Raw genomic sequence first — 121,896 nt, forward strand, 5'->3', positions numbered from 1 at the left:
CGCCCATGTGCCTGCTTCCCGGCTGTTCGTTTCTCCTTTCTAAGCCTTTTTCCTCATATCCTCCTGGCCATAGTGACTGTCCCTCCAGCATAGGACTGTTACGAGAATTAAATGAGATAGGACTGTGCACCCAGGTGAGTGCCCAAGTAGGGATGGTTGTTACTATGTTTGGCAATGTGGTGACCACACAGGTGACAGGGCATGACCATGAGTGACAGAGTCAGGTCCTATGGTTGGCCCAGCCTCTTCTCCCACTCTCAGCAGCCCCCAGGAGAAGTTTTAGACCCCACGGAGGGGACCATCAGGCCCCAGTGCTAGAGCCACATCTGCAGGAGCCTCAGCCTCAAGGGAGACAGGAAAGCACAGCCGTTACTAAGCAACTACTGTGTGCCAGGCACCTGTGCCTGCCCCTGCTCCCATCAGCCCAACAAGCTGCCACTGCCCCACTTTGCAGAAGAGGAAACTGTGGCTCAGAGCAACTAAGTGACTGGTTCATAGTTATATGCTGCTGAGTGGTGGGACCAGGACATGGACCTGGGTCTGTCAGAGAACATAGCCTGCCCCCTTCCCAGGGTCACTCTGCTGATCACTCAGGACCCTGGGGGAAGCCCTGGAGCCCGGCTCTCCCTCTAAAGGGCAGGGCAGTGGAGAACGCACGATTGGAGCAGACAGCACCTCCCCCATCCAGAGAGCAGATTTCACGGTGCAGCTTTCCACTGTGGTCTTGGTGGGTCACTACCCCCTTAGTCTCAGTGTCCTCAACTGTCATGTGAGTACAGTTGTCCCCATCCCGGGGGCCAGCTGGGGTCTACACAGAGACCAGTGCAGTGGTTAAGCACAGGACGCTGAATCCCAATGGCCTGGGCTCAGATCCCGTCTTCAGCACCTTCGGCTGCATCACCTCGAGTGAATTACTCAACCACGCAATTTTCTCATCCCGAAAGCGAGAGAATCGTAGTAAAATACTAGGTGTCTCGTACAGACATCATAAGGATTGGGTAAGTTAGGAGACTTACAGAAGTTACTGCAGGGCCTGGTGCTAGGTGACATTCAATGAATGAGAGCTGCTTTATTATGATGATGAGTAGTTCTGAATTTTGAGTATAATAATAAGTGACACAAAGCAATTTGAAAAATAAAAAAGATACGTTGTTGAGTGTTTCATTCAGGAAAGCTCAGTGAATGTCACTGTCCCCATCACTCCCACTGGGCCTTGATGCCACCCGCTAAGTAACCTTTCACAGCCCCCATCCAGCCCCAGTGCTCAGACTCCGCCTATCTCCTCTCAAAACCCACACGCAGAATCACGGAAACAAGGAGCAGCTTTCAGTCTAACGTGCAGTCCAGCCCTGGCACTGATCACATCCCACCTCCCCAAGGGTTTTGCTCACAGGCTGCTCGGTCCCTGCTGCCTGTGTCTGCAGCATCGCTGAGCCCGCCAGCCCGGCAGCTGCAAGGTTGCAGCTTCTTGCCCTGGGCCAGCTGCAGTACCCAGTCAGGAGAGGGGTAGCAAGAGAGGGAGAGCGGGAGGCGAAGGAGGTGGGACAGGTCAGGCCATACTGGGAATGAGGTAGCAGCTCGGCTCCAAAAGATGTTTGCCTCAGAATGAAGCATTTAAAGTAATGAATTTAGCCCTTGCTCTCCTCTCCATTTTTCAGATTGGGAAACTGAGGCTCTGAGGGCAAGAAACATCCCCAAGGTTATCTATAAATCAGTGGCAAAGCAGGGACTAGTACTCAGGTCACCTCTCTCAAGCCAGGACTCTTTAAGCCACTCTGGTAAGAGGATTAAAAGACTTGTTTAAGGCAGAACAAACTGATCAGTTTGCTGCTGTGTGGAAGAGAGGGCTGAGAAGGGAGGCCCCTAATTCCAGGGTGAGGAGGTTGGAATTTATTCTATGGGCAAGAGGGAGCCATGGATGGTTCTTGAGCAGGATAGTGGCATGATCAGAGCTTGCTTTAAAGAGCTGTATCTGGAAGCAGCATGGGGGCACAATTGGAGATGATGAGTCTGGAGACAAGGCAACCGGTGAGAGGCTGGGACATTGATCCAGGGAGGCAGTGATGAGACATGACGATAATCATGATGTAATACCAGTGACCTTATATTGAACACTTATGGGTTCATGTGCTTCATCTTATTTAATCTTCAAAACTGTCCTGTTAATAGTCTCTTTTTTATCGGGAGACCAAAGTTCAGAGAGATGAAGTTACTCACTGAGAGTCACACCTCCAGTAAGTGGCAGAGTTCAGGTTTGAACCAAGCATTGCCTGCTCCACACATGACTGACATGTCTGGGACTCCAGCAGTAAGGGTGGGGAGGAGGGATACTTCTCCAGAGATCTGAGAGGACAAACTGACGGGGTGGGAGGTGACAGAGTTGAATGAGAGTGGCAGAATCAGCCTGGGGAGTTTCAGCTTTTGACCAGAAGTTGGGATGGAGCCTGGACTTGGGAAGAAAAGTGAGCCCATTGCATAGATGTGTAATATGAGGTGGTGAAAGCAAGGAGCATTTCTCTCCCTACTCTCACTCTCGGGGTCTCCTAATCTGGAAAAAAAAAGAAACGGTTTTGATCAATCACTACTGACTCCCAAAATTATGTACAACTGTGAGGTTTGTATCAGTCAGGTTAGACTAGATTGTGCTGTGGTAACAAACATCCCCCATATCTCAGTGGCTGAAACCCACAAAGGCTTCTTCCTCATTCATGCTACCTATGCTTATTGGTTGGCTGGAGCCTCCGACCCCATTATCCTCTCCCCAAGACAGGCTGATAGGTCTGAACGGGACCTGCCAGACATTCAGGCCCAGAGGAAAACAGGAGCAAGGGGAATTATGCATAGCTTCGTAAGCTCCCATCTGCACATGCTGCTTCCACTCACATTTCATTAAGCAAGTCACATGACCTTATTCAAGTTCAAGTTGGCAGGAAAATGCAATCCCACCATGTGGCTGGGAGAAGAGGAAAATTTGGTGCACAGGATCAACAGCATGGGACTATCCTCAGTTGTCCATTCAGGAGGCAGCTCAAACTTAGCAAATCCAAAAGAGAACTTCCTCTCCCTCAAACTACCTGCCTCAAGCCTTCTCTGTACCTGCAGATGGCACCTTCACTCACCCAGTTAGTCAAACTGGGAACCTAAGAGTCATCCTTGATTCTCCCCTTTTCCTACCACCCACATCAAATCCATTATCCAGTCCTGTTGATTCAGCCTCCATGTTGTATCTGAGTTCCACGTGCTTCTTCTACCTCTGGTCCAGGCTGTTCCTGCCCTGGTCCAGGATGCCCCAGGTCTCACCAGGACACCTACAGTGGCTCCAGTCAGGTCCCCTCCTTCTTGTCCCTCCACACTCCATTACCCACAATGTGAGCATGATGTTTTGAAAATTCACAACTGTGCCACTCTCTCCTGCTTAAAACCCTCCAGGGACTTCAGCTGCTCCCAGAACAAACTTCAGAGTCCTCATGATGGCCATGGCATTGTGCTTGAGCCATCGACCATCTCCAGCCGGCCCTTACAGCCCCATCTCCTCCCACAGCCCTCATGCACTGCCACTTGGCCACCCTGACCTTCACAACACTGCTAGATGGTCCACTCCTATGTCTTCGTATTTCAGCCCTGATCTCAGGATGCCCTTCCCTCAGCTCCAGGCAAGGTGGCACCTGCTCATGCACAGATCTAAGCCTAAAGTTACCTCCTTCTAGAAGCCTTCCCAAAAGGACCTCTGCTCCAGCCACTCTTTGCCACATCATCCTGCTTTATTTCCTTCATATCACTCAACACTTTCCAAAATGATCTTGCTCATTCATTCATTGGCGTGTTTCTTATAGGTCTCCCCCCTACAAGGATGCAAGCTCCGTGGGTGCAGGACTTCGTCCATTTAGTGCCCTGCTGCATCTCCAGTGCTTTGTATGATACCAAGTACAAAGTAGGGACCTTAGGGACACTTATTGAATGAATGAATGAATGAATGAATGAATGAATGAATGAATGAGGTGGGCAGGACCCCAGACCTCCTCCCTCCAGTGCTGGGCTCTCTCACAGTTCCAGAGTCATTGGGAAGGAGGGGTTTTCAGGATGGTCAGTGGCTGTAGGACACAGTAGGGTCTGTCCCCAGGATCCCTGGTCCCCTGGTCCTCCTGACAAGGACCGTCCCCCATATCCAAGGGGAGTGAAGTTAGCATGTATCTCTCCTTCTTTCCAGCTCTCTGTTCATACCTTCCCTTCTCCCCTCCATGTGCCAGGTCTGGACAGAGCCAGCCTGACCACCAGGATCTCAACAGACATCAGCCACCCAGGCCCTCGAGGAGGTCTGAAGAGCTGAGGTCCAGTGGGAAACTCATCCACCACCTTCAAGGAGGCCTCAGGTCGGGGGAACAGTCCTGACTTTGGGAGCCCCCAGTCTGGAGGAGAAGAAACACTCCTGTTTTCAGGAGCCGCTGGGGGTTGAAGTCAGAGACCTGCCCAAGGAGGCCCCTCTGACTAGGGCAGGGAGGCAGCTCTGCAAGTAGAGAGTTCAGTCTGCTGGGGAGACCTAGACCTCACCAGGGCCAGTTGCCCTCGGGGGAGGCCAGACACTGCCGAGGAGACCCCGGTCCCTGCAGACTCAGAGACCTGCGCTCACATTGTCCAGACACAGGCACGAAAGGTGGTCCCAACTCCCGGGTGGCCAGCCCCCTCCCTGAGGCAGAGGAGCAGCTTGGGGAGGTGGGGGCCCCCAGGTGGTGGACCCTGGGGCTGAGCTACCAAGAGCATCCATCTCCACAGAGGCCCGGACCCTGTCAGTGTGCTCCCTGGCCTGGTGGTGGAAGGAGGGAGCCCGGATCCCAGCTTCTCAGTGCCCACAGCCTCCTGTGGTGTCACGGACGGGTCCCTGCCTACTCTGAGCCCGTCTCCTCGTCTGTGGCTCTGATGCTGCCACCAAGCTGGGATCTCTCTGCTCTCTTCACCTCACACCCACTTCCCCCCACTTCACCCTATCACCTCTGATCTTGATCCTGCAATTGTAGAAACAGAAAGTTGGCTAATTTCTTGGGCCTGCAAATTGCCCAGTGGGGAGACTGGGTGGGCGGCCCCCACTTCCACTCCATCGCCCACCCTGATGCATCGTCTGACACTTTCAATTTATTTTTCAATTCCTCTACCATCAGAAATGACGATTAGATTTCCAGCATAAACACTGCCTTACCAAACTGAATTAATCACAGCGAGGAGGGGCACACACAGCCTCCAGCAGCCTGGGCAGAACATCCCAGCATTAACCCTTCCGTCCTCACCCAGGCCCCACCAGCGGGACGGAGGCTCCAGGCCTCCCAGAAGATGTCACTCAGAACATCATTGGGGTCACCTAATTCCAGACCCCCTTACCCTTTGCAGCCTCCCTCCTGTGGGAGTTCCTGGGAAGTGTCTTGCCCAAGGCCATCCACCCCATCAGGGCAGGGCACTCACCCACATCCAGAACATAAGATGAGACTACCCAGGGTTTGGCGTTGTCCAGGCCACATATGGGATGGGGCTCCTGCAGGCGTGAGGGTGAGGGCATCTGATGATCACAGGGTCTGGGCCCATAGGGGTCTTGGAGGGACCTGGGGGAAACTTCCCACCCCTGTACCACAACCAAGGCATTGTCCCTCCCTGCCAAGGCCATTCATTGATCTGTTCAACCACAGCTAAAGTTGACCTCAACTGTCCCTGACCACAGGTGTAACTGAGAAGAGGAGGAGGAGGAGGAGGAGGAGGAGGAGGAGGAGGAGGAGGAGGAGGAGGAGGAGGAGAAGGAGAAGGTGGAGGAGGAGGAAAAGGAGAAGAATAGGAGGAGGAAGAAGACAGAGCGGAGAGCAGGTATGACAACCATACACTTCTATTTAATGCTAACTGCCGGAAGGGGGAGTAAACTTGGAAGCAAACGGTGCTTTAAGAGCCCCTCCCCTCTCCTGGGGCAGAGCCAGTCTTCCCCTGGGCCCAGATGAACAATAACAACAACAGTCAGTAGCAGGAGTGTCTAGCGAGTGTGTGTGGTCCCTCAGGCACACTCTGTTCCACCCTGGGCCTTTGCACATACAGTTCCATCTCCCTGGAGTGCCCTCCCCTATCCTTTCTGTCTCACGAAAGCCTGTCTGTCAGATCCCAGGTCAGATGTCACTTTCCCAGGGAAATCTTTCCTGATCACTCCCTCCCTCCTTTGGTAATCCACTCCCATCCCAGCCCCTCTAGTTCTCTTTCACAGCACTTGCCCAGATGGGTAAATGTCGACTGGAGTGATTATTTTATTAATGTCCATCCCCTGCTGGACTCCGACCTCCAGGAGTGCGGTGGTCATGTCTGTTTCATTGCCCAGGGGAACACAGCACCCAGCACAGTGCCTGGAACACAGGAGGTGCTCAGTAAGTGCTGGTGGCATAAGTGGGGCAGAAGATGAGGCAAATAGATAAAGAAGTCCTTAGAGAGAGTGAGTCTTCAAAAAGCACTGACCCCGGCCCCAGCCCCAGCCCCAGCAGTAGGGCAAGGCCCGATTCCCAGCTCCTGCTGGCACTGCCTCCCCGCTCACCATGCACCCACATCTGCCGCTGCTAAGTGACCGGCTGGCTGGCTCAGGAGTTAACAGTCCAAACTGCAGCCTAAGACCTCTGCAGGACGTGCCTGGTTGGCCGAGCCCTGTAAGGGTAAGCAGGGGTGGGGACCATCTCAGGGACCCTCTCAGGAAGCCTGTGCACTCTGGGGAGAGTCAAAGGGACACCCTTCCCCTCCCACATCCCCGTGCACTGATTCAAAGCACCGCCACATCCCTCACCTCTCTTCATCTTCAAAGCAGCCCTGGAGCACGCTGCTGTCTCCCACATGAAGAAGAGGCCCAGGGAGGAGAGGGCTCAAGGCCACGCAGCTGTTGGTGGTGGAGCTGGACCGAGCTCTGTCAGGTGGTTGAACACGGCTTCAGCTTCACAGTCCATGGGTATTTCCCACCCTCCCTGCAACCCTTGCAGGAGCTCCACCTCAATGCCAGTCTGCCATCTCAGACTGTGCGACTCAGCCCCAGACCCAGCTTCCCTGCTCCCCAGCCTGCAAAGCGACTGAGGATGAGAGAAGATGCCCCAGGACAGCTGTCATCCTGGCACAGCCTTTAGAAAGGAGAAATGAACTAATATCTCAGTTCTCTCTATTCTGGGACTTTTCATTCATTAATTCACCCACCCACCCACCTATCCATCCACCCACCCATCTATCCATCCACCCACCCATCACTGGCTGAGTAGCTACTGTGGCCCAGGCACTGGCTGAGGCCCCAGGACACCACAGTGGACAGAAGAGACCCCATTCCTCCCTTCAGGGAGCCCACGTGGTAATGGGGAGAGATGACAGACACATAAAGGACTGACCAGCTGCGTGGCATGTGGGTGGCGATGAGGTCAGGGACACAGGACAGGTGAAGGAGCAGTGCATGATGGGAGGGAGTGGGACAGCAACATGTGAGACACAGTCAGGAGGAGCGCACAGATGAGGACGTCTGAGCTGAGACCTGAAGTCGGGGAGCCACAGGCTGTCCAGGGGCCGGAGTGGGTGCCATTACTCCCAGTGCCACTTCCACTCTCCCAAGCATCCCAGTCGGAGGATGAATTCTGTGGCCACCATGGATAATGGGGTCAAATGAGCTCATGGGTACAAAATCTTAACACAGGGCCTGGCATATAGTAGGTGCTCAGTATGTGAGAGCTGCTATTATCATTATTATTTTTTTGTCCTCATTATTCCACATGATAATGATGATCCTGAATGCACACGTGCTCCCACTCGCCTCCTGCTTCCAAGTCTCAGAAACTTCACCGAGGAGTGTGAGGGGTGAGCGCCACCTCCACTAACAGAGCTGCCCCACCTGGGCTGTCGGGAGGGACGGAGCACCCTGAGCCCCCACTGGGGGTGGGGAGGGGGAAGGTGCCAGGCGGGGGGGTGTGGGCCAATCCCTCCCCTTCCTGCCATCCTGGCAGACTCGAAGGCGCTGCTGACAGATCATCGTGTCAGAAGTCTGGGGAAGATCTCATTAATTATGATTATTGCCACCTTCACAGATGCCGGCCGTGTGACGCCTACTCTGGTGACAAAGGATTCCGGTAATTCTGTTTGAACTGCACTTTCCAAGCAATATGGTTTTCATTTGGGCCACTGGGACAACAGTTTATCTTCGAAGACACTGTCTGGGGTGGGCTGGCGGGCGCTTGGCCCCACTCACACCCCCTCCTGGAGGGTCTTAATGGTGCCAGAGCTAAGAGATGACTGGGAACCTGGTCTGTCTCACCCAGAGCTCGGGGATCATCTACTAAGGACCTAGTTCTCTGGGACCTCAGGGCAATTCGCCTTGGCAACTTACCTCTGGCCTGTTTTTCTCAGCGTCTGTGAAGTCACATAACTGGGTGAGGGACTTCAGCAGCTGGCAATCCCACACACTCCCATTCCTCCGGCCCCTTGCGCCCATCACACATGGATCGTGGTCTGTTTTGTCCCTGATGTGACCCAAGCTCCTGCAACAGTGCCAGGCACACAGTAGGGGCTTTAAAATAAGCCTGTTCTTAATGATAACATCTACTGCTTCCTGGGTACCGGCATGAGCCCTCCACGGCTCTCGTCTCACCTTCACACCAGTCCTGTGGGTGCTAATGAGGTGAAAGTGCTTGCTGGTGTCCATTAGTCCCAGTTGTGTGCCAGCAATGTTCTGAGTGCTTCAAATGGCTCGCCCTGCTTGACCCTCACGGAGCCCGTGAGGCGGGCACCATCATTAACTCCCATCTCACAAATGACTCCTGCCTCCTGACAAGGACCATAGGGCCGCAGAGTGGCAGAGCCAAGCCAGAACCCAGCGGCACCCCCTAGACCCTCTAGAGACTGCCTCAGCCCCACTGCACTGTTTCCATCTGGATTTTATACATGGAAACTGAGGCTCAGATGGGGCATACCGGTTCTCTTTCACTGTGAAGCAAACCTCTCCAAAACTTGGCAACTTAGGAGAGCCACCCTTGTATTTTGCTCGCAATTTTCTGGGTCAGGAATTTGGCACCTGGAGCACAGCTGTATCTGCTGTGTGGTGATCCATCTTAGCAAGGTGGCTTGCAGGGCTGTGGGTGGCTGCAGTGTCTGGGCTGGGGCCGTATGTCTGGGCCTCAATTCTGGATGTTGGCTGGCTCCTTGACTCTTCTCCCCATCACCCTGCCAGGCTACAATGTCCAAGATGCCGTCCCCGTTCACTCAGTGGCTCCTGGGCTGGCCACTTGGATGTCTGACCCTGGGCTGGGCTCCCCCCGAGGGAGTATTCCAAGGGACAAAAAAGGGAAGCTACCAGTTTTGTAAGGCTGTAAGCACCAGAAACTGGCAGGGCATGCCCTGCTGTATTATTGGGCACAGCAGCCACAGACCATGCCCCCTCAAGATTTGAGGGGACGAATCGCACAGACTGTGTGCACCCAGAAATGCATGTGAATTCTGTTTGACAGACATCGCCCAGAGGCCGCCCTCCACCCCACCAACCCAGAGTCTCACACTCTGTCCTCTCCCACTCCGCCTTTCCAGTAAAGCCCCATCCTCCCAGGTCTGGGCGCTCCACCTTCCCTCCACGCCTTCCCACCACCTCCCAGCCCTTGACCCACTCTGTGTCCTCCAATTTCAGCCCCCATTGGTCCCCTGCTCTGCCTCACCCGCTGAGGTCCTGAGAGGACACCTCGAGGACCCTAAAGCGCGGTCAGCAGCCACATGCCCCGGATGGAGGAGGGCCTTGTTAGCACGCAGGCCCCCAGGACCTCTCCATTCCCCGGAACCAGAACCTCTGGAGGGGGCCAGGGAATCCATATTCCACCACTTCCCTGGGTGAGTCTGACCTGCTCCAATGTCTGGGCACCACTGTTAGTTCCCTCCTCTCCCAAACCCTCCCTGTCTGTGCCAGGCCAGGGCTAACCTCTGCCTCCACTGCCCCTGCAACTGCCACACTGCAGCCCTGAGCCACTGCCACCACCGGTCTACAGGGAAGTCCAGCGAGTCTCCCAGCAGAATGGATGGGTCAGGCTCTGTGCTGGCCTCCTGGCCTGTCACTGCCTGTCCCTCCCCCAACCCAGGGACCCTGAAACCACAATGAGAACAGACCCTGGAGGGGCCCTAGTTGGGGGTAGCCTGCTGAATCTCTCACACCAGCTGCCCAGGAGGACTGAGGCACTGGCCCCGCCTCAAGCCTTGAGCTTCGAGGTTCTGCAGTGGCAGGAAAAGACCCGGAAGTCCTCCCGCTGTTTGTAACTCTCTGACCCCAGCAGGGATTCACCACCCCGTCCGTCCACAGCCCCTCACTCCATTCTCACCAGGCCCCGATCCAGTCACAGGACCAGCTGACCTGGGGGAGCCCCGGTCACTCAGGCCCCGGCAGGTGACTCCATTTTTCTGTCATTACAGTTGCCTGGACCTCACCTTTGGACCCCAGTTCCTGTTTGTGATTCAGTGGGAGACAGAAAATTAACTATCAATATTTGCCTCATAACCTTCCACTCCTAGGAGACTGGGCTCTGATGGAAAGCTCTGGAACCCCTGAGTTCAAGGAACCCGAATAACAATCATGTTTATTGAAAGCTGACTGTGCCAGGCATACGCTTCACCTGCATCACCTCATTCAACCCTGGAAGCAGTCACACGGAGTATGTCACTCTCTCTCCATGTTGTCAGTGAGGAAACTGAGGCAAGGAGAGGTTTGGCTCTTGGCCTGCAAGGCAGGTGGTGGGCTCTGAGCCCCCCTATCCTGCAGCACTGCCCTGGGGCACCTCACGCTCTGTCAAGGCCCTGCAGCCACCTCGGAGCTCCTTGGCAGTGATCACGGCTGGGAATGCACCAAGAGCAAACCTGAAAGAGAAATTAGTCCAGCAGCCAATGCGGCCGTGTCTGCCACGTGGGTCCTGGCCCTGTTAGGCTCAGAGGGGTCATCCCAGGTGGAGCCACCAAATCAGTCCCACGTCCTGTTTTGAACGCTGTGTCTTACGCTAAGGAGAGAGTTGTACCTGCTCTTTGCTCTGCAAATTCCAGGGTGGCCTTTGGCCAAAAGCAATACAATTCTGACCTAGAAAAGTTAAAAGGACTTTGAAATTATGAGCCTCAAGCCCTGGCCTGATCCATGGATGAGGAGGAGACGACTGAGGCAGCAGAAAGGTAAAAGAAAGAGAAATGTTCAACAGCAATTTCCCTTCCCACTCACCTCCTCCAGGTTTCCATTAACCTTGCACCACCCAGAGCCCTGGCCTAAGAGGCAGAGAAGGGGGAGGCTGGGCGGGGGCCAGGGAGGGTGCCCAGCTCAGGGCACACGCAGGGCCGCCTCGCCCTTGCTGACCCGCTGCTGCCTCCAGCCCTGGGCGCTGCAGCCTGGAGTGCAGGAGCTGAAGAGGTTGCCAACCCTGCCAAAGTCATGGTGATTCTCAGTATTTTGGGGTTCACAGCACCCTGGAATTTGCGGCAACACACTAGAAGGTATTCAAAGATTCAACATGGGCCGGGCGCAGTGGCTCATGCCTGTAATCCCATCACTTTGGGAGGCCAAAGCAGGTAGATCACCTGAGGTCAGGAGTTCAAAACCAGCCTGGCCAACATGGCAAAACCCCGTCTCTACTAAAAGGTATAAAAAAAAAAAAAATTAGCCTGGCATGGTGGTGCTCTTACAGTCCCAGCTACTCAGGAGGCTAAGCAGGAGAATCGCTGGAACCTGGGAGGTGGAGGTTGCAGTGAGCTGAGATCATGAGTGAGACTCTGTCTCAAAAAAAAAAAAAAAAAGATTCCATATGACACAAAACACTCCAGCCACAACAGCACAGCCATGGTGATGGCAGTATTGTGTTCCCAGCACCGCAGCACTTGCGGTGTCCACAGGTCCTCACTATTTCCTTGCCCTCTGCTCTCTGGGAGTGTCCCCATCACCCCCCACCCCCACTCCCCCCCACCCCGCCCTGTGCCCTCTTCTATATACTCATTGTTCCGTGAAAGGGTCTTACATAAAAAGTGGCCCCCAAATGCTGAAGGAGCTGAGAAACCACAGAAGGAGGCAGTCAAATCCTTGTCGGACAAATCCAGTTTGTCAGTAAAGAGTGTTTTATTGGCAAACTTACAGACAGAAGCATGGTCTTGAACAGCTACTAGACAGGCAGACCTCCACACTGTTACCCCCAAGACCCAAAGCTTGTAAACCGTAGGGAAAGGCTAAGTGTTCCAGCAAGACGATCAAAGGCAGCCCTCCAGAACAGGCCAGATCACTACCTGCAGCATAGCCTATGATTTGTGTGATGACATCAAGATAGACATGCTCTTACCCCAGGGATAGTGAAAAAAAGAGGAATCAGGAGACATTCACGGTCCTGGGGCTAATCAGAAATCAACATGGCGGATTCACATCCAAGACAGAGTCACTTCTGTCTCCACACTCAGATACAGAAGTTTCTAGCTGAGGCTCAAAGTTTAGATGGGGCGTCCTATATGAGTTTGTTTGTTTGTTTGTTTATTTGTTTTGAGACAGAGTCTCGCTCTGTCACCCAGGCTGGAGTGCAGTGACGCCATCTCGGCTCAGTGCAACTTCTGCTTCCTGGGTTCAAGTGATTTGCCTGCCTCAGCCTCCCGAGTAGCTGGGACTACAGGCGCCCGCCACCACACCCGGCTAATTTTTGTATTTTAGTAGAGACGGGGTTTCACCATGTTCACCAACTCCTGACCTCAGGTGAGCCGCTCGCCTCAGCCTCCCAAAGTGCTGAGATTACAGGCATGAGCCACCGCGCCCGGCCCCTATATGAGTTTTGAAATAGGTTTGTCTCTGGCTGACCACAAAGAGAAAGAAAGTTCAGGAAGAGGAGACCCCAGGGCTGAGCGTGCAGCCTCTGGCCTAACTTTACCACTCTGTGCTTTTTTGGACAAGGTGGGAAAGAAGAGCAGGGTCTTGCCTTTATCTGCCCGTCATGTGGCAGTGCAGAAAGTGGAAGAGAAGGTTCTGTGGGGCCATGGCCTGGCAGCACAGTGGCCTTGCCCTTCTGTTACCAGGGCCCAATTAGCACATGGACCCCCATGAATCAGGTTAGCAGCTCCATGTTGGGGTGGGTATGACTGGAAAGGAGGGGGCAGTTCACCGCCCCCTGCTGGACATAGACCTTAGCGATGCTGACATAGACCTTAGCGATGCTGTCGGCGTCCCATCTGCATCCCTCAACACTCCCCATCCTGGACAAAACCACTGGAATACACAGACAAGTGCCCCTGACTCCCTCTGAGGGCTTCCCTGGGCCTGCGTGCCGGGCAGATAGCCTTCAGCCAAGGGTGAATGAGGACTTGGAGGACACACACCCCAGGGCCCCACTCCACAAGCGGGTGGCTCAGAGGCGAGCTCTATGACTCTTGGAGTTCCCAGTGGATTCATCCCCCGTTGCCCCCAGGGGTACCTGTTCTGTCATGTGCTCTGAGCGATGACTCTGAACCTTTCTCACTGTGTGTAGGGTGTGTCTGTCACTTTCTGACTTCAGTTTCCTCCTTGGTGGGGAGAGTTGTGAAAACAAATGCCAAGTGCCCGGCACAGCACCCAGGTATGGTATGTGCTCCCTCCAGGAGTGTGCGCTAGTGGGCACCAGCTCTTTGCCTCCCTAGTAACCATGTCCTCTTATTTCAGCAACAGCCCTTGATTTGGAGGAGATCCTCCCTTTCCACATTCAGTCTGTGGTTCTGAGTGGGGCTTCACCCCAGGCCCCAGCTAGTCAGGGTATTATACTAAATTGGCTCAAGGATGATCACATGGCCCATTAAGAGCCAATGGAGTGCAACAAAACACTCCATTGGGAGTTGGGAATGCTGGGACCGAGGCACAAGCTCTTTGCCTCTGAATTTGAACCTCGGGGGACAGACAGGCTGCCACGGCCATTTGCCACCACACTGTGTCTGAGGATGAAGCCAATGGAGCAGAACCACAGCAGACTCTGGGACAGAGTAAAAGTGAGACCAGGTGACATTGTTTGAGCTCTTGATCAACCCATTCCTGAAGTCCTACTCTGACTTTTCTGTCACCTATGCTAATGCCTCCCACCTTTGTGCTGCAGCCAGTCTGATGTGGATTTTCTTCTCACCATCTGCAGCTGAAAGCATTGACACAAATGTTGTTGTGTTGCTGTCGTTATTATCATTATCATCATTATGTACCTTCAGGCCTCAGCTTCCCCATCTGGGCAGTAAAAGGATTGAACCTTATGGCATCAAGAATCCAGCTCTGACATACTGGATTCTAAGCACCCTGAGGCCCTGGCAAGCCTTGGGGCTCTCAGAGTCAGGCAGGAAATTTTCTTGCCGATTCCCCAGGTTCCCCAGGGATGCGGAGACGGCAAACAGTGGGAGGAATATTGACAACAATGAATCAATCATAGCTTTCACTTACTTGTCTACTGGGAGATTTGGTTCGCGAAAAACTGTGCCAGGAGAGGGAAGAAGAGCTTCTTGCTGCGCCAGGGATTGCTCGAGATCAGGAGGAGGCCCTTGTGGTGACAGTGATGTCCACGGGCTCACAATAGTCTATCTTGGTTTTGTAAAATGCATCCTTATCCACTTGAACATCCCATGGCCCCAGGCAGGAAGCAGGACCCAGGAGGAAAGGGCAGCCCAGATAAGTTAAGTGGCTCACCTAAGGTCACACAGCCATTATAGGGCTAACCCAGGGCTTGAACCCATCTCCACATGCTCGATCTCCAATGTTCCCAGACAACCCCGTACCCATGACTCAAGTGTGGTCAGGTGTGGTGGCTGAGCTGATGTTGGACACTTCTGGATGACCACACATGACTGCCTGGGTGGAATCTTCCTGCTGTCACTATAGGACCTCCCAGGAGGGGAGGGGAGAGGAAGGGCAGGAGAGTGGCCATTGCACACAGCAGCAAGGTGGCATTGTGGCCGCACAGACCCTGGCTGCAACATTCAGGGATGTGGGTCCTGGGGCCAGTGACCTAACCTCACCTGTAAGGCAGATCCTGACAAGAGTCCCTGTCTCACAGCCTGAGGTGCTACAGAGCTGTTTGGGGGTGCCAGGCACACAGTGAGTGCTATATGAGGGTGCCTGAATAACCTATTTGCAGACAGGACACACTCCAGGATAGACAAGTACCTCAAGGGTCTCAGCCATCATCTAAACGTTGGCCCTGACTCAGGCCCCTGGAGGATCTCAGATTATCTGCATGGTCCACACGGAAAGCAGCCTTCTTTCCTCTTGGCATTTGTATCTGAACTCACCTTGCCCTTCAGTTCTGAGCTCCTTTCTCAGCAGGCCTCATCATTTCAGTCCTCCCAAGCCAGTCTCTCAGCCCGCCTCTTTCAGGAAGCCCTCCCTGATTCATCCCCCAGCGTGCATCCCTGCCTTTAGCTTCTCTCCAGTGCTCATGAGCACTGTGGCCAGGCCCCTAGTCCTGTCTCTAACCCCCAACTCCTGTTTGGATCCAGTGAAGTTGCTTCTTCTCCTGGGACATCAATTTCTTCATCCAACAAGTGGGCATGACCATCCTGCCTGAGCAGCTCACAGGATCATGAGGCAGATTGAACAAGTACATGATCAAATGGGAAAATGTGAGAGCCACGTGGAGACTGTGGCCGCTTCAACCCTGTGTGGCTGAGGGTTCTGGCCCTTGGGTCCGGGGCGCAGGTGTGCTCCATGGTCAGGAGCTGTGACACCTTGGGCAAGTCACATGGCCTCTAGGAGACGCAGACCTCACCTGTGCAATAGGGAAAGCCACATTATCTGCCTCTCACGGGCCTCTGGGGGTTAGATGGGAGAAAATAGATCAAACACACTTGAGGGGGTGGACTAGAGAGATGATGAGACAGGGAAGGGCGTGGGGTAGAGCAGCATGCGCAAAGCTGAGAAGGAGGATTTGAGGATTCTGGATGTAACCAAAGCGGCAGGAAGAGCAGCAGCGCCAGAGGGAAGTTGAAGTCAGGCTTGCAGAGCCCTGAATGCCAGGACAAGGCTCCAGAAGATGGAGAATGAAATATGGGGCCTGGGGGCTTTCTGCCACGTTTAGTCCTATCCCTCCCTCTAGAGCAGGGGAGGCAAAGCTGAGGTCAAGAAAATTTGCGAATACCAAAGATTTTCATGAAACTTGCCATCTAGCCCCCTGTGTCTGTGCAAATGTCACTTGGCTATTGTGGTGATCCCGTGAGGGCTGGGTGAAAATTAGGCATTGTGTTTCTTGGGTTCCCCCAACCCCTGCTTCCCACTGCAAGGCAGCCCCAGTTTCCACCTGCAAAGGCCTGGGGTGGAAGAGAGACCAGGACCCCAAGCTGCCTGCAAGCAGAAAGGAAGACATCAGGGTGAAGGGCTAATATCCAGAACCTACAAAGAACTCAAACAAATTTACAAGAAAAAAACAAGCAACCCCATCAAAAAGTGGGCAAAGGATATGAACAGACACTTCTCAAAAGAAGACATTCATAGAGCCAACAGACACATGAAAAAATGCTCATCATCACTCACCATCAGAGAAATGCAAATCAAAACCACAATGAGATACAATCTCACACCAGTTAGAATGGCAATCATTAAAAAAATCAGGAAACAACAGGTGCTGGAGAGGATGTGGAGAAATAGGAACACTTTTACACTGTTGGTGAGACTGTAAACTAGTTCAACCATGTGGAAAACAGTGTGGCAATTCCTCAAGGATCTAGAACTAGAAATACCATATGACCCAGCCATCCCATTACTGGGTATATACCCAAAGGATTATAAGTCATGCTGCTATAAAGACACATGCCCACGTATGTTTATTGCGGCACTATTCACAATAGCAAAGACTTGGAATCAACCCAAATGTCCATCAGTGACAGACCGGATTAAGAAAATGTGGCACATATACACCATGGAATACTATGCAGCCATAAAAAAGGATGAGTTCATGTCCTTTGTAGGGACATGGATGCAGCTGGAAACCATCATTCTCAGCAAACTATCACAAGAACAGAAAATCAAACACCACATGTTCTCACTCATAGGTGGGAATTGAACAATGAGATCACTTGGACACAGGAAGGGGAACATCACACACCGGGTCCTATTGTGGGGAGCAGGGGGAGGGATAGCATTATGAGATATACCTAATGTAAATGATGAGTTAATGGGTGCAGCACACCAACATGGCACATGTATACATATGTAACAAACCTGCACATTGTGCACATGTACCCTAGAACTTAAAGTATTAAAAAAAAAAAAAAAAAAAAAGTCCCTGCCTCAACAACCACCTCCTGCCTGGGCTCCAGGTTCGCCTCCCACCTCCCACCTCCTTCTTCCACTAGGCAACCAGGGCAAAGTTCTAAAAATAAATTAGATCATGTCCCTCCCTGGCTTGAAACCCTCCAGTGGCTTCCCAATGCCCTTGGAATAAAATCCAAACTTCTGTCCATGGCCCTGTATGACTAGCTTCCTGTAGGGCTCTCCTCCGTGCCCTATCTTTGACCCTCTCCCCCAGCCACCCTGCCCTGAGCACTCTCTGCTTCCACTCTCTAGAATGCAGTTCCCCCACTCTCTGCCCAGCAGGCTTCCTCAAATCGAAATTCTCAGCTGAAACATGGGGTCTGCATCCTTCCCCCAGTTCCCCATGTGCTCTGCATCCTTCCCCCAGTTCCGCACTTCCCCAGCTAGAGCAGCACCCTAGGAGGACAGACACTGCCTGAATATTCAGCTCTGAATATCCAGTGCCCACAACACAGCCTAGTAGGTGTTGGATAAATATTTCGCCTGTGAGTGAAGGAATGAATTAACTAACTGATGCACTAAAGCAACCATATTTTACAGAGAGGGACTTACCGGAGATCTCAGGACTGGGACTGGGACTCAGATGTTCCTCTCACCGTGCACTGCCCCTAATTTCACTGTGAAAGCTGGGGGCAGGGTGGTGGGGAGTGTCTGGGAAGAGAGGAGAGGAGGAGCCAAAGGAGAAACACTAGATCCATTTTTTTTTTTTTTTTTTTTGGCAGAGTCTCACTCTGTTGCCCAGGCTGGAGTGCAATGGCACGATCTCGGCTCACTGCAACCTCCTACTCCTGGGTTCAAGCAATTCTCCTGCCTCAGCCTCCTGAGCAGCTGGGATTACAGGTGCACACAACCACGCCCAGCTAATTTTTGTATTTTAGTAGAGATGGGATTTCACCATGTTGGCCAGGCTCGTCTCGAACTCCTGACCTCATGTGATCCGCCCGCTTCAGCCTCCCAAAGTGCTGGAATTACAGGTGTGAGCCACTGTGGCTGGCCAACACCAGATCTATTTATCCCTCCCTAAGCGACAGCCCCCTCAGCCCAGGCTTCTCTGTGTAAGAGGCGAGGCGAGGGCTGCCAGACAGACAGGGAGGGGGCATGCTGGGGAGCTGGGTTGCTAGAGCCAAGCCCGCAGGCTCTGGAGCCAGACTGAACCGGGTTCCAATTCCCCTTCCAGTTACAAGCTGTGCAATCTTGAGCAAGTGACTCAGCCTCTCTGTTGGGCTGAGAAGTAGAGGAACCTGGGGAAGTTTCAGCAAGTAGGAACCTGGTGACATAACTGAGTTTGCAGGGGAAGGGATTGGAAGGAGCCAGGTTGGGTGTGAGAAACCCAGTTGCCATCTGCAGCAATAGTCCAGACCCTAGTAGGCTCTTACAGAGAGGGTCTGCAGGAACATCAGCTGAGCCAGAGTCTGTCGGTCCCATCCCTCCTCGTCCCAAGCCAGCATGGTAAAGGCGGAAGTGGATGCCGCATGAGTGATGGTGTTCAGGCAGCCCTGAGAACTGCCCTTGCCATCCTCCCCACAAAATCAAACATGTGCTGCTCACACAGGAGGTCCCATCTGGCCACCTCCTCCCTGCAGCCCCCTGATATCTTGTATTTTGTGCAAAGATCTCTCCCAAAACTCCATTTTTGTCAAAACACCAGCTTTGGTTCCATTGTGCAAAACACAATCTAACCAAAATAATAAACAAGAAACAAATTTGATGTTATCAAAATGACAAATGTGTACAGTAAAACGTTCAAGCAATAGTAAATAAATATCACCCCCCAAAAACGGTTTTCTATTTGGTGAATCTCGTCCCAGGCACTTCTCTGTGTACATACATAGAATAGGAGACACAGATAGACAAAGGAAAATGAAATTTATTATATATGCTGTCTTTAATAAAAGGGTATTAAAACTGATTGTATTGACTCCCTGGTAATGAGAGTTAGAAAGTTAGCACACTTCTATTGTTTCTTATAACATTGTTAGTACCTTGCCAGGGTTTAGAACATTTCATGATGTTTGGGAGGCACAAACAAGTCTCATGGCAATTTAGGGTGGGTTCTTTATTTATTCTTTTTTTGAGACAGGGCCTCACTCTGTCCCCCAGGCTGGAGTGCCATGACACAATCACAGCTCTCCGGGAGCCTCGAACTCCCAGACTCAAGCAATCCTCAGCCTCCCAAGTAGCTAGGACTACAGGCACACACACCGCCACACCTAGCTAATTATTTTTATTTTTATTTTTTGTAGAGATGGGGTTTCACTATGTTGCCTAGGCTGATCTTGAACTCCTGGCTATAAGCAATCCTCCCACCTCAGCCTCCAAAAGTGCCGGGATTACAGGTGTGTGAGCCACCGCATCTGGCAGAGTTCTGCATTTAAATAGGACCAATTCTCAGCCCAAAACATTCCCTTCTTGCTTCCTTTCTTCCTTCTTTCCATCCTTCTTTCCTTCCTTTCTTCCTCTTTAAAAGTATATCTTTACCTTTCCTTTGTTCTTTTTTAATTTCACATTTTTGTTAATAGATTTTTTTCTGGGAAAACTCACGAATGTTGTATTTCCTGAGCTCCTCATACTTCGAAATGTCTCCAACACCTTTTACTTGAAAGACATACTGGTTGGGTGTAAAACCTGGGGGTTACCTTTTCTTTCCCTCAGAACTCTGTACTCATCAATTCACCGTCTTCCAGCGTTGGGCAGGAGATGTTTGTGTCAACCTAATTTCCACCTGCATTGTGATTTGACTTCTCTACCTTGATGACTCTACCGGATGTAGTAACTTTATTTTTGAAGCTCAATTATTTTATGCAGATTTGCCTTAGAACTGATATTTCGTCAGCAGTATTTCCTGGAAGATTGTGTATACTTTGGGCCTGCAAATTCATGTCTTTATTTCAAGATTTTCATTTTTAGTGTATCTTTGAGTATTTTTATACCTCTTGTCCCACAGAATGTGTATTCATTGGATAATGTGTGCCTGTCTTTTATGCCTCTCATCTCTCTAATCTTTCACCAAAACGAAACAGTTATTTTCTATTTAATGCTGTGTGACTTTCTATAGCTTATCCACAATATTTCTTATTATACTGTAATCGTCCTCATTTTATTTGTAAGTGCTTCTAATGTGGTTTTTATCTCTTTTGTTCCCCACTTCTCTCACTATCCCTCTATCTATATCTGTGCCTATAAATATATCTATAAATGTAGATATAGAGATAGACTTAATTTTATGCCTAAGAACAGCCAGTTTGATTTGCATCTCATGCTGTTATTTTATAATCACTTTTTTCAATCCTCATATTTCTCAAGTCTTTTTAAAGAGACATCGTGTCATCTGAGACTGATTGAGACTCTGAAGAACAATTGTTTTCCCCTGTTTCTTTGGGCAATTCCTCTTGCGGGCTATTTTCTTCATCTGCCTTTGTTTACGTTCCGTGTCTCTTTTTGCAGCATCTAGGCATAGTTCCTGTGTTGGTTTCTTTTTAACTCACTCTGGATAGGACCAGCTCTTTGTGGGAGGACAGCGTGGGAAGGGGTGGGCAGGATGGCCTCAGGAGGTCTGCAGCTCCCATTTGGGCTCATGGTCCGGGACTGTCTTTCACCACATCAGTTGTTTCCTCTGCTGTGGGAGCAGAGTTCCGTGTTTGACATACCAGCAGTCAGGGTGGCCCCAGCCAAGCCGCTAGGGTTCTGTGTCTGGGTCTCAGTGCTTTAAGCCAAGGACTCTTGGATGAAGTTTTTGGGTCTGGGATGTGGCTTTCCTATCTATACAACATACTAGGGGGTCCCCATGGATTGTCAGTTTCCTCTGTGTTCTGGTCTAGATTTCGTAGTATTTGGAAGAAAGGCTCCAGAGTTTGTGGTTTGGAGCTGTGGTGATTTCTGGTTTCAATAAAAAAGTTAAGGAAACATATTTCCCCTATATTCAGATTTTTGTTTTATTGCCTTTAGTTGATTTTGAGAGATGAGTGGAGTTTAAATGTTCGATGCCATCATTTTTACCTGGAAATTAAATGCTTTCTCATCCACATCTCTTTTCATCCTAACACCGCCCCTGGTAAGTGAGCAAGACAGTGTCACCCTGGGCTGGATGACAGCAGGGATGACAACTGGAAGACCCAGGGCCTGAGCATGGAGCACAAGTGTATGGTTGCCTTAGGTAAGAGCAGGTGTCCTCACAGGCACCCTGCCCTGCCACAGGGAAAAATCCTTATACATCAGCCAAAATTCTCTCATACTTTGGGTTTGGGTATATTTGAGACTTGTGTGGCAAGTACATAGTACTCACACTGCTGCCTCTGTGGGCATCAGGCAGTGGCAGACATCACTAATCAATCACAGGACTTATCCCCCTGCATCTTTTCAAGATTACATTACAGGAAGACATTACCAACTAACGACACTGGCAATTGAGATGCAACCTATGTGCTACTCCAGTACCAGAGATTCTTTAGCTACATCGAGCGTTGACAGAGGAGTCAGAACAACCTGGGTTGAATTTTAGTTCTGTGATTACTACCAGAATGGATTCAGGCAAGTCTTTTCTTCTCTAAGCCTCAACTTTTCTATTTGTAAAGTGGGAGTCATGTGAAGTTATTAGAGGGAATACATGAGACAATGCATGAGTCATGATTACATAAAAACTACTTCAAAACCTAGGAGCTTAAAACAATAAACCCAGGCCAGGCATAGTGGCTCACACCTGTAGCCCCAGCACTTTGGGAGGCCGAGGCGGGTGGATCACCTGAGGTCAGGAGTCCGAGATCAGCCTGGGCAACATGGCGAAACCCCATCTCTACTAAAAATATAAAAATTAGCTGGGTGTGGTAGCACATGCCTGTAGTTCCAGCTACTCTGGAGGCTGAGGAAGGAGAATCACTTGAACCCAAAAACAGAGGTTGCAGTGAGCTGAGATCCCATCACTGCACTCCAGACTCCAGCCTGGGTGACAGAGGGAGACTCTGTCTCAAGAGAAAAAAAAATAAGCCTTATTTAGCTCATGAGTCTACAGCACAGCAGGAGATTTCTTTAGCTCTGGACAGACTCAACTCATCTCAGCTGGACTTGTTCTTCTGTCTGTGGTCAGTGGGCAGGTGAGCTGGAGCTGGCTGGTGTCAGATGGCCTTTCTCAAATGGATGGGTGGTTAGTTGGCTTTCATCTGGGGCAATGCGGGTGATTAGGCCCTGGGGTCTCTCATCCTCTAGCAGGCTCTCCCAGGCTTGTTTCCATGGCAGCAGTAGAATTCCAAGAGACTGGGTGGAAGAATGCAAGGCCTCTTGGAGTCCAGCTCTGAAATGACACTCTGTCGTTTCCATCCCATTCTGTTGCACGAAGCAAGTCACAGGCTGACCCAGGTACAAGGGGTCACCCTTATTGCCTGGCAGCTCACCATAAGCAGTTAGACCATAACCACACAGTTGCCTGAATGTTTTGCTGCTGAGAAATTTCTTCTGCCAAAGATTAATCACTCTTAAATATGTCATTCCAAGGCCCTAGGACATGGACACAATGCATCCAACTTCTTTGTTATAGTGTAATAAGGGTTACCTTTACTCCAATTTCCAATAAGATGTTCCTCATTCCCATCTGAAACTTCATCAGTATGGCCTTTACTGTCCACATTTTTGATCAACATTTTGGCCACAACCACTTAACCAATCTTTAAGAAGTTCCGGCTCATCTTCTAAGCCTCTGCCAACATCACTCTTAATGATCCATTCCCAGCAATACAGTCTTTTTCTAGCCTATTCCTCTTCCAACCTCTACTCATTACCCAGTTCCAAAGCTGCTTCCACATTTTCAAGTACCTGCATAGCAACACCTGGTACCAATAGTCCATTTTGTATTGCCATAATAGAATACCTGAGGCTATGTAATTTATAAAGAAAAGAAGTTTATTTGGCTCACAATTCCAGTGGCTGAAAATTCCAAGACTGAACAACTGCAACTGATCAGGGCCTCCTTTCTGCTTCTACTCATGGCAGAAAGTGGAAGGGAGGCCAGCATGTGCAAACAAGTCACATGGCAGGCCAGGCAAGGTGGCTCACACCTACAATCCCAGCACTTTGGGAGGCCAAGGTGGATGGATCACCTGAGGTCAGGAGTTCAAGACCAGACTGACCAATGTAGTGAAACACCATCTCCACTAAAACTACAAAATTAGCCAGGCGTGGTGGCACACACCTGTAATCCCAGCTACTTGAGAGGCTGAGGCAGGACGATCACTTGGACCCAGGAGATGGAGGTTGCGGTGAGCCAAGATCACACCACTACACTCCAGCCTAAGTGACAGAGTGAGACTCCGTCTCAAAAATAAATAAATAAATAAATAAATAAATAAATAAATAAAATCACATGGCAAAGAGGAAGCAAGAGAGAGAAACTGAGGAAGCCAGATTCTTTTTAACAGCTCACTCCCAAAAGAGGGAGAACTCACTCACCCAGGAGGGTGAGAATTAATCTCTTCTTAAGGAATGTACCCCCATCACCCAAATACCTCCTGCTAGGCCCCACCTTCCAACACTGCCACTCTGGGGATCAAATTTTAACATGAGTTTTGAGGGTGGGAAACAAACCACATCCAAATCACAGCAGATGGAGAATTGTAGCCACTTTTGCAGTGAGTCTAACATAGTGTTTCACACTAATGGCCACGATTGAAACTCAATAGTAGGTTTTAGAAAAATTTTTAAATCCCAAATTGTCTACTTTTTCTCTTGGTTGATGGAGTTCTCTTGGTTGATGAAGACTGAGTATGCAAATAGGTTTCACCTTGTAAGTTAACTCCAAGTTAAGATGGGGAGATCCACACTTACTGGGAATGGTGCTGAAGCCAATTGGCACTGTCTGCTCTGGGTATGCAATAAGTGCATTGCTGGGGAAGGAGCGAGCAGTAAGGTCAGAGTTTAGAAGAGCCAGGTTCTGCTCCCTCACACAGTCTCTGCTGTTTCTGGTGGACCACAGAGGTATAGGGGAAGAAGGATCTTACATTTTCTTTTTTTTTTTTTTTTTTTTTTTTTTTTTTTTGAGGCGGAGTCTCGCTCTGTCGCCCAGGCTGGAGTGCTGTGGCCGGATCTCAGCTCACTGCAAGCTCCGCCTCCCGGGTTCCCGCCATTCTCCTGCCTCAGCCTCCCGAGTAGCTGGGACTACAGGCGCCCAATCTTACATTTTCTAATAACCTGATGACAGTCTAATGGCCCACATTTTTTCACCAAAACTGATGGGGATTAGGATTAACAGGTGCACTGTGAATGTCACTGAACACAGCATGAGAAGGCCTATATTCTAGTCCTAGGTCCCCATGGACCAGCTGTGTGACCTCAGACAAGTCTCTTACTTCCTGGGAATGGGGGGTGGAAGGAAGACGTGATGGAAGAGGAATGCCATCCAACCTTGAAAGTGGGGTTAGTCCACATCAACCCTGAGTTATACAATGAATTAATTTTTCAAAGAGAGGCTGCCACCAACTCACATCACCTGACACACCCCATCCCGACTTTCCTACCCCTCCCAGTTTCCTAAGCAAATTCTAGAAGGTCACTGTCCCTATAAAATCAATGGGCCTGGACTTACCTCCTAATTTAATGCAAATCCCAGCCTGCCTTATTGTGCTGGAGTTTCTGTTCATTTCAACTTTCTTGGTGACACAATCTGTCTCATTTCCAGTTGAGTTTCTAATCCCTGCAATTTTCATGGTGCTAGTAATTACGGGGAAAAGTCTGAAGCACAGAAATTCTGCATCCTGCCTATGAGATTACACACTTTAGTGGAGTTTATTAAATTTATTTTGCAGTTACTGAGGAGATGAAACTCACTGTACAACTCCAGAGGGCAAAGCAAGGACTGGTTCATAGAATCTACCAGGAGGCAGCTTGGAATTCAAGGGGAAGAAGCATTTTCTGACAGTCAGAGCCGCTCAGCATGGAGTGAGCCATCCCAAGAGACTGGGGTGAGACTGGCAGGGCCCAGGCCTGGGGTGGTCAATGTGGGGCCAATGAAGTGCAAGGGCTTTGGGTCAGACCTGGGTTCATTTCTTCACTGCCCACTTTCCTGGAGATTCAGGCAAGTGAGCTCACTTTTGTAAGCCTTGGTTCCCCCTTGAGCAAGATGGTGTGTGCTGGCCCACCCCACACCCAACCATGCAGGAGCCTGAACCCTGATCAGAGGGGTCAATGCACCTCTGATGGGTGGTTCCTCCCTGTCTGGTCCTGGGGTCTGTGAGGAGGGGGCATCCACATTCCCCCAGGGGTAAGCACCATCCTCCAGCATCAGCCTTATGGGTGATAAAGGGGGTTCATTTCTATTCAACATGCCCTCGACCCTGTCAATTGAACTGAGAAAGGGAAAACAGTGCCTTTATTGAGCCCCTAAACCTCAATGCTATTGCCACAAGGGCTGAAAGCTCGGCCAACATCTCACCTATATTCAGAGGAGAGAAGTCCAAGCCCATGGAAAGACGAGGAGAAGGACGGACAGGCTGCACCAATCCCTGCTGTTGGCCTGGGGGCCAGGCATGCACCCGGAGGGGGCGGCGTTAGCCGACTGAGCAGCCACACAACTGGGTACGTGAGTTTGAGGACCGGGATCAGCAGAGGAGAAGGGTTGAGGGGCAAATGTGAAGCTGGAGGGGTGGGATGGGGGCCTGGATATAATAAGGGCACAAGTTTACCATCACTGAGACCTGAATGGAGTCCTGTTCTCCCCCTTCCTAGCCATGCAGTCGTGAGCACATCATTTAGCCTTCCTAAACTCCACTTTCCTAGACTGGAAAATAGGGAAAACAGGGTGTAGGGAGTAGTAAATAAGGTGGTGCATGCAAATCCCAGAGCGCAACACACAGCAGCAGCTCCATAAACGTTGACTGCTGCCTTTATTCATTACTGAGTGGACATCAGTAGTCACCTACCATGGCAATTTGACAGAGTCCTCTCTGACCTCTTGACCTAGTTCAGGTCCTCTTGTCCTATATGTTTATAGAGCTGTCTTCTGCCTCTTTTCTAAGGCTCGTTACCCTTGCTGTGTGTCTACCTCCACCTCCAGGACATCTACTCCAAAACGGCAGGGAGCAGGAAGCCCTTCTTCTCCACTGTCTTGCCCCAGTTCCCAGCACAGTGCCTGGCACATAGCAGGTGCCCAATAAAGATTGCTGAATGAATTTTGCTGCCATACAGTGTTAAGAGCCATGACAGGGATATGCACAGAGGGCTGTGGGGTCTCAGTGGAGGTGGGAGGCGGAGTGTGGAGGGTAAGAGTCATAAAGGGTCCCACGAGCTGAATTTTGTCCCCCACAGAATGCATATATTGATATCCTAACTCCCAGTGCCTCATAATGTAACTGTATTTGAAGATAAGTTCCTTAAGGAGGTAATTAAGTTAAAATGAGGTCTTTAGGGTAGGCAGGAAACTCTTCCTTATAAGAAGAAGAAATTTAAACAGACATACACAGCACAGAGGAAATGCCAGATGAGGACATGGCAAGAAGGCAGCCATCTGCAAGCCAAGGAGAAAGACCTCAGAAGACACCAAATCTGCTGACACCTTGATCTTGGGCTTCCAGCTTCCAGAACTGTGAGAAAATAAGTTTCTATGTATAAGCTGCCCGGCCTGTGGTGTTTTGTTATGGAAGCCCAAGCTGATTAATACAAAGGGCTTCCTCAGAGGGTGGCTCTGAGCTGAATCTTCAAAATGAGACGGAGAGAAGAGAGTCCAGGCAGAGGTAACAGCAAGACCATGCTTGTCAGAAACCAGCTAGGCGGCTTGAGGTGGAGGCTCAAGTCAGGGAATGACAGGAGAAGAGATCAGAGATCAGCAGAAGCCCCATAGTAAACAGCCTGAAATTCCAGGCCTGAAAGATTTTAGCCTGAAATTCTTGAGCTATTTTTTTCCTGAACCTAATCACTTAATGTGTATTGACTCATTGAATCCTATAAGAATCCTGCGGATGTTCATTATCATCTCTATTAGCAGTAGTGGAAACTGAGGCAGAGAGCGTTTAGGGAAATTACCAAAGGCCACACAGCCTAAGTGATGGAGAAGGGAGTCGAACCGGGGTGCTGAGGGTCTGAAATCCATGTTCCTAGCTACTACACTGTTCCTCAGCAAGGGAGGGATAAAGTCAGGTTTTATTTTAGAAAGAGTCCTATCATGACAGCTGTCTTGGTCCATTTTGTGTGGCTATAATAGAATACCTGAAGATGGGTCAATTTGTAAAGAAGAAAGCTTTATTCCAAGAGCATGGCACTGGCATCTGCTCAGCTTCTGGTGAGGGCCCAGCGCTGTGTCAAGACATGGAGAAACAGAAAGGCATGTGCAAAGAAAAAGCAAATATGAGGAGGAATCTCACTTTAGAACAACCCACTCTCACCGTAACTAATTCAGTCCTGCGATAGTGAGAACTCACTCCCACAAGACAGCATTAATCTATTCATGAAGGATCTGCTCCTGTGACACAAGCAGCTCCCATTAGGGCCCACCTTCCAACACCACCACAGTGCAATCAAATCTCAACATGAGTTTCAGAGGGGACAAACCTTATCCAAACCACAACACCAGTCCAGAAAGTCGATTTGGAACATAAAACTTGAGCCTGGTGATAGGTTTAGAAGCAAGTGACTATAGTCCAGTGAAGAATGATGCAGTGACCACATTCTACCAGGTCAGGCTTAGCTGCAGAACATTTGTGTGGCAACCTCTCTTGATTCAAATAGCAATGTGTCAAATTCCTGTGTTGACCATAGATCAAAACTCCTGGGGAAAGTAGTATAGGAAGCCCCCAAGCAAGTGATTAGGGGCCAATACTTCCCAGAGGACAAATGTGCATCTCAGGCGTGCTGTTGATGAAGACTCAGATTTAGGTCAAATGCTAGAAAAGGCCTATGTCACAAGGAAGTGACATCAGGAGACAAAGCGATATGAGCAGGAGCAGCAGAGACCCTCAGAAGCAAGGACCCACGGAACCTGGAGACCGTGGGACCAGGCAAGGAAGAAGAGAACAGAAACCACCGTCCATGCAACACCTCAATGGAGGAGTTTTCGCTAGTTGCCTAGTGAGGAAACTGAAAATTTGTATAGAGACTTCATTCCGTCATTCGTGTATACTTATTTAGCAGCTTCTGTATGCTTTGTTATGTACTGGTGCCTCAGTGGTGGACAAGACAGACAAGGTCCCTGTCCACATGGAAATTACATTCTCACAGCACCCTGTATCAGTCAGATTTATTAATGTTGGCCACTGCTGTAAACAAACCCCCAAACATCAATGTCTTAACACAATAAACATTTCTTTCTTCTCTGTCTTGTAGCTATGCTGTCCGGAACAGGCAGTCCCCTGAGTCACCTCTGCATGGGAAGAGAGGGATGGAGGAGTCACATTAGCTCCTGGCCACCTCAGCCTGGAAATGACACACCGATATGGTTTGAATGTCTTGTTCCCTCCAAATTTTATGTTGAAATGTGACCACCAATGTTGAAAGTGGGTCTAGTGGGAGGAGTTTGGGTCAAGGGAGCAGCTCCTCCATAAACCACTTGCTGCTGTCCTTACAGTAATGAGTGAGTTCTCATTCTATGAGTTTACAGGAGATCTGGTTGTTTAAAAGAGGCTGGCACCTCCTCCCTCTCTTTCTCACTCCCTCTTGCACCATGTGACACGTGGGCTCCCCTTTGCCTTCTGCCGTAATTGTAAAGCCCTCACCAGAAGTAGATGTCAGCACTATGCTTGATGTATAGCTTGCAGAACTGTGAGCCAAATAAACCTCTTTTCTTTATAAGTTTCCCAGCCTCAGGTATTCCTTTATAGCAGTGCAAATAGACTAACACACACATATTGCTTCTGTTCACAGTCCATGGGTCAGAACTAGTCACATGGTATGAACATAAGTGCAAAGGAGGCTGGGAACTGCAGGGCAGCATGTGGGCTATTTGGCAAATAACGTCTTGGCCACAGGCTCCATTGAATATCATTCAAAGTTGTATTTAGTCTGCAATTTCCTATATGGTGAATTGTCAACCGCCCTCTTCTCACAGGTTGATTCCATCTTTCTCAAGGAGCCATTCAGTCAATGCCTAAAGCCCTGGATCCAGGAACTCTTACAGTTCAGGTGACATGATGCCAAATGGAGGGGGATAGTCCCTCAGGGCCACAGCCAGGATTCTGGAGCCCAGAAAGGATCCAGCCAGAAAGACGACCCCTTAAAGAATTTCACCTCAAAAGAATTAACTATTGCCCTGGGTGACAGATAACTTGAGCACCACCTTTCTCCTGGATGTGACAGGAACGGAAAAGAGAAACAAGATTGGGGTGAGAGTCGGCGTATCCAAGCAGAATCTCATTAGTGGGAAGAAGCAGGTGTTAGCTTTGAGTGAGGTGTAGGATGAGATACTGAGTGACCAGGCTTGGAGCCTGCATTAAATGTGACAGCAAGCAAACCAGGAGACATGGCCAACCTATCACAGATTTCTCACCTGAGGGGTGTTAACATCTCTGAGTGACCAGGGCCACCCTCCCAGGAAGCTTCAGGAACCAGGAAACCGAAGAGCATGGAGTCATGGGCCTGGACAGGACCCCAGAGCAGTTTCCACAATTTAACAATGGCCCATGCTCCTGCAAAGCTCTCACATTCATTACCTCTCTTAATTACCCAGGGGACCTACGTGTGTGTTGGAGAGGAGGAGAGAATATTCTTGTTAACCCCATGTGTCAGGAGAGAAAATTGAGCTACAGAGAGTGTACCACCTGGTCTAAGGTCACACAGCTGGCACATGGAGCAGTGAGTGTGGTCTCTGTTAGCTTCCACATTGCCATCCCTCTCCAGGAACAGAGGAGAAATGATAAGTGGACCGAAGTCAGTCAGTGACAGCAAGATCTGCTCTGTCCTTACCAGATATTGTTCTGCTATGTGATTAAAGGGTAGCCTTACCAGCCCCCTGTAACTGTATCAGTCAGAACAGGCCGGCTCTGCCATGTAACAAACAGCCCCAAATCAACAAAGGTCTGTTACTCAGGCTTCTTGTCCATTGAAGCTCAGATGAGGCTCTGTCCATGTGGTCCTCACTCAGGGACCTTGGCCAATGAGTGGCCACCGTCTGGTACCTTGCCAGTCCCTGAGGCAGATGAATGAGAACTCTGAGGGGTCTCAGTCACAACAATATCCAGCTCAGAACTGGCAGACACCACTTTTACTCACAACAAATGGGCCAGAATTATTTGTTCCACTTCTCTCCCCACAACCACAGGGACCAGGAAGTCAATCCTGCCTCGTGCCAGGAAGAAGTGTGAGCTGGAGCACTGGGCAAGTGCTACCAATGGCCTCCCTATGCAGCTTCCCAGCACAGGTGATGGAGAGGATGATGGCACCTTTGGGCAAGTCCTAAAACTGTGGAGGAGAAGCACAGTTGAAGGGATAGAGAGAGATAATGCCCCACACTGAAAAATTGCTGCCTGTGGGCCCTACATATGCATATGTAACATGTAGCCAATTATCCATGCAGAATATCACATATACATAAGTAATGTGCATATATACGAAGCATATCCACATTGTCTAATTTAAACATCACAATAAATGTATGGGGTAGGTGGTCCCCCATTTTACAAATTGATTTGCACACAAATAGTTATGGATCATGTACTGTGTGCCAAGCTGTGCCCTAGATGCCAGGGAAATAGTAATGAGCAAAACTAACCAACTCCTTGTCCTTACTGAGCTTACACTTTAGTTAGTGCAGGGTGTGGATAAAAACCAGATCAACAAGGGCATATACGACACAATCCTGGAGCAGGACATGTGCCAGGACGGGAATGAAGCAGAGGGAATGAGGGAGCCATGGGAGGCTGCAGGGTGCAGAGGGAGGGCAGCCCCTGAAGAGGGGGCACCTGAGCAGAACTAATGGATGAGTCATGTGGGTCTGAGGCGGACAATCATCCCAGGCAGAGGGAAGAGTATGTGCCAAAGCCCTGGGTTGGGAATGTACGGAGCCTGACCCAGGATGGCCAGGAGGCCTGTGAGGCTGGAGCAGAGTGAGGAGGACATAGCTAGACAGGAGGTCAGAGAGATGGGGATTAGATCAGGCCAAGTCCTTGGAAAGGCCTCAGGAGAGGCCTTAGATCTCATCTGGAGTGTGATGACCTGGAAGGGTGAGGTGACCTGGAAGGGTGAATAAGGAGTGAGGCAAACAAGTGATTTCCACCCTCTGTGCCTCAGTTTCCTCATCCTCTGGGGTGACACTGCACCTGCTTCATGTGATGTTCAATTGAGGAAGAGCATGTGAAACACTCAGCACAGGAGCCCGCACACCAAACGCTCAGTGCAGGATGGCTGCTGGGTTCGAGTCCCCATGACACTTGTTTCACAAATGGAACCCAAGTGGCTCTCCTGCTATTCCTGCCCATGTCTTCCATCCTCCATCCTTCAGAATAACTCCCTTAGATGCCTAGGCAGGATCTAGTACCACTGAGTGCCATGTAAATGTCACTGTTTTGAGGTTGATACAGATTAGCCTGAGGCCCGAGATTCTCAAACACAGCAGCAGCACAGACACTTCAGGAGGCTGGCGCCATGCCATCTGCTAATGTCTATCTCCCAGGCTGGTGGCCTGGGGTGGCCAGGCTGTTCTGAACAATGACACACACCTGTTAACAAGAGGTCTAGAGAGAAAATGCACACAGGCAAGTCCAAGCCACCTGTCAAAGTGGAGTGCAAGTGAGGACCCAAGAAAACAAGGGCTGGTCTAGGCAAAGCAGCAGCCGTCAGGGCATGTTCACCAGGACTCACTGGAACGGCCAGGGCAAAGATGTCCATATTGGCTAGTAGGGGTTGCCACCCTGAGCCTCAGATGCTCCCATACCGCCCCAGCCCCTCACCTGGTGCCCCCTGCCCCAGCTCCTCACAGTCCAGCACCCCAGAGAATTTATTTCCCACCCTGCTCTGGCAGCCTCCCTTCTGATTGGTCAGTGCCTTTGATAAAAATGGTGAATCTCATGCCTACTAAAAAGGCTATTTTTGTCGACTTGACACCAACTTCTCCTTTCTCTGGAGTTATGGCTCCTCCATTTGGGGACCCACTGTCACCCCCTCCTAGGTCCTTTGAGTTCCAAGAGGTGGGCTCATGGCCTCAGCCTGGCCAATTAAAGCATCCTATTCCTCCGGCCTTAGTACTTAGCTCAGGCATGGGCACATGACTTAGCACTAACCAGTGAAATTCTATTCTAAGACTTTTGGAATTACTGGGCTAGTGAAGCTCTACCTTCTCCTGCAATTTCTAGGGGCCACCAGGAAGAGCAGTCCTGCCTAGTAGACAAGTAAGGAGAAAAGCAGAGAGAGGTGGATTCCTGAAGACCTCATTTGAGCACCTGGATTCAGCCATACCTGAAATTCCTCTAGACTTTTTACTTAATAAGCCTATAGTTCTGCTTCTGCATTTCTTTCCCTTATAATAAAAAGGGTCCTAATTGATACAGTTATTATCTCCATAAATTATTGTTTCCATGAAGTAACATATCAATGTCACATACCTGGTCACACACAGGCATGTAGTAAGCTCAAATTCAGCTGTCTTTAATGGTGATGGTCTTTAGGAAAACTGTAAGAGCTAATAGGGCTCAAGGAAGCACTATAACAGACCCTGCTCAAGGTGCAATTTGTAGAGCCTGAAATCACTCACTGAGGCAATCTAATTTGAGTGGTCCAAATTGCAGGCAATCTCCACAGTTTCCTGGAATCTTCATTGCTCACCTCCCAGGGCCAGTCTGTCCCCAGACCATGACAGTCCTGTTATCAGGCTTGGCAGGACACAAGCTATTGCTGCAACTGTCTGGCCAAACAGGCAACAACGTACGAAAGGTAATTTTCCTCCCTCTCACTTCCTGGGGAGCAGCCCCTTAGCTGCCATCAGAGCTGTTTGGTGGGGAGCAGGGGTTCTCTGGGAAGCCCACAGCTCAAATGAACCTTGACAGGTAATCCTTCTCCAAAGCAGCAGGTGAGTCGTGATTAGCGCTGCCAGCTGGAGAAGAAGTGGCCTGGAGAAGAAGTCTCCACTAACTCACTAGGTAAGACTCTGGCCTGGAAATTGTTTGAACTAGTGCAGATGTGGGGAGGCCTCCAGGTACTGGGAGATCCTCCTGTGATTACAGCCAGGATCCACCACCAAAAGGCCCTTCTAGATTGGTCTTTGTTCATGGATTGAGGGTTAAAGGTCAAGGTGAAGCAGAGGCCATGATCCCTAATGATCCTGTCATCTGTCTCTCCTTCTACATGATCTGGAAAAGTCTCACTGAAGACATTGAAGATGGGAAATGTCTCATTCACTGTGGCTAAGGCCTACACAGTACTGGCAACTAGGAGAGGTGTGTTACATGGTTGTTGATAATTGAATAAATGAAAAAAAAAATTGAGAACCCCTCACTTCACAGGTGGGGAAAGAGAGGTCAACAGAAAACTCAGTTCATTTGTAGTCTGGATTTTGCAACAGCCACCACCAGCTGTAAAGAGAGTGGGCAGGGTGACCATATGATCCACTTTGCCCAGCACAGTCTAGTTTATGCCTGCTACTATCCTAGTGTAGACATTAATTATGCTTCTTTTGCTCTCAAAAGTGGCCTCATTTGGATAATATTTTCAGGATAATGGGGATTGGGGGTGGGGCAGGAGTAGTCTCTGGAGTGGAAGGGGAAGCTCCACTAACTGGTCACCAGAAAATACTTGAAGCTCACCTTCTTCCATTTGATCCTCACAACAACCCCTGTCTTAGGCGCTTTTTCCCGCTCCCTGGGTTTTCAGGTGTTAATGGATGATCCATGACAAAGACACGCCATGGCCAAGCACATTTTGGAAAGACCGGATTAAACAACGACGGCCACGCACATTTTGGAAAGACTGAATTAAACAACAACTACCTGGCAAACTGGTTTCCTTGCCACAGACTTTCTCAATGCCTTAAAATGTTAACACGAGCAATAAGAATAAAGAAAAGATACTCCCCCGATAACACAACTCCAGAAGGAAGGAGTTCATTGGGGAATAAATCTTCATACTATTTCCCTTTCATTTATTTTCTTACCCAGACAAGTAGTTTACCCACTTCAGAATGTTATTGAGTTAGCTGGGGAAAGGGGAGCCCACATACAAGCATCTGAAGAGTAGAAGCTCAAAATAGATGGTTTTTTGCTCAGTCAAGCAAGGCGGGGGTTTTGGCTCAGAGCTTAGTATGAGGTGGATGGAGGTGGGGAGGAAAGTATAAGAAGGAGATGGAAAAATTTAGCAGGAAAAGAAAATCAGGGTAAGCAGTGATCAGGAGACCCAGCCCCAGGGAATTTGCAGACCCCACAGGGAGTCCCCTGGACATTGCACAGTGCCTGAGATGGGGCTTAAGCCAGTTTATAAGACATGAAAGGAGACAGTGACACCAGGAATCCAGAGGACTTGGGACACCCCAGCTGGAGACATCTGAGGCCTTGGTGTTCTGTGATTTGGTTGTGAGTCTGCAGTGTTACAATGGTAGGTTGGGTGTTTGTTCCCAACTCTTCATTCCCTTCCCACCCCTGCCATATGCCCTTGCAGAGCACCGGAACAGGCAGGGTACGGTTTCCTGTCCCTGATCTTGGACTTGCTTTGCTTAATGTAACACTGATAGAAGTGGCAGTTACAGCTCCAAACTGAGGCCTTAAGAAGTAAGGGGGCCCCTGGGAGTCAAGAGTTTTGGATAAAAGCACAGGGAAAAGGGAGCTTGAGAAAACCATCCAATAAAGTTGTGCATGAAGACTGGATCCACCCACAAGCTATGCAGGTATGGAACTGACCCAAAACAGCTCACTAAATAAAGGCTCTGAGAACTGAACTAGAATATAGTGTGTCCTGGGAGACACACACAGGTAATATCCCAATAGTACTGAAAAGTCTTTAAAAACTAAACTGAAGTTGAAACCACAGCCCACTAAAGTAGATCAGTCCTTGTGCCCTGGGCCCTATAAGGTTGACAGTATGCTTTAAGTGCCCTATTCAACCAACACCATATACAACATATATACAACTTCAGGAAAAATCCTCCCCTACAAAAGTAAATTCAAAAAATTAGAAAAAGCAACTGTTCCACAAGATGAACAGATATATGTATTAATGTAAGAACACGGGAAACATGAAAAAGCACTCTGATTCATAAAGTGAATGTTACTAGATCTAAAGTGAGAGATAGACTCCAATACAATCATAGTGGGGGACTTCAACATCCCATGCTCAGCATTAGACAGACCATTGAAACAAAAAAATCAACAGAGAATCATTGGATTTAAACTGGACTTTAGACCAAATAGACCTAATGGATATTTACAGAACATTTGATCCAATTACAGAATATAGAAATCAATATAAATAGGAACTTTGGAAACTGTACAAATACATGGAAATTAAACAACATGCTCCATTGGGTCAATGAAGAAATTAAGATGGAAATCAAAAAAATTCTTGAAACAAATGGAAATGGGAACACAACATGCCAAAACCTGTGGGATTCAGCAAAAGCAGTACTTACAGGGACATTCACAGCAGGCAACACCAACATCAAAAAAGTAGAAATATTTCAAATAAACAACCTAACAATGCTCCTCAAGGAACTAGAAAAGCAAGAACAAACCAAACCCAAAATTAGCAGAAGGAAATTAATAATAAAGATCAGAGTAGAGCTAAATGAAATAGAGACTAAGAAACAATACAGAGGATCAAGAAAATGAAAATTTGGTTATTCAAAAAGTTAAACAAACTTGATAAACCACTAGTTAGACTAATCAAGAAAAGAACTAAATAAACAAAATCAGAAATGAAAAGGGAGGCAATGCAACTGATACCATGAAATTCAAGACCACCAGAGACTATTATAAAAAACTATACATTGGCAAACTGGAACCTAGAGGAAATAAATAAATTCATGGAATATATAATCTACCAAGATTAAACCCAGAAGAAATAGAAAACTGAAGAGACCAATTATGAGTAGTGAGATCGAATCAGTAATAAAAGCCTCTCAACAAAGAAACGCCCATGACTAGACTGATTTAAAGTCAAATTGTACCAAACATATAAAGTAGAACAAATACCAATCCTCTTGAAACTATGACAAAAAATTGAATTGGAGATAACTCTTCCTAACTCATTCTACAAGGCCAGCATTACCCTGAAACCAAAACCAGACAAGGACACAACAAAAGAAAATGACAGGCCAATATCTTTGACGAACATAGACACAAACTCCTCAATAAAATACCAGCAAATCAAATCCAACAGCACATCAAAAAGATAATACAGCATGATCAGATGGGATTTATCCAGGAATGCAAGGATTATTCGACATATGCAAATCAATAAACATAATATATCATATCAACAGAATGAAGGACACAAATCATATGATCATCTCAATAGATGCAGAAAAAGCATTTGATAAAATTTAACAATTCTTCATATAAAAACTCTCAACAAACTATGAACAGAGTATCATACTGAAAGGGGAAAAGCTGAAAGCCTTTCCTCTGCGATCTGGAACAAGAAAAGGATGCCTGCTTTCACCATTGCTATTCAACATAATACTGGAAGTCCCAGCCAGAGCAATTAGGCAAGAGAAAGAAATGAAAGGCATCCAAGTTGGAAAAGAAGAAGTCAAATTGTCCCCTTTTGCTGATAATATGATCTTATGTTGAGAAAAACCTAAACTCAACTAAAACACGTCCTACATTTGATCAATAAATTCAGTAAAGCTGCAGGATGCAAAATCAACATACAAAAATCAGTAGTGTTTCTAAACACCAATGGTGAACTAGATGGGAGAGAAATCTAGAATGCAATCCCATTTACAATAGCTACAAAAAAAATAAAATACCTAGAAATAAACTTTACCAAAGAGGTAAAAGATCTCTACAAGGAAAACTAAAAAACACTGATGCAAGAAATTAAAGAAGATGCAAACAAATGGAAAGATATCTCATACTTAGGAACCAGAAGAATTAATATCATTAAAAAGGCCATACAGGCCGGGTGTGGTGGCTTATGCCTATAATCCCAGCACTTTGGGATGCTGAGGCGGGCAGATCACCATGTCAGGAGATTGAGACCATCCTGGCCAACATGGTGAAACCCCATCTCTACTAAAAATACAAAAATTAGCTGGGTGTGGTGGCATGTGCCTGTAATCCTAGCTACTCAGGAGGCTGAGGCAGGAGAATCACTTGAACCAAGAAGTCAGAGGTTGCAGTGAGCCAAGATCGTGCCACTGCACTCCAGCCTGGCAACAGAGCAAGATTCCATCTCAAAAAAAAAAAAAAAAAAAAAAAAAAAGCCATACTGTACCAATGTCATTTTTCACAGAATTAGAAGAAATAATCTTGAAATTCAAATGGAACCAAAAAAAGAGCCCACTAGCCAAAGCAATTCTGAGCAAAAGGGGAAAAATCTGGAACTACCACACTACCTGACTTCAAAACATATTACAAGGCTATAGTAACCAAAAAAGCATGGTATTGGTATGAAAATAGACACATAGACCAATGGAACAAATCAGTTCAGAAATAAATCCACACATTTGCAGGCAACTGATTTTTAATAAAGGTGCCAAGAACATACACTGGTGAAAGGATGCCCTGTTTAATAAATGTTGCTGGGGAAACAGGATATCCATATGCAAAAGAATGAGACTAGATTCCCTATCTCTCCCCATATACAAAAGTCAACTTAAGATAGATTAAAGACTTAAATGTAAGACCTGAAGCTATTCAACTACTAGAAAAGAAAACATGCGGAAAACACATCAAGACATTGTTCTAGTCAAAGATTTATTATTAAGACCTCAAAAGCACAGACGACTATAATAAAAATAAACAAATGAGACTATATTAAACTAAAAAGCTTCTTCACAGCAAAGGAAACAATTGACAGACTGAAGAGATAACCCGTTGAAGAAAATATTTGCAAATTATTCACTCAACAAAAGATTAATATCCAGAATTTACAAAGAACTCAAACAACTCAACAATAAAAAAAGCAAATAATTCCATTAAAAAGTGGGTGAAGGACATGAGCAGATATTTCTCAAAATAAGACATACAAATGGCCAACGTGTATATTTAAAAATGCTCAACATCACTAGTTATCAGAGAAATGCAAATCAAAACCACAATGAGATATCATCTTATCCCAGTTAGAATGGCAACTACTAAAAGACAAAAAATAACAGACGTTGATGAGGATGTGGAGAAAAGGGAACTCCCATACAGTGTTGGTGGAAGTGTAAATTAGTACAACCACTACGGAAAACAATATGGAGATTTCTCAAAAAGCTAAAAATAGAACTACCACATGATCCAGCAATCCCACTACTGGATATTTATCCAAAGGGAAAGAAATCTGTATGTCAAAGGGATACCTGCACTTGCGTGTTTATGGCAGCATTATTCACAGTAGCAAAGATAAAGACTCAACCTAAGTGTCCACTGACAGTTGAATAAAGAAAATGTGGTACAGCTACAGAATGGAATACTAGTCAACCACAAAAAAGAATGAAATCCTATCATTTGCAGCAACATGGATGGAACTGGATGTCATTATGTTAAGTGAAATAAGCCAGGTACCGAAAGGCTACATGTTCTCACTCATATGTGGGACCTAAAAAATTGTTCTCATGGAGATAGAGAGTAGAATGATAGATACGAGAATGGGAAGTGTGTGGGGGTGGGAGGGGGCGATAACGAAAGGTTGATTGGTGAATACAAACTTGTAATTATAGAAGAAATAATCCCCAACATTCAAAAGCAGAACAGCGTGACTATAGTTAGCAACAATGTATTGTATGTTTCAAAGGAGCTGGAAGAAAGGACTTGAAACGTTACCAACACATAGAAATGATAAATACTCAAGATAATGGATACAGCAAATACTCTGACTTGATCATTACACATTCTATGCATGTAACAAATACTCATGTGTATACTATAAAAATGTAAAATATTGGCCGGGCGCGGTGGCTCAAGCCTGTAATCCCAGCACTTTGGGAGGCCGAGACGGGCGGATCACGAGGTCAGGAGATCGAGACCATCCTGGCTAACACGGTGAAACCCCGTCTCTACTAAAAAATTACAAAAAAACTAGCCAGGCGCGGTGGCGGGCGCCTGTAGTCCCAGCTACTCGGGAGGCTGAGGCAGGAGAATGGCGTGAACCCGGGAGGCGGAGCTTGCAGTGAGCTGAGATCCGGCCACTGCACTCCAGCCTGGGCGGCAGAGCGAGACTCCGTCTCAAAAAAAAAAAAAAAAAATGTAAAATATTTTGTATAAATCAATATAAATAAATAAATGAGCCGAGTGAAAGAAGCCAGACTCATAACACCACATACCATATGATTCCACTTATATGGCATTCCGGAAAAGGCAAAACTATAGGCATAGAGAACAGATGAGTGATTGACAAGGCTTAGTGGCAGAGAAACAGTATAACCAGAAAGGGGCAGCAGGGGAAACCTGGGGGGTTGATAGAACCATTCTGTGTCCTGATTCTAGTGACAGTTACAGGATTGCATGCATGTGTTAAAACTCACAGACCAGCGGGTAGGGAGCTAGGGGAGGAGGAGCATTAGGACAAATAGCTAATACACGTGGGGCTTACAACCTAGATTACAGGTTGATAGGTGCGGCAAACCACCATGGCACATATATACCTATGTAACAAATCTACACATTCTGCACTGGTATCCTGGAACTTAAAGTAAAATTTTAAAAAAAAAAAAAAAAAAAAAAAAAAAACCTCATAGACATGTACACTGAAAAAGGTGGATTTTGTATGTAAATTTAAAATGTTTTTAAAGACAAAATGATATTTGAAAAAGAGTCATTGAATGTTCCTGTTCACCCCTCTGGTGCTCCTGTCATTTGTTGTGGCTGAAGAGCTGCTGATTCAAGGACAGAACTGAGGACGGACCTAGAACCTCCTTTACCCAGGAGGGTACCCTGCTTCACCCACCCTGGAGAACCAACAATGAGGAAGAAAAATACACGTTTGCTATTGAATCCGTTGGATTTTGAGCCAGCTAATCATGGAGCAAAAAACTAATAAAGTTATGCAAACTGACTTGACCATAGAATCACCTTTTGGAAAACACCTGTTAGCATCTCTCAGAACGCAGCATTCCTTGGAACCTGCTGTTCTGGGCAGCTTGTTCTCCCAGAGAAGTGGTAGCTGACTCCAGGCCAGAATCAGGTCTCCTTTGTGTGCAGTCCAGGAATTTTTCTCCATGATCCCAGTGCGTGGAGGCTAGCTGCTTCCCTCAACTCCCAGGCCAAGTCCTGGGCTTTGGTGGCCTTGGTGATGCTGACCAGAGGTGGGCGGTTAGGGGCTCTATTCTCCAGGAATTCGGGGATCAGAACTGAGAGGAAGGGGAGGGGAGAAAGGCTGGCTCCTCAGGCCCTGCCTTGGCCACCTTTTTGCTGTTTGACCTTGGACAGTGACAGCCTCTCTGAGCCTTGGTCTCACTAGCTCTGAAACTGGGACAATTGTGTGTGGTGAGGACGGAGTGAGATGAGGCAGGTGGATGTGAGGGCTCCTCCGGCTGGGGTTCAGGAAAGCTTCATGGAGGAAGCTGAATCTGAGCCAGGCCCTGAAGCACTCTGGGCACGGAATAGAAACTTCTTGGTACCATGGGCAGAGGGGCCCAGCAGGCAGGAAAAGTGTTTCTCTTGAGCTCAGCAGGGAGGGGCTAGGAGTAGCCAGGGAATCAGTGAAGATATCACCATGGCCCGTTGTGGGTCCCGTACTTGTCATGTGTAGACTGTGACCTCATCCACTGCTCACAGCAACCCCATGAGGCAAGGGTCACATGTGGGGAAACTGAGGCTCAGAGAAAGGAAGTCCAGGTTTGAAATTTGAGCTCATGTCTGATTGCCTCTAAGTCACAGCCCTTTGACAAAAAGTCTAAGGATCTTACAGAAATTGCAAACTGGCAGCCTGCAGCAGAATACTGCTCCCAAGATGAAATTCATTTGACACCTACCATGTAATAAAAATCTAGAAATTTCAAAAAATCAAGATCTTCAATTTCTATTGAAAACTCAGGAAATTGGGGCCCTGCATTCTAACAGTCCCATATGGAAACCATTACCAAGAGCCAAACTCATCTTCAAGAGCATCTCAGGCTTCAGAGCCAGACGCCTGGGTGACCCTGGGCAAGTGACAAGCCCTGGGCCCCAGCGGCGGCATCTGTATGACGGGTATATCACCAGCTCCTACTGCACAGGGGTGTCCTGAGCAACAAATGGGTTTACCACAGGGGAAGTCCTTAGAGTGAGGCAGCTCACAGCAAGGGCGCCCCTGCACTCCCTCCTGTCCTCCTCTGATGGGACCTGCCCTCTCCCACTGGCCACAGTCCCATCCTCTGCCTGTTATCTCCACTGTCTTCACCCTTCACTCATTCAGGTGACCTGCCCACCCCCACCCGCCAGCCACTAGTTTGTGACCCCTGCACTTCCAGGGCTACGTCCCAGTCCAACAGGAGAAAGATTTTGGCAAGACTCAGCTATGAGTCAGAAGTATCCAGGCCAGAATGTTCTCAACGTGAGTTCCAAGCTAGATTCTGCCTTCAGTCTGTGTGTCAGAAACTGCCCGCCTGCATCTGGGGTGTTCTCACCAAACCATATGCGCCTATTCACAGGTGGCAGGGCGGCCTCCAGCATCCTGGGATCAGGAGAAGGGTCTCCAAGGAGCAGAGGCCCTGGGAGCACCCACCTGTATCCTGGGGTGATATCACTGTGACCGTAAGGACAGGCATGACATCTCCCACCTCCTGGCACCCAGGGCGTCTCGAAGCTCTCTGCTGCTCCCCTATGTTGTGTCCAAGCCCCCTCTGAGCTCTCACCAGGAGCTCCAGGCCAGGGGAGGAAGAGGAGCCCCCGCTTCACCATCCAGAGAAACATCTGTCTGTCACCACCAACAGGATGGTGTGAATAGTCCGCTGGCTCCCATAGACTGTCACTGGAGCCAAGCAGGGGGCCTGGGTGAACTTGGAGAGAGAGAGAAAGGTTGATTTTCAGATTATGTCCCAATCCATAGTTGTCAAGGAAGAAAAAAGACCTCAACAATCGTGAAATTAAATGAGTTTCTGGATGCTGAGTAGTTTCTCCCCTCCCTCATGGACACCTTCCGCCTGTCCCTAGGGAAGGGATGATGAACGAGCTTACTGTGTGTTTGTTCACTCACTGGTCGCTCTGATCATCCGTGCATCTCTGCAGTCAGCAGAGATTCACTGTGCTCCTACTGTGTGCCCAGCTGTGTGCTTGGTGCTCAGAATCTAAGAATGAACAGGACAAATGCCAGCCCTTCCTCTGGGATCCACCGACCGGCAGGAATGAGCAGTTACCACTCAAGATTAAGTGCTGTGTTGGGGGAAGCCCAGGGCCCTGTAGGAATAGTCCAAAAGGATGGGAGAAGACAGGAGGACTTCCTGGAGGAGGCTGAGCTCAGTACTTTGAAGACCAGTGAGCCTGGCCAAGTCTGGGCTAGCTAATGGAGGCGTCTGAGGAGTAAGCTGTCAGGACTTCGGACTTTGTTCTGAGGGTAATGGAGAATCACGGGACGGCTTTAGTCGGTAGAGTGACATGATTAGATTCATGTCAAATCTTCACTCTGGCTGCTGTGGGGATAATGGGTTGGCGGGGAGCAGCACAGGGTGTGGAGAGGACCGACAGGAGCGTCTGCATCCCTGAGATGAGAGGTGATGGCAGCCTGAATTCAGGTATGTAAAATTCCCAGCACAAAGATGCACGAACCACCCAGCGGCGATCAGCACGTGGCAGTGAACAACCACTGCACGTGGAAAGCACTCCCTCTGCCCCGTCCTGTCTTCCCTCAAAAGCCCCCTAGGTATGGCCCCTCCCAGCCACCTCTCTTAAAGCTGCAGTGGCTCCTCCAGCTCCTCCAATCCTCCTTATCTTTCTCTTACTCCCTTCAAACGTGCAGTTTATTTGTTTATTGTGTGTTGTCTATGTAAACGCACACACAGAGGAATGTAAACTCCAGGTCAGTGAGGACTTTGTTGTGATTATTTGTCCTCTGGTGCATCCCTAGCACCTAAAAAGGTGCCTGGCACATAGTAGGTGCTCAATAGTTACTGAATGAATGACCATTGACTGGTGGTCACCATCATCATCATCACCTACCAGAAATGTGAGGTCCTCTTCTGGCCGGGGCCGGCGCTCAGGGAGTGGGCGTCACCTTCCTCACTGCCACTGGGGGTCAGTGGTAGAAGGGGTTTGCAGCTCCAGGTGGGAGGGGACAGCCAAGTAGGTGGTTTAAGGACCAGGAATACAATCGGGTGGAAGAGAATGAGTGTCAAAGGAATGCACCCAAGGGAGGGGAAGCGGAGTGTGTGACCAAGCTGAGAACAGCTGCGTAGCTGATGGTGCTAGGGGATTCAGGGAGGTACTAGGTCTAAGTAATGCCCAGACTAAGAAAGAGGCTGGAGAGCAGGGTCTGGGGCCAGGCCACGTCACAGATGGGGCCGTGTTAGCCCGTGTTAGCTCCCCTGTGGAGTCTTCAACCTGCCCTGTGCCAGGACATGGGGTGAAGGGCTGCCGTCAACCTGCACAGGAGACTCAGGCTCTAGCCTTCTCCCAACCTTCTCCCCGTCCTGACATCTCCCTCAGCTGGCACTGGTCTGGGCATGAGAGTGGGCCAAGGGCACTGAGCACATCACCCTCTTCAGACTTTCAGACTGTCCAGGCCAGCCAGGCCTTCGGGAAACCCTTGTGTACCCACCATGGTACTTATAAGGAAACTGAGGCTCAGAAAGGGCAAGGGAAACCCCAGGCCACACAGTAGGTTGTTTTGCTCCCTCCGCCTTTCTTGCCTCTGAAGAATGGATGAGCCTGGATAGGAGGTCAGGAGGCCTAGCCTCTCATCCTGCCCTGCGTCCCTGCCCCTGTGCCATTGGGCAAGTCATTATGCCAGCCTCAATTTCCCCATCTGTAAATTGAGTCCAAGAGGACTCATCTGGCTTCCTGTGCACCCGTACAAAGCCATATCCTCCAACGTCTGCTTGTACTGTTTTGAACTGAACAGAACGTACCTCCTACTTCTCCTCTGCTGGAGGGGAGGGGAACTCAGATTTACTGAGCGACTCCTACATGCCCTGACATCTTATGACAGCCTCAGGAAGATTCCCCATTTTACAGATAGAGAAACTGAGGCTTAGAGATACGAAGCAACCTACCCAGCAACACAAACCCAGTGGGTGGCAGAATGGGGATAAACCCAGCTCCACATCAGATCAGCTCTACTGTTCATTCTGCACCCACAGCCTCCGTGTCCTCCAACCCTAACTCCATCCCCGCCCTGCAGGAGTCTGATCCCTCCTGTCAGCTCAGCCTGGCCCTGCTTGGCAGGCTGACTCGGCCCCTGGCTGTGCTGATCACTCCCTCCCTCTGACTGAGTCCCCAAGGCGTGCAGTGTCTTTGCAAACAGAGCTCTGGACTCTGCAGTCCAGGATCTGTTTGCTTTGAACTCCTCCATCCCCTTTGAACAGTGCTGCCAAGGGACCTTCTATTTTGAAAACACTAGGGCAGGAGGGACTTCTAAGCAGTCTGGGAAGCGGCTCTGGAGTTCCTGCTTCTGCCCACGACTGGGCTCTCAGGAGTCCTGCCAGCCCCAGATACTCCATTCTGCCCTCCTGCCCAGGGTATCCCCTCACGTGGTAGTCCTGATTTCCAGATGGAGGGGAAGGAGCCCTGGTTTGGGAGTTTGAATCCTGGCTCCAGCACACAATGCAAATGGTAGCCTTGGGCAAGTCAGGTTACTTCCCTGGTCTCTCCTTCCTCATCTGTAACATGGGGATTACATGGCAGGGTTGATGAGAGGATCCAAGGAGAAATGGCGAGGAATGTTTCTGGTTCTTTATTCATTCAAATTCATTGAGCATCTATTCTGAGCCAGGCATGGTTTCAGACCCTGGGGACACGAACCTGGGGACACAACCCTGAGCAAAATGAGCCTCCTGGATCTCAGAGTAGAGGCAGACAGGCGATGTCTAAGCCATGCAGTGCCAGGGGCTATGACATGGGACATGTGTGCTATGAAGGCACACAAGAAAGGGCTGAGCAAAAGAATGATACCAAGGCATGGCGTTATAGACAAGGTCGCCAGGGCTTCCCTGAGGAGGTGACAGCTGAGCGAAGACCTGGTGGGTGCTCAGATGATGTGAGTTCCCTCCTCTCCCCACCCCTATTTGTCCTGCAAATGACTAATGCCAGCTGGACCACCTGCCCAGTACATCCCAGCCAGGGCTCAAGGGAGGACACAGTCCCTGTGATCCAGCAGGCCCAGGGTCAAATCCTGGCTCCCTTTCTACTTGCTGTGCCTTCTTGGAGGACTCACTGCCTCTCTTTGAGCCTCAGTTTCCTCCTCTGTCAATGGAGGTCATGGTCCTCACCTCCAAAGATTCCTGGGAGAATTTATGAGAACCTGTGCCCAGCACAACAATGGTAGTGAGCGTGGCAGGCCCAGGACGAAGCAGCTCTCCCGAGGAGTGCATTTGCAGGGAAATTTGCCCAAGGAGAGCCCAGCTGGCTGCTCAGAACCTCCTATGGTTGTTTCACTGTGGCCAGGGGACACGTGTAGAGAACCCAGCTCTGTCACTCACAGGCTCGGATGGGTGACCCTGTCCTTAATGCTCAGTCTACCCTTTGACGAATGGGGCGCAGAGCACCACACTGGTCCCCACAGATGCGCGGGCTGCCCACAATTCCCTCCACAGTGGTGCCTTCTCTACAGCCCTAAGGCACAGCCAGTCCTCCTGGGAGATGCTGGGCCTGGAACCTCCAAGGTAAGAGCTGCCATGCCAGGTATTGGCCACAGGTAAGCCTAGGTGAGCGCTGGAGGCAGCAGTTGGTAAAGGGAACTGATGAAGGAGGTTCTGATGAAGAAGAGCGTCTAGAGGATAGAATCTCCCCTAACGTAGCAACAGCCAACAGTTCCACAGGCGTGGTGAGGGCAGCAGCCTTTGGGGCTGAGCTGGGAAGCAAGTCCCCGCTGCCTGACTCTCCAAAGCTGCCCCTGGCACAGAGCCCACCCACCGGGCTCCAGGGCTCTCTCTCTCCTGGTATTTTCTGAAAATGGAAATCTTCCACTGTTACCATTCTCGTTACACCAGCCACACCCACTTGACATAAAACTTTCAATGCTGTCAGAGGGGTCCTGGAGGAAGGGATGAATACTCAGGACCTGCCTCCCCAGCTTGTGCACCCGGAAATGGAGCAGCTCAGGGACTACTGCCTGGGTTCAACTCCTGGCACCACCAATTACTGTCACGCATTCTTTAGCCCACAGTTTGCTTCTCTGTAAAATGACACGATAATAGCACCTATGTTAAAGGGTTGTTATGAGGATTAAATGAACATGCTTAGAATATCCAAGAAATATTGATTATAAGTGGTAAAAATAATCTTGTCCCTACAGAACAGAATAAAGAAAGTAAAATTCTCTCACCACCGTCTAGAGATGGCTACTGTTATACCCACATTTGGGGCCATATCTTGGCAGCTTTTTTCTGTGCATATCAATATACCTATTATCTCCTTTATTAACAAAAAAAAAGGAACCATGCTATATATATATATTGTTTTGAACCCTGTCTTTCCCACATCACAATATATAGATTTACACATCTCATTGTTTCTTCTCCTGCAATTCCAGTTGAAGACCTGCTGTGTGCTGGACCCTCCACTAGGCGAGGGCAGAACAGAGAGTGGGGCAGGGGTCAGCTCTGCCCTCAGGTGTTCATGGTCCCGTCTGTTGGGCCTTTGTTGTCTAAACTGTTAAGTGTTTATAAAGCACACCGGGAGGAAATCCATGCGTGACCACCTTAATTTGTGCCATTTTTTTTTTTTTTTTTTGAGATGGAGTCTCGCTGTGTCACCCAGGCTGGAATGCAGTGGCACAATCTTGACTCACTGCAACCTCCACCTCCTGGATTCACGCCATTCTCCGCCCTCAGCCTCCCAAGTAGCTGGGACTACAGGCACCCGCCACCACGCCCGGCTAATTTTTTGTATTTTTTTTTTTTTCAGTAGAGACGTGTTAGCCAGGATGGTCTCGATCTCCTGACCTCGTGATCTGGCCGCTTCGGCCTCCCAAAGTGTTGGGATTACAGGTGTTAGCCACCACGCCCGGCTCTAATTTGTGCCCTTCTTAATTTGTTCCCATGGAATAAACCTATCAAGGGGGACGAGTTTCTGGCCACAGAGTGCAGGTGTTTTTAAGGTTTTTAATGCATGAGGTCAAATCACCCTGCAAAGGCTGTGCGGATTTCTCCTCCCAACCACCAGGTTGGGTTTTAAAGGACAATTCCAGCTTCAGGCTCACAGGAGGAAGCCACAGAGAGCTGGACCCAGAGGAGCCAGCATGCTGAGTTGGTCATAATAGCCCTAGCACCTGCTTCCCCGGGTTCTTATGACATACTCTTTCCCTATTCCCTCTTGATTTGCACACAAAAATAATAATAATACTGGACATGTTAAGATTTTTATGTTTTTCACCTGCCATCTACTTTGCGGTAAGTCTGTAAAGACTAAGAGGATGCTGTTTATCAAAAGGTTCCAACGTGCAGCAGGTGTGCAGTCTATAGGGAGCGCTGCAGCCAGACAGCTGGCTTCAGATCCTGGCTCTGCTACTCCCTGGCTGTGTGGCCCTAGGGAAGCTATTTAAAACCCTGGGCCTGAGTTTCCTCAGCTGTAGAATAGGAGCGAGGCTAATACACCTATGTAAAGCGTCTGAGACAGGGCCTGGTATACAGTGCATGTGACATGTGCTCACTGTCGTTGATGACGACGCCGCACTCAGTAGACACCAGGTTCCCAACCTCCTACGTGTGGCCAGTGCCTAGGAGGCAAGCCTCAATTCCTGCCCACATTGAATAATGTGGGGCAAACACTTATGACAAAAGGAGAAGGGGTAAAGGACTTAAAGTTGTATGTGCAGGATGACCCCAGTTAAAAATCGTACTTACATGGGCATGTACACACTCACGCACACACATTGGCAGCAGGTGGCTGCCTCTGCATTGCTCAGGAGCTTCATCAACTGTGCCTGGATAAATATCTCCCTGCTGCTGCCTATTTGCATCGAGTTGCCTGGGCAGGAAACGCTTGATCATAAGTCAATGCACCTGCCTCTGTGACTCACGTGACAGGTGGCAGGTGAAGCTTCCATCTTTCCGTCTGTTCTCTCCATCCATTGCATCTGATATGGATGGCAGGTCGAGACCAGCCTCACAGGCTTCTCTGGTCCCTGGTTTCAGTTGTACTTCTTGGTGGCTGTTAATTTTTTGTGGTGCCCCGTGCCCCACACCAGTGAATTTTGAGGAGTCCTCACTGCTTTCGAGTCAGATCATCCAAATGAAGCCTCCAAATTTGATGAAAACCTACAGAGCCATTTTCACCTGCTGAGATAACAGACAAACAGGAACTTGATTTATAGTCATAGGCATAGAATAAAACTTCAAATATATTCACAGTGGCCATAATATAAACAATGGTCATCTCTAAGGAGTGGGATTTCGGGCAACTGATACTTTCCTCTTTATGCGTTACTTTCAGAATCATCTCAAAGCAAACAGCACGAGTTAAAAGGCTGCTCTGTGGTTCATGTTTTCCTCCACTGAGTCCCAGGCTCTTCCCCTGACCGACCACCCCAGCCCCACCCCAGCCAGGTAACTGCAGACAGGTGTGGTACACTTTCCTCACCGTGGGGATGTCAGGACTGGTCAGTATTGAGATTGTTACCCAGGTCAGGAATTTTCCAGAAAGGCAGACGTTACTTGCATCTTCACAGCCTCTCTGTCAGCCCCTTTGCACATAAACTTTGCACATAAACTCCACTTTTTCTGTCCAGAGAACTCTGGGTGCGGTCCAGGAGTGGCTGCAGCCACAGGCCATGACGACTGCGACCGGTGATGGTGGCCACCCTCCGGTGACCACCATGGGCCTGGCTCTCTACCGGACCCTTGGCAGATATCTCATTGCATCTACCCCAACCTTGTGCAGTGGGCACTGGCAGTCCCATTTGACAGAAGAAGTATCAGACAGGTGAAGTTACAGAACTAAGGCTACGCAGCTGGGACATGGTAGAGTCAGGATGCCAACCAGTGGACCCCAAGGCCTGATATAAGGCTCAGAACACCCCAATAACCTTCATCGTTCTGCCCCCACAAGCCTTCTTAAATAAAATCATTGAGGAAGGTAAAACATAGCTTCAAGACAAGAGCTCTGGCTTCCCCCAGGCTCACCTGTGCTGGAATCCTGGCGCAGCCCAGGGTTAGATCTCAGGGGCCCTGCTCCAAAGCCTGCCCCCACCTCCTCTCCAGGTGACCACTCAGACTCGGCCTTCGCAGGCGAAGAGCCCAGAATCGGCTGACCAAGGCTCCTCCCGGCTTATGTGAGGGAGAGGTACAGGGAGGGTACCTTCTGGCTGTGCCAATGAATCCAGGTGCCAAAGGAGGCAGGGCTGGGATGGGGACATCTCTGAGGACAGCTGGTCAGTCAGTAAGCCTAGACTGCCTTTCCAGTCGACGCATCTCTAAGCTGTTCCCTCTTTGCCCTTCCAAAGACAACCTTGGGGAAACTGAGGCAGTTTGGGATGAACCTTTGGGATGACCCTCGGTTATCTCTCTTGTAACAAACCCAGAGAGCAGAGCTGGAGTCCTGGCACTTCTACTGAACTCTGTCCCTCCCTCCTCCACGACCCAGCGAGCAGAAAATGTGGGAGGAGGCAGATCGTCTGACTTGCTGGTCCTCAGGGCCTCGGGCCAGGGTCAGGCTTGGGAGGGGTGAAGTAGGGGGGAGGGACAGAATTTATGCCTTTAGGTTATTGCAGCACACATGTGAAAAATGAGGCTAATTGCAGCTCATCAGACACCACTCAACCTTAATAAAATCTAAGGCTGCTGTTTCTGTTCAGCTGTGGTTTCTATCCCAGCAGCGCCTGGGTGGTTATTTCAGCTCCTCATCCTGCTCTCATTGAGTTGGGAAAAGGGAGAGAGAAAGATCCCTTTCCGATTCAATCTTAGCATCAGCAAAACTCCGGAATGAGAGTTACCTGTGGGTGTTGGACGTCCCTGGAGGTTTTGGAAACTAGAACAGATAAAATACATAATAAATTATATTTTATGGAGGGACAGGGATTTGTGTTCCCTTGCATTCTCATATCTGCTGCCTTATTAAATCTCATCCTAACCAATGTAGGGTAGGGATTATGATATGCATCTTATGGACGAGGAAACTGAGGCTCAGAGGGCACATGACATGGTCAGTGGCATCAGCTACAGCAGCACTGGCCTCCAGCCTCCAGTCAGAGTGACTCCGGTGCCTGCCCTGTTACCCAAGGACATCTGACAATAACACCTGCACAAAATGTGGCTTTGTAATGACAAGCTTTGCAACAGCCCTACAATGTAGAGCTCTTAGCCCCACTCTTCAGATGAGGATGTGTCACAGAGAAGTAAAGTGACTGCATGAAGACACGTAGCTAGTGAGTAGGCCGGGCGCGGTGGCTCACGCCTGTAATCCTAGCACTTTGGGAGGCCGAGGCAGGCAGATCATGAGGTCACGAGATCGAGACCATCCTGGCTAACACGGTGAAACCCCGTCTCTACTAAAAAATACAAAAAATTAGCTGGGCTTGGTGGTGGGCGCCTGTAGTCCCAGCTACTCTGGAGGATGAGGCAGGAGAATGGCATGAACCCGGGAGGCGGAGCTTGCAATGAGCCGAGATCGTGCCACTGCACTCCAGCCTGGGCAACAGAGGGAGACTCCATCTCAAAAAAAAAAAAAAAAAAAGACACATAGCTAGTGAGTAACAAAGCTGGGACTCAAACTCTCCATTCATCCGTCATCACCTCCTGCAAGGTGGGCGGAGTGGGGACCAAGATCCACACAGAACGGATGGGAAACCTGAGACAAGGCAATGCAAGTAACCCATCTAAGTCAGTACTGCAGCTTGTTTGCAGCAGGGCTTATTCCAGAGCCCAGAGCTTCAGCTTTTTAGCCAGAAATGCATGAGACGAAAACATAATCTATTTCATTGCACTCTTGGTCCTTGGTTCTCCGTCTTTAGTTTGCTGAAAAATCACCCGCCATGGGGTGAGGGGGATCAAAACGCAGGCTCCCAGGCTCCTCCCAGAGATTCTGACTTAGTATGCAGGGGGGCCAGGGAATTTGTATTTTAAACAAAACATACCCTCGTCAACCTAGGTAATTCTGGCAGACTATTCTTGAAGAAACTGGCTTAGGGTGGTCCAGGCCCCATACGAAGTATCCTATGGGTATTTTATAGCCCAGTATTTGAGATCAAAGATTCTGGATCTATCTGGACTGGGTTTTAAGACCAACTCCTCCACTCACACCTTTGGATCCAGGGGGAGTTACCTAACAGCTCTGTGCCCGGTGTGCCTATCTAAAATTGAGAATAATAATAGTGCCTCCTTCATAATGTCCCTTGAGGAATATTGAGTTGATTAAACAGAGCGCCTAGAACAAAGCCTGCTTAAAGTGTGGCTCTACAAGGACAATCTTTGCAATAGCCCTATAATGTGAAGCTCCTAGCCCCTACTCTACAGATGGAAAAACGTGGCACAGAGAGGTAAAGTAACTTGTATAAGGACACACAGCTAGTGAGTGACAGAGTTGGAATTCGAACTCTCCACCAGCCATCTGAAACTCGGTACTCCTAATCAGTAGGCTGCCCTGTCCCAGCAGCACAAGCACCCTGGCCCTGCCCTTTGCACCTACACCTGCAGGGTAATGCCACACAGCAGAGAGTCAGGAGAGACCACCTCAGGCACTGGGCATAGATTTGCTACAAAATCCTGGAAATCTGCAGTTTGATTCTCCAACTGGTGCTGGCCAGAGGCTCCAAACAGCATCCTTTTTGGCCACAGATGCTTTGAGAGTTGTTGGAACTGTTATCTCATAAGGCCAAAGGGGTAAAACAGTTTGCACTGCAGCCTAGAATTGCTACGGAGACTTCTCTTCCTATGGTTTCCACTTAGAATTGGCGATTGACCCTGTTGTTGGATCAAAGTTGCACATTCGAATGTGGTATATGTAGCCTCCAAGATTCAAAAGGCCTAGGAAGCATTGTGCCTCTTTTTCATGATAGGTAATGTAAGGTGCAGGGGTTTGTCTTTCTTCCAGAAGGAGATATCTCAACATACTTCAGACCATTAAACCCTCCAGAAGGAAGAGAGAGGGGAGAGGTGATACATACTTTCAAACAACCAGATCTCATGATAACTCACTCATTCACTGTCACAAGAACAGCACCTAAGGGATGGTGCTAGCCCACTCATGAAAACTTTGACCCCATGATCCAATCACCTCCCACCAGGCCCCCACCTCCAACACGGGAGATTACAATTTGACATGAGATTTGGTGAGGACACAGATCCAAACTGTATCAGACAGTCTCTCCAAGCCAGGGGCTGGCAAACTAATCTAACCCACAGCTTATTCTTGCATGGCTCATGAGCTAAGAATGATTTTTTATCATTTTAAAGTTTAGTTAAAAATTATAAATACCATCTTTGCTAGTCTATATCCCAGCACCAGTCTTAGTACCAGTTCTGTGTCAGTTGGGATCTAGTCAGAAGGCAGGATCACACAGTACTTTTATCAGGAAAAGCTTCATATAAAGAATTATTGCCTAGAGCTGGGAGCAGTGGCTCAAGCTTGTAATCCCAGCTACTCGGGAGGCTGAGGTGGGAGAATTGCCAAGCCCAGGAGTTCAAAGCTGCAGTGAGCCATGATCGCACCACTGCAGTCCAGCCTGGGCAACAGAATGACACGCCCCTCTAAAAAAAAAAAACAAAAGAGAGAGAGAGAAGAATGATTGCCTAATGATGCGATTAATTACTAAGGAGTATAGAGAATGCTAGGCAGACATAGCCAATATGTGGAGTTGAGGCAGAGTACTCAAGGGATAAACAAATTTGAAAGAACTCCCACTCCCGTGCTATGATTCAGACCTCACTGGAGAGGGTGTGGCTGTAGCCACTGAATGGTAAGGAAGTTTCTGAGATTCCACAAGCTGAGGTTGGCAAGCGGGAAACCCACTGTGGTGCCAAACAGGCTTGCCAACAATCTGCTCTCTGGGGTGCTACCGTACCTTGTGGGGAAATCCACCTCCTCTGCAAGATGGAAATAACAATAGAACCCACAGGGTGGTTATCAGGGCTATATGAGTCTATGTATGTGAAAGACTAAGAACACGTGATGTTTTTCTAAGTGTATTAAAGTGTAGTTAAGCTCTCGATGAATGTTAGCTATGCTATCACTATTATTATTATTACTAGAATCATCATCATCATCATCATCATCATCATCATCACTTCATCACCATTATTACTGCCATCTCCAGGGAAAGAAAAGGGAACTTTCGAGAAGTGGTCTGCCTAACGCCACTCCCAGGACCCAGCACGCTGGAACCGAAGCCCCAGGCTATCTGGCGTCAAAGACCATGCTGTTTCCACTTATACCAAGCCAGAAGCCCCTACTTCGGTCTCTGTATTCAATAAACAGGGAAGCTGAGGTTCCGAGAGTAGAAGGGACGCGCCTGGAGTCACACAGTGGGAGAACTGGGTCCAGGCCACCCCCGCAGCCTTCTCCGGGAGGAAGCCTGAAGGCAACAGTAATCCTGGTCACCTGTGAAACCCCTTGACTAATGTCACCAGCAGCTCCTGTCCTTTACTTTCTGTCTTCCTCTCCCCCACCTCATCTCATGTTGATTTAACCTGCAGTTTTATGGTCAATCATCTCATAGTAAATCCGTTTTAATCTCCCATTGGGTCACCCAAGATGTCTTTTTATTAGGAAATAAATAATGCAGCACTTTATGCCACACTGAGGGTTAGCCCTGGGAGCCTGGCAGTGGGAGGACAGGCTGCACAAGCCTGGAGGAGTCTCGAGGCCCCCGAGACAGAGAGAAGTACAAGAATAATTACAAGACGACAGGTGTGTGGGCATGGATTGTGCAAGACACGAAAGCTGTAATAAAATCGGCTTTGTCTCCAAAGCTCTAGGTGAGATTTTAAATGAAAGGGATCAGCTCAGGGATGCTAGCTGTGCTTGGAGATAAGAGCTCTTGACCTAAGACTCTGCCTGTTGCTTACATGCCAAGCCACCTGAGCCAGTCTGGCCCTCTCTCGGCCTCAGCATCCTCGTCTGACTGACAGGAGTGATTCACCCACCCTGATAATGAGGTCCAGGTCACAAGCTCCACCCAGAGAACCCTGGGTTGATGGCTCCTAAGTAGCCCCAGAGGTCAGCCTTGCCCCTCTTAGAGACCCCTAGGTTAAGGAGCCCTGGAGGTCAGCCCTGCCTCTCTCAGTTTCATCTCTCCTGACTCTCTAAGGAGAAAGGGCACTGGACAGGGAGTCAGGAAACCTGGGGCCTCAGCCCAGACTGGACAATGATTTGCTGCATAACCTTGGGCAAGGGTCTTCCACTCTCAGGGCCTCATCTGTAAAATGGGGGACATGCTGGACACTAATGTTCTTTTCAATGTTCCAGTTTCTGGGGCCTGCCCAGGTCGACTCACTCAATGGGAGGAAGATGTGGGGGCTAAAGGGAGCCTCTCTGGCCGGCTGCCTCTGCTGCTGCCCGTCTATGCCTCTCCACCTCATTTCCTTATCCCTGGGGGCCCCATCTGGCCCTGTCTTCATTCCTGCTCCCCAGTTGCCAATGGAAGCATTTCAGGGCATCTCAGTTGGATGCAGAGAACTGAGTCTCTGCCTCCAGATGGCGATGTCCTCTCCTGCTCCAAGCCCTAAACTTAGACGCATTAAACATGAAAATCAGAAGCTCTAGCTACTTCCCCGAGCTGTCATCCTGCAAACTGTGCCTGGAAACGTGGTGCCAAATAAGAACAATAACAACAATGCTGCGACTCACTGAACACTGACTATCGAGGCACCGGGCACTGCCTTCAGGAATTCACACGCATTCATCCATTTACTGCTCACAACACGCCTACCAGAAAGCAATGATTATCCCCATTCTACAGAGGCAGAAATTGAGGCACAAAGAAGGTCAGAGGGCTAATAATAGCCAAGCTTGGACAGGACTAGACACTCTGGCTCTTGAATCCTGATCATGACCCATGAGACCGGCCTTACTAGCTCCAATTTCCTGGACTTTGTCCCACAAGACCCCAGAGGCAAGCTCAAAGCGATGTTGGCTCCATAGGAGGGCGAGGACTGGCCCCCATCAGCCCCTTCGCTGAGGTCCCCAGAGCCTCCCAGGGATACTTTCCCTACAGAGAGTGAAGCACACTCAGCCCAGCCTCCAGGAGTCCCCAGTACTGCCCAGAAAGGAGAGGCGGGGGTTGGGCTCACCCCCAGGTGTGCAGGCAGAATTACATCAGATGGGGCTGGACCCAGAGCAGCCTGAAGGCCCCATGACCCTGAGAAGAAAGTCACGGAGACTGAATGCTCTCAGTGAAGGGAGCACCAGGGCTTTCTGGGTAAGAAGAAGTTCTGGAGTCTGGTCACCCTCCTGGAGGCTGGAGACAGCTCTGGCTGAGCCCAGGGAAGTCACATATCAACACCTCATCTTGCCCCTCAGAGAGTCACTCAGCCCAGTACTGGCCAGCACCACATTCAGGAGGTGACCAACTGGCAAGGACCAGCTTCTTTCTTGTGTCTGTCTGGTCCCCTAAGGACCTTCCCAACTTACTTCACAGATTATTATTGTCTTAAAGACAAAAAAAAAAAAAAAAAACCAGAGCTGATTTCAGAGCTGTCATGGGACAGTGGGGAAGAGGAAGGGCTGGAGGTCAGCACAAGAGGGCTGGGTGACTTAGTAATGGAATGAACTTGTGGCCTCCAGCAATTCGCTTCCCACCTCAGCCTCGGTTTTCTTGGTTGTAAATGGGAGCAATGACCTGACCTTACTGGCCTCAGAGAATTCAACGTGATCATGTTGATAGAGCTTTGACACTTAAAACTGTGCAATCACCTCTTTGCTTTTGATGGAATGTCTTTTCGTGACCTGGGAGGGAGGGAGGTACCAGCCAGTGAGAAGGAACAAGAAAACACTTAAAGTAAAACATGCAGCATGCCTTAGCTTTGAAAATCAAACCTTCCCTCGCAGGTTCAGGTCCAGGCCAGGACGCTCCCGCTGAGTTCTGGCTCTGCCCCTGCTCCCCACACTCAGGGGCTCCTGCTCAGCTTCTGTGTCTGGGCCAGAGCAAAAGAGACGCCTGGAGCCCGGCCAGCCCCTGGGTTGCTGCCCAGAGAAGGGCCAGGCGTCCAGGGAGTGGGAAGGGGCTAGGAGAGGGGCCAGAAGCCAGTGGGGAAGATTGTGTGTGTGTGTTTGTGTGTGTGTGTGTGTGTGTGTGTGAGAGAGAGAGAGAGAGAGAGAGAGAGATTGAGAGAGAGAGAGAGAAGCACAGAGAGAGAGAGAGAGAGAAAGAGAGAGAGAGAACAGGTGGGTGCAGAAAGAGAGCGACAGAGAAACACACACAAGAGATTGGCCTGGCCTGGCCACCCTTCCTCCTGTCCTTGTCCTCTCCCACTTCCATGTGGCCTTGGGTGACCTCAGAACCTTGGTTTCCTTGGCTGGGGAACAGCATGATGTCCGTCTCACAGGGAAAGTGGGAGGCTAGAGATGAGGGATGTCAAGGGTCTGCTCGGTGCCCAGACTGAGAGGGCAGTTTAGCCTTCCTGCCTCTGTCCACCTGGAAACTTCCCTGACCCTCGTCCATCAGCAGAGCTGAGGTCTGTGGTGGGCTCCAAGCCAGCCTGTCTGGACCCCCTCCTGGACCTACTGCCTTTTCGCTAGGGCCCTGGGCTGTGGCTTGGCCCCTGTGACCTGGTGGCTCCTCTGTACCTGGGGTGACCACAGCCCTGTCCCATGCTCGGTGAGTCCCCGCACAGGGGTGCTCAATACAGGGTTCCCACGGGTCCCCATGCTCAGGGATAGGGGGTGGCACCAGCCATGAGGCTGTGCCCAGAGGGTCCCAAGGGAGCACCCAGAGGAACCAGGTCCACTGGGCACCTCTGTCGCCTCGTCCAGGAAACCAGGACTGTTGTCAGGTATTTACTGCTTGGTAAACATTTTGATGTTTCATTCATGAAACCTGCCTTTCCTGAGGCCTCCTGCAGTACAGGTTGGAGTGAAGAATTTAATGAGAGCTGGGCCTTCGGTCCCTGAACAGCTCCAAGCACGTGGCTCCCAGGAGGCCGTGTCTGCACTTGAAGCAGGAGTCTCCATCCCCGTCCCGCAGGTCACAGAGCGAGAGGGACGTACTGCACAGAGAGGTGAAGTGGAGTCACCTCAATATATACAAACACACACAGTCGATGGGTGGAAATAACAGTTCAGGCTTTTTTTTTTTTTTTTTTTTTTTTTTTTTGAGGCGGAATCTGGCTCTGTCACCCAGGCTGGAGTGCAGTGGCACAATCTCAGCTCACTGCAACCTCTGTCTCCCAGGTTCAAGCGATTCTCCTGTCTCAGCCTCCCGAGTAGCTGGGACTACAGACACACACCACCACGCTCAGCCAATTTTTAGTAGAAATGGGGTTTCACCATATTGGCCAGGCTGGTCTCGAACTCCTGACCTCAGATGATCCACCTGCCCCGTCCTCCCAAAGTGCTGGGATTACAGGTGTGAGTTACAGCGCTCAGCCTCAGTTCAGGCTTTTCAAAGCACATAGTAGGTGCACAACAAAGATTGAGGAAGGAAGAGAGGAAGGGAGAAGGAGGGGAGGAGGGAAGGGAGGAATGGGGAGGGAAGGGAAGAAGGGAAGGAGGAAGGGAGGAAGGGAGGAAGGGAGAGGGGAAGGGGGAGGGAGAAGAAGAAAGGGACATTCCATTCACAGATATGTCTTGGTTTCCAGAATGACCTTGTGGATTGAGGGGGTGGCTGCTGTTATCTCTACTTTCTAGATGTGGAAGCAAAGCAAAGGCTCAGAGAGATTAAGTGACCTGCCCAAGGACACACAGCATCAATAGGTACTTCTGAGTGCTGGGGAGCATGGGGTCTGCCTCACCTTTGACAGACAGGGGAGCTCACACTCAGGAAAGGGAAGTGATGAGCCCAAAGGCACAAGCCAGTGTGATGCCAGAGTTGCCAGGGCTTGCACCCAGGACTTCTATGTCCCAGGACAGGCTCAGCTCCTGCACCCAAGCTGCCTCCTTCCTCTAGGCCACTCCGTACCCCCTTCCTCCTTCTCCTCCCACCCCAAAGCCTGCAACAGCCTCTGTCCCAGCCCTACGCTGTCCGCAGTCTTGGGAGACCAGATGTCTGGTGCTTGCCAGGCAAATGGAGATATGAAGTCCCTCCAGCCCTTTATAGTCCCCAGTAAGATGTTCTCCTTCTGTGTCCTGTCCCCATCAAAGGCCGGGGGAACAAGGACACTCAACAAATGTTCCACGTCATCCCAGAAGTGGGCCACACAACCCCCTGATGCCAGGACTCCAGATTGCCAAGTGCAGTACTGAAATACCTCTTAGACCTCACTGCCAGGCCTCTGCTTACATACCTCCTGTGATGGGGAGCTGACTCCCCGCAAGTCACCCACCATATTGAGAGAGCCCTGTCAGAAAGCCTTTCCTTAGCCTTCAGCTGAAGTCTGCCCCTGTGACATTTATTCTGTCCTAAATACAATTCCGGGGCTACACAGGATCACTTTGTCCTTTCTCCCTTTGCCCTAAGGCAACTCTTTAAATATTTGAACGAATGATGCTTGTCACTTACTCATTCATGAAATGTTTACTTGAAGGCAACATCGTAGTTTTTTTCATTCTTCCATCCATTCACGCATCCATCCATCCATTCATTCATTCATTCATTCATTCATCTGACTGAGTGCCAGGCCCTGGGCTGCCTTCTGTGGGTACAGCTGTGAACAAGCCACAGTCTCCACCTGCAAAATGCCCCCAGCAGGGTGGGGGAGACCATGAATAAACCCGCGATCGCGCAAAATGTTTAAGTGCTATGATGGGGGGTGCAAATAGCGGGGGGAGACCAGAGAAGGCCCAGGGGGTAGGGAGACGTGAAGGGCAGAAGCAGCAAGGAATGTCTTAGGGTCTGAAGTTGGACAAAGACTCCTCCACATCCTGGGAACTGAAAATGGGAGGGAGCAGCCTGAAGCTGGGCAGGGATGGGGTGGAGGGACATGTGAAATCAGACTATGCAGGGCCCTGGAGACCATCCTTCCCACGTGACCCTGCAGCTCTGTACCCCACGTGGATTTCCTCTGCATCCTGGACAGCCCAGGAGGCCAGCGCTCTACATGACCTTGGTGTTCACAGGCAGATGTGAGACCCAAGGGACCTCGGAGCCAGGAGCAAAGTAGAGAAAAGGCTGCAAGGGACTCAGGAGTCCAGGCCAGGCCTGGGGAGCCAGGCCAAGGCAGGAGTACAAAGGGACCTATTTTGAGCCCTGTAGGAGTTCCAGGCCCTGTGCTGGGTTCCCCCATGTGTAGCATCCAATCTGGTCCTCACTACAGTCCTACAGGACACGGCTCATTAATCCACCTGACAGGTGAGCTGAGGGAGGCGCCCTCACGTTTCATCTCCTGTCATTCCCACAGCAATCCTGTAGGGAGTGGATCATTCGCTCTACTGGGGACTTGGAGGCTTTTCCTCGCTCATACAGGACTCCAGCCCGAGCTTAGCCTGTGTTCAGGACTCCACTGGAATGGTGGCCAGGGAGACTGGACTGTAGTGACTGGATAGTCCAGTCCAAGGATAGGCCTTGGCCTTGGGCTCGGGCTCTGGGGCTGCCCAGCTCTGCCCAGGGCTCGCTTCCTGAAGACAAGGATCACTGGGGCTAAGGGCTCAGGTCTGGGTCAAACAGACCCAGGTTTAAGTCCTGCCACAGTACGCACTGGCTGCTCCCCCACCAGGCCATGGACTCCAGGGATCAGAGGGACAGTAGCTGGGGGCCTAGAGGGCTGGGTAGGAGGGTGGACTCTGCTGTCAGATGCACAGTTCAAGTCTTGGTTCCCACACTGAGCGGCCATGCCCTAGGAATGCCACGTAAGCTCTTGAGCCTCAGTGTCCACATCTGTAAAATGGGGTGATAACAGCACCTGTCATCAGCTGCTTGTGAGAGGTCAGTAACCACGGGATGGGTGTAGCAGAGTATTCAGCACTGTAAGTGCCCCACCAATGGCAGACCAGATACTTATCTCCACCTCTTGGTTCCCGGGCAGCCCCCTGAGAATGTCGTCAGTGGAAGAAGCCCTTGGGTGACAAATGAATCCCTCCCTGCTGTATGATCCTCCCTGAGCCTTTGATTCCTGATCTATAAGACAGGGCTGGTGACACCCATGTCACAGGGCTGTGCTGAGGATAAACCTGAGACCCTGAAGGCCCCACCCCAGTGACTAGCAGCAGACAGGGCCCAGGGGATACGGTGCCCCACTTTCCCACTGAGCTTGCCCCGTCACTACTGTGAGGGGTTTCCTTTCTCTGAGTGTCCATGGGGAGCCTGGGAGGGGCTTCTTCTCTATACAAGGTTGGAAGGCATTTGGTGCATTAGACAGTTGGTAATCCCATGAGCAGGCATTTGTCACGTGCGGGTGATGAGCAAAGCCGTTTACAACGCTATTATCCCACTGAATCTCCCCACATCCCCAACAAGGCAGGGACATGATGCCCCCACTTTGCAGGTGAGCAGGTCAGAGGTGCAGAGTGACTAGCCCTAGGCCCCATGGGTGGCAAACAGTGAGACCCAATTGGAACCCAGCCACCAGCCCCATCGACAGCCCACTCTCTCAGCCACCCACCCTCCCTGCATAAATAACAGTGATGAATGACCAGAGGTGACCGTCACAGAAGGAAGGCTGAGAGGACAGAGTCCTCTGCTTGGTGGGTCTCAGCTCCACTGGGATCTTGTGGGAGTCCTCAGAGAAGCCAGATAATCCCCACTTTCAAGGGGTAATTTTCTAAGAGAAGAAACACTCACAGTCTCTGGTATCAGATCCAGAGTCTCTCAGTCCCCTAAAGGGGTTCCTGTAATGGGTAGTGGTCTGGGAGACAGCCCAGAGACCCAGAGCCCAGCAGGGGCATTGCAGAGACCTAGATACCCATTTCGCAATGCCTGCTGGGAATGATGCCAGACAGTAAGCCTGGCAATACTGTGCTCAGATCCAGCCCTGCCGCTGACATGCTGTAGGCTTGGGCAGGTTCTTTACCTCTCTGAGCCTCAGTTTTCTCATCTGTGAAATGGAAACACAGTATCTACAGTATGGAGGGCTATGAGGAATACATGTAATATTTTATATGGGGTGCCTGGCACTCAGTAGGAGCTCTAGTGCTCTTCCCTCTCAGCCCTGACTAGCCTGGTGATCTGGATGACCCCTGAGAGATGACCCTCTGAGCGAACTGGCCTCAAGGCTTCTGCCCTCCTCCCTGGCACAGCAGCTCGGGGTCCAGCAGGCCACATTCTCTCTGTGAACTCCTTACAGATCAACAGTGGCTTGCTCTGAGGGCCAGGCCAGGCGGCAGTGGGTGGGGGTGGGTGCAATAGTCATTCAGAGGAGACGGGGGTGGGTAAGGGTCACCAGGGAGAAAGAGACTGTCCCCCTCACTGATTGAAGATGGTGGTGAAGAGATGGATGGTGATTATGATGGTGAGGAAGATTACAGATGGGAAACTGAGACTCAGAGAGGCGGAGTGATATGGTTTGGCTCCGTCCCCACCCTAATCTCATCTTGAATTGTGGTTCCCATAATCCCCATGTGTCATGGGAGGGACCCGCTTGGAGGTAATTGAATCATGGGGGCTGTTACCCTGATGCTGTTCTCATGATAGTGAGTTCTCACAAGATCCGATGGTTTTATAAGGAGCTTTTCCCCTTTGTTCAGCACTTCTCCTTCCTGCCGCCATGTGAAGAAGGACGTGTTTGCTTCCCCTTCTGCCATGATTGTAAGTTTCCTGAGGCCTCCTCAGCCATGAGGAACTGTGAGTCAATTAAACCTCTTTCCTTTATAAATTACCCAATCTCAGGCAGTTCTTTATAGCACCATGAGAATGAACTAATACATGGAGCAACTGGCCCAAAGGCTCAGTGATGGAACTGGGATTTAAACATAGCTCTGTCCAAAGCCTGTGCTTTTAATATCTTTAGAAGGCACAAGATGGAGTCAGGAGCCCTCCTCTGTCTGCTTCTCACTCACTGTGCGACCTTGGGCAAGCTGCTTACCCTCTCTGATCCCTGCCAGCCCTCTGAGTTCATTCCACTCCTTCCAATTGCCACACCCTCTCCCTTTGTAGATGCCTTCTGGAGCCTCCTCCCTCCTGTACACCCACCTATAGCCCACATGCCCCTTGAACCCACCCATCCAAACCAACTCCCTAGACACTTCCCCTTACCCCTAGCCCAGGAAACCACCCACCCAAAGTCACCACTTATGGGTCCTCAAGTCTCGTGAGGTGTCCAGCCTCCCTTCTGGTAATCAGAGCAGACATTGTGATATCATCTCCAGGTCTTCCTTTTTCTGTCTTGTTCTCCCCACTTTCAGTCCTATATGAACAATTACTGAGCCAATTCTTCCCTCTAACAGAACGGAGATATGTTAGAGCATAGGCTCTAGAGAAGAGCAGACTTAGTCTTGGGAATCTCAACTCTACCACTTGCTGTGTGATCCTGGACAAGTTTCTTTACCTCTCTGAGCCTTAACAATATGCCTGCAAATTGTAGATGACAATAATATTTACCTTACAGAGTGGCGGTAAGACTTAAATATGATCATGTATAAAGTGCCTGAGCGATCGAAATTCTCAGTCAAGGATAGCTGTTAGTATTCTTATTCTCAGCCACTCCTCCACATTTCAGTAGCCCCCACTCTAGTTCAGGCTTCCATCTCATCTCTGTCCTTGCTTAACGAAAGGACCTCCTCCTCCTCCTCAGATCCCCTGCTGAGATGTTTCCCTCCCCATTCTTATCCTCCTTGCACACTTCTAGCCACTGACCCCAACCTTTCTTAGCTCCAAGACTTTCTTCCCCAGCCTCTGCCAGGGGCTCTCACTAAAATGACTTAGGCTGGAATTCAAGGTTCTTCCCCTTTGCTCCATCAACCACAACCTGCCCTTGCAGCCACGGCTCCCACAACTTCCCTTCCGAAGGGTGACCAGTGCTCCAGGCAATCCAAGCTCCCCCATGGCCCCAGGATTCCTGGCGGAGGTTTACCTCTGTCGACCCTTTGCTCAGACTGTTTCCTAGGCTGAGACTATCCTTGCACTTATCTCCACATCTCCATGTCCCAGCTAAACTTCCAGACCTAGCTTGAGTGCCTCCTCCTGCAGGAAGTCTGCTCTGATTTCCCACCTTACTCTTGGCCCTGCTCCATTCTCACTGGGTAAGAGTTCTCCCCCTGTTTCCTCGTCCTGACTTCCAGAACAGTTCCCTGAACTTTCCTTGTCTATAGCACTTACCACAGTCTATTCAAATGTTCAGTGTACATACATAGTATATCCTCTGCTTTGAGAGTATGTTGAATTAAAGATGGAATTCTTTGCTATTCCTTCAGTCAAGAAGTGGGCACTAGGTCCCTTCCCACTGAATGTGAGCTGTCCTGTGACTGCTTTGACCAACTGAGTATGGTAGAGGTGACATTATTCCAGGTCTGAGTCTAGACTTCAAGGAGTCTGGCAGCTTCTGCCTTAGTCTTCTTAACTTAAAATTTACACTGGACTTTAAAATCACACAATTTAAGGTGGGCATGATGGCTCATGCTTGTAATCCCAGTGCTTTGGGAGGCCAGTGAGGGAGGATTGCTTGAGGCCAGGAGTTGGTGACTAGCCTGGGCAACATGGCAAGACCCCATCTCCACAAAAAAATTTAAAATTAGCCAGGCATGGTGGTATGTGCCTGTACTCCCAGCTACTCAGGAGGCTGAGGTAGGAGGATTCCTTGAGCTCAGGCATTCAAGGTTGCAGTGAGCCATGATCGTGCCACTGCACTCCAGGCTGGGCAGCAGAGCAAGACCCTGTCTCTAAATTTAAAAAAAAAATCACACAATTTATAAATTGGAAAGGAGACTTTATTTCTTATAAATGATTACAGCCTGCAAAGTGGCCATTTCGCAAGCTAGGAAGCATTGCCTCCTACCAAAGACATTACAAGGCCTTTCAAAGGAGGGCAGGATAAGACAGAAATTTAAGCTGAATAGGTTGGCCAAACATACATATTCAACAGTTTATGGGAGGAGCTATGAATATTCATGAAGGTGGTCACAAAGGCATTTAAATATGCAGTCTCTGTAAACTGGCCATGGTAGGTAGTCTTCTTATCAGGAGAAAGTTACTGAAATCAGTTTCTTGCCCAATCAAAGCCGTAGTTATGCCTTGTGGAACTGGGAGTCAGTTAGTCGGCGTCTGGTGGTTGGTGAGCTGTAACTGCTCTAACATTGCTTATCTCAAGGTCAGTGCTTGTTTGGCTGATAGGAAGAAAAGAAAACCTGTGGCAATTAGAACACAGATTATTCTTGAAGTGTAGGGTTGTGTGATTTAACCCTTTCCTGGCATGGCCTTAGGTCCTGTTTATAATTTGGTATCTTTTTGCCACAGATAATCAATTCTGTCAGCCTTATGATCTCTACTGGTCAGCTGTTATGTCTAAGCTGTAAAAGGAAGCCAGTATAACTAGGCACGTCGGACTTCCTACCCTGTCAAGGCCGGGACTCCGTTTTTAAGGTTTTTCTAGGGTACCCTGGGCCAAGAGGGGGTCCCTTTAGTTGATTGTGGGCTTGGGATTTTAATTTTAGTTTACAGTCTCTTGCAGCCCTGCGCCTCCATGTAAGAGCTCCATCTATCATGATGCTATCATCTGGTGAGGAAGCTAAAGGCACGCAGAAGATTCTGGAGGAGATGCCATCTGAAGAAAGAGCCAAGAAGCACCAAAATGCCAAATGGTGAAGACGTCATCTTGGAAGGGACCCTCCAGCCCCAACATTGCTCCTGGCTGACACCAAGTGGCCCAGCTGAGCCCCTCCCAAATTCCTGGCCCACAACATGATGGGCAAAATAAAATGGTTGTTTTAAGACACTGAATCTTACGGTAGTTTGTTATGCAGCAATAAATAACTAGAACAGAATTATCTTCCCCACCCTATTTACTCGAGCAGGGGTCAGCGCCTTCCCAGACTTTGGCTTCTTGGCTCCAAATCACCTCCTTCAGGAAGCCCACCTTGACCTCCAGGTGAGGTCAGACCCTGGATCCTATGTGCTCATCACACCCTATACTTTTCATCACCACGTGTGGTCATCTGCATGTCTTGCGGTGCTTGAATTGTCTCTATCTCCCCCACTAGATTGAACCCTCTGCTGCGTTGCCACCCTTGGCACAAATGAGGGCTCAGTGAGTAATTGTTAAGTGAGTGAGTATGTCTGTCCCAGCCACAGGCACTGGGCAGGGGCAGGAAGGCAACCCCAGCTAGGCATCTACAGCACAAGCTCTGATTCCCTCCGAACTACAGGTTGGAGTCCAGGGCCTTGGTCACTCTGCCAACCCTGGCAGACCTTGTCTCCAGCTTTCTACCTCTGAGGAGCCCCTGGGGTGGCCCTCCCTGGAGAGAGGGACTGGGAATACCTGGGGTGTGGAAAAGGGGGTCTGGGCTAAAGAGGGAGGCATCAACATCAACCTCCTGCTGCCCCCATGATCCCAACCCACTGTCCGATGTCCCCGTAGCCTGTTCTCTGCACCTGCCTCCAGGACGCCTACTTGGCTCCTTCCTTGACCTCCAGCAATTCCTCCAGCCAGCATCCCCCTGTGGGCCTTTGTCCACTTGGGGCCAGCTTTCGAATCCTGGCTCATCCATCTCTTCATTGCACTCCCTGCATCATGCACTGGCCTTCCAGTTCTATAGCAATGAACTCGTTTAATCTTTACAACAGCTCCATTTTACTAATGAAGAAACTGAGGTCAGACAGGTTCAGGGACTTGCCCGAGGTCACACAGGAAGTGGAAGAAGCAGGCTCCCGCTCTGTTTCTCTGGCTCAGAGTCCAGTGTTTTTCCCGCTGCCCCGGATGAGGTGACTCAGGGCCTCCCCTTGAATTTGGAACATGTTCCTTCCTTCCCCATGCCCAGCTGAGAGCTGCCTGCCTGCCCGAAAGCTGGTTCCCCCTTCCTTGGAACTCAAGGTCCTCCCGTCTGAGTCTCCCAGGTTTCCATGTTGGTACCAGCAGCAAATATGGAGTGGGAGGAGCAAGCGAGTAAGAGAGAGAGATTCCATCGATTCATTGAGTAACAGAGAAGAGACATCAAGAAAGCCTTTATGCACTCACAGACACCACGTGCACCCTCCACACACACTCACACGGAAGGAAAGAGAGACACACACACAGTGCTCAGTGGGGGCATGGAGATGAGATCACACATAGGAAGAGGAAGGAGAGGGGGAAAGGAAGAGAAAAAACAGATTCACACGAGGAAGTAAAACCACAGAACGAGAAATGCCCAGCAGGAGATAAAGATAGAAAAATCAACTACACGAATATACGAAGGCAGTTACAGACAAATCCACGAAGAGAGAGCCGTTGTGAGAGGATATAAATGAGACAGAGGCACAATCTCAGAGAGAGGGGGGATGCTCACAGGACACACCCGCAGGCAGAGGCGGACGGAGATAGGAGAGAGAAACATGTCACAACAGATGCAGGCAGAGGGATGGAGGAACGAGCCGGGGAAGATGGAAAAGGCCACAGTGAGACCGAAGAGACGGGAGAGAGAATAATAAGCACAGAGAAAGAGCGATGGGGAGAGGCAGTGGAGAAGCCACAGATGCCGGAGCATCAGGGCTGGGAGCTCGCACCTTCCCCTCCCCACCCCCCGCTCCACTCCACCACCTCCTGACTCTGCTCACAGCAGCCTGAAATGTAAGCCCTGAGTGGAGAAGTTAATTCTCCCAACTCCAGCCGTCAAGATGCACTCTGCATTCCACCCGCATGCCCTTAGCGACACAGAGGTGGAGGGGGATGCATCTGCACCTAGCACAGGTTTCTTCTCCTCTTGTCTTAGTTTTGAACCACTGAAAGGAGAGAGACCTGCCCAGCATTTGGTCATCAAGCCCACGCCCAGAGCCGCATGGTTATACCTGCTGATTTCTGAGCCATAGGCAGCTGGAGGTGGGTACAACCCACAGCCCCCCAACAGGCACCCACAGGGTACCCACCAGGGACAAGATACAGCCCCTGCACTAGGGACCCTCCACGTGGGAGGCAGACAGTCCTGGGTCCACATGTCCCTTACTGGTCCCTACCTGTGATGACTCACCTGATCTCCCTAAGCCTGCACGTCCACCTCTGTGAACTGGGATGGTCATGTCTACCTCATAGGTTGCTGGGAAAAATCAAAAGTGGATCCTGGTGATGCACATTACACAAAAACTGGCATATAGTAGGTGTTCAATAAACATTGACTTTCTCTAATTGGGAAAGTCTGGGAAATACAGAGATAACAGCAGAAAGTGAAGGGTAGCCACAAGACTATTCAGTCCTTCTAGTTGAGTCACAGGAGACTTTGATGGCTTTTGAACCAGGTCTTGAATGTAGGGAATATTTTAAAGTGAGAGATGGAGACGGGAAAAAGGGGGAGCTCTCTTGGCAGACGGATTGGAGTGCACAAAGGCGGGGAGGCGGGGATGGTCTCCAGAGTAGAGACCTGCCTAGTTTAGTTAGAGTGGAAGATGTGTGGACATGGGAGTGATGATCTAGTACAATATTCACATTTCTTGGATGGAGAAACTGAGGCCTAGAAATGTTAAGTGACTTGTTCAAACCCACATATCTAGCAAGTGTCTGATCCATCTCTTGAATCCAGAACTCAGTGACTTGGGGATTCTCCTCTTTACCAAGCCAAGTCAGCCCCTTGCAGGTGAAAGCAGAGACCCAGACTGAAGGCATCTTGGGTCTTCAGAAGTTTGGTATTTTTCTAACAGCTGAAGTCCCAGAAACTAAGCCTCAGGCAGGAAAGTAGGTAGCAGTTCCTGACTACAAGTGTCAATGTCTGCCAAGCCTAAGCTTTGACTGTAGATGCCACTGAGGTGGGGCAAGGGAACCCCACCAGGCCTGGGGGTTCAAAGGTGGGGCTCCACTTCTGACTGGGAAATCCTTCATTAGACATGGGTGAGGTCCTGGAAAATGTCCCATGAGCCTCTGGGAGTTTTCTGGCCTCGGGTAAGAGTTGGGGTTATTAATCCGTGACTTAGGAATGACAGGGTACGATTCAAGGAGATCGAAACCCCTGAAATGTAATCAAATTTAATATTACAAATACATATATAATTCCTAATTATATAACTCTAATTATATTCCCATATACCTTCTAAGGAGGGTAGGTGCTGATACATGAGGCCCTTCATTCTTCCGGCCACTTGGATGGGTTTGGACGCACACTCAAGGAGTAGGAGCAGAGAGCTGGAGCTCCCAAAGGCCACCAATGAAGGAGAGCAAGGACAAAGAGCAGTGACGGGGGAGAATACCACCATCATTACAAATCAGGTCACAGAGGGTGAATTGGCAGTGACTTGAATCAATAATTCCTAGATCTGGGCCAGGTGCAGTGGTTCATGCCTGTAATTCTAGCACATTGGGAGGCCAAGGTGGGAGGATTGCTTGAGTCCAGGAGTTTGAGGCCAGTCTGGACAACATAGTGAGACCCTGTCTCTACAAAAATGTTTTTAAAAAATGATCCAGGTGTAGCGTTGTGCACCTGTGGCCCCAGTTACTCAGGAAGCTGAGGTGGTAGGATCGCTTGACCCTGGGAGGTTGAGGTTGCAGTGAACCATGATCATGCCACTGCTTGACCCTGGGAGGTTGAGGTTGCAGTGAACCATGATCATGCCACTGCTTGACCCTGGGAGGTTGAGGTTGCAGTGAACCATGATCATGCCACTGCACTCCAGCCTGGGTGACAGGGTAAGGCCCTATCTAAAAACTAATAATAATAATAATTCCTACATCCGAGGTAGGAAAAGAAACCCCAAGAAGGTAGCCTAAATTTTATTTTTATTTTATTTTATTTTTTTGAGATGAAGTCCCATTCTTGTTGCCCAGGCTAGAGTGCAATGGTGCAATCTTGGCTCACTGCAACTTCTGCCTCCCTGGCTCAGGCGATTCTCCTGCCTCACCCTTTCTAGTAGCTGGGATTACAGGCGTGAGTCACCATGCCCAGCTGAAGGTACCCTAAATTTTATGATTATATGTAAGCGCACGTTTTCCTAAGGGGAAGATCCATAGTTTTCACCAGATTCTCAGAGAGATCAGTATTAATCAGGATAGGCTAGTGTTATGCTATAGTAACAAACAGCCCCAAATCTCACTGGCTAGGAGTTTATCTCTATTTCTTTATCTCTCACAAACTGCACTGCAAATCAGGTGATTCTCCAACGCTGCTGTCTTCCATGTGTTAACCCAGTTATCCAGGTTGCTTTGATCTTATGTCCCAACCATGTCAACATGCTGCTTCCATTATCTCCAACAAAGAATAAGGGAAAGCTGGAAGATCCTGCAGGGATTTTTCACTGCTTCAGCTCAGAAGTTTCACATGTCAAGTCCACTCACTGTCAATTGGTCAGAACTAGTCATAATGTCTGCCTACCTGCAAGGGAAGCTGGAAAGTATAGACTGCCATGTATCCAGGTAGGAGAGGAGAGCTGGATATTGATGAACAGTGGATATGACTGGGACCTCCTCTCCTTTAAAAAAATAAGTTAGGAACACTAAGGTTAGAGTAGTGAGTCCCAAAGTCTGAGTCATAGACTACCTTAATCAACACTATTCTGAAAGCTTTGGGGAGAGGCACATTCCCAGGCCACCAGCTTGGAGAGTTATGTTCTGTGGTCCAGGAATCTGTGTTTTTGACAAGTCTCACAGACAAACGTGCAGAACAAGTTTGGCAACCCATAGAGTAGACGGTCCTCTGGTCACAGCGCTAGGAGTTGCCTCAGAGAGCATCCTGGGTTGGCATCTTTAAAAAAAAACTTCCAGGCTTCTGGTTCCAAAATAGCGGTGTCGTAGCAAGCTAGTTTCACTCCCCCACCATAGAAAACCGGAAACAACTAGACAGCACTGAGATTATTGCCAGCAATATCCCAAAATTCACACATAAAGAGGCGACAGCTCCCAGGGCCACAAGAAGCGAAAAAACTCTGAGCAGATGCTAAGAGAATCGGACTTCCATATCCATAACATCCCTCTCCCAAACTGCCCAGCACCAAGTGCACGGAAAATTTCTCCATGACTCTCATTTTCTACATCAGAAAAAGTGAGATTGAAGTAAACCCACCATCTTTGGTTTCTTTGGTTTCCTAGCAGAAGATGTGTCCCTGCCTCAATCCATGAGAAGTCTCAGGAATGCCTGAAGAGAGAAATATCCCTGCAAAGAGTCAGAGACAAAGAGGGGAGGCAGGACTACCATCCCCAATTCTGGAACCTCTGCTCAGTAACTCGGCCAAAGGAAATGCCAAATCAGAGTAGCCATTAAGCAGTACCATGCTGTAGGAGGTTCATTCCACAGGTTCCCTGGGCATGAACCCCTAGCCAGGCTTCCTGCGCTACTGGGGTATTCCCCTTTGGGACCTTCCCCGCATTCAGTAAAGGCAGCGCTCTAATTGCTTGTTTAGAACCAAGGCAAGCATGTGCTTAAGGCGCCATCTAGTGTCAAAAACGAGGCAGCAACAGAATGCGGGAAAAAATAAAGAAAGTCAACAGGTAAATTACAAACTCTCTGACAAGCGTGTCTAATAAAAACCAAAACAAACCAGCCAGAAAAGACTGCAAAAAAATAATCCTTCAACGAAAAGACATAAACATATATCCACAATAAACAAAAGCAAAAAAGAGAACCATGACCTATTCAAACATACAAAGCAAGGAACCAGTGACTGACCCTAACAAGACAGTGATGTGTGAACTCTCTGACCAAGAATCCAAAATAGTAGTTCTTAAAAAACTCAGTTGTTGTGGGAAGTCAGGGACCCTGAACGGAGGGACCAACTGAAGCCGCAGCAGAAGAACATAAATTGTGAAGATTTCATGGACATTTATTAGTTCCCCAAATTAATACTTTTATAATTTATTACACCTGGCTTTACTGCAATCTCTGAACATAAACTGTAAAGATTTCATGGACATTTATCCCTTCCCCAATCAATACTCTTGTGATTTCCTATACCTGTCTTTACTTCAATCTCTTAATCCCATCATCTTCATAAGCTGACGATGAATGTCAACTCAGGACCCTGTGATGATTGTGTTAACTGCATAAATTGTTTGTAGAGCATGTGTATTTGAACAATATGAAATCTGGGCACCTTAAGAACAGGATAACATCGATTTTCAGGGAACAAGGGAGATAACCTTAAAAGTCTGGCTGTCTGTGGGCTGGGTGAAACAGAGCTATATTTCTGTTATTACCAAAACCAGGTAAGATAAATATCACTGAATTCTTTCCCCAGTAAGGAATATTAATAATTAACAGCCCTGGGAAAAGAATGCATTCCCAGAGGAGGCCTCTGAAATGGCCCCTCTGGGGGTGTCTGCCTTATGCAAATATAGATACGAATGAAACACGGCCTAGTCTCCTGCAGCGCACCCAGGCTTGCTAGGATTAGGAAATTCCAGCCTGGCAAATTCTGGTCAGACCAGTTATCTGCTCTTGAACCTTGTTTATCAGTGACAATGCATGCACAGCTAGACATGGAAGTTCATTACTGATTCTAGTTTTGCCCTGACCTTGTGAAATCGCCATGACTTCCTGCCTTGTGATCTTTTTTCGCCCTTGAAGCATGTGATCTCAGTGACCCACACCCTATTTGTGCACTCCCTCCCCTTGGAAAATTGCTAATAAGACTTGCTGGTTTTATAGCTCAGGGAGCATCATGGAACCTGCCGACATGTGATGTCTCCCACGGACAACAAGCTTTAAAATTTCTCTCTTTTGTACTCTTTCCTTTTATTTCTCAGACCAGCCAACACAGAGAAAATAGAAAAGAACCTATGTGAAATATCAGGGGCTGAATTTCCCCCGACACTCAGTGATCTCCAAGATAACACAGAAGAGTAATTCCAAAATTTATCAGAGGAATTTAACAAAAAGATTGAAATTTTTAAAAATCAAACAGAAACCTTGGAACTGAGAAATACATGTGCCCAACTGAAAAATTCATTAGATGGTCTCAACAGCAGAATGGATTAAGGAGAGGGAAAAAAATCAGTTAGCTTGAAGATATGCTGTTTGAAAAATAATCCAGTCAGAGGGGAAAAACAAAGAATGAAAAAGAATGAAGATCACCTACAAGACATGGAAAATTATCTCAAAAGACCAAATCTAAGAATTATTGGTGTTCAAGGGAGGGAGCTGAGCAAGAGCAAGAGGTATAAAGCTTATTCAAAGAAATGATAACAGATTGGGAGGCCGAGACGGGTGGATCACGAGGTCAGGAGATCGAGACCATCCTGGCTAACACAGTGAAACCCCGTCTCTACTAAAAAATACAAAAAAACTAGCCGGGCGAGGTGGCGGGCGCCTGTAGTCTCAGCTACTTGGGAGGCTGAGGCTGGAGAATGGCGTGAACCTGGGAGGCGGAGCTTGCACTGAGCTGAGGTCCGGCCACTGCACTCCAGCCTGGGTGACAGAGCGAGACTCCGTCTCAAAAAAAAAAAAAAAAAAAAAAAAAGAAATGATAACAGAAAACTTTCCAAAACTTGAGAAATATATAAATATCTAGCTCCAGGAAAGTCAGAAGACACCACATAGATTCAACCCAAATAAGACTACCTCAAGACACATATTAATCAGACCCTCAAAGGTCAAGGACAAAGAGGGGGTCCTAAAAGCAGAAAGAGGAAAGAAGCAAATAACAAAATAAACTGCCATCCAAGAATATAGTATCCAGCAAAGTTATCCTTCAAATATGAAAGAGAGATAAAGACTTTTCCAGACAAACAAAAGCTGAAGGAATTCACCACACCCAGACCCATTTTACAAGAAATGCTAACAAGAGTTCTTCAATCTGAAAGAAATAAAACTAACATTCAAATAGAAAACACTTGAAATATAAAACCCAGTGGTAAAATTAAGAAACCCAAAATACCCTAATACTGTAATTGTGGTGGAAATGAATTATGAAATCCACTCCTAACTCTATTGTGAATCCCAAAAGATAAATCTATCAAAAACAATAATAGCTACAGCAACCTGTTAAGATATTCACAATCTAAAATGTGTAAATTGGGACAACATAAAGTCAAAATTAGGGGGTGGAGTTGAAGTGTAAAGGTTTTTCCCATTTGTTCTTTCTTCGTTTCTGTTCTTTCCTATGTGATCTAAGAGAGTTGTCATCTCTTCAAAATAACTTGTCACATCTATTAGATGGTTTTATAAGCCTCATGGTAACCACAAAGCAAAACACCTACAATAGATTCATGAGATATAAAAAGCAGTGAATTAAAATGTACTATCAAAGAAAACAATTTCATTACAAAGTAAGACAAGGAAGGAAAAGATTTATAAAACAACCAAAAACCTAGCAACAAGATGGCAGTAGTAAGCCCTTACTTATCAATAATAACACAGAATGTAAATGAATTTAATTTTCTAACTAAAAGGCATACAGCAGCTAAATTGATAAAGAAAAAAGACCCAACTTTGTACTGCCTTAAAAAAAAATCCACTTCAGGCCAGGCAAGTGGCTGATGCCTGTAATCCCAGCACTTTGGGAGGCCAAGACAGGTGGATCACCTGAGGTCAGGAGTTCAAGACCAGCCTGGCCAACATGGTGAAACCCTGTCTCTACTAAACATACAAAAAAATTAACCAGGCATGGTGGCACGCTCCTGTAATCCCAGCTACTCAGGAGGCTGAGGCAAGAGAATCATTTGAACCAAGGAGGCACAGGTTGCAGTAAGCTGAGTTCACACCACTGTACTCCAGCCTGGGTGACAGAGTGGGACTCTGTCTCAGAAAGAAAAAAAAAAAATCCACTTCACCTATAAGGACACACATAGACTGAAAATGAAAGGGTGAAAAAAGATATTCCATGCCACTGGAAACCCAAAAAAGAGCAGGAGTAGCTATATTTATATTGGATAAAATAGACTACAAATCCAAGACTAAAAAGAGGCAAAGGGCAGGGCGTGGTGGTTCACACCTTTAATCCCAGCACTTTGGGAGGCTGAGGCAGGTGGATCATGAGGTCAGGAGTTCAAGACCAGCCTGGCCAAGATGGTGAAACTCTGTCTCTACTAAAAATACAAAAATTACCCAGGCACGGTGGTGGGTGCCTGTAATCCCAGCTATTCAGGAGGCTGAGGCAGAAGAATCCCTTGAACCTGAGAGGTGGAGTTTGCAGGTTGCAGTGAGCCAAGATCACGTCACTGCACTCCAGCCTGGGCATCAGAGTGAGACTTCGTCAAAAATAAAAAGAGGCAAAGAAGGTTACTATAAAATGATAAAGGGGTCAATTCAGCAAGATGACATAACAATTATAATTATCTGTGCACCCTATACTAGAGCTCCCAAGTATATAAATTAAACTCTGATAGTTATAAAGGGAGGGACAGGCTGCAATACAACAATAGTAGGAGACTTCAACACCCCACCCCCAGTAATAGACAGATCATCCAGACAGAAAATCAACAAAGAAACGTTGAAGTTAAACTACACACTAAACCAAAAAGACCTTACTGACCTTTACAGAACATCTCACCCAGCTGCTGCAGAATACATATTCTTTTCATCATCACATGGAACATTTTCCAGAATAGATTATATCTTAGGCCACAAAACAAATCTCAACAAATTTTTAAAAATTAAAATCATACCAAGTATCATTTATGACTGCAATGGAATAAAACTAGATATCAATAACAAGAAGAATCTTGGAAAAGACACACAAACACATGAAAATTAAACAACATACTCTTGAACAACCAATGGGTCAATGAAGAAATTAGGAAGAAAATTTTTTAATTTCTTGAAAAAAATGAATGGCCGGGCGCGGTGGCTCAAGCCTGTAATCCCAGCACTTTGGGAGGCCGAGACGGGCGGATCACGAGGTCAGGAGATCGAGACCATCCTGGTTAACACGGTGAAACCCCGTCTCTACTAAAAAATACAAAAAACTAGCCGGGCGAGGTGGCGGGCGCCTGTAGTCCCAGCTACTCGGGAGGCTGAGGCAGGAGAATGGCGTAAACCCGGGAGGCGGAGCTTGCAGTGAGCCGAGATCGTGCCACTGCACTCCAGCCTGGGTGACAGAGCCAGACTCCGTCTCAAAAAAAAAAAAAAAGAAAAAAGAAAAAAAAAAAGAAAAAAATGAAAATGGAAATATACCTAAATCTATGGGATACAGCAAAAGCAGTACTAAGAGAGAAGCTTACAGCAATAAACATTTATATTTAAAAAGCAGAAATAAACAACTTGTAATGGTTAATACTGAGTGTCAACTTGATTGGATTGAAGGATACAAAGTATTGATCCTGGGTGTGGCAGTGAGGATGTTGCCAAATGAAATTAACATTTGAGTCAGTGGGATGGGAAAGGCAGACCCACCCATAATCTGGGTGGGCACAATCTAACCAGCTGCCAGTGTGGCTAGAGTATAAGCAGGCAGGAAAATGTGAAAAGAGAGACTGGCCTAGCCTCCCAGCCTACAACCTTCTCCTGTACTGAATGCTTCCTGCCCTTGAACATCGGACTCCAGGTTCTTCAGTTTTGGAACTTGGACTGGCTCTCCTTGCTCCTCAGCCTGCAGATGGCCTAGTATGGGATTTTGTGATCCTGTGAGTTAATACTTAATAAACTCCCCTTTATATATATCTATCCTATTAGTTCTATACCTCTAGAGAACCCTGACTAATACACAACCTAACAATGCATCTCAAGGAACTAGAAAAGCAAGAACAAACCAAACCCTAAATTAGTAAAGGAAAGAAATAATAAAGATAGAGCAGAAATAAATGAAATTTAAACAAAAAAAAAATACAGAAGATCAATGAAACAAGAAGTTGGGGTTTTAAAAAAACAAAAAAGATAAAAAATAGACAAAACTTTAGCTAGAATAACTAAGGAAAAAAAGATAGAAGACCCAAAAAAATAAAATCAGAACTGTAAATGGAAACATAATAACTGATACCACAGAAATACAAAGAATCATTTGTAACAGTACAAAGACTGCTACAGACAACTATGTGCCAATAAATTGGAAAACCTAAAAGAAACAGATAAATTCCAGGACATATGTACCCTACCAATATTGAACCATGAAGAAATAGAGAATCTGAACAATCCAATAATGAGTAACAAGATCAAGGACATGAGTTTCCCATCCAAGAAAAGCCCAGAAGTTGATGATTTCGCTGCTTGCTGAATTCTACCAAATATTTAAAGAAGAACTAATACCAATTCTACTCAAACTCTTCAAAAAAACTGAAGAGGAGGGAATACTTCCAAACTCATTCTACATGTCCAGCATTACCTTGATACCAAAACCAAAGACACAACAAGAAAAGAAAACTACAGGCCAATATCACAGATGAACAGAGATGTAAAAATCCTCAACAAAGTACTAGCAAGCTGAATTCAACAACATATTAAAAAGATCATTCACCATGATCAAGTGGGATTAATCTCAGGGCTGCAAAGATGGTTCAACATACACAAATCAATAAACATAATACATCACATTAACAGAACCAAGAACAAAATCCATATGCTCATTCAATAGATGTTGAAAAAGCATTTGATAGTATTCAACATCCTTTTGTGAGGAAAACTGTCAACAAGATCAGTATAGAAGGAACACACCTCAAAATAATAAGGGCCATATATCACAAACCCACAGCTAAATCACACTGAATGGGAAAAACTGACAGCATTTCCACTAAGATCTGGAACAAGATGCCCACTTTCACCACTTTTAGTCAACATCACACTGAAAGTCCTGGGCAGAGCAATTAGGGAGAAGAAATAAGGGCCATCCATAGGCCATTGAAAACCACCTATGGGGGGGGAAAAAAAACAAAAAAATAAAGGGCATTCAAATTGGAAAGGAAGAAGTCAAATTCACCATGTTCACAGATGGCACAGTTGTACTTAGAGAAGCCTAGTGACGCCCCCTAAAAAACTGTTAGAACTGATAAATTCAGTAAAGTTGCAGGATACAAAATGGACATACAAAAATCAGTAGGATTTATATATGCCAACAGTGAACAACCTGAAAAAGAAATCAAGAAAGTAACTCCATTTACAATAGCTACGAAGAATATAAGATAACCTAGGAATCAATTTAACCAAAGAAGTGAAGGATCTATACAAGAAAAACTATAAGACACTGATGAAAGAAACTGAAGAGGACACCAAAAAATGGAAAGGCATTGCATGCTCATGGATTAGAAAAATTAATATTGTTAAAATGACAATACTACCTAAAGCAATTTGCAGATTCAATGCAATCCCTATCAGAATACCAAGCACATTCTTCACAGAAATTCCAAAAACAATCCTAAAATGTGTATGGAACCACAAAAGACCCTGAATAGCCAAAGCAATCTTAAGCAAAAATACCAAAGCTGGAGACATCACACTACCTGACTTCAAAATATACTACAAAGCTATTGTAACAAAATCAGCATGGTACTGGCGTAAAAACAGGCCCATAGAACAAAATTAAGAAGTCAGATATAAATCCACACACTTATAACTGACTCATTTTCAACAAAGGTGCCAAGAACATTCAGTGGGGAAAGGAGTCTCTTCAATAAATGGTGGTGGGAAAAAAACGGGATAACCATATGCAGACTATACCCCTATTTCTCACCATTCCCAAAAATCAAATCAAAATGGATTAAAGACTTAAATCTAAGACCTGAAACTATGAAACTATCAGAAGAAAACAGTGTGAAAACACTCCAGGACATTGGTCTGAGCAAAGAATTTTAGTGTAAGATCTCAAAAGCACAGGCAACCAAAGCAAAAATAGACAAATGGATTACATCAAGCTAAAAAGCTTCTGCACAGCAAGGAAAACAATCAGCAAAATGAAGAGATAACCCACAGAATGAGAGAAACTATACGCAAACTATTCATTTGACAAGAGACTACAGAATATATAAGGAGCTCAAACAACTCAATAGCTAAACAAATAAATAATCTGATTTTAATTTTAAAAGAATCAGATTCTTCTTTTTGTCTTAAAAGAAGATATACAAGTGGCCAGTAGGTATATGAAAAAATGCTCAACACCACTAATCTTTAGAGAAATGTGAGTCAAAACCACAATGACATATCACCTCACACCTGATCAAATGACTATTATCAAAAAGACAGGCTTGAGACTAGCCTGGCCAACATGGTGAAACCCCGTTTCTACTAAAAATACAAAAATTAGGCCGGGCGCAGTGGCTCACGCCTGTAATTCCAGCACTTTGGGAGGCCGAGACGGGCGGATCACGAGGTCAGGAGATCGAGACCATCCTGGCTAACACAGTGAAACCCTGTCTCTACTAAAAAATACAAAAAACTAGCCGGGCAAGGTGGCGGGCGCCTGTAGTCCCAGCTACTCAGGAGGCTGAGGCAGGAGAATGGCGTAAACCCGGGAGGCGGAGCTTGCAGTGAGCCGAGATCCAGCCACTGCACTCCAGCCTGGGCAACAGAGCGAGACTCCGTCTCAAAAAAAAAAAAAAAAAAATTAGCCAGGCATGGGGGCGCATGCCTGTAATCCTAGCTACTCAGGCGGCTGAGGCAAGATGATCGCCTGAACCTGGGAGGCAGAGGTTGCAGTGAGCTGAAATCGCACCACTGCGCTCCAGCCTGGGCAACAGAGCCAGACTCTGTCTCAAAAAAAAAAAAAAAGGACAACTAATAATGGATGCTGGTGAGATGCGGAGAAAGGGGAAAACACACACTGTTGGTGGGAACGTAAATTAGTACATGCACTGTGAGAAACTGTTTTTTCCTCAAAAAACTAAAAATAGAACTACCATATGATTCAGAAATTCCACTACTGGGTATATGGAAAAGAAAGGAAACCAACATAATGAAGAGAATAAGCATGCCCATGTTTATTGCAGCACTATTCACAATAGCCAAAATATGAAATCAACCTATATGCCCATCCACAGGTGAATTAATTTTTTTAAAAAGTGGTACATATACACAATGGAATAGTATTCAGCCATAAAAAATGACATCCCATCATTTGTAGCAACATGGACAGAACTGGAGGTCATTACGTTAAGTGAAATAAGCCAAGCACAGAAAGACAAATATCACATGTTCCCACTCATATGTGGGAGCTAACAAGGTGCGTCTTATAAAAATAGAGAATAGATTGGTGGTTACCAGAGGGTGGGAAGAAGAGGGGGGATGAAGAAAGGTTGATTAATGGGTACAAATATACAGTTTGGTAGAAGTAAGACCTGGTGTTTGATAGATCAGTAGGGTGACTACAGTTTGTGATAATCTATTGTATATTTCCAAATAGCTAAAAGAGCATAATTCAAACATTTTGAGCAGAGAAAAAGACAAAGGAAGAGGCAAATGTCTAACCCTGAATATTCCAAACTGCATCCCCAGGAGATCTGATTACCTGGTATTTTCCAGGGCAGTGGGGCTTTAAGATGCGGGATACTCAAAGTACATCAAACAGCCCCATTATGACCAATTCCCTCTTTGCTGTTGTTTAATTTCTCCTGGAGAATAAGATTGGAAAGGCAGTGCTAATTTAATTTGCCAGAATGAATAAAGATAAGACAGTAACAGAGGGTGATGAAGCACTGGGAACACATAATTCATATCCCCGAAACCCAGTCTCCTTCCATCACAACTGCCTTCCCCATGCTGCAGCTAATTAAGCCAGAATGATGGCAGTTAATTATTTTCCTCTGTAGCTAGGGAAAGCTGGCTTCCCCGGCCAGGCAGTGGGCATGAGGGGGTTTGTAAAAGGGAAAATCAGATTAAAAGGAGGAACAGGGGCTTGTGGATCCCCTAGGGGCTCACAGATCTCCCTTACGGGGAGGGAGGTGGCACTTAGATAACATGTTCATTAGCTAAAAGTTCACCTGTCAATCCTGGTCTCTGGAGTCCAGTACTCCTGGAAGATGCATACGGGTGTATGTGAAAGTGGGTTCATCATTAAGCCCAATACTAGGTAGTCTTGTCAGGCTGGGTCCAGAACATAGAATGGCGTTCACAGGGACGGCATCACTATGACCTAGGCAGGCATCCCTGTGTGCAAAAAGGCTTTTCATCCATGCACGCAGGGGTGTTGCTCATCAGAGAGAAAAAAAGAGTAGCTTCATGGTACATGTTGAGGTCCTCATTGGTAGAAGAACACATGGGTATACTTGGACACTGGTACAGCCCTGTACACATGAGTATGACATAATTAGAAACACCGTCTGTATTCAGACAGCCCTGAGGGTCCCTGCCCCACTGCTAACTAGTTGCACGACCCCGGTGAAATTGCTTCTGTAAGCCTCCGTGACTTTGTAGAGTAGGGATAGTCATAGCACCCGCTTTATGGAGTTTTGATGAGGACTAAGAGAAAGTGCCTGAAAGAGCCCAGCTCAGCGCCCAGCCCATGGGAAGGGCTCTGATCATGAGTTATGATCCATGTTATAGTATCATGATGATCACATGGCTTCTCCTTTCTGAGTGCAGGTGGAGGGTGGGCCCTCTGGGCTATTCATGCACTTCATAGAGAGTTGTATTTATGGCCAGAGGAGAGACCTTCCTGTCATGTCCGAGATGCTTTTTTGTGATCCTCCTTTGTGACTCAGATAATGAGGACTTGGTGCCTGGCTAGGAGGGAGGGAAAGAAGGTGAAGAGCCAGCCACTCCTCCAGGGCCAGGAAATTTGGACTTTATGGAAAGCTGGCAGTCTGCTTTGCTGAAATTGAAGGCAATTTGCAGCAACACAAAAGGGTGCATTAGAGAGGGAGGGTCGGGAGCCCCAGCAATGGGAGACTGGAGGCTGGAAAAGAAGGGAATGAAACTGGCCCAGAGAAGAGCAATTTAGAATGCAACCAAAGCACGAACACATCTGCCAGGGACCGGGGTTTCCATTCACATGGAATGAAGGACCCATGAGGCAGGTGCCTTGTCTGGCTGGTGGAGCAGGGGAAGGAAATCTCCACAGGGGCCAAGTCTCGGTGGGCTGGGCTTTATTTCCTTTTTCATGGAGTCCAAAATGAGAACAGCTGGTGTTGGGCCTGGGATTAGACTTAGATAAGGACTGGGATTTTTTTCTTGGCTGAGGGAAAAAGTAGAGTCACAATCAAAGATGAAGGGGGTTTGGAGCTGGAAAGGTATCGGCCCAAGAGTGGATGCTGGCTGCGAGCGGGAGTTTCAGGGAGTAGGTAAGACTGAGGACAGTGGATGATTCCCAGCAAAAGACTCAGGACTGTGAAAGGGGAGGGTGGGATGTGGCTCCAGGTTTGTAAGGAGCCTAGCAACTTAAAGGAACAGGAGCCTGGATGGCAGTACCCCCACCCCAACCCCAGCTCACCGTGGGTTTCTGGGACCCCTTGGGAGCCCAGAAAGTCCCAGGTGGAAGAAATGGAATAAAATTCCACTACTCCAGTTTGGAGAATCATAGAGTACTGGGGATGAGAAAAGTCTTGGAAATGACCCAACCCATAACCATGCACAGGAAATTCCAAGGGCTAGAGATGGGCAGTGACCTGACCAAAGTCTCTGCAATAGTTTAGATTTCTTTCAGCAAATATTCACTGGCCTCCCTCTTGAGGCAGAGTATATTTATCTACCCTACTGATGTAGAAAAGCTTGCCCATGTGACTTGTTTGGGCCAAGAGAATGTGAGTGGAGGTGACAGTTGCCAATTCTGAGCCAGGACCTGAAGAAGCAGCCTGTGGTTCTGCTCACTCTCTTGGCCTGGTGCCATTTTCAATGAGAAGAACACGACCTCGGGAGCCACGACCCACAGAGGATGAGCAACACGTGAGGCAGACCAATGCCCGGCCCAGCTCAGAGCCAGGCACCCCCAGCCTGAACCTGGAACGGAGCTGCCCTGGTCAATCCCCACACCCACGAGCAGGAAAAATAAATGCCTACTGCAGTCAGCTACTCTCCTGGAGGCGGTGCTAAACAGCATTACAATAGAATAGCTGACAGACAGCCACACAGTAAGTCAGGGACTAAGCTGGACACAACCCAAGCAGCCCAGGAAGAATAAAGGACTCTTTCTGTCCACCTCTGTCCCCTGACCAGGCCATCGCGCCTCTGGATAACATGATGGCCCAGGTCCAACTCCTAAGAAGTGGTGTGTGGCCACTGCAGCCAAGTGCGCTGTCTCCGGGAGGCACCTGTTAAAGCTCACATTGCCTGGAAGGGGTGAGCTGACCCCCCTCCCATCAGCCCAGCAGCAGGGACTCCTCTCAGACCAGGCAGAGATGCTGCAGCAATGGTGGGTGGCCTAGCAGGGGGCCTGGAAGCAGAGCAAGCCCAGGAGGGCATTGGACAGCAGCACCAGGGTGAGGGGTGGGAGCCTGAATGCTGACAGGCACAGGAGGGAGAGGGGCGGGGTGCTCTGGAAACGCTGTGTCCCAGGGGCCACTCTCTGCAGGGAAGAGGCCCTGGGTATGGAGTGAGTGGAGGGAATTGGACCCTGCTCTATGCACACAGCTCCGTGGCCCTGGGCAGCCGGTGACCTCACTGCTCTGAGCCAGGGATGGGGATAAGAATGTCCCCTCCCAGGACTGCAGTGGGCAGTCAGATAACCTTTAACAGGTAACATGCTCAGCCCAGTGCCTGATAGATGGGCTCCCTCCCCAACCCCCGGTCAGGACACCCCAGGGATCAGGATTGTGGGCTCCCCAGTCTCACATCTGGGAATTGTGTCCTGCTTCACTGCCTCTGGCTGTGTGACCCGGGGCAGGTTCCTACCTTTCCCTGAACCTCAGTTTCTTCTTCTGCAAAATGGGGATCATAATAGCACCTCTCTCCGAGTTATGGTGAGGACACAGGGAGATAATCCTCATAAAGTGCCTTGCACAGGGCCTGGCACAGAAAACTCGCTCCATCAAAGGCAGTGGGTGTCACCCCGAGCTGGGGAGTCTGAAGGGGACTTTTAAGACAGTGACGTCTGGCCCCGCAGAAGGGGTTGTTATTACCACAGCTCATTTGCTCTAGCTGTCCCTTCCGGGATTCACGGGTCCATAGCTATTCTTCTCCAACCCCCAAACACCTCTCTCTCCCTCCCCATCCAGCTTTGGCAGGGCAGGTCTGGCTCTATGTGAAAATGGATTTTTCTGTTCACATGAAAATCTCATGGAAAACAATATCTTTTTTTTTTTTTTTTTTTTTTTTTGAGACAGAGTCTTGCTCTGTCGAAATATCTTCTTTATAAACAAACACTCTGTCTCCATGTGTGGGAAGATTATTAACACAACTACCTGGGAAAATGTGGTTCCTCCTTTCAAGCCACATTATGTTCAAAGCAGTGTCCACTCCACCATCTGTTACCTGTTTCCTATCTTTTCTTCTGAATGAGAGCAGCCTGGGTTCATTGCTATGGACTCAGTTGTGTGACCCCAAAAATTCCTATGTTTCAGCCCTAACCCTCAATGCAATGGTATTTGGAGATGAGGCTTTGGGAGGTAATTAGATTTAGATGAGGTCATGAGGGCGGGGCCTCATGATGGGGTTAGTGTCCTTATAAGAAGGGACTCCAGGGAGTTTATGTGCTCTCCTTCTCTCTCTTGCGTGCCCGCTTTCTCAGTCTCTGCCATGTGAGGACATAGCAAGAAGGCGGCCATCTGCAAGCCAGGAAGAGAGCCCTCACTAGAACCCAACCCTGCTGGCACCCCGATCTGGGATTTGCAGTCTCCAGAGCTGTGAGAAAATTAGTTTCTGTTGCTTCAGCCATCCAGTCCATGGTACTTTGTTCTAGCAGCCCAAGCTGACTGACATTCCTTCTTATAAAAGATTTGCTAGGGGAGATGAATCCAGGAAGTTCACCAACTCCTGGAAAGATGACTCTTGGAAAAAGCATTCATTGTAAATGTGGAATAGGATTGAGTGTGAGTGGGTAAATCCAGGCAAGGGCATGGGACCATCATTGTGGGGGTTGAATTGTTTTCCTGGAGTTCTGTCTGTAATTAATTACCTGCTCCTGACTGGTTCTCACGGCTTCCGTGAGTGAAATGGTTGAAGTCTGGCTGGGTCCGTCAAACCGTAGAAGGCAGGCAGGTAAAACTCTACCTGTATCTTACCTGTCCAGCTCTCTGGAACCCAGGCCCCTTCTCTGTCTGACTCTACCCTTGGGCCTCCATGCCCTAACTGGGGTCCTATCTCTGGTCCACGGTCTTAGCATGGGGTCTGTGAGTCTTACTCTGGCTAGTGGCTTGGTCCAGCCTCTTGGGTTCATCCCACTGCAGAGCCAGGCAGACAGCCTGGCAAGTGGAGCAGGGCTGATTTCACACCATCCTCAGACCTGGCCAAGATGGATCCTTGCCCCAGGTCCCAGAATTTGAGGACTCTGCTCTGTTCCTCCTCTGGCCATGCCTCTCCTCATAAGATGAGGAATCTGTGTGGCCAAAAGGATGTGACCTTTGGAAACTAATCTCCAATTGAGACACTAGTTTGGGTACCTGAGACTGCAGCATTCCCTGCCCGGATATCCCAAAGCCAACTTCCCAAGCCCAGGTGGGCCTTGTCACTGGGTCCCTCCTCCTGAAGGTGGCCTGCACTGCGGGCGGGGACCCAGGCCTGGGTTGGAGGGGAGGGGGTGTGAAAGGAGTTTGAACGTGCGCTGGTGTCCACAGGCATGGGAGGCCCTTGAGGTGTGGGAGGGACCTGAGATAAGAAGAGAAGGGGGCGGACCAAGGAGGGGCTAAGTCCGGTTCTCCCTGCATCTCCACACCTAGGGTGGGAACTCAGGGGCCTGAGAACTTTAAACCCAAAACTGGCCTCCTAGGTTGTTATAAAGTTTCATTTGTTAAAGGAGGAGGGTAGGACATCTTTTCTTCACCAGTTTGTTGGTTTGGTTTATCATTTTAAATATTTGGAAATGTGGGCATCCGTTTGTGCTCTTGCCCTGGGCCCCCTAAATGTCAAGGATGGCCAGAGCATCCACTGTGCACAGACAATGTGCTTGTTCCTGGGGGTCAGAGCCACAGGCCACATCAGGCACCTCCCCATTACACGCTTAGGAGTGGGGGAGTCAAGGTGACCTTTCCAGTCTGGTCTGACTGAGAAGCAGAGAGTGAGGTGTAGTCCTCACGCGTATAGCACTCCCCCTGCAGTACCCGCCAAGGTACCTGTCCTGCCCATGGGGGAGCATTTGACGGCACCACGTGAGAGGGGCACGCTCTGCCTAAGTGCGAGTTCACTGATGTGCTCCAGAGAGAGCAGGGCCCTTTAAGGAGGTGTGGCTGGAGAAGGTGGCAGTCATCCTTCCTGCCTCCAGGTGAGGGCACCTCCAACCTCCTTGTCTGAAGAGACCAATCCTCTTCAGGGTCAGCAAAACATCAGGAGCATGGGCCAAGAGCAGATTCAGAGGCTGTGGTGGGGGAGCTTTGTCAGCCGGGAGAGGTCTTTGTCACTCCTGCCCCCATCCTCAGGAGTTTTAATGCCCAGCACAGGGCTGAGCACAGAGAGAGCCCCTGAGGCACATGGTTGGTGAAGGGATAACACAGCTGCGGGGCCAGGGTAGGGAGATCCCCCAGGACCCATCATCCTGACCCCTCCTCGTTCCTCAGCCTCTGCCTTCAGCATCTGGGGCCTTCTCTCAGTCTCCCAGAATGCACCAGGCTCCCGCCCACTGCAGGGCCTTTACACGTGCCCTTCTCTGCCTAGATTCCTCTCCTGGTCCCTGTGGCTCTTCTTACCTTCTTGGGGCAAGTCAAGTCTCTGTATTATTGGGCCTCTTTCAAAGCATCAGAGCCCCCTCTTGCCTGGCACTCACTCCAATTGTGATGAATTAATGATGTGGGCAGCAATTTCTTCAGCACATCCCTCCTCCACTGGCTGCAAATTCACCAGTGAGTCTATGCCACAGATTTGGCTGCAGCCTTCCGAGGTCCTGGGGGAGATTCAAGAAACAAGATGGTGCTCAGTAACTGAGGGGTAAGGAGGAGAGACGTCAGGATAAGCGTCTTGGTGAGGCTGATGGCCCTCCTCCCAGTCCCGCTCTCCTCTGATAAGAAGCCACACTGGCACACCTGAGACTGTTCTCCAGTGGCCTGAGGGCCTGCAGAATTGGTAGTATCTAGGAAGCGTTGGTGGAGTGACGGCTTTTTACTCATCCCATCCCCTTGAGGTCTGACGTCTTAAAATTCATAGAATCACAGCATTTCAGGGCTGCAGGGACTTTCCTAGGCACTTGCTGATAACCTGCCATGGCAGGAACTGATTTATTATCCTGTGCATATTTCAACCATTTACACGTACACACATACACAAGAATGTTATCTTTCCCCACTCAGTTTCTCCCCTTCCCCTGCCTTCTAAATGAGAATATTATCTTTGCAAGATGGTTTCTGATGTGGGTGTGCATGTGTGCGCATGATGCCAAGTCAGGAGAATAGGCAATGGAGAGAGGAAGAAAGGAGGAACCAGAAAGAATAAGCTGATCTTTCCACATAATGAAGATGAGAGGAGGTGACAGAAATAGGAGACAGAGAGAACAGCTCTGCAAGCTTGTCTGGGGAGCTGCTGGAGCTTCAGCTTGTGAAAGGGTCTGCAGTTCTTGATGGTGAAGAATGAGGCCTTTAGAGAAGAAAGAGAGAGAGAGAAAGAAAGAGAGGAAGGAAGGAAGGAAGGAAGAAAGGAAGGAAGGAAGGAAGGAAGGAAGGAAGGAAGGAAGGAAGGAAGGAAGGAAGGAAGGGAGGGGAGAGAAAGAAAGAAAGAAAGAAGAAAGAGAAAGAAAAAAAGAAAGAAAAAAGAAAGAAAGAAAAAGAAAGAAAGAGAAAGAAAGAAAGAAAGAAAGAAAGAAAGAAAGAAAGAAAGAAAGAAAGAAAGAAAGAAAGAAAGAAAGAGAAAGAAAGAAAGAAAAAGAAAGACATAGAAAAGAAAGAAGAAATGGAGGAAGGGAAAGAGGGAATGAAGAAAGGAAGGAAGGAAGGGAGGGAGGGAGGAAAGAAGGAAGGAAGGAATGAAGGAATGAAGGAAGGTAGGAAGGAAGGAAGAAAAGGAGCCTCTCCAAGGGTGTGGCTTTGCACAGCTCCCCCAGCCAATGGGAGTCAAGTGCATGGACTCAGTTTAGACCTATTTTCAGCCCCTCAAACTCTTGTTACCTGTGCTCTATTGGTAGCTGACTCCCAGCCCTGCCCTGGGGCCCTGAGAGCTAGGCTAAGGGTGGCCCAGATCTGTGCATCCAGGCTCAACAGGCCCCTCAGACTCCATCTGCCTGCCCCTAAGCCTGTCACCCATGCAGCCTCCTCAGTCTCTGCCCCTTGGACAGTTCTTAGCCAACTCAACAGCTGGGGTCAGTGATAAGAGTAGCTATTTTGAGGAATAAGAATAAGTCGATCTTTCCATATAACAAAGATGGGAGGAGGCGACAAAAATAGGAGATCCAGAGAGAGCAGCTCTGAGAACATGTCTCAGGGTACTGTCCTGCCCATTGTCCACATTAAAGCCACAGTTTCCTAAAGCACCCATCAGACCAACTCACTGCCCTGTTTACGGCCCACCAAATCTGGAGCCACTACTGCCACCCAGGCTCCCCCACCTCCCACCACCACTATGATTGTCCTGTTGTTCTCACCATGGAGGAAACTAACCTGGGGCTGTCCAGGTGTGACCTACACTTGTAAGCCACCCAGCAGCCTTGCCATTGAGCACCAGATGAGGCTGCAAACAGTGGCTTCGTCTGACCACTCACCATCTGCTCATTCCCAGCCACACCCCTCCAGGTCTCTGTCATTCGTCTGTGGCCTGGACTTTCTCCTGGGAATCAGGCCTCATGTTTTCCTGTAGAATATCCACTGGGCGCAGCCATCACTCACTCTCTGGGGACTCGGCACAGGACTCTCTGTCTCTATCTGTGCCCAAGTCAGGGAGAGTGTGTCCTCCAGTTCAGGGGCCACACTCAATAGCTCTGGGAGGAGAAGGAGGGTTCTGGCTGGCCGGCAGCCACCACCTGCCAGGTACCTGGATTTCCACCATGAGCACAGTGGGTCTTGCAGGAGCCTCTTCAGACAGGCATATTCTCTGTGAAAAAAAAATACATCATGTTTCTTCTGTTCTCCAGTTTTCTTCTCAATCATCGGAGAATGCTGAGCCCTAGATCCCCAGGCCTCTGTCACTGGGGGTCAGGTGCTGATATCATGTGACCTGGAGCCCCTTCCTTGACCACTCTGGACCTCAACCTTGCATCTGTCCTTGGGACAAAAATATGAGACTGAAAAGACAAGGCAAAAAACAGCCGCCTCCAAGGGTGAAGGAGAGGAGTCGAGGAGAGGAGACCTGTAAGCGCTTAGCCCGGCGCCTGGCAGGCAGGAGGAGCTCCATACGGGTTGGCTGCTGCTGTTGTCACTATCACGGCAGCAGCAGTGGGCATGGAGTAGTGAAGGGTTCAACCTCCAGAGTCAGCCTGGCTGGGTTGAAATCTAGGCTCTGCCATTTCCCAGTGTATCATTGGGGCAAGCTACTTAACCTTGGTGTGCGTCAGCTTCTGCATCTGTAAAATGGGGATGGTGACAGAAACCTCACCACAGCGTTGTTGATTCAATGAGTTAATACGTGCAAAGCATTTGGCAGAGGTCTAGGCACACAGCACCTCCTCTGCTCACCTCCAGCCAGGCCCTCCCTACCCTATTAAGAGCAGCTGTTTGGGGGCCTGTCAGCCTCACCCAACCCCAGGCTCCTCAAGGGCCATGCGTGTCTCTATTAGGGTGATGAACGCATCCCACTTTTTCCTAGGACTGTCCTGGTCTTATCACCGAATGCCCTGTGTCCCAGGAAACCTCTCAGTCCTGGACGAACCACGAGGGTTGGTCACCATAATCTCCATCCTTGCACCCCCCCCAGGTTTGTCCCTTTGGGCCCAGCTCTGTGTCACCTCCTCAGAGAAGCTAGCCCTGACCCACCACCCAGACAGGAGTGTCTCCCTCCTGGTTCCTCTGTCACCCGTCACATGGGTTTGTCTCCACGGCCACTATCAGGCGTCTTGTCCAGTGATGTTTCCACTTGTTTCCTATCCTCCTTCTCCACCTTGGGAAAGGAAGTAATCTGAGACCAGGAGTCCCGTTCCCCGTTTTCCACAGGATCCCCACAGAATAGGGCCTGGTATGCAGTCAGTGCTCAATACATACTTGTTGGATGAATAAATATCCATTTCCTCAGCACTATGTCCGAGGGAGGGGAGGCAGCACTGAGCAGGACAAATTCAGCACCCTGGGCCAAGCCCAGTGGCTTATGCCTATAATCCTAGCACTTTGGGAGGCCAAGGTGGGAGGATCACTTGAACCCAGGAGTTCGAGACCAACCTGGGCAACATGGCAAGACCTTGTCTCTACAAAACAGAAAAACATGAGGGAATCAGTTACTTTACCCAGGAGGAAGCTGAGGCTCAGGGAGGGTCATAGGCCTTCCCCAGTCACACAGGAGTTGGTGATGAGGTTGCTGGGCTGGAAGCCCACTGCCCTGACCCCTGGCCAGCCTCTTTGGCCTCTGGTCTTTCTCTGCATCCTGAACCACCTCAGCCTCTATCAAACTGATCCTTTTTCCCTCTTCTCCAGCAATTCCTCGTTCACCTTCCACCCCGGTAACTGAGACCATTTCTCAACGTCCAGTCAAAGGAGTGAAAATTATTGGATGTGACTTAATAAAACAATCACTGCTGAACCATCCGGGTGCTGGAGAGCGGGGAGCAGCAGGCATGGCTGCAGACATGTGCGTCCACCTCGCTGCCTTGCCCAGGATGACAGCTCGGAGGGGCTGGCTTGGGGCACTGGGCCTGCGCTGAATCTGCACTTTCCCAGCTAAGTGAGCCTGGGTCTGCCTTCAGCTCTGACAGCCTCCACTGCGAAAAGTGGAGTCTCACTGTGCACCCCACAGGGGTGGTAGTGAGGCCTGAAGATACCATGCAGCCCCAGCCCTGGGTGCGAACCAGCCTACTCCTGGAGGCCCTGGCGCTCCAAACCCCTACTGGCAAGGAGTGCTGTGGGTGCAGTGGTGCTGGTCCTGCCCCTTCACAGACGGGATGCTCACTACCTAGCCGTGCAAACCCACATCTCAGTGGCTCTATCTGGATGGAAACAAATCAATACACCCCACCACCACCACCACCACCACCACCACCAATTCTCCTGGCCCCAGAACAGGCCCTCTGAGTCCCTACTCTGCACACAAGGAGGACGGGGCACTGAGCAGAGACTAAGGTTCAAGTTCTGGCCCTGCATCTCCAGGGAGCTGCTTCACCCTCAAGGCACACCTGACTCATCTGTACAATGGGGTTGTTGTCCTGACCTCTCCAACTTGTTGAAGGGATTCTGATGCCCAAGCTCCCCGTAAACCCCTAACACTCTGCCGCCCCAGGTTTTGGGGTTTGCTATTGATCTTGTTACTTTTCCGCCCCATGTCTCCTGCAGTTTCTCCCAGACCTTGGGAGCCCTTCCTCAGGGAGCTGGTCCCGGCTCCCACGATCCTCTCTCTCTGGGCCCTGAGTTCTCCTTAACAAGGTTTAGTCCCCGTTTTTCAGCCTGAAGTTCATTCTTTTCTACTTGTTTTTCAGTCTGGAACAGCATTTATACTAGAGATCATCTGGTACAATTCCCTGATTGTCAGGTGGGGATATAGAATCCCAGGAGGTCTCTCAGGGACTCAGAGCTGGGATTAGGCAAGGGGTTCCGATGCCAAGTCCAGGGCTCTCTCTCTACCTTCCAGGTGGCCATCCTTTTGACAGCCCTCCTCTGAGACCCACCCATATGGGGTCTCTACACACAACTATGGCCCAGATCAGGCCAGGGCAGGTGTGCAGCAGGGCCTGGGGACACAGCCGTGCCCATTGGAGAGAGGTAGAGGGGAGCAGGGGTTACAGAAGCATAGATTCCTCCACCTATGAAGTGGACACAGTAAGATCTCTCTCTCAAAGGTGCCGGAACAGAGAGGATTACTTGAAATTATCCCAGTCAAGGGACACTGCCTGGTTGAATGTGAAAACTTCAAGAACGGGGTTGAGAGGAACAGGACATGATGTTTTCGAGGAAGCTGATGAATAAATTGCAAGTCATTCAGAGGTATTTGAAGCTTACCTGCCTTCACTGAATCGATCTCCAACTCTTTCCCTCCTTCTAGCGGAGAGTGGAGTGAGGAATAAACAGCAGCTGCCTCCCACACACACTCACAGAAAGAGAGAGAGAGACCAGCCTCAGTGCAGACATCCCCTATGAGGGTGGTAGGGCTAGAACAGGGAGCCAAGGCCAAACTTCCTTCTGGGATCAACCACAATCCTAATACTAATAGCTACTGTTTGTTGAGTACCTACTTTGTGCCAGACACCGTGGTATTTTATATGCATTGTCTTTTTCTATTGTCTTTCTTTTTAATTGTGGGCACATAGTAGGTATATATTTAATATATTTATGGGGTACATGAGATAGTTTGGTACAGGCATGCAATGTGTAAAAATCACATCCTGGAAAATTGGTTATCCATCCCCTCAAGCATTTATCCTTTGTGTTACAAACAATCAATTTACACTCTTTTAATTATTTTTAAATGTACAATTAAATTATTATTGACGATAGTCCCCCTTTTGTGCTATCAAATACTAGGTCTTATTCATTCTTTCTATTTCTTTTTTGTACCCATGAACCATCCCCACCTCTCCCCTGCCGCCCCATTGCCCTTCCCAGCCTCTGGTAACCATCCGTCTATTCTCTATCTCCATGAGTTCAATTGTTTGGATTTTTAAGTACCACAAATAAGTGAGAACATACACGCATCGTCTTGTTTCCACCTCTCAAGAAGACAGTGAGGTGAGCATTATGAACAGCCTCATGTTACAGAATTGCAAGAGGGTTAGATAGTGACAGAGAGAAGGCTCTAGATCGACATCGGGTTTGATTTCCACCTGTCACACTTGGCCATTGTGAGAACTTAAGCAAGTTATTTAGCCTCTCCAAGCCTCAGTTTCCTCATCTATAAAATGAGGGTTGACAACTTTGCTGGACTCTTTTGAGGAGTCTACGAGCAAACGGGTCAGTGTCTGGCATGTAGTAATTATTCACAAGTGGTGGTCATGGTTATTCATATTGTCATTATTGTTCAAACATTGCTTCTACATCATTCCTTTCCCCTGTGCCGTCCCAGTTGCCCACGCTGGGGAGAACTTCAGAGATGAAACCAACCAAAAATAGAACACTGAGATGTCTCGTGAACTTTAAGTGACTACAGAGAATTAAGACTTCCCTGCTGGGAGGCAACACACACACACACACACACACACACACACACACACTTTTCTTCCAGCAAGGAGAAGGGAGGTGGGGATTCCCTGGACATTCTACAGTTCCTGGACATTCGGTAATTCCTGATGATTGCAGGCCCAAGCTCCTGGCATGTCTGGACCTGGGACCCTATTTGCTGGCACTAGGAGGAGGGTGAATGAAACCAGTGGGCAGGGACGTTTCACTCTGCCTGAGGGGCCTGCCCAGCTATGGCCACCTCCTCTTCAGCTCCAAGCCTCCACTCCTGCTTTAAGACAATCTGTCCACCTGACAGCTGCAGAATTGTGCCAGTACCCAGCACAGAGCCTGGCACAGAGTGGACATTCAGAAAATATTTATTGACTGAATTAACAAATTATAAGATTCTATAATTCTAGGTGTCCACAATTCTATGACTCTGTGATTTGAGAATCTTGAACTACGATTATTTTAACCCAGCATCCTACTCTCCAGTGCCAAAGGGGGCCAGGCAGGGAACATGTATGAGTGAAATGAGCCTTATGTATTTGTATAAGAGCAAACACACACTGTGCAAACGGGGCAGGCTGGGAGGGACTCTGCTCCCCATCATGGCTGTGGCCCATTCTGAACCTAGTGTGCGTAGATCTTCCAATATTTCAGGACATGGCAGATATATGGGGTTTTTTTTTTCTTTTTCTGTCTTCTTTTGTTTGGTAGACATGATGGCCCTGTTTTTGCTCACTTTTAAAGAGTGGCATGTTTTGAACAATATAATAATGAGGGAAACTGAGTGCTGGGTTTATGGGAATTTTCTGGACTATCTTTAACTTTTCTGCAAATCTAAACCTACTCTAAAATTTAAAATTTTACTAAATGAGGGCCAGTCAAAGGAAATGGATCTGTGAGCAGAATCAGCCCATGGACAACCGTTTGCAAAGTCTGTTCTCAGCAGTGGTAAAAGTGAGTACTAGGTGTACAGCCAGTGCCCATGTCCTCAAGCGGCTCAGACACTCCCACTTCCCAGTCAGGCTGGGGAAGGTGGGGCCACCCCCAGAGACGGGCTGGGGGGACAGAGGGCGGAAGCTGGGGAGAGCAGGCTTGGCTGGGCTGGAGGTGGAGGTGGTTCCAGGCCGACACATTGAGAGGCCCGTTAGACGTCCAAGTGCAGAAGTGTGGCAGGAGCTGATGGAGTCAAAGCCCAGGTGAGCAGTGTCAGTTTGGGGGCGGCGAGTGTGTAGATGGTATTGCTACGGGACTGGGTGGTCTCATCTAGGGGAGAATGTTGATGGAGAGGAGGAGAAGGTGGACGACTGAGCCCTGGGCTCTCCCATCTTGAGAGAGCAGGAAGAAGAGAAGGACCCAGCTACGAGACTAAGAAGGGTCAGCCCAAGAGGTCAGAGGAAGACCCAGCGAGTGCATGCCCTAGACACAGTGTGGTGAGGTGGGGGATGTACTAGACTTTGACACCTGATGGCCCTATTTTTTATCAGATTCAGTACGAATTCTGAGATTCCATTATTTTAGCAGTCTCTGACTCCAGCAGTTTAGGGGAAATCCTGCAGACCTCAGGCTTGAGTCTGACAGAGTCTGAATCCTGATTCTGCCCCTTTCTAGCTGTGCGCCCCTCTTTAGGCCTCAGTTTCCTGATCTGTCAGGTGGAGATAATAACTCTCTGTGGAAGTAGGAAGAGAAGGGAATGCTGGAGGGAGTGAAGGTCTGGACTCAACCCCCACTACGGTCCCCATAGTCCTTGGAAGAGGTAATGTCCTAGGTGTTCTTTTGAGCTCTGGGCCTCAGCTAGACTGCCCCCTTCAGCTGCTGGCAGAATGGACACACGATAGGAAGGCGGGTGCCTTATATAACCCAGGACTGAAGAGGAAAGTATTTATCACACAAGCAAATCACAGGAGGAACCAATCAGCAGAAACCACCAGTCAGATGGACCAATCTGATGAATTCGTTTATTCAACCAATCACGTGTTGAGCAGCTGCGGTGAGCTCCTATTAGGAGACAGGTGGGCTTGGTGGTACCTGCGGGTTCCCAACAGCCTTGGGCCTCCAGGCGGCTCCTACCTCCCCCAACAGGGAGCAGGTCTCACCAAACAAGCAAAGGATAACTGGCCTCCTATGGGTGGAAGCCGTTCATCCTTTCCAGGCATGAGGGAGTGTGGGGAACTCCCACCTGACATTTCAGTGGTGCCTCGCATCTCCAGGCCCCTGATAATGTCAAAATGTTATGATCTTGCTGGAAGAAGTGATGAATGGAGAACGGTGGAATTAAATATAGCCCTGAAACAGGATGTGGCCTCCCGAGCATGTAGCCATGGTGACAGCATCCCTGCTGACTTCACTCACCAAAGGGGACACAAGCACTTGGGGGGGAAAGGCACCTGTCAGGCCTTCCTGGGGACACTGCCCCAGAATATCTGTCTCATCAAGAGACTGAGGATGTTCAACTTTGTTTACTCATTCACTCACTCATTCCATCTATTTACCTAGCACCTATTTTGTGCTAGACATCGTGAACATCACAGAATGTTTCCCGTCCGGAGACAGCAAATAGTCTAGGAGAGGAATGAAACATAAATAAACATAATTGAAAATGTGTATGCTTATTGTGAAGTGAGAGAATAAAACAATGTGAGGGAGAACAAAAAGAGGGATTGATCTGGGGAGTCCAGGGAACACCCCACTGAGGAAACATTTGAACTGAGACCAGGAGGGTCAGAATGAGCCAATCAGGTAAATAGGAGGAGAAGAGATATTCTGGTGGCCAGAGTGGTCTATGCAAAGGCCCTGAGGCAAGAAGGAGCCTGGGGCATCCTGGGAACACAGACCCCAGCGAGGTTGCAGCAAGGCTGGAAACACCACCAGGACTGGGTCAGGCAGGACTACGAGGGCTGTGCCAAGGCCTAGCAGCTTAACAAGGGCAGGAATAGGCCATGGGAGAGGTTGAAGCTGGGTTGTGATGCCCTTGGTATCCTGTGTTTAAAGATTCTCTGTCAGCAGTGTGCAGAGTGGGCTGGAGAAGGGACAGGTAGAGAGAAGAATATTCCAGGAAGAGGAAGCAGCTCACAGGCAGGTCAGGCTGAAGGCGTGGGAGAATACGTTCCAGAAACTGCAGGAGCAGGTAGCTGGGAGCCGTGAGGGAGGGGAAGGCGAGGGTGGGGATTTGGACAGGGCCATGCAGGCTTCATAGCTGCTGGTTCAGAGTATGGCTATTAAATGGGGAGAGATGACATGATCCCTTTTGTAAGCTCCCTTTAAACTCAGCCTTACTTTGTCCTACAGCCACCAGTGATCACAGTGTAAGGAGGCTCAGCTCCTATAGGATGGGGGAAGGGATCCAACAGATAACAGTCCCAGCACTAACCTTTCTACCTGTGTGGCCTTGAGCGGGCTTCCGAATCTCTCTAAGCCTCAGCTCTCTCCTCAAGAAATGAGGCTGAGGCTCCCTGCTCCATAGGCTTTAGAGCGGGCCTGAGGAGCTCAGGTGTGTGGCGCAGGGGTTAGTGCTACCGTCCATGTCATTATGAGTCCATTTACCTCGTAGACAAGGAGTCACCACAACATTCCAGGAAGCAGAAGGGTCAGGAGTTGTCCCTTCTGTTTTCCAGATGAGAAAACTGAGGTCCAGGGAGGGGGAGTGGCTCTCCCAAAGGTGGCAGGGGGTAGGCAGTGCCCAGGAGATCGTGAGGTATAGGATGGTGGGGTGGTTAGAGCTGGCCCTCTCTGGAGGCCCATGGACATAAGTTCCAAATCTCATCCCTGCCACTCACCAGCTGGTGCCTGACCTCTCTGGAACTCAGTCACCTCACCTTTTTTTTTTTTTTTTTTTTTTTTGAGATGGAGTCTCCCTCTGTTGCCCAGGCTGGAGCACAATGGCGTGATCGTGGCTCACCGCAACCTCTACCTCTACTTTCAAGAGATCCCCCTGCCTCAGCCTCCCAAGTAGCTGGAACTACAGATGTGCGCCACTACACCCAGCTAATTTTTGTATTTTTAGTAGAAACAGGGTTTCACCATGTTGGCCAGGCTGGTCTCGAACTGTGATCTGCCTGCCTCAGCCTCCCAAAGTGCTGGGCTTACAGGCATGAGTCACCATGCCCGGCCAGTCACCTCATCTTTAAAATGGGTTTTGTGCCCTCCTGTTCCATAAGGTGTGAGGATGGACAAGATGGTGCTGGTGAGGGACTGCACCATTCCTGGCACCTTCTCTACCATGCTCGTTCAATGGTAATTGTGGTGACAGGATCTGGGACTTCCCCCAGCCTGGCATAGGGTTCACAGTGGTCGAGGCTGCACCCATGTTTGTTGGGGTGAAAACTGCTTAATAAGCTGGCAACAAGGAAGCACATCAGGAGAAGGCAGGAGGACACTGCCTGGGTAGAAATTACTCTCCCCACTCTGGGGGCAGCTGCCCTGAGCCCCTCACACTTGGGCTTCTCTTCTCCCCTTGGCTGTTGGTGGGATCCACTGTCACATCTGCGCAGGGATAACAATAACAATAACGATAATCCCAATCCTTGAATCTGTCCTCTCAGCAGAGCTTTGCCTGCACCAGCTGCCGCCCCGTCCACACCTCCCCAGAGAGAGGGCTGCTAAAGGCAGAGTCTTTAGGCAGGAGGTCCAACATCAACACACTGTGTGACTCTGGACAGATCCTTTCCCATTCTGGCCCTCAGTTTCCCCTTCTGCACAACACAGGTGTTGAACTACATACTCCCAGGGGTAGGAAGAGTCAGTCCATTTGAGCCATTAAGTTCTGTAAGGATGTTCTGGGAACACGCATGCATCTGCCCCCTCAGCTCCCACTGCCCCCTGACCTCATCCCCTCTCCTTTCCCCAGCACAAAGCTCTGCCCACAGTGACCTTCTGCTATTCCCCAGGGCCTTTGCACAGGCTGTTTCTCCTGTCCAGGAGTATGCTTCCCTCAGCTGTAAGCAGGGCTTGACCTTCACTTCATTCCCATCCCTGCTCAGATGTCCCCTAAAGTGTCACCAACCCCCATCTATCACTCTTTGACTCCCTAAATTGTTTTTGTCCCCTCAAAATACTCATGTTGAAGCCATAACTTCTAGTACCTCTGAATGTGACTACATTTAGAGATAGGGTCTCTAGAAAGGTGATTAAGTCAAAAATGAAGACCTAAGAGATTAGGACACACAGATATCAAAGTGTACACAAAGGAAAGACCACTTGAGGACACAGCACAAAGGTAGCTAGCCAAGGAGAGAGACTCCAAAGAAACTAACCCCGCCAGCACCTTGATCTTGGACTTCCAGCCTCCAGAACTATGAGAAAATACATTTCTGTTGTTTAAGCCACTTAGTCTGTGGTGTTGTTATGGCAGCCCTAGCAAAGTAATATGTCCCCACTATCTAGCACTGATCAGCCCCTGGTATTTGTTATATGTTCATTTGTTGTTGTCCCCTCCCTACACCATACACTAGAATGTGAGATCCATAAAGGCAGGGACTTGGCCTATTCTGTATCCCCAGACCACAGAACAGCACCTGGAACATAGTAGGTCCCCAGTAAATGAAGCAAGTGGAGCCAGACATCCATGATTTCAAGTTCTAGCCCCTTCACTCCTTCATGGTGTGACCTTGGACTGCCCCTTAACCTCTCTGAGCACACTGTATCTCATCTGTAAAATGCACCTAATAATTGTACCAAACTCAGAAAGGCTTGTAAAGTCATAGCAGACAAATGCAGGCAAACTGCCTAGCACAGTGCCTGGTGTGCAGTGTATGTTCCAAAATAAAAGATACAATTGTTGCTGTTATTGTAACAGTAGCAAGTTTGATCCTTCATTTAATCCTCTACAAACACAAGTTGACGCCTCTTCTGCTGTCTGATGCTGGAGACAGAAATCACTCTGGCCTCTGACCCAGGTATGCTCACAGGTTAGTGGAGGAGACAGACCGGGGGACATGTGCCAAGACAGAAATAGGCCAAGCAGGGAGGGCTTCACTAAGAAGGGGATATTGGAGCTGGATCTTGAGGCACGAGTAACAGCTCACCAGATCAACGAAGAGGGGAGGGCATCTAGACAGGGAGAAGGGCAGGGGCAAAAGTAGGGACAGGTACTTCATGATGTGCATCTGGCTGATATCTGTGCCTCTGCATGGGCTGTGAGCTGAGGGCACTGGGAGCCTGGGAAGGGTTTCCAGCTGGGAGGGACCCAGCCAGCTTTGTGCTGCTGAGGAGAATTCTGGGTTAGACTGGCGGGGATGAGCTTGAGGGCAGAGAGCATGCATAGTGTGTGGAGCTGGGGCATGAGGTGGGCTTGACTAGAGGACCAAGGAGGGCACAAATGGTCAGGATGTGCCTCAGGTCAGCTGGAGAGAAGCAGTCAAGCCAATGGGCTTGATGTGGAAATGCCTGAGCTGCAGAACAAGGCTTCTTCAAACTCCCAACTAACGTTGGGGTCTCCCCACCGAGACAGAGATAGACTGGTGGGCAAGGCTTGGGGGCTAGGGGGTCAGAGAGCTGAGAAGGTCAACCAGGGCATCACCCACATAACTCACAGGGATGTCAGGAGGAACATTCTCTCAACCAGAACCAGGGCAGGAAAGCTGACAGGACTAGAGAAGTTTCCTCCCACCAGACAGCCAAAGGGAAACACATTTGTTTTCAGGAGACAACGTGATTGTTCTTTGCACTGAAAAGGCATGAATAGAAAATTCCACTTTCCAAGACAGCCATTTCCTCCCCCAAGCATTAAAGGGAGCTTCTGTCCCCAGCTTATTGGTGCTTGAAATTCTACCACTGGAGCTCCATTCCTATGGCTTGAGGCTTTGCCATTTGTTAAAATGCAAACACCTTCAAATAAGTCATGTCTTCAACACAAACTTATTTTCATTAATTCAACAAATATTTATTGAGTTCTTTCTTTAAACCAGGCAGTACCCAGAGTCTGAGAACACAGAAATTAATTAAGTCTTATACAGAGCCAAACCTTCAAGGAACTGGCAGCTCTGTGTGGATAGCAGGTGGAAAGTAGAGGCGGGGATGCATTAGGAAACCTGACCATAACGGTGTTGGAAATGATGGTGGTGGGAGCGAGGTGCTGTGGGAAGGGATAGATTATTTATTTTAGGCAGAGATTATTTATTTTCAAGTTGCAAAAGGTGAAGCTTGACCTGGGATCTAAAAGATAAGGAGGGTAAAGGCTGGGGGCTGAGAATCCCAGATGGAGGGTACAGCAAGGGCAAATGAATGGAGTCATGAGCCAGTATGGGGAAGGGGGACTCCATGCCACTAAGCAGAGGGCTTGGCCATAAGGCAGGACATGGAGACAGGGCTGAAGCAGCAGGGGGAGTTCTGATTGACTGGATCATATTCATGATCTCAGGCAATGGCGATGGCGTCTATCTCAGGGCTTTGTTGCCTCCCCAGCCCCCATGTCACCACTTCCCACCAAGTACACAAACCCTCCCTCAGGGAACTACCCTGTCCTCTCAACACAAGCCCTGAATGACCCACCCTCAGCTTCAGGGCCGGATTCTGATTGGCCTAAGCCGGTCGGTCTAGCCTATCTTGCTGGGTACAGTGATTGGTTCTGGCAATGGCACATGACCCAGTTCAGACCAATGAAAGGCGAGGAGATGTTTGCTGGGGTTTCTGGGAAACAGGAACTGTCCCTCTCTTCAGAGGGAGCTCCCGGAAGCGACTGGCTCTTTTCTGATCGCTGCAGAGTGAGGGTGTGATGGGCCAGCAAGGATGGGCAATAGTCGAGAAGGAGAGAGGAGAGATTGCCAGAGAGATGGAGCCCGAACCTGAACGCAGGATCAAAGGGCAACTGGGGAGCACTCGCTCTGGAGTTCTCAGTCGGCTGTGCCGCTGACTTACCAAATTTGCCTAAGCCCGTTTGTTGGTGTTTTCAGGTCCTAACTGATGCGGTGCCATTTTTCAAGTACAGAATTGGATAAGAGTTGGAGATAGGGAGCCGCCAGCAGGTGCAAGCACTTCTGTGGGTCCAGTCCCTTTACTTCTGATTCTGTCTCTGTGTAGGCTTATCACAAGTCAGGGTCTTGCGCTGGAAAACATCTCCCGACCCCTCTTGCTGGCCTGGCACCTGCACAGTAAGTCCTGGTCGGGCAGCCGGGGTGTCAGGAACCCTGGGCTCTGTCCCAACCCTGTCTGCTGTCTGGCTGTGGGACCTGGGCTGAGTTACGCCCACTCTCTGGGCCAAATTTGTGATTCATCCACCAGCCCATAGATTGTGAACTCCCCGAGGGAAAGGGCAATGTCCAACCCATACATGTGGCCCCCAAGCCCAGGACAGGCCTGGCATACAGCAGGTGTCCATGGGGCTGTTGACCAGTGTGGGAGTGGCACCTTCCTGCTCTAACCTCCCAGGATCAGGGCCATTCATGATGCCGACAGGAACAGCTGCAATTCCTTCTGTCCACCCCAACAGCCTCCTGGAGGCCCTGGCCCGATGCTAGAGCAGCAGGAAATCTCACAGGATAAGATTTCACATGGAGGCTTTGAGGCAGAGGCCTCAGTTCGCACACAGCCTCTATCTCTGTTGAAGGTTCACTGAGCCACAATTAGACTATAGGGTGAGGAAAATCCCCCAAAGGCTCAACCCTTTACTCTCCGGCTGCAGCTGACCTGGGCAAGATTTGAAACTCTTTCCTTAGTTCACTGGTGTCTGTGGCAGGGCTGAGGGAGGAAGAGCAATGATGAGGAGCCCATGTTATGAGACAAAAATCAAAAAGAGAAATGAGGCTGGGCATAGTGGCTCACACCTGTAGTCCCAGCACTTTGGGAGGCCAAGGCAGGCAGGTCACTTAAAGTAAGGAGTTCGAGACCAGCCTGGCCAACATGGCAAAACCCTGTCTCTACTAAAAATACAAAAATTAGCCAGACATGGTGGTGAGCACCTGTAGTCCCAGCTACTCTGGAGGCTGAGGCAGGTGAATCACTTGAACCTAGGAGGCAAAGGTTGCAGTGAGCCGAGATCATGCCACTGCACTCCAGCCTGGAAGACAGAGGGAGACCCTGTCAAAAAATGAAAGAGAGAAAGAGGAGAGAGAGAGAGAGAGAGAGAGAGAGAGAGAGAGAGAGCGAGAAGGAGGGAGGGAGGGAGGGAGGAAGGGGAGAAAACGAAAGAAAAAGAAGGAAAGAGACAGAGAAGGAAGGAAGGAAGGAAAAAAAGAAAGAAAGAAAAGAAAAGAAATGGGCTGGGCATGGTGGCTCATGCCTGTAATCCCAGCACTTCAGGAGGCCGAGGCGGGAGGATCATGAGGTCAGGGGTTCAAGACCAGCCTGGCCAACATGGTGAAACCCCATCTCTACTAAAAATACAAAACTTAGCTGCACATGGTGGCAGGTGCCTGTAATCCCAGCTACTCAGGAGGCTGAGGCAGGAGAATTGTTTGAACCTGGGAGGCAGAAGTTGCAGTGAGCTGAGATTGTGCCACTGTACTTCAGCCTGGGTGACAGGGTGAGACTCTGTCTCAAAAAAAGAAAATAGCCGGGCGCGGTGGCTCAAGCCTGTAATCCCAGCACTTTGGGAGGCCGAGACGGGTGGATCACGAGGTCAGGAGATCGAGACCATCCTGGCTAACCCGGTGAAACCCCGTCTCTACTAAAAAATATAAAACACTAGCCGGGCGTGGTGGCGGGCGCCTGTAGTCCCAGCTACTCGGGAGGCTGAGGCAGGAGAATGGCGTGAACCCGGGAGGCGGAGCTTGCAGTGAGCTGAGATCCGGCCACTGTACTCCAGCCTGGACGACAGAGCTAGACTCAGTCTCAAAAAAAAAAAAAAAAGAAAGAAAATAAAAACCATGGGGTTCAGCTAATGTTTATTCCTTAAAACAGCAGAGCCACTCCTCTGCCCTATTGGGTGGCATGGGCTGAACCTCGGATTGCTCAGAGGACGAGGACCTGTGTGTCTGCATTCACAGGCAGGAGCAGGGAAGGCAGGGGTGGAAAGACCCACTTTCTCCCATGGGGAGAGGGTTCAGTCTAAAGAGACCTGGAGGTGGGTCAGTGGCTCAACGCGACCCTGTTGTATGTGTAGGGAGTTTGTGAGGGGACAGTAAATCTTGTGTGACATGTGAGGGTGGGCACGGATGAAAATAGAGGAGGAAAATGAGGAAGTGGTGGATGATGATCAGGAAAAGTTAAGAGCCAGAACATAAAACGCTGAATTCCAAGTCAAGGATCTTGGCCTTCACTCCGTGGGCAGTGTACCTCACACCACACACCCCAGAGGAATTTTGGCAGTGTGCCCAGAGATACATGAAGCCATAACATGGGTACAGGACATCATCCCTCTGTGTGGAAAATGCCCATTATTTTATATTTTATATTAAAACAATCATGGATATATCACAGAGGGCAAAATATGCATGGCTTTGAAATATTAGATTGGAGAATTCAAAGAACCTATGAGCCTGTGGCTGGAGTAGACGAAGCCCTGTCTGGATGCAGACCTCTCAGTAACCTGGATGTCCCCATGTCCTAATGCTATTAGCAGGAAGCTCCCAGTTTCTCCTTCCCAAACTTATCAAAATGGAACCTCAGCCTCCTCCAATACTGGGAGGGAAGAAATTGGGGGTGGTGGGGGCTGTCCATGGTGCTAAAACTGGATTAATCCATTTCCACAGATGAGCTCTGACCTTAAAGTTTCTATTCTGTCTTCACCTTCTGGAAGCTAGATGAAGGAGGGCAGCTCAGGAAGACCCCAGAAAGCTGAGCACCCCAAGGGCTAAGGAAGTAATAATCCTCAGGGCAAGGTAGGGCTGGAGAGTAGAGAGAGGACCTAGAGGAACCAGATTAGGACAATTATCATGTGTAGCATTCACAGGTCCTAGGAAAAACATTTTCTTGAGTTTGGAGACTTTCTCTGCTTCCTAAGAACCATTCAGTGTTCTTGAAGTGAGCCCTGAAAATGGTCCCTTAGGAAAATAGTTCCAGGATCTCCTCTTTGTGTGTGTGGGTGTGTATCTGTGTGTGTAGTTGCTTCTGTATGCATGTGTGCGGCTCACTATGCATGTAATAGACTCTGTGTGTGACGATGCACAGCTCATATTAAAACAACTGGCATCTCATAATTCAATTCCTTAAGAGGAAAAACCTAGGACAAATATTTAGCTGGTATTTTATCCCAATTCAAAAATGTGTACATCCTGAGTTGTCTCATCTCCACCCACAGCCCTGTAGTCACAACCACCCAGGTAGCATCTGCTAAGAAGAGAAAGCTCCAGTCTCCATGTGCAGGGGTGGGGGTGCCTGTCTTGGTGGGGGCTGAGGGGAAAGCCTGCAAGCATTTCACAGTTCCAAGAAGATGGAAAGCCTGCAGCTCAGCACAGCCAACCTGGGCTTGCAGACATGGTCTCTAGCTAAACTTCTTGTCTGGCCCATCATGACTAAAGGGAAGGGCCCTGCACCCGTAGTGTCTATACCCATCCGTCTTGGGCTGCTCTATTCCCCAGTCTTGCTGGGCCTTACAGGCCTGGGAACATCCAGCCTTCAGACATGGTGTTGGCCAACTCAGAACCTTGGCTGCAGGCAGAGCTGGGTTGGAGTCTAGGCTCCACTACTCACCCATTGTGGGACTGAGTTCATGTTGTTTCAACTGCTGCACCTCATTTGCTGTTGACCCCAGTGAGTGCCCCAGTGTGGCTGCCACACAGTCAGTGCTCCCTCACTGTGGATCGCCCTCTCTGAGACATGACAGTCATTTGCTCATGTACATTTCTTCCTGAGTGATCTAGTGACATGAAATTGGTCTTCAGCTTCTTCTTCTTTCCTTTTTTTTTTTTTTTTTTTTTGAGACAAAATCTCGCTCTATTCCCCTGGCTGGAGTCCAATGGTGTGATCTCAGCTCACTACAACCTCTGCTTCCCGGGTTCAAGTGATTCTCCTGCCTCAGCCTCCTGAGTAGCTGGAATTCCAGGTGCCCACCACCACGCCTGGCTAATTTTTGTATTTTTAGTAGAGACGGGGTTTCACCATGCTGGCCAGGCTGGTCTTGAACTCCTGATCTCAGGTGATCCACCCACCTCGGCCTCCCAAAGTATTGGGATTACAGGTGTGAGCCATAGCACCGGCCTCAGCTTCTTATATATTTATCAATTTAGCCACCATTGGTACATAAACTGTTGTCCTCACAGTAAAATTTGTTAGCTACATTCCTTTGCATGTGTGATTTGGGCTTCTGTGCCTCTTCAGACTTCTCTCAACTCAGACAAATCCATCTGCTCATCTGTATGAACAAGCCCTCTTATCTTCCAGTGGGATGGATTTTCCAGCCTCTCCCAGAACACACACATTTGTAGATTTATAGCTCCTTTTTCCACTTCTGCTGCCGCTCTAGCTACTGCATATTGAGGACTTGCTCTTGACCAGGCATAGTACTGAATGCTTTGCCAAGATTATCTCTAAGAAATGGACACCATTCTTATCCCCATTTTACAGATATGAAAACTGAAGTTTAGAACAGTTGAATGATTAGCCCAAAGTCCCCCAAATACTGAGTGGTGGAGTCAGTCTTTGATTTTAGATTTTTCTGATTCTAGAGCCCACAATTTCTGCTTGCATTTTGTACCACAGAATGGAAACAGTCCCCCTCCAAATGTTCCATTGTCTCCTTGTCTTTGTCCTTCTCTTCCTCCTCATCCTCTCCCGCCTCCTCCTTCTTTTCTTCTCACCCTCCTCTTCTTCCTCCCCATTCCTCTGTAAACCTCTTCTTTCTCTCTTTCTCTTCCCCAGATATTTGCCCCCAGCCCAGCACTGCCAAACCTCTGCAGCCAGGATGTTTAAGAGCTGAGATTCCATGTCACCTGCTGGGACAGCAAGGGGAATATGGCTTCAGAGACACCCCTACATTATGGGAGGAAGGAAGGCCAAGGCCTCCAGACTTACAACCCACCCTAAGGCCCCTCCCCTGGCTCGGAGCTGTGTGCGTAGAAAAACATGCGTTGGTTTCTCCTTCACTTCTAGCAGCTCAGTGGAGGGACCATCCCTGTCCTCAGCATCCCATCGCTGCAGGTATGTGGGTGACGATAACGCTGTTCCCAGGTTTACTTTCACACAGTGTGCCAAAGAGTTTCTTCTGGACCTCATGTGATCTCACAGCATCCTGGGAAGCAGAGCATTATGCCCTTTGAATGGGGAAACTCAGGTCACAGAGGAAGGTAGGAGCAGAACTAGCATCAGATCCCAGAGTCTCTCATTTCCAGGCCAGTGTCTGTAACAAAAGGGCAGGCCCAACCTGTGAGTCGGTCACGATGTCGGTTGTTTTAGTTTTTATTTCAGCACGAGTCTCACTGCCTGCTCTTCACAGCCGTGGGGGAGGGTGGGGCCAGAGCTATCTGGATTCAGTTCAGGGCTCCAGCTCTGCCACTGGCTCAATGTGTGTGACCTTGGGCACTGAGGCTCCTTTGCCTCAGTTTGCCACAGGCCTATTTTCTCATCTGTAAAATGGTCTTTCACGGGACCAGGGCACTGAGTTTGACTGCTCGGCTACCTGTGCTCAGAGCATCCCGTTCCCCAGGGGCTTCAGGGCTGGACGTGGCCTGCACGGCCACTTGGCTCCGCAGCAGCTGCTTCACTTCCTCAGCCAGGATTGTAATTCCTCCTGCTGGAAACTGGGTCCATGCGTTTGGCCTGAATAAGTTGATTTGTCGAAATTAGTATTTTCTGAGGCTGTTCACATCGGGAGCAGCAGGTAGTTCTTCCGTGTGCTTCAGAAAGCACCCCAGAGTCCAGCTGGGACAAATCCATCCCTCCAAAGCGACATCTCCTGGAAGGCAGCACTGAATTACGTCGCATTATAACAGCATTTCACTCGGTTCCTGTGACCTTCATTTAGCCAGAGCCAGAATCTCCTGCTGAGACACCCACTCCCCTGTCTGGAGACTTTTCCTGGCCTGCACCAGGCAGACTGCATCACAGCGGGTAGGACGGGGGTCAACGGCAGGGTGAGGCAGGGGCGGGCAGGGATAGGCCCCCTTGACAGAGAGGAGAAGGCGGGATTCAGAGGACCACATCCATGGGACAATTTGCTTCACAGGGCCAGTCACCCACCATGGGTGGCCCTGGAGACTCCTGTCCCCTTCACCCATTCCCTTTCTCACTCACTCAGCAAACATTTCTTGGCCACTGATGTGCCGGGATGACGTGCCAGGTTAAAGGGACACAGAGGTGGGGAAGAGCTTGCCTTTATCTCAGGGACTGACAGTCTGGAACAAGAGACAGAAACTCTGCATCAAGTAACAATAACAGACATCAGGGAACGGGAGGAGGGAGCAGTTAACTCCCTCCAGGGTTAGGGGGACAGGGGTGTGTCTCAGGGTGGCTGCTGCAAAAGGTGCTCTTTTTGAAGCACATGGAAGAACCGCCTGCTGCTTCCAATGTGAGCAACCCCAGGAAATGGTCATTTCAACAGCTTGCCCTGAGTCAAGGGCCCAGTGCTGATAGTTTATCTGAGAGGGAATCCCTCTCAGATAAAATGTGGAAACAGAGCGACTAAGCCGGGAAAAGAGAAAAGTCAGTGAAGCGTGAACTAAGCAGTGGGTTACAGCGCCGGCAGCTTCGGGGCTCAGTCCTGCTGGGGAGCCTCTGAGGCCTGCGTGGAAGACGTCCCAGAGTCCACTCTCATGACTCAAGGGGCAGTGGGCCCTGTTCACCGCCTCTCGAGGCATTAACTCCTCCTGTCCCCTGTACTCCTAGCTGACACCTGCCACACAGACAAGCAAGTTCTCCAGGTGCCAGAGAAAGAGAGAAAGAGATACAGGCATTTGAGGTGGGAAGCTGTCAGCATGCTCAGAACGGTCTGTAGCCGCAGAACTCAGGGAGCCAAGGGGAGGGGGACACCAACCACATCTGTTACAGCATCTTAGGAAAGCTGACATCTGAGCTGGGTTTGAAGGTGAGTAGGAGGTTTGCAGCTGGAGTGAGCAGGGTGAGTGGCTCATCTGGGCAGTACAAACAGTATGTGGATGGGAGGGGAAGAAATGAAAGAAATGAAACAGATTGGCCCTCAACCAGAAGAGGAGAGAGTCTGTTCTGAGATAAGGTTAAGAGTCCTCTTCCCGAGTTGGCTGAGAACAGGTTCAGGAGAGAAGGGAGTATTTGAGAAAGTCAGGTCACTATTGGGAGTGAAGGAGTTGATGGTGGGACTAGGGCAGAGCTTAAGAAAGGTGGAGGATCTGAATAGTCCTTGAAGGGAAGGGAGGTCAGAGCAGATGACAGGGAGGTGGCAGAAACGATGGGTGATGCTGGAGCCCGCCGACGTTGGCAATCACCCCTTGGCGATGTTGCCAGTACTCACTGAGTGCAGTTTTCTCAGCAGCTTCCCGGCAGCTCAGGAGTTGAGAAAGCAGATGGTTGCATTGGCAAGTGGCTGGGGGTTGGTAAGGCAGGTAGGCGAGAGGAGAATGTCAGCCACCTGCAGGCACAGAATCCCTCGGGGGAGGTTTCACTGGCTTCCCAGTGCCTTCCTACCCTGGGACCTGGGAGAAGAATGGGGAATGGTTGAAAAGACCAGGGCTGGGGGTTTCAGTGCCTGGGTTCTCATCCAAGCTCTGCTGCTCCCTTTCTGTGTGACCCTGGGCAAGCCACCTCCCCTTGTGGGACCTCTCTTTCTACACCTATTAACTCAGGTCTTCTCATCCTCAGCACTACTGACATTGCAAGCCGGACAATTTCTTGTTGGGGGAAGGGGGGCTGTCCCATGCATTATAGGATATTTAGCAGCATCGCTGGCCTCTACCCACTAGATGCCAGTAGCATAACCATATTGTGGTAACCAAATGGCCCCCGGGAAGCAAAATTGCCCCCATTAAGCACTGTATTAATCAGAATAACAATAATATAATTGGAATAATAATGTAAGTGGAATAATAATGATAAGATCTATCCAGCCAGCCCACAAGAAGAAGGGTTGTCATGAGGATCACAGAACATCATGAAAATTGAGGTGGGGAGAAAGCCTTTGCAGCTCATTACAGCAGCTTGGATGTAAGCAGACATCTGACACAAGCTCTCTTCACTTCCCCCGCCTGCAAAGGACATAGGTTAGAAGCTGAGCTGGACCTAGAACCCAGGCATCCTGATTCCCAGCTCCAGGCTTTGGCCTTTCCGCGAGGCATGCTGGGAGGATGCCACATCCTCATCTTCGCCATCTTCGCACAGAAACTGAGACTTTCCAAGACGGATCTGAAAGAGGCAGAGGTGAAGAGAAAGGCCAAGAGGAGAACAAGGGGGAGGCCAAATCTTCATCTCAAATCTGATTGAGACGGAGGCAGCAAGAAGGCCAAATGCCAGGGTGGAGAGTATGTGAACAGGGACTATTCAGGAGACAGAGACCACACCAGTAACCTGAACATGGAAAATGTAATGTAAATAACTGTTCATGAGGCCAGGCATGGTTGCTCACACCTGTAATCCCAGCACTTTGGGAGGCCGAGGCAGGCAGATCGCTTGAGGCCAGGAGTACTCCTTGAGGCCAGGAGTACGAGACCAGCCTGGCCAACATGATGAAACCCCATTTCCACCAAAAAATACAAAAATTAGCTGGGCGTGGTAGTGTGCGCCTGTGGTCCCAGCTACTCAGGAGGCTAAGGCAGAAAAATCACTTGAACTGGGGAGGTGGAGGTTACAGTAACCCAAGATCGCACCACTGCACTCCAGCCTGGACGACAGAGCGAGACTCCATGTCAAAAGCAAAACAAAACAAAACAAAATATAAAAGGTTCATTAGTCAAAGGGGGTTAACTACTAACAGGGATAAAAAAAGGACTCTCGAACACAGAAACGACAAGAGAGGGGGATTTTACTACTTCTGGCAATGACTACGGGTGTGGCTGTGGTCTGTAAAAGTGGCTGCCAGTTGAGGAGAGCCTAGCCTGGGAGTGCAGCAGAGCTGATCCCTGATGGCTGCTGAGGGGAGTGCCCCTGGGCAGTTCCCACACTGAACAAAACAGAGGGAGGTCCAAAACCAGAAAAGAAATGTCATTCGGCCGGGCACAGTGGCTCATGCCTGTAATCCCAACACTTTGGGAGACTGAGGCGGGTGGATCACCTGAGGTCAGGAGTTCAAGACCAGTCTGACCAATATGGTGAAACCCCGTCTCTACTAAAAATACAAAAATTAGCTGGGCGTGGTGGTGTGCTCCTGTGGTCCCAGCTACTAGGGAGGCGGAGACAGGAGAATTGCTTGAACCTGAGAGGCAGAGGTTGCAGTGAGCCAAGATCACGCCACTGCACTCCATCCTGGGCAAGAGAGAGAGACTCCATCTCAAAAAACAAAAAAACAGAAAACAAAAAAACAAAAAAAATACCATCCGTTTCTATTGCCTTGCAATACCCCTCCACTGCCCTCTATTGACAGAGATTAACATTGCGCCAGCCTGCAAACAAATGTTTATAGGGTCCAGCTCCAGTAACACAAAGCAGGACACAGAAGGGTGGACTTGAGAAACAATCGGTAGAACCATCACAGTCCTTGCCTTTGACTAATCAGCTTCCATATATATCTTCTACACACTTTTAAACTTCCATTCACAACAAGGCAACTCTGTGTTTCCACCTAAGGAGAGCAGTTGTCCTTGTACACATAAGGAAGTTCCCACCCTTGCCTCAAAATAAGGAGATACATAGTTCCAACATCATTTACCCCTTGCTAGCTGTATGAACTACTCCTCAAAATCAGCACAGTCACACTGAATATTCTGTTTCCTAAAGGCCATATGGTAAAGTTAACCTCCAATAACTGGTACATAAATAACAATGGGGAGAACACATGGACACAACAAAGGGAACAGACACCCAGGCCTGCTTGAGGGTGGAGGCTGGGAGGAGGGTAAGGACCAAAAAAACTACCTACTGGGCCGGACACAGTGGCTCAAGCCTGTAATCCCAGCACTTTGGGAGGCCGAGGCGGGTGGATCACGAGGTCAGGAGATCGAGACTATCCTGGCTAACATGGTGAAACCCCGTCTCTACTAAAAATACAAAAAAAAAAAAAAAAAACTAGCCGGGCGTGGTGGCGGGCGCCTGTAGTCTCAGCTACTTGGGAGGCTGAGGCGGGAGAATGGCGTGAACCCGGGAGGCGGAGCTTGCAGTGAGCCGAGATCACGCCACTGCACTCCAGCCTGGGAGACACAGCGAGACTCTGTCTCAAAAAAAAAAAAAAAAACTACCTATTGGGTACCATGCTTATTACCTGGGTGACAAAATAATCTGTACAACAAAGCCCTGCCACACACAATTTACCCATGTAACAAACCTGCACATGTATCCCCTGAACCTGAAATAATGTTTGGAAAGAAGAATAGGCCGGGCTCATTGGCTCACACCTGTAATCCCAGCACTTTGGGAGGCCAAGGCGGGTGGATCACAAGGTCAGGAGATCGAGACCATCCTGGCTAACACAGTGAAAGCCCATCTCTACTAAAAATACAAAAAATTAGGCAGGCATGGTGGCAGGTGCCTGTAGTCCCAGCTACTCAGGAGGCTGAGGCTGGAGAATCACTTGAACCTGGGAGGCGGAGGTTGCAGAGAGCCGAGATTGCGCCATTGCACTCCAGCCTGGGTGACAGAACAAGACTCTGTTTCAAAAAAAAAAAAGAAAGAAAGAAAGAAAAAAGAAAAATAATAAGACCAACAGAAGGAGAGAGAAGGAAACAACATAGTCATAAATGTATACACATAACAAGAAATGAGAAAATATGCAAAGCTACTCTAGTCCTCATTTCTGTAACTGACCACAAGGCCATAATTTATATCCACTACTCATTCTGAATTTCCACTACCCTCAACCAGAACCTCAGCTAGTTGGGGATTTTTTACCAGAGTGAGTCAAAACATCATTCTTGAATGATATGAGCCCTCAATTATCCTGCCTTTTTTGGATTGCTGAAGTTTCCCATTAACCTTTACAGTTGGGCATGGAAGTACTAAGAGGCACCCCCGCAGAATCCCCTGAGTTCCAGACATAGCCCACCTGTCCCCATTGTGTAGAAGCAATCAAATTTTTCCTTGGAAACCAGGATCAATCATTCCATCCAATAGAGTAACCCTTTTCATCCGCCCGTTTGATAGGTGATGTAAGGACCCCAAATGGCTAGAGGCAGTCTCATCCTTCCATTCATTGGAACCAGTGTTGTGTCCTCTGGGATTCCCCCCATCTTTGCCTTAGGAACAAAGATATCTGAGCCAGCAGAGCTCAAATTTACAAAGACAAGAAGCAAACATTCTCCAAGTGGGTGATTAAGAATAATAACGAGAGGAGCCTGTACCCGTTTTCATTTATTGCTTCTGAGTTCCAAATCCAACCCTCATGGCCTGCTTGTGAAACTAGAACATTTTCTCTTGCAAGCTGGCATGGTGTTGATTTTGTCAATAGATGGCACTGACAGGATGTTGGACACTCTGATTCCAGAGTACTTGGCTTCTTCTTGCATTCGGTGGTGTGCAGGACACTCGGTAGAGCACACCGCTGGTGATAGCAGCAGCCCTCCCATATCTGGGTTCCCAAAGGCAGGATCTATACAAGCCCCAGCTGACTTCGACTTATCTTCCCAAAAATGGTTTCCTATCCTCCCACCCCAAATACTGAGAAACTTCTTGGCAGCCAGTGCTTCAGCTGGCTTCCCAGCAAGTTCAACAGAAACCCTCACAGGCAGCTTCCGAATTTCATCAGCATCTCAGCAGCCGTGTCCACTAACGTTGGCCCACCATGAGACCATCTCTGGACTGAAATTCCAGTGAAATTTTCTGCCATCCAATAGGCTGCAACTGTACCTTCCTCAAGGGCCTGAATCCCTGCTGTGGAGAGGATCCTCTCTTCCTTCTAAGTTTTGGGCCTTGTACATTCTCCTTCATCTTAGTGGTATTCTTTAGAGTTCTCTTTCATTCCCCCTTAGTTAATTTCATATGTTTTCTGTATCTTGATTGAAAACCGAATGACATAGAACCACTCCCACTTCCACCCCTGATTAATGGACCCATGTATTCTAACAATGAGGGAGGTAGCACTATACAATGGTGTCTGATCCAAAGCACATACCGCATCCTTTCAGGCAATGTCTCCCAAGTGGTGCCACACCTGAGCCTTCAGTAAGCCATTCCATCTTTTAATTAGACCATTCACTTCCAGGTGATGAGTGATGTGGTAAGACCAGTTAATTCCATGGGAATGAGCCCACTTCTGCATTTCCTTTGTTGTGAAATGAGTTCACTGGGAAGAGGCAATTCTGTGTACTATACCATGATGGTGGGTGAGACATTCTATGAGTACACAGATGGTGGCAGGGACAAAAGAATCACAGGCAGGGACATAAAATCTATCCCCAGATAATGATTCTATTTCAATAAGGAAGAATCTATGCCCCCTACATGATGAGAGAGGTACAATGAAATCAAGATGAAACCTGGTAGATGACCAGTCTATCCAGGAAATGGTGCCATATTGTGGGCTCATGTTGGTCTCTTCCGTCAGAAGACTGAGCACCCAGCAGTGGCAGTGTCCAAAGAAGTCCTCAGGAAGGGGATGTTCATGTTTTTAAGCCCAAGTATCTCTTCCATCCCTGCCACTACAGTCACTTTACTCATGGGCCCACTGAACAAGCATAGGGACTGAGGAATAAAGAGGTTAACTGATCATCACAAAGCATGTCATATTGCTCACCTACTTACTGAAAGCCTCCACTGCAGTGGATGCCCTTTAGCAAACATTCACATGGGACACAAATCTTCACAGTCTATACCCATTCTGAGAAGCCCATCCACATGACTGTTCTGAAGAATTCCCCCTCATCAATGTTCCAATCCTGTTTCTTCCAAGTCTCTGACCATCCAGCCAAACCATACCATTAACAACCGCTCATAAATCAGTGCAGAGCCATACTTCTGGTCATCTCTTATTCCAGAATGGACAACCAAATATACTGCTTAAAAGATTTTCCCCCACCACTGTATTTCAAGGTCACCCTAATGGGGCTGTGATACCTCAGTCTTCTGTTTTGGGTGGTGTATCAGACAGCATCATCTGTAAACCAGGTTTGAGTTTTCATTGTTCAGCAACTGGTCATAAGGAGCTCCCCAAGAAGCCATAGGCATGATTTGAGGGGGACAAGGAAATGAAGCAGGAGTTGATGTTAAAGGAGTTTGAACTACTAATTCATACAACTTACTCACACCTTCCAGACTTGCCCAAGTGAGGTCTCTTTAATATCATTCTCATGAGATGATAGATTGCTGCCACACAAAGCGAACCTTATAGCTAGTTGTGTCAATAGAATCTTAATTAGCAATCTTAGGCTGCATGGTCACTTGATGTCCCAGTTAGGCATCCAGTCTCTACCACAGTCCAGTAGCAAGCTAGAAGCTGTTTCTTGGGGGTGGGGGCGGGGGAGTGGTGTCTGAATAAACAGGAATAGATTTACTTTAGAATCCTGAAAGTTTGCATTGTGATTCCCCTTTAGGGGCTTAACTGTGATTCCATACAGCATCCCTACCTGCTGTGGACAACTTGAGAATCACTGGATCTACTGGATCATCCACGTTGTAGAAAACCTTTTTCTGAAGCCTTAATTTGCTGCAGAACCTCCTTGACTCAAGACTGGAAACCTGATGGAGATTTTTGCTCATGAGTCAAAGTTACACACTCAAATGTGACATATGTTGCCTCTAAAATCCAAAATGCCTACCAAGTGCTATGCCTCTTTTTTAGCAGTAGGCAATGTGCAGCAACTTGACTTTCACCTTGGAGAGACATCTCAACATGTTCCAGACCACTGAACCTCAGAAACTACCGAAACGACAGACCTCTGAAATTTTGTGGGATTTATTTCCCACTCTGTCATTCACATACGTTGTACTTGCTACTTCCTGTTCATCAGGTATAATCAGCTTATCATCAATGTAGTACACCAGTGCAATGCTTTGTAGAATGTCAAAATGATCATATTATCTGTAGTCTAAATAAAAGGAGAAAGCAAGAGAAAATGACTTGGCTCTGAGGCAAGACTGTGAATGTGTACTGTCGGCCCTTCCAGGTAAAAGCAAACTGTTTTTGATGGTCCTCACTAATTGGTACAGAGAAAAATTCAGTAGATGGGTCAACAGCTACATACCAAAGTGGTATACTGAGTTGCTCCAGTAAAGATGCTCTATCTGGGGCAGCAGCTGCAACTGGAGTTAACACCTAATGAAATATACAATAATGTAGTCATTCTCCAAAACCCTTCCAACCTCTGCATAGGTCAAATAGGCAATTTGAATGGTGATGAGATAGGAATCACTACCCCTGCATATTTCAAGGCTTCATTAATCTCTGAAATTTCCCCAGGGATATGGAAGTGCTTCCAGTTTGCAATCATGGCAAAGAGAGGAAGTTCCAGAAACTTCTATTTAGGCGCTTTCTTCCGTGATGGACCTCATTCCGTAAGTCAGAGACCCAAAATGGGGTCTCTTCCAGTGAGAGTCTGCCAATTTCACTTATACATTCAGAAACTGGGGGAATGACCAACTGAACACATTTGGGCTAAATATCTATCATCTGATGATCTAAGTCAAGACTTTGAATGGTGGACCACAGTGGCATTTTGCATCCCCAGGAATTATCATAAATTCAGATTCAATGTCTAGTAATCCCCCAAAGGTCTGGGTACTTTCTTTCCCCAAATGCAGTCATTCTAGTAAGTGGCCACAGGTCCCCTTGGAGAAGGCTTTGAGGAAGTTTTTTTTAATTCTTTTTATTTCAAATGTTTTGGGGGCACAAGTAGTTTTTGGTTACATGGATAAGTTCCTTAGTGGTGATTTCTGAGATTTTAGTGCACCCATCACCCAAATAGTGCACACATACCCACTATGTAGTCTTTTATCCCTTGCACCCCCCAAACCTTCCCCCACTGAGTCCCCAAAGTCCATTATATCATTCTTGTGCCTTTGCATCCTCATAGCTTAGCTCCCACTTATAAGTGAGAACATACAATATTTGGTTTTCCATTCCTGAGTTACTTCACTTAGAATAAGGGAGGCTTGGAGGAACATTTATGGTATATACTTATAGCACTACTGCAAGAATCTTCTTCAAAGGATCTGGCATCCTCTTAAATCAAAAGCTCTGATCTGTGAATTGCTTTAGGTCTAGAAATTGGATGAGAAACCGTAACTCCAACATAGTCATTCAAGTCAGGTTTTGGGCACCAGTGCTAGAGTTTTGTTTGTTCATTTGTTTTTCTGTTATATAGATCAAGCAGTGCTTTAGTAGGCTATCTGTCCATTTCCTTTCTGGGGACGAAGTGGTCAATTAGTCACCACCAAAGATCCCTATGGGCCAAGGCATTCTAATTACAGGTACATTCCTGCTGCCCTTTATGGTACATCACCCGTATTGCCTTTGGCTATTAAGCAATCCCACTTAGCCTCTGCTGCTCCAGGAGGCTATCATACCCGTGAAATCAAGAAGTTCATAGGAATGATAGCATAATCTATGGTAATAACTGGACTATGAAGGTGAACATCCACAGAGTTTCTTAAGGATGAAAGTTCACCTTTCAATAATATATTTCTCAGTGCCTTAGCTAAGAAGGTGTCTTCTGAGAATTTTCATGGAACATAGTTTGGGGGAGTGGTTGTGCAGGTCACACACGATAAATTCACTCCAACATCCTCTCTCCTTAAGCCTTTGGATTCCCTCTTCCACGTTATGCCATTGAACCTCTGGCATTTCAATTTCATTAAATGTAAGCCACCTTCAAGTCCAAGTTTCAGTCAACCAACTGAGTAAACCATTAGAGCCAACTTCAGCTGCACAACTTAACACATTAAATACCAAATCCACATCCATGAATTCAGAATTATTATCTTCCACCCTTAGAATCAGCTCTCATATATATTCCCTGAATTATGTAAAATCTTGCCATTAGCAAAATCTTGCCTTTCTTCTGTTGCATTGTCTCCTTCTGCATCACAGTGAGTACCTGTCCCCTTGGAGCACGCTGAGATTTGACCCTGGTTATGAATCTAGTGGTAACAAAGGGTGCTTGTGGCATCTCCTGAGGATAATGGTCATGCTGTCTCAAGGCATCTGCCCCATATGAGGTTATCACCACGTTTTCAAACAAAGGAAAACTAACCTCCCCAGATACAAGAGGGGAGGGCCTCAGGGAATCAGGATTCTCCATTTCATCTGAGTCCAACCAGATGTCCCTATTCCAAGTTTCAAGATCACATTCTTCCCTAATTTATACCCAAACTTTCACATGAAAAACTTGTGATGCCATAAATTTAACTGACATTTAAATTCTGCCACCCACACAATTAAATTTTATGTTTGGTTTTCAGCAATATCAGCCCTGTGGCTACATGAAATATGAGATTCTTTTACAGATGACATGGAAACTCTGTGGTCCTCAAACTATGATTTCAGCTGATAATTAAATAACCTCGACTTGTCTTTTTTTTTTCTAGTAAGTGCTCCAGTGCATGCAAGATTCATCCCACACCACAGTCCTTGCGGGCATCATTACTGGTGTAATCATGGTCAGGTGCAGGAGTCACTTGAGTTCCCAAGACACTTGCTGCAGTTGGCATTGCACCAAAATCCACCACAGGTGATAGCATCGTTATGATGCCATTATGCTGTAGATTACGAGCATCCCATTCCCACTGGCAAGGAACTCAGCATTGTGCTCAAGCCCAAAGGCACAATGAAACCTACCAAAATCTCATCCTTGCGGGTCTGTCACCTGGGACCATTCCTGCTCTCGATTCCTTATCAATTAGGATCCGGTCAGGAGACAGAGCTCACACCCATAATCTGAACATGGAAATTTTAATATAAAGAATTATTGTCTAACAAAGGATAGTTAATTACTAAAAAGGGTAAAAGAACACTCTATGAGACCCAGAAGCAGCAAATGCAAAAAAGTAGCTACTGTGTCTAGGCTGAGGGAAAGTGAATAATCAAGGAATTAGGGCCTCAGAAGGTCCTCCCCCTGACACAGACCTCCTCTATGAGGGAGTGATGACCACGAGAACAAGCAGCCTCCAGTGGCTAAGAAACCTGCCAGGGAAAGTAAGCTGGCTCAGTCGGTGGACATGGCCGTCTTTGTGGGAACCTGATCCCACATAGGTGCAGGCTGGTGTGAAGTTTGAGTAGGGCTGGTCTATAGAATCGACGTCCAGGTGGAGAGAGTGAAGCCTGACAGTTCTTTTCTGTTATACAGAAAAGACATTTGGAGCTGGTCCACACAGGCCACTGAGGTAATAGCACTGGGCCTTGGTTCCTGTGCTGAGGAAACAAAAATATGGAAGGAGGACCAGAACCTGGAAGGGAAGTGCCTTCCCGCTGCTATCACCTTACAGTGTCCCTCTAGCGCCCTCTCCTGACAAAGCCTGATATACTTCCAGCTGGCACAAGAGAACCGTTCACAGGGTCCAGCTCCAGTATTACGAATCAGGGCAATGAAGGATGTATTTGGAGCTCAGAGACAATAAATGAATACCTGTCATGGGGGAGAGAGGCAGACATGGAAGGGAGCAAAGGGTTGATTGGGTAAGAGGCTAGAAGGGGAAGAGTTTCTATGCCTTTTTTAGGGAAAGGAGCATGCATGGGCTGGAGCCCTGGGGAGCAATCCCAGCCCTCTTCAAAGAGAGAATGCAGTCACAGAATAAACACAGCTCAAGAAAGCTACATTGTTCCACTTTCAAACCAATAGAAAATAAAATTCCTGGACAGGTTCCCTCTTCCCACTCCGGGAGTAAGTAGGGAGTGGGTTGAGATACATTTCATTTTTCTTGAAAAGGCTTTCTCAGCTCCTGCTGACTCAGGCCACCTCCACCCTCTGTAGATTCAAGACATTAAATTGTCCAGTCGCTGGCTTTTACTGCAGGCCTACTAGATGCCCAGCCTTGAGCCCTGTTTGACTGTGGGCCTCAGCTAAGCCTGTCTGTGGCTGTGGCTGAGCCTAGCTTGAGTGAGTGTTGAGAGGGCAGACTGGTTCGTGGACAAGAGAAACTTCCAGCAGACAATGTGTTTCAGGTTTAGATCTGCCAGTATTTCTCCAGTGATTACAAGAGCAATGGTTTGGAGTCAAGCGACATGGCTTCTAACCCTGTCTTGGCTCTTTTCTAGCTGTGTAGCCTTAAGCAATTCACCTCACCTCTCTGAGCCTGTTTCCTCGTATATCAAATGGTTTTGGTAACATCTATCTCTCAGGATTTCTGGGAAGATTAGAGACAACATCCACATTAGGTATAATGCAAGGACCTGCCAAAGTAGGTACAGAGGCCCATCAGACCAAAGCTCAGACTATACCCAAGGTTTCATCAGGCTCAGAAAGCAGATACTTAGGCCAGTAGCTTGGGCACTAATGAGCAATGCCAGCCCTATTGTCTCTGAGGGACGTTGAGCCCAGTGCTCTTCAAACAGGGATGCATTAAGAGAATAAACACAGCCCAAGAAAGCCACATTATTCACTTTGAAATCAGCAGAAAATGACATTTCTGGTCAGGGTCCCTCTTCCCACCCCAAGGAGAGAGTAGGAGGTGAGCTTAGATGAGTTTCCGTTTTCTTGAAAGGAGTTCTCAGCTCCTGCGCTCCCGCTGACTCAGGCCACCCTCACCATGAGAATCCAGCAGGCTAGGATGATCCAGCAGTGTTTCAAGCAGGCCCGCCGCCTGCCAGCCCTGGGCCTGGAGAGGCTGGTGATGGTGAGGTTCAGTGGAGGTGAGCCCAGCTAGAGCAGACTTGGGAGAACAGCCTGGCTGAGGGTTGAGAGCAGCCTCAAACAGCTGGTGTGGTACAGGCATAGACTGACTGTTGTTGCTGAGTTTGCATGAGCACTGGCTTTGGAGTCAGTCCCAAGTTCTAGTTCAGAGACTGAATCTTTTCTGGCTCTGACATTGAGAGCTCTGCCCTCAGTTCTCTGAGCTTTGGATTTCTTGCCTGCTAAATGGGCTTGGTGATACACAACTCTCAGGATGCTGGGGAGATTAGGAACAATGTCTGTATTAGGTACAATGCACAGCAGTCACTATTATGATCACCAGGACCAGCCAGGGTTGGGGTGCAGGCCCGTCAGACTAAAGTCAGCATAAAGCCACCAGCCTCAGAAACCAGATGCTTAGGCCAATGGCCTGGGGCCCCCTGAGCAATGTCAGCCCCATTGTCTGAGGGATATTGAACCTGATGCTGTCCTACTTAGAATGAGCTCCTAGAAAGCACCTAGTTCTGCCTCCTCATAGACAATTCAGGAGACTGAGCCCCAGATGTTTGCTCGATGCCACACAGCATGGTGGTAGCTGAGCCAGCATTGGAATCCAGCCTCATGACATCAAGCCATGTGGTCATCCAAGGACTAAAAATGATGTGCTTAAGAGTATAGGCTCTGGAGCCAGACAGACCCGAGCTCCAGCCCCAGCTCTGCAACTTTCATTCATTCAACAAATACTCATTGAGTTCTTGTCATGTGCCAGGCACCATGCCTAGTGCAAGGGACACAGGAGGACAAGACCTCCATGGCCCTGGCCTCTCGCCGCTCACAGTCTGCTGGGAACAAATACCCAGTGAATGAACAAGCTCATCACCCACTGTGAGAAAGCAATGAGGGACAGACACAGGATGGGCCGTGAAAGAGACAGGGGCAGTGGGTGCTGGAGGGCCACTCAGGGTATTCAGGGAGGGCATCTCAGGAAGGGGACATCTGATCTGGGGACTGGACACCAGGCAGGAGCCAGGTATGTGGGACTGGAGAAATGTGTCCATGCAAAGAGCTCAGAATGATGGGGGAACAAGAGCCTGGAGTGAGCAGGAGCATGCAGAAGGGACATGGACAGAGAGGGTGAAGCCAGGACATGTGGGCCTCAGAGGTCATGGTCAGGAGTGCAGAGCTCATGCACACAGCAGCAGGAGGCACTGGAGGGTTTCCGTAGGTGAGTGATGGGATCTGCTCTGTTTTTTCAAAGGATCACACTGGTTGCTGTTGTTTGTGTGACCTTGTTGTCTCTCTGACCTGGGGCAAGTTGCTTAAGCTCTCTGAGCCTCAGTCTCCTCATCTGTAAAATGGTGATGATCACAGTACCCACCTCCCAGGTGGAACTGGAGACTGACATATGACAGTCTACGGAGGGCACTGAGCAGTGTGCATTTCAGTGCCGAATAAAGCTTTGCTTTCTCACATCCCCACATCCAAAGCCCTCATCCTCTACCAACTGGCTATTCATTGCCTGACTTGAACCTGTTGATCCTGCCTATGCAATGACTCCATTATTTCTGCACTGCCCTTAGAGCCATGGGGGTGTTGAGGCCAAAGCTCATTAAACTCCTGTCCATCAGAAGTCAGCAGGGGGAGGTCCCTGGATCCCAGGGAGAGAGAGTGGCCAGGCCCCACTCCCAATGAGGGCCTTGCAAATGGCCTTGGCATCCATCAGTGACACAGCTCCATCTTCTGGGTGCCTGGAATATATAATGCGTCCCAATCAGGGACCAGCAGAGAGGTCATAGAAGTAATCATTGCTTTCGCTGACTCCTACAGCCAGATTTATTATGGCATAAAGAACAACTTAGCTTCTGGCAGTAACAGGCAGCCGGCCTATCTGCACTTGTAGAAATCTTATTTGCTGGGGCCTGGATGGGTGGAGGTTTCTACCCACACCTGCTCGGCCAGAGGTCCTGGACAGAACCCGGCTGGACCGTTCATCTTCCTGTGCTCCAGGCCACCTTGTCCAAGAGGCCACCACCTCTGACACATTTCACAGCATTTGGGAAGCAGTGCTTAGGCCACAAATTCCCCATCTGGCATTGCACTGAGGGGATCCTTGGGCTGTTGACCCCAGGGAGGCCACAGAGCAGAGCAGATAAAGGCCCAGGTGTGGAGTCAGCCTAAACATGGGTTCAAGTCCCTGCTCTGCCATATGTTGGCCAGGTGACCTTGGGTGAGTAAACACACTTCCCTGAGCCTCCGTGTCTCATCTCTAAACTGAAGGGGTAGGAATCCCCACTTTAAAGAGCTGCTGTATGGAGTGAGGGAGAGATAAAGGCTGTAGGGCACACAACACAGGAATAGGCACAAAATGAAAGGTGACCGTCACCATTTTCATTATCCAGGGGCTTCAGTATTATGGTGTGAGATGCCCTTTATTGAGGGCCAATTATGTCACTAAGGACTATGCTGGCCCTTTTAAAATATTTCGTCCCTGGACCTCACAACCAATCCTGCAGATAGGTCCTGTTATGTTTATTGCAGGGTTGTTAGGGGATTGT

At 48.7% G+C, this 121,896-nt stretch overlaps 2 long non-coding RNA genes across 2 annotated transcripts; one reads left to right on the forward strand and one right to left on the reverse strand.

Moving 5' to 3' along the window:
- Positions 1 to 48,218: 48,218 nt before the first annotated feature.
- Positions 48,219 to 80,954, reverse strand: LOC139356887 (uncharacterized). The gene is made up of 3 exons (XR_011609400.1): positions 80,337 to 80,954; positions 69,877 to 69,973; positions 48,219 to 48,713 (listed from the first exon to the last, which is right to left on the reverse strand). It is a non-coding gene; the product is annotated as an uncharacterized lncRNA (long non-coding RNA).
- Positions 80,955 to 100,279: 19,325 nt separating this feature from the next.
- LOC105494584 (uncharacterized) lies at positions 100,280 to 114,603 on the forward strand. The gene is made up of 3 exons (XR_011623852.1): positions 100,280 to 100,744; positions 105,390 to 105,668; positions 114,110 to 114,603. It is a non-coding gene; the product is annotated as an uncharacterized lncRNA (long non-coding RNA).
- Positions 114,604 to 121,896: the final 7,293 nt, after the last annotated feature.

The sequence above is a fragment of the Macaca nemestrina genome, chromosome 1 (genome assembly GCF_043159975.1).
Source record: "Macaca nemestrina isolate mMacNem1 chromosome 1, mMacNem.hap1, whole genome shotgun sequence".
NCBI classification, from domain to species: domain Eukaryota; kingdom Metazoa; phylum Chordata; class Mammalia; order Primates; family Cercopithecidae; genus Macaca; species Macaca nemestrina.